At 47.5% G+C, this 140435-nt stretch overlaps 5 protein-coding genes and 2 long non-coding RNA genes across 15 annotated transcripts in view; 5 read left to right on the top strand and 2 right to left on the bottom strand.

Annotated features, from left to right (window-relative positions):
- Positions 1-2917: 2917 nt before the first annotated feature.
- On the top strand, positions 2918-13637 carry CNBP (CCHC-type zinc finger nucleic acid binding protein). Of its 4 annotated transcripts, none has more exons than XM_003982540.6 (5): positions 2918-3076; positions 10628-10744; positions 10864-10956; positions 11140-11338; positions 12640-13637. In XM_003982540.6, exons 2-5 carry the CDS (start codon positions 10642-10644, stop codon positions 12755-12757), a joined length of 513 nt encoding a protein of 170 aa, XP_003982589.1. In that variant the 5' UTR covers positions 2918-3076; positions 10628-10641; the 3' UTR covers positions 12758-13637. The 4 variants fall into 4 exon arrangements, with proteins under 4 accessions (XP_003982589.1, XP_011278540.1, XP_003982588.1 ...); XM_011280238.4 differs by having other exon boundaries at positions 11137-11338; XM_003982539.6 differs by having other exon boundaries at positions 10628-10765.
- A 7480-nt stretch (positions 13638-21117) lies between these two features.
- LOC109497339 lies at positions 21118-27317 on the top strand. Its single transcript, XR_002153455.2, has 2 exons — positions 21118-22620; positions 25837-27317. It is a non-coding gene; the product is annotated as an uncharacterized LOC109497339 (long non-coding RNA).
- A 3454-nt stretch (positions 27318-30771) lies between these two features.
- Positions 30772-55819, top strand: ISY1 (ISY1 splicing factor homolog). The gene is made up of 11 exons (XM_003982538.6): positions 30772-31031; positions 33099-33121; positions 33727-33778; positions 35247-35312; positions 36318-36360; positions 41009-41121; positions 46659-46776; positions 50375-50497; positions 51293-51414; positions 54658-54744; positions 55131-55819. The coding sequence occupies exons 1-11, from the start codon at positions 31029-31031 to the stop codon at positions 55236-55238; spliced, it is 858 nt and encodes a 285-aa protein (XP_003982587.1). The 5' UTR covers positions 30772-31028; the 3' UTR covers positions 55239-55819.
- A 5268-nt stretch (positions 55820-61087) lies between these two features.
- On the top strand, positions 61088-95064 carry RAB43 (RAB43, member RAS oncogene family). 2 transcript variants are annotated; one of them, XM_011280237.4, is made up of 3 exons: positions 61088-61433; positions 87002-87185; positions 91146-95064. In XM_011280237.4, exons 1-3 carry the CDS (start codon positions 61230-61232, stop codon positions 91394-91396), a joined length of 639 nt encoding a protein of 212 aa, XP_011278539.1. In that variant the 5' UTR covers positions 61088-61229; the 3' UTR covers positions 91397-95064. The 2 variants fall into 2 exon arrangements, with proteins under 2 accessions (XP_011278539.1, XP_044907953.1); XM_045052018.1 differs by lacking the exon at positions 61088-61433 and adding an exon at positions 85785-86099.
- Positions 95065-105601: 10537 nt separating this feature from the next.
- GP9 (glycoprotein IX platelet) lies at positions 105602-107328 on the bottom strand. 4 transcript variants are annotated; one of them, XM_019825143.3, is made up of 4 exons: positions 107193-107294; positions 106617-106779; positions 106326-106454; positions 105602-106218 (listed from the first exon to the last, which is right to left on the bottom strand). In XM_019825143.3, the coding sequence occupies exon 4, from the start codon at positions 106205-106207 to the stop codon at positions 105674-105676; it is 534 nt and encodes a 177-aa protein (XP_019680702.1). In that variant the 5' UTR covers positions 106208-106218; positions 106326-106454; positions 106617-106779; positions 107193-107294; the 3' UTR covers positions 105602-105673. The 4 variants fall into 4 exon arrangements, with proteins under 4 accessions (XP_019680702.1, XP_019680701.1, XP_044907952.1 ...); XM_019825142.3 differs by having other exon boundaries at positions 106617-106741; positions 107193-107263; XM_045052017.1 differs by lacking the exon at positions 106617-106779 and having other exon boundaries at positions 105602-106214; positions 107193-107328.
- Positions 107283-115751, top strand: LOC123383780. Of its 2 annotated transcripts, XR_006593988.1 has the most exons (3): positions 107283-107412; positions 112815-113599; positions 115490-115751. It is a non-coding gene; the product is annotated as an uncharacterized LOC123383780 (long non-coding RNA). The 2 variants fall into 2 exon arrangements; XR_006593987.1 differs by lacking the exon at positions 115490-115751 and having other exon boundaries at positions 112815-113979.
- Positions 115752-128726: 12975 nt separating this feature from the next.
- EFCC1 (EF-hand and coiled-coil domain containing 1) overlaps positions 128727-140435 on the bottom strand; it is a 41275-nt gene continuing 29566 nt past the window's right edge. Inside the window, exons 5-10 of the mRNA XM_045052600.1 lie at positions 138506-138663; positions 136609-136747; positions 135243-135408; positions 133307-133447; positions 131514-131583; positions 128727-130690 (exon numbers count right to left, since the gene is read on the bottom strand). Of these exons, the coding sequence (XP_044908535.1) occupies positions 130554-130690; positions 131514-131583; positions 133307-133447; positions 135243-135408; positions 136609-136747; positions 138506-138663 (811 nt within the window). The 3' untranslated portion in view covers positions 128727-130553. The remainder of the gene's footprint in view (positions 130691-131513; positions 131584-133306; positions 133448-135242; positions 135409-136608; positions 136748-138505; positions 138664-140435) is intronic.

Below are 140435 nucleotides of genomic sequence, written 5' to 3'. Positions count from 1 at the left end.
AAAGAGATTATAAACAATGACTGGTATATAATAAGCACTCAATAACAATAACAAAAATAATAGATAACACTTTAATAGTAATTATGCCAGGCCCTTTTAAAGAACTTTATATACACTATTACCTATTATTAGTATAACTGATTTCAATTTCAGGATTTAGCTTAATAAACTGTGTTTGCAGGAGCAGACAGGAGAGGTAAAAACGATATATGCTCTTTAACCTTAGTTGCATACTTTCCAGGTCAAGTCACAGAGACTATTTCCCTGCAGGCAGAGAAAACAAGACATTGAAGGTTTAGAACAATATATACGATATCCTCTCCATTTAACAGCAGAATTTAAGGCATGTACTATTGCAGTTGGGCATTTTAGCGGAAATTAAGAGTTGGCAGGTGCTGCTGCTCAACTCGTACTCATTTTAAGGAATCCTGAATCATGCTGAATCATAGCATTTTAGCTGGTCCTCCCTCAGGATACTTAATACTTTCTTATGGCTTTTTTCATCTTGCAAGATCTTCAAGGGCAAGGTTTGTCTGAACTAGTCACCTTTGTAACACATTGCTGAGCATAGTAGTGTTGGTAAGACTGACTACTGGAAGGGAGGAGGGAGAGAAAATACATTTCCAGGGGAAGTTAATGTAATAGGAGACTCTTTCTTCATATATGGTTGGCAGTTTATCTTCTGAGTGGGCTGCCTTTTTCCTTTCTTATTTTCAAACATCTCTAGTGAAATAGGTGTACCCAAGGGTAACCAGACAACACAAACTACTGTAGTTAAATTTCATCATAGACCTCTGGAGACAGAATGCCTCATGATCAGTCTGGCTTTGTTAATAATAATAGTCACTACAGAAAGCTGGATGTCGGGTGGAGAAGAGCCATTACCTGTTACTACTCCTAGAGCCTAGCAACAAAGACCATATTATGCTTCCATTCCTTCCACTTAAGTCTTTTGAAACCTACAGAAGATCATATGTTCACTATCTGTTTCACACCCACCCTCATTTTTCTTTTAACATTAGGAACATTCTGTCCCTGGGTCTATAATAAATGTCAAACATTTTATGTAGCATTGTGGTTGGGATGATAAACAAAAATCAAGTCAAAAATATGAATTTATGGTTACTATGACAATTTAACTAATCTTCCTGGCATGATGCGGATGCACCCAGGGTGGACTTCCTCCATATAGCCTCTTGCATTGTACTGACTCACTGCTGGGGCTTAGGAAATCACTACTTAAGTGTCTGCAATTACCACACTAGCACTTACCTCAAGATATTATAAAGATTAATCAGGGGAAATCTATAAAGCTGTGTTAAGCTTCTTGGTAATAAAACCACAGAAGCACAAAACACTGTTTTATTATGGTAACTGGTATTAAAACTCAATACAGAAACTGCTGGGCAATTCAATCTTATTGGAAATGGGACCATCTCCTACTGAATTTTGAAATATTTTTACTTTAATCGTCTTGGTTAAAAACAGCTTAAAAATCATTGGTCCTTGAGATAGTTCACTCACTCTTTGATAACTGCTACCCTTTATTGAGCACTATGTTGCGTACAATCTGCTATGCGCTACAATGATCGAGTCAGCACTAGTGATTTGAAACCAGGTTTAATGCCTGATTCTCAACACCTGTGCTCTTCACTGCTTTGCCTCCTCATAAACATGATTTCAGAAGCCATACAGCCTGGGGACCGGGAGGACTCAGTGAGATGAAACTAAGGGCAAAGAACAGTTCCAGTCTTTGTAGCTACCCACGTGTACCCACTAATGCTACACACAAGGACCATTCATCAGTTTTAATATCTCAATAGATCTGTACAGTTAATTTCAAAGAAGATGGTCATTAAAGGAAAGAAAATTTCTGGGCTATACCAGCCAACAACATGGGCTGCACACCAACCTTGAGAAGTATATTAAGCTCAGTAGGAGACTATAGTCGCTTCAGGGCTTTTAGAGCTCGAGAGGCTGGGGACGCTTGTTTTTTTCCTGTTTGTAACAGAAGCCCTTCCAAAATGGTACACAAAATTCTCTAACATTTTAGTTCATATTCAGCAATTTAAATTGTTTGCATCCTGGAAAAGTATCTGACTACATAGCCAATCTTTTTTTGGAGAAGATACCAAATCTCAACTGAAGGCCATTCCTGAACATGATAGCCCAGGCCAGATGGCTCTCCTGGCACTCCGTGTTACCCCTTAAGTCGCAGGGAATGTCACTCATCAGTGTGCTGAACAGTCACTAGGTGTGTTGTGAGGCAAAGAGGTCTCGGTGCCATCCCCTCGCCATCTTCACACCCTCACCAGGTACTTTTCTGGGAGAAAGGGATGTTTGGGGGTTGGTGGTGGCGGTAGACGTTAGAGGTGAACACAGCAAGGCGTTCCAGGCTCTGCCGAGGCTCACACAAAACCCAGAACAAACCTCAGGGCCCGTGACCTTCAGCCACAGAAACTTCCGTCACTTAGCAACCAGGGCTCTTCCCAAACTGAGACGTGTGTATTAGGAAATGGGTCCTGGCTCCCAAAGCCAGAACGATCCAAAGGCCTAGCGGCAGACGCTTTTTTCTGAGCCCCAAAAGGGACCGGAATTTTCCCCGACCCCACGTTAATCACAGCCATTTCAATCAGACCCGCCCTCTGGCATCCCTCGTCGCCGGCTGCCGCGAAAGATCACCAAGGCCGGGACGGGGTCGCGAGGGGCCTGGAATTTAGCGGGAAGAGCCCGAGAACGGTCGGGGGCCGAGGTTCCAGGCGGGAAAGGCCGCGCGCGGGGCACGGCGGGAAAGACCGCGGCGCGCCGAGGTAGAAGCCCGCCCCGCCCCGCGCCGCGCTCAAGCTGGGCGGCCCTCCTCTGGGCGACTCTGATTGGACCGCGGAGCTCCGCGCGCTGATTGGCCGCGTGGGCGAGGCGGAGGAGAGCCGTGCGCAGCGGCGTGTGTGGGGCCGTGTGCAGACCCGCGTGTGGCGCAGGCAAGGACCCTGAAAATAAACAGCCGCTACCTTGCGAGCCGACTTCTCCGGGCCTGCGTCCGAGTCTCCGCCGCTGCGGGCCAGCTCAGACGCCGAAGGTGAGGGCCTGGAGTGGGGCCTGGGCTTGGGGGAGCCACGGTGCGGGCCCTGGCCGAGGCGGACGGAGAGGGTAGGGAGCGGTGAGGCGGCGATGGCGGCCGCACTCTGGCCTGCTCTGCTGCTGCGTCAGGCGGGAAACTCGGCTGCCACCGCTGCTTCAGGTTCAGGTTTCCGGCCTGCCGCAGTCGGACGACCCTTCCGCCCTTCCTTGCGTCTTGGGAAGCCGGGCCGCTGCGCGTCGGGGCCTCTTCTGCGGCCAAGGCCGCACCCCAGGCCGCAGCCTTAAAGCAGAGGAGGCCCAGGCCCGTGCGCCCTTGGGACTGAGGCCCTGAGACTTGAAGGGTCGTGGAATGCGGGAAGGAGGGTCGATTTGGCGGGAACTTAGTGGAAGGTGGTTGTGGTGGGGAAAAGACCCTAGTGCAGATGGGGAGCGGGGGGGTTGGGTATTTATGCAGGCCATGTGCTGGGGTAGTGGGCCTGGCGGGCCATGTGCCAAGTGTTCTGATGGGCTTAGAAAAGGGTCATTGAAGACGCGCTTGCGGTTAGAGTGAGGGGATACCCTGCCAGAAGGTCTGAGAATGTTTGAAATTCTTACTCTCTATACTTGATAGCTTCCCGATCCTTGAATTTTTATCGTCGTTCAAAGGCTAAATTACTTGTCTTACATGGCAATTCGAAAAGAGGCAGCTAGGTTTCGCTTTCCATGAATCAACGAAACACACATCATTTCTTGGATTCATTAAACGAATATAATTTAATCTAAAAACGAGACGTGAAAGTTAATGAGCCAGCCCCCATCTAGATATTCCAAATGTGAAAACCTATTTTAGAACGACATAATTGCCCACATTTGGGTTTGGGTGTTGATTTTATTATGGGTAAGCATTATGCTTGTTGCCACATGTTAACCACATGGCCCCAGTCACAGGGCACTTCCAAAGGAAGTGACTGCATCTGGTATTGGGGAGCTTACTTAGAAAAAGAAAATATTGCTCAGTAGTCATTTGTGACTTGGGATAGTGTGTTTCAGTCATTCAGAAAGACAGAAAGTGTAAGAAGAATCTGGGTTGCTTTTTTCTTTTAAGGTAAACGGATTAATTTACAGCCTCCTCATACAAGTTTTTTTTAAAAAGGCTTTCCTTCTTTCCTGTCGTTTGACTCAGTTTTTGAGAGAAACATAACCAGTTAATTTCTGCATGGAAGAGTTACCTTAAGATAGCAACTTTGTTACTCTGTTGCTCGAGAGCTGTAAATTGCATGTAAGGTTTTGAGGGTTTTTAAAAGATGCAGGAGATGAAATTCCCACCTCTTAGGCTTTTTTTCCCCCTCTGCAAAGCAGTTATTTTCAAATACTTCCTTAAAAATTGCTCTGATCATGGCTTAATCACACCTGCAAATGCCACGTACTTAGGTGTACTCTGTTTAGGTTGTTGAGCCTGATTCTTGTCTACAAGGAGCTCTCTTGCACTGGAATATAAAAGGAATCATTTATTAGAGTCCCAAGGGCTGAATTAAGGACTTGAAAGTTTCTCCAAATTGCAACTCTTGGCAGTGGTGTTTTTTTTTTTTTTTAAAGCTATCCGTATGTTTGTGTACTTATCTGCATATGTCACATTAGAAAACTTGGATGAGTTTTAGCAACCCAAAGGTCCACATTTTCATGTTTGATAATGAGAGGTAATGATTTCAAACAAATGTGGAGTCTCTAAAATATTTTGAGCCAAATCAATGGAAGATCAAAGGGCATTTATTACACTAGCATTTGAACAACTGGAACAGGCAGAGTGATGTCTTCTTTACGGTATTATAAGTGGGTTTTGTGAATGGTTACATGTTTGGATTATTTTTACTGTTCTTTTTAAATCTAATAAAAATACCTGGTACCTACATCCTACATGGGAAGTTACCAAATTGGTGCTTAAAAGCAATGGAACCACAGTTTGACTAATTGGAACGATTGGTCTGTTGGCTAAGCACTTGACCACAAGAGAGATTTTGCCTTTTTTTTTTTTTTTTTTTTTTTTTTTGCAGGAGTGAGAGTTTTAAAAAATTGTTGGCTTCTTTCCTCTTCCTAGCCTCCTGACAGTAAGTGGAGAGCCAGAAGACTGATGCCAAGGCATCCTGGCCTGCTATGTGGAGAATGCTCTTTCCTTACTGTCTCACTTAATAGAACTCCTATTCTGGCAGTGTCAGATGCTGCTGCAGTAAGGGCATGCTATTGAGAATTCCAGTAAACTGTGCACCATTTTTATGTTGTAAAAAACTGCTGGAATAATAAAGTGAGAGCTTGTGGCAACCAAAATCCAAGTTGTAAGTAGAATCTATTAATCAGTAGTATGAGAATGTAATATAGTGATCACCTGGAGTGGCTCCATAATTACAAATGAGGGTATTAACTAGGGAAATCAGGTGGTCAGTCTTTGGATCTGTAGTGACACTTTTTAAGTTCTACAAAGAGGTTTGAGAAAATCTGTCTTGGCTTAAAATTCAGGAAAGCTGTGTGATGGTATGCTGTGAATAAATTTGTGTATGGTTGTGTATGGCTGTGTATTTTTAAAAAGCTATCAGTTCTAGTTTCAATTTATCTAAAGAGATAAGAATACAGAATACAAATACTTTTTGTATTAAAATTGACATGTTTTATGTGGTCTCAGTTCTTGAGCTTCCCTATCAGTAAAATGGGAACAAGAATGCATAACTTGCATAACTTGTAAGGATTGTAGATACTATGTTTATTAACCTTTGAGCCGCAGTAGATATCTAGCTATTAAAACCTCCAAACCCTTTGTGGGTAATCAGAGCAGAAACCAGGATGAGAACCCAGAATCACTCCCACTGTTGCACTCTGGTCTCCATTATTCTGGCCGGAATGCAGGTAACTATACACAATGTAACTTCCTTCCATTCTGAGTTTTTTATTTGTCTTAAAACAGCCTGAAATGTTGCAGTACCATGTTGGAACACTGAACCAGTTTATTAGAGTGTAGTGATGAATGAGTATATTCAGGGGGACAAAAGCTCCCCTATGGTCTGGATGCAGTTAGGGTTACATGGATGAGTCAGGGATAATCCTACACTTGAGGGAAATAACTAGAGATGCCGAAAATGTGAATATATACAGGTATATTAGGAAAGCCATATAAAACAGGATAGCCAGGTCCCCATCATACCTTGTCACCCCCCCCCCCTTAGCTATCACTACCTATTTTAAATGTATTTATAGAGACAGGGTCTTTTATTCATTGCAACTCACATTGTTAGTCTTGAATTGTGTATTAAGATTTAAGTCATTTACTGGCTTTGTTCTTATTATCAAAAATGTGGAACAATTACATTGATGAAGACAAGTTAGTATTACGGTGTTTTGGTACCAATTGTGAGATTTAAGCCTAGATGAGTGTAAAATAGACCTCTTAGTTACATATGGTCTTTCAGTGAATTTTCAGTCTTTTCAGGCGATATCTTGACTGCATTATCCCTCCTGCTGCCTGGCATGACCTGTGCTCCTACACATCTTTAAGTGTGGTTTGTGTCATGAAAATTAGATATACAAAAATTAAAGTGGAAACACAACATTTCTGTTGTTGGGAATGTGAAGTCATTTGGCATTCACCCATTTTTCTTCGCTCTTCTCCATTCCATTGAGGAAGTAGACTTTATGAGATGGAAAACTTCATTATAAGCACAGTTTGCCCTATGCTAAGTCTGCTCTGTAGGCATTGCACTGAGTTCTAATCCACCTGTAAGCAATCTAACTTAATTGGAGGAAGAGTGGAAAGGAAGGAATAACTATGTAAACAGAGGACTTAAACCCTTAAAAGTGTTTTAAAATTGAGCATCTGTTAAGCACAGGGCACCTGGTAACACTTCTCATCACTGATCAGTTTTCCCATCTTTTCCTAATACATCAAATTTCTGAGGTAACACAACAGGTGGTTAACTGGGTTAAGTTGTTAACCCAGGCTTACCTATGGTCCCCAAATCTTTTTACTATGTGAAGATAACATAGGTGTAGAGATACCTAGCAATGAGTTTTAGCAGCAAAAGGAGGAAAATACATGTGCTCTTTCTGCCTGGCAACAGTGAAAATAAGCATTTTGTCTTTTAAATTTGTAGATACGTTTTGTAGCATTCCATAAAATATTACTGAGGTCTAGTTGATTGAATTCTTGGAGTAATAGGATTTTGTTAGGTAATCTGAAATAAGCATTCTTGAATTTAGAGTTCATCCTTAATGAGTACATAATTTAAAAATACATTGTTACTCTAATGGTGCAATAATTCCCGTGATAGCAAGAATTTAGGTGTTTTATTGTTAGTACTTGGTTAGATTGGGTTGGGTCTGTACAAGAAACAGTTTGTTTCATTCAGCAAATGACTATTAGTTGCCCCCCCCCCCCCAGCTGTTCAAATACTGAATACAACTGCCACTAAAAGAATAATTATATGGGGTGTTGTGATGATTGAAAGGTGAAGTACTTGGTCTCTGCCCTCAAGGTAAGAGGCAATATGGTAGTATCATCAGACAGATCCTAACAAAGTACCCTGGGTTTAACTAGGAAGGAGAGTTCCAAGCTGGGAGATGTGGTCAGATTCTTTTATAAGAGTTGGCATTTGAGCTGGCCCTTGAAGGTTGGAAAAGGTTGTGACAGGTGGAGGGAGCGGAGGCAGAACAGTGCTGCAAAATTGCAGCCAAGAGCAGTCATAGGCTGTGAGAATCACAGAGCCATAATTTTCAATTTTCTTACCTTACTGGCACTCCTTTTCATAGGGAATAGCATACAATTCTCTAAAGAACTTTTAACTCAATACATTTGCATATAAGATGGATATTAGGATGGGGACCTGCTCCTAGGATAAGTGGCGGGTCTCTAAAATGTAGTGGGAGTGGGTTGGTTTAATGTTAATGAAGAGACAAATATATCACAGGGGACTTAGTGAAAATACAGAACAGCTAATTGACTGCAGTTGGCTTGGCTGAAGGGAGAAGAGGCAGATTGCACACACGGTACCTAAGCCCACTGAGAAGACCTTTAAAAAAGCCTGTGGCCTACTGATGATGGTCTTTGGGATATTAATGAAGTTAATGTTTCTTTTACCTTTTAAGATGTAGTATTAAGCCTTAATTTACTCCAGTGAACAAAATTATGTGAGACTGAAATTTGTTGATGGCAAAACAAATATTTAAAATTAGTTACATGTATAAAGTTGCATATCTGTTTTGTGGAATAGTTTAATTTCTGTCTAAATGAAGAAATACCTTTTTCCCTAAGTAATTTGTGGTTCATACAGCAATGATCACATTTTAACCAACTTTCAATTAGGAATTAGGGTAGGAGGAAGTAGAGCTTAGTGTTTAATCTTTTAATGTTACTTTAACTAATTGTCTTCTTTCCAGAAGTACTTTTCCTATCATTTCTTTTTCCTTTAGGATCTGGGTACCGTGAAAAGAGAGATAAGGCAAAACGGAGAAACAGTTCATGAAAAATCTATGTGTAAATTAAATCTTGAGTCGTTTTTTAAACTGATATTTCTATACCAAAAGTAAACCTGAAATTTTTTACCTGTTGACCTTATTCCACTGATAAACACATGATGATTCATTATAATGCATTTCCTTTGTACTTTATTATGAAATAAACAAGGCCCTTTTAAAGTAGCAGTCTGAAGGGGAGATTACCTGGAACGATCATTTTTTTTAAATTAGCATTGGAAATATATAGCATGTTGAATGTATAGGATTGTCATTTTCTGTAAAAACAGTCTTCTTTAAATATTAAATGATAACCTATTAAGGACTTTTCATATTGCCTAACTTACGTTGTAAAAGAACATGATCATTTCTGTGCAAAGAATTCATCGACAGCAGTAGTTAAATGTGCTCAAATTGGTCTGGCTGTAAACTGGAGAAGATCCAAAATGAAATGGGGATGGAGAGGAGGATGAGGTACCCTAAGCAGCTCTTTTCTGTGATCTTTTTATCTTATTTTGTTCTCTCTGGAAGCCAGGAGCTCACATAATATTGAAGGCTAATACCAGTATAAGAAAGCAAATGTAATCTCAGATTTTCCAGTGGCTGTTTTCTTCTGGCTAGAAATGCACATTATGCATCTGAAACCACTAATGCTTAAGTATCCCATGCAGCTCCGCACCTGCCCTTCCCTTTTTTGTTAATGTGTTCATATGGCAAGTGGCAAGAATTGATAGAAAGATCCCTTTTGAAAACTTATCCTGAATCTGATTGCAGAGACTTGGGATAAGTATTGAATTCTTTTGAATATTTGACAATGGAAACTTTTGAAACTGAACTTCAGCTTAATTTTTAGTTACTATCTCTATAACTTGTGATGAACCAGTTAAAAAATGGGTGGAGGCTTTACTGTTTTGCTGTCATTTGATATTCGGTGCTGTGGTTGGTTTGGGTAATTCCACTGTCCAGTCAGTCTTGTTCCCTTGAAGCAATATGTTTTGCTAGACCATGGTCCTTAACGGTTGGCTTTGAGAGGGTAGTTAAAAAAAACTTCTTATACCATGGCTTGACACTGGAAATAAGGGTAAAAATGTTCAGATGTGGAAATGTAAAGGTTATTACATTGTTTTGAGCTGGGTTTTTTTTAACCACTTTCTGAGGAGTTTGTCCTGAAACATTCCATTCTTTTCCATTCTATTCCAGGAATAGCCCTTGCTTATTTTTAGATTGTTACATAAGAAGTATAAAATCCATTTGCTTTAGTGGGAGTTTTTCCCTTTTTTGTAAAAAAGTAGTACCCAATAAAGGAATCTATTGTGAAATTCCAAGTAGTGTTGTTTTAAATGTAAAACTGGGAAAACTTGGAGAGAATAGAAAAGAGAAAAAAGTGGTCTCAGTGCTTTAGGTGCTATTAGCATTTTGGTGTGCCTTTTTGTTGTTTTTCTAATATTTTTAACATACTGTACCTTCTAGAGATAAAATTTATGTCCTGCGTTTCTTCTAACATACCTGCTCTAAAGAGTCAGCAGGCAAGTGTTGCAGCACAACTGGGTGTTAGATACTAGAGTTACAGAGAGAAATTGTTTTTCTTTACCCCTCACTTTCAATCCATACTACAGCTCCATTGGTTTGAGCTTTTCTGATTTTATGACTATTAAATAACTTCCAGTTGCCCAAAATAAAGTTTACTGGCTTGTAACCATGAAAATGTGTCCATTAAGTTGGACCTCGCATGAGGTAGGTGTTATTTCTAATAATGGATATTCATTGATATTAACTCTATAAATTCTATCACCCCCATCAATAACTGAATTAACATTTGTATTAATATATGCATAATCCTAATGGTTTTAAAGATCAAGAATTATATCAAAATATGTTTACATTTTTTTTTCACTTTTAATATATTTCATAATAGGTGTATAATGTCTAAGTGTATAGTTGTGTGGCTGTTTTTCCTAACCAATGTATATTCTGGCTTCTTCCCCCCCAGAATAATTATCCAAAAATACACTAAAAGGGCAATAAAAGTTAAAGTAATTCCAAGTGGTTTAACATTGTCATTTTTAATATTTTGAAGATCTAACTGCAGCCATGAGCAGCAATGAGTGTTTCAAGTGTGGACGATCTGGTCATTGGGCCCGGGAATGCCCTACTGGTGGAGGCCGTGGTCGTGGAATGAGAAGCCGTGGCAGAGGTGGTTTTACCTCGGATAGAGGTATTTTTGTCGAATAAAAAATTTTGAAGTACTTCAGTGTTTCTTAGTATCAAGACTGGTCTAATTAGTCAAATTCTTTTTGTTTCTGCCCAAAATAGGTTTCCAGTTTGTTTCCTCATCTCTTCCAGACATCTGTTATCGCTGTGGTGAGTCTGGTCATCTTGCCAAGGATTGTGATCTTCAAGAGGATGGTAAGTATTTAACACTTCCTTTTCATACCCTTCTAGAACTTGGAGCGGTGAGGATGTACTACTACTGCACGTAGCATTGGAAAGGACTTGCTACTTTTGAGATTTTGTATTGTATGGCTTAGAACAGCAACGTTATGTAAAGGTTTTATAGTCTTGGTCTGCTTCTTTTCCTTATTGTTGAAGCCTGCTATAACTGCGGTAGAGGTGGCCACATTGCCAAGGACTGCAAGGAGCCCAAGAGAGAGCGAGAGCAGTGCTGCTACAACTGTGGCAAACCAGGCCATCTGGCTCGTGACTGTGACCATGCTGATGAGCAGAAGTGCTATTCTTGTGGAGAATTTGGACACATTCAAAAAGACTGCACCAAAGTGAAGTGCTATAGGTAAGTTGTTAGGGTGTTACTGAAGGAAAGCTCATTGTAGAGATTATTTTAGAAGTGAGCTATAAATGGAAGGACCTTGTGGACCAGTACGTTCAGTGAAAGTTGGTTGTGACCAGATGATAATGGTTTTAAGCATATATAACCAGCAGCCTATCTGTACATTAGTCACTATTCTACCATGATAATTTGTGGCTTATGGCTGCTGGACAGCTTACACAACTTGGGAATTTTTAATGTAAAAATTAACGTTATGCTGTAATTTGGTGTTTTCAGAGACATTGGAGAAAACTAAATTTATAATTCGCATACACAGATCTGTTTTTGTTTTGTTTTCAATGTTTATTTTTGTGGGGGTGACGCAGAGAGAAGGGAGAGAGTAAATCCCAAGCAGGGTCCGCACTGTTCACACACAGCCCAATGGTGGACTTGAAATCCCAAACCTAGAGATCATGACCTAAGCCGAAGTTGGATGCTTAACTGACTGAGCCACTAAGGCACCTCCCCACCCCCATCCACAAATCTTTTGTCCTGCAACCAGAAATCTTTGTGGTTGTGACATATAATGTACGTATTTAAAGTGTAAAATTTGGTAAGTTTTGATACGTACATACCAGTGAGATCTTAGGGATTAATTTGTATAAAGGTTCAACATCTTGGGGCACCTGGATGGCTCAGTTAGTGGAGCATGCGATTCTTGATTTTGAGGTTGTGAGTTTGAGCCCCATGTTTGATGTAGAGATTATAAAAACTTTTTTAAAAAGGTAACAGCATTTTGCCCAGTGTTATTGTTGTGTTGGTTTTGATATTGGTGGATCTCTTACAGTGAAAATTTTTAATTTTTAAAAAAAAATTTTTTTCAACGTTTTTATTTATTTTTGGGACAGAGAGAGACAGAGCATGAACGGGGGAGGGGCAGAGAGAGAGGGAGACACAGAATCGGAAACAGGCTCCAGGCTCTGAGCCATCAGCCCAGAGCCCGGCGCGGGGCTCGAACTCATGGACCGCGAGATCGTGACCTGGCTGAAGTCGGACGCTTAACCGACTGCGCCACCCAGGCGCCCCTGAAAATTTTTAATTTTAATGTAATGGCTTAGGCTGCACGATTGAGTACTTTGTTATCTAATTCCTCCTTTCTGCTCTTAGTTTAGGGGTTAATGAGACTGTTTTGAGGGGAAAAAATATGTTCCTTCACTTGTTAACTGCTTTTTGTTCAGTTAATTATTGCTTCACTATGGTTTTGTATTTTCTGAACACATTGTGAAAATTATCTTAATTTCTTTCTCTTCTTATTTTTTTTGTAGGTGTGGTGAAACTGGTCATGTAGCCATCAATTGCAGCAAGACAAGTGAAGTCAACTGTTACCGCTGTGGCGAGTCAGGGCACCTTGCACGGGAATGCACGATTGAAGCCACAGCTTAATTATTTTCCTTTGTCGCCCCTCCTTTTTCTGATTGATGGTTGTATTATTTTCTCTGAATCCTCTTCACTGGCCAAAGGTTGGCAGATAGAGGCTACTCCCAGGCCAGTGAGCTTTACTTGCCGTGTAAAAGGAGGAAAGGGGTGGAAAAAAATCGACTTTCTGCATTTAACTACAAAAAAAAAGTTTATGTTTAGTTTGGTAGAGGTGTTATGTATAATGCTTTGTTAAAGAACCCCCTTTCCGCGCCACTGGTGAATAGGGATTGATGAATGGGAAGAGTTGAGTCAGACCAGTAAGCCCGTTCTGGGTTTCTTGGATATGTTCCCATGTAGGAGGTAAAAACAATTCTGGAAGTATCTATGAGCTTCCATAAATAACTTTAATTTTAGCATAATGATGGCCTTGGATTGTCTGACCTCAGTAGCTATTAAATAACATCAAGTAACATCTGTATCAGGCCCTACATAGAACATACAGTTGAGTGGGAGTAAACAAAATAAAAAGACAAACGTGTGTTAATGGCTGTGCAAGAAAGATCGGGATAAAGGCCTAAACAGGAACAACTTCATCACAGCGTTGATGCTGGATATACATAAGGTGATGACAAAGGTTTAGAACACATTTTTTTCAAAGACTAAATCTAAAACCCAGAGTAAACATCTAAGCTCAGAGTTAGCATAATTTGGAGTTATTCAGGAATTGCAGAGAAATGCATTTTCACAGAAATCAAGATGTTATTTTTGTATACTATATCACTTAGACAACTGTGTTTCATTTGCTGTAATCAGTTTTTAAAAGTCAGATGGAAAAAGCAACTGAAGTCCTAGAAAATAGAAATGTAATTTTAAACTATCCAATAAAGCTGGAGGAGGAAGGGGAGTTTGACTAAAGTTCTTTTTGTTTGTTTCAAATTTTCATTAATGTATATAGTGCAAAATGCCATATTAAAGAGGGGAATGTGGAGGACTAAAAGTTGACAGTTTGGACTTTTCTTTGTGTACTAAGTCACGTCTTAGTAATGAAAAATACCTGTTATAAGGAAGCATAGGCTTTAGCTATTTAGGTGTCTGTTTGCGAAGATGTAAAAGTTTTATTTCTCTTTGTAACCCATTATATTGCTGTCCTTGAGCTCTGGTGTTCACTCTCAATAGTTTTAATGCCATTGTTGTTATGTTTTTATTTTTTATTTATTTTTATTTTTGAGAGTGAGCAAGTGGGGGAGGGGCAGAGAGACACAGAATCTGAAGCAGGCTTCAGGCTCTGAGCTGTCAGCACAGAGCCCCACGTGGGGCTTGAATCCACAAACCGCGAGATCATGACCTGAGCCAAAGTCAGACGCTCAACCAATTGAACCACCCAGGTGCCCCCATTGTTCTGTTTTAGCATTTAATAGTTTTCCTGGGCTTCACAAGGATCTGAAATGTTAGATTGTTTTTTCTAGGATTTGATCTAGAGTTGAGGTGGACCTTAGAAATCATTTGGTTTAAGGAACTCACTTTGTACATGACTTACTGGAAACTTGGTTGAAAAATGTATGGCTATCTAGAGCCTAGAACCTAACTCCAGTATCCTTCCCACCTTGTGTCCTCTTCTTTTTTTGTTCCCCACTCCCCATAAGCTAACTATAGTTAGTGGCTTATGCCTTCCTGACTTAGTTTATTGTTTTTCCCTTCCATGTGATTCTTCGCATTGGATGTATTGTGAATTTTCATCCTCGTGTGATATATATCATTGCACGGTTAAGATGTTGGTGCCTCAGCCATGCTATGCTAATTCCTACTTTGTCAAATTAACAGTCAAAAGCAAGCAAAAAAGCGCGAAGTCCTGTCGTGTAGGTCCGTTCACTTACGAATACAAGCTTACAAGTTCCTTTTTCATTTGATATTTTTACTGAGCAAATGGTATATCTCAGATGTTAACTAAGCAGCATCTTGATAATTTTTCTTTCTACTGCAAATAAACAGTGTAAGGGAAGACCTGTTTTCAAGGGGATCACTGTTAAATGTAGTTAAGTTCAGGTTTGGGGGTGGTGCACACGGGGCTATTTTCCTGAGGTTTCTGGCCTCGAGTTAAAAAACCCAGCAAGTGAGATACTTAGAACTGCTTTGCTTTACACAACCGTTCTTTGTGTTGCATTTGTAGTACCTAGCAGCCTTTTGTTCCAAGCTCTTTGATAAACATAACTGAGGGCCTATTCACAGGCCACATAAGTGTTCTTTCATAAGATAGCATTTAGTTGCATTGACCTTGATGATTGAGCAAGTACAACATGAAAATTCTAGGAAATTCACTTAGCTATGCTGGAAGCCAATGAGCTGTTCCTGTAACAATTAATGGTTTGTTATAAGAGTGGGTTTTAAGCAACTTTTTTTAGGTGTATTTATTTTGAGAGAGCATGCACATGTGGGGGAGTGGGGAGAAGAGAGAGAATCCCAAGCAGGCTCCAGGCTGAAGCTCAGACCCTGATGCGGGACTTGATTTCCTGAACTTGGGAGGTCATGATCTGAGCCGAAATCAGGAGTCGATGCTTAAACTGACTGAGTCCCCCCCTGGTGCCCTGGTTTTAAGCAACTTTTTAAAAACTTCGGACCATAATTAACATTCCCTTGATTGGCGAATGGTTCTTTCAAAAGTGAGGTTTGCTTGGGGATTTAGCAGCTTTCACCTTTGGTTAAGAAAACTTGAATTCTTCCTCTGGGGGATCTGGACTAGGAAGAAACTAATCCTCCGTTTCTATAATACCGACTGAGATTCCTATCCTTGCAGGCTAGATAAAAAGGTCAAGGATTTCTCTTGTGACAAAGGGTTGAGGGGATGATGGAAAGATTAGTGAAGGTACTACAATGAGTTTTTCATTGTGTAACATAAAATTTCATCTTAGCATCCTCATGGAATTTTGCTACCTTTTTGCCTACTTCTGGAATGGCTGTTTCTCTTAAGCTTCTTGAAGCTGGTTCATCAGTGACTTAAGTGGATCAGATGGCAAGCTTTTGCCTACAAACCTATTTTGAAGAAGTTAAAAGAATAATCTGTACACTTAGGGGCGCCTGGCTGGCTCAGTCGGTAGAACCTGCAACTTTTGATCTTGAATTCAAGATCAACCCCCACAGTGGGCTTAGAGCTTACATTAAAAAAAAAAAAATACATTGAACACTTTCTACTCCCCACCTAGATTTAACAGCAAACATTTGCTGAGCCATTTGAAAATAAGTTGGTACACCTGACACTTACCTCTTATTGTGGCTTACATGTCCTAAGAACTAAGATGTTCTCTCTCAATCACAAGGATTGCAATCCATTATCATAGAAAATTTGACCTTATTTCTCTAGTACCATCTGATCCTTAATAAAATAATTCAAACAGTGCTGGTTGTACCAAAATCAACATCGCCAGGTTTTCCAAACTGGATCGAGTCAGGGTATGTAAGTTGTGTTTGGTTGATAAGTTTATTTAGACTCTCTTCATCTAACAGTTCCCTACATTTCCCCCTCATAACCATGGGTTTTTGGTTTGTTTTTGAAGAGACCAGAGCAGTTTTCTTGAATGTCCTGTATTTACTAATTATTTTTTCTTCCTGGTGTCACCTTATTTATGTCTTCTATTTTTCCTGCTGTAGGGTCCTGATTATTAGGTTCAGCTTGAACTTGTTTTGGCACGAATGTTTTAAAAGTATGTAATGTTGCATTTCATTAGTTTTACTTTTGATACAGACCTTTATCGATAATGTTTAAGACTACTATTTTTTCATTGCAGTGATACGTGTTTCTCTTGAGAATTTAGTAATCGGTCTCCATCCCCAGTATCTTTTCACGTAATGCTTTTAGCACGTATTATGCCTTGTTCAGATGTTGCTTTGAGTTCATAAATTTGTTGTGCAATTGCTAGGGATGTAGAATGTAATCTCACTAGCTCAGCAAAGCCAGGTTATACCCAGAATGATGCCGGGTACCCCAAACCATAGGTTCTTCATAAATGTTAAGTATCTCTAAAAAAGCCACAAAAGGAAAAGTTGGTTTTCTTGATATAAATTATAGTCCCGTTTCTGTTGAAGTTGTGGGAACAAAACTTCTAAAACAAGTGTGTGTGTGTGTATACACACACACACGTATAATATACGTGTGTGTGTGTGTATATATATAAATACGATTTTTCATGTTAAATGTTACATGAAACCTGTTTTTAATAGCGATTCTAGAGTCGGGGTCAGATGCTTGGGTTTTCTAATCATAGAGTATGAGACATTTTTTTCTGGGAAGTGTAGTGGTCCACCTAGCTTGAGGTAGAAAGCTTATTTAATAACCTTGAAGTTGAACATCCCATCTAACTTAGATATGCATAGCAAAGAAAACTACACTTTTAGGTACTATTTTAAAATGTTAATTTGACTGGTCTTTGCATTCTTGATGTGACACTTCATCTTATTTTTAAATTATTTAAAAAAAGTATTTTAGGGGTGGCTGGGTGGCCCTGTTGGTTAAGTGTCCCAACTTCAGCTCAGGCCATGATCTTACAGTTCGTGAGTTTGAGCCCCGTGTCAGGCTCTGTGCCAACAGCTCGGACCCTGGAGTCAGCTTTGGCTCTCTCTGCCCCTCCCCCATTCGTGCTCTGTCTCTCTGCTTCGAAAATAAAATTTCAAGAAAATTAAAAAAAAATTTTTTTAATGTTTATTTTTGAGACAATGCGAGAGACAGAGTGCAAGCAGCGGAGGGGCAGACAGGGAGACAGAATCTGAAGTGGGCTCCAGGCTCTGAGCTGTCAGCCGCAGAGCCCAATGGGGGGCTTGAACTCACAAACCGTGAGATCATGACCTGAGCTGAAGTCGGATGCTTAACCGACTGAGCCACTCAGGCACCCCCAAAACGTTTTTAATACAGAGTATGCACCTGTGAACGGGAGGTGGGGGAGGAGAGGAAGAGAGAATCTCAAGCAGGCTCCATGCTGAGTGTGGAGCTGAAGCAGGGCTTGATCCCATGACCCTAGAGATCATGACCTGAGCCAAAATCAATAATTGGATGCTCAACTGACTGACCCCCCCCCAAATTTCCCTTCTTTTTAAAGTTTTACTTGAGTAATCTCTACACCCAACATGGGGTCAAACCCACAACCCCAAGATCGAGTCATGTGCCCATCAGACTGAGCCAGCCAGGCACCCCTTGCTTTGATACTTCCTTCCTTTTCCTATTGTAGATAAGTCCAGAATTCTCTCTACACAACCGATATGCTGGATTGCAATGATGGAGGTGATTTTGTGATGCACTGGTTACATCTGAAGCACGTCTGCTTTTTTAGGAGTCTCGTGCAGCACTGTACTCCAATGTACAAAAACTTGCACGTACTGCTTTGATGAGTATCAAAGGGCATTGGGTAGTCGACTTCAGGAAACGTTTAGGTTCTGCTGTCTGGTACAGGTGCACTTGTAACCTTGTGCACTTAAAGTCCCCCAAGGTAAAACCTTGATATTTGGGGGGAGTTCAGTGTTTGGTGCATACTTTTACCATCTGTCTCTTTATTTTCTGTTTTGGATGTGTTTGCTTTAATATGCATTAGTATTTGTTGTGGCAGTCTAAGTTAATGACTTTTCAAAGTTCTCTAAAAGATTCGGAGCACGTGGTTTTCTTGTTGGATTCTGTTATGTCCTAGGAAGCATTAGACATCGTATTTCCTGTGTGTAACCTGAAGTGCTGGGGGTACTGTTGTGAGTCTGGTGTGCTTGCTGTGCGGAGCGAGCGACTGTGAAGCAGTGAAGCAGGAATCTTAACAGCCTCGTGGCTGGGTGCTGGTAACTGCTAGAATTAGGCTTGCAGGCATCTAAGTCTAATTTGGGTGGGTCCCTAAGCTATTGGTGTTTTATAAGCTTCTAGATGATTCTACGGTACCAGTGGGTTGAAAACCACTGGGGTACGTAACTGAGGTCATAGCCCCAGTGGTGCAGTTGGAATTTGAAAACTCAGTCCTGTGCTTATGCTCATGGTTACAGGGGTTTACACATAATTATCCTTTCTTGCTTGCTTTAGAACTGAAAGAACATTCATTAAACATACCTGCTTCACATCTATTCCATTTTCAACCCCACAACAAACCTTTTACAAGGAACATAGCTGCAATTCTGTTGAGTAGTGTGGATGCATTTTAGTCTTGATATTTCCTGATCTTTTTTCTCCCTACTATTGTGGTTCTTGGTTTTCAGCACTGCGTTTTTCTTGGTAGTTACTTTGCAGTGTGACCCACCAACCAAGGGCCTAGAACTGGACTACTCTTGTCTCCCCAGGGAACATTGTTAAGTGACCAAGCAGAGGCAAAAACAGAGTTAGTTAATTCAGTGACTTCTCAGTATGAATTTTTCCACTTCAATTGAGATGGACTTCTTTCCTAAGTGTGGCTACTTCATGGCTTTGTCTTCCCAGAGTAACCATCCTTTTCCCTTAGGTTCATTTCAGATATTCTTAGTTGCAGTTCGCTTGCCTTCTTGTGCCCCAAATGATAGTCATAGGAGCAACGGTATCACAATGGGACCTCCACTTAAAGTGGGTGCAAGTGGAATAGAACGAGGGACAGTTCCCTGGAAGGAGAATTGGGATCTCCAGTCATTCTGCCTGTATATTTATACTTGATGGATCAGGCCACCATGAGCAATGCAATAGGCAAATGTGCTTGTTGCTTAGCTGATGCACCTGCCATTTGTGAGGCAGCCTTATATGATCACTGGAGCTCTTAAGAGCCTTCTCATCAAGAATTGATTGCACCTGGTTGAATGGCTCAACGTCAGAAGATTTTTGGCTAATCTAGGTATAAGGCCACTTGGATGGGCATTCATTCAGTGCTTCCACGTGGTATTTTTAATTGGGAAGGGTCAAACTATATTTGTACACGTTACATGGTGTTAACAGGTGAGGTGACACTTCTCTCCAAGCTGTGGTCACTTGTCCACTAATATTTTTGGGCGATAGTTTCTACACAGTGAACCTGAACAGATGTGGCAGAGGTCAGAGCTTACAGACTTTTCTTTTTTCTAAATCGGACAAAAATTCAAGGGCAAGATTTTTGTTTTTTGAAATTTTATTTTATTTATTTATTTTTTTTTAATATGAAATTTATTGACAAATTGGTTTCCATACAACACCCAGTGCTCATCCCAAAAGGTGCCCTCCTCAATACCCATCACCCACCCTCTCCTCCCTCCCACCCCCCATCAACCCTCAGTTTGTTCTCAGTTTTTAAGAGTCTCTTATGCTTTGGCTCTCTCCCACTCTAACCTGTTTTTTTTTTTTCCTTCCCCTCCCCCATGGGTTCCTGTTAATTTCTCAGGGTCCACATAAGAGTGAAACCATATGGTATCTGTCTTTCTCTGTATGACTTATTTCACTTAGCATCACACTCTCCAGTTCCATCCACGTTGCTACAAAAGGCCATATTTCATTTTTTCTCATTGCCACGTAGTACTCCATTGTGTATATAAACCACAATTTCTTTATCCATTCATCAGTTGATGGACATTTAGGCTCTTTCCATAATTTGGCTATTGTTGAGAGTGCTGCTATGAACATTGGGGTACAAGTGGCCCTATGCATCAGTACTCCTGTATCCCTTGGATAAATTCCTAGCAGTGCTATTGCTGGGTCATAGGGTAGGTCTATTTTTAATTTTCTGAGGAACCTCCACACTGCTTTCCAGAGCGGCTGCACCAATTTGCATTCCCACCAACAGTGCAAGAGGGTTCCCGTTTCTCCACATCCTCTCCAGCATCTATAGTCTCCTGATTTGTTCATTTTGGCCACTCTGACTGGCGTGAGGTGATACCTGAGTGTGGTTTTGATTTGTATTTCCCTGATAAGGAGCGACGCTGAACATCTTTTCATGTGCCTGTTGGCCATCCGGATGTCTTCTTTAGAGAAGTGTCTATTCATGTTTTCTGCCCATTTCTTCACTGGGTTATTTGTTTTTCGGGTGTGGAGTTTGGTGAGCTCTTTATAGATTTTGGATACTAGCCCTTTGTCCGATATGTCATTTGCGAATATCTTTTCCCATTCCGTTGGTTGCCTTTTAGTTTTGTTGGTTGTTTCCTTTGCTGTGCAGAAGCTTTTTATCTTCATAAGGTCCCAGTAATTCACTTTTGCTTTTAATTCCCTTGCCTTTGGGGATGTGTCGAGTAAGAGATTGCTACGGCTGAGGTCAGAGAGGTCTTTTCCTGCTTTCTCCTCTAAGGTTTTGATGGTTTCCTGTCTCACATTTAGGTCCTTTATCCATTTGGAGTTTATTTTTGTGAATGGTGTGAGAAAGTGGTCTAGTTTCAACCTTCTGCATGTTGCTGTCCAGTTCTCCCAGCACCATTTGTTAAAGAGACTGTCTTTTTTCCATTGGATGTTCTTTCCTGCTTTGTCAAAGATGAGTTGGCCATACGTCTGTGGGTCTAGTTCTGGGGTTTCTATTCTATTCCATTGGTCTATGTGTCTGTTTTTGTGCCATGTTTTTTGAAATTTTAAACTACAGCTGAGAGCAGAAGCAAAAACTGGTCATTGGCCTAAAACCTTTGATGATTCTCTCTTGTGAATGGAAGAGAAAGTCTATTCACTCTAGTATTTTCATGCCAGTTTGTAGAATTAGCTCATAGTCATTCTAGCTGCCAAGTTAATATCAACTTCTTACAGTGTTTCATTAACTAGGTTTCTGAATCAGATCAACCAAAAAAATGCCTTGGAATTGGAATATTTGTAAAGTGGTAAGTGGTAATGTATGGAGGAAACGTGAATTTCCCACTTGATTTCATTTTAATTTTTTCTAGTTGGTTTGTTGGATCAGGATCCAAATGTTCTATATACATCGCATTTGGTAATGTCTTATATTTGTAATAGTTGCCTGTCCTTATTGGAAAAACAAATTGAGGAATTCCTAATGACTTGCATTTGGCTGATTGTATTCCTGTCGTATTGTTTCATACGGTTTTATCTCCCCGAGTTTAATAATAGATCTAGAAGCTTGATTATATTTTGATTATTTTTTTAGGCTAGATACATCATAGTGGGTGCTGCATACTTCCTTTTGCATCATATCAGGAGGTACGTAATGTCAGATTGCCTTACTTTTGATACTAAGCTTGGTTAGTAGATTCTAGTGATTTCAGTGTTTTCTATCCATTATAAAGTCTTCCATCAACGTTGCACCAAATAGTTTTAGCAGCCATGGATGATAAACATCTACACTGATACTTTAGTTATAAACAACAAATTAGTGAAAGGACCTTAAATTTCTTAAGGCAAGCCCAGAATAGAAGACCCCAAGAATTAATATATGTGACTTCTAAAAGCTGTGCAAGTTATCTGGGGTGACTGGGTGGCTCAGCCAGTTAAGCGGCTGACTTCAGCTCAGGTTACGATCTTGCTGTCCGGTCCGTGAGTTCAAGCCCTGCGTTGGGCTCTGTGCTGATAAGCGTGGAGCCTGGAGCCTGCTTTGGATTCTGTGTCTCCCTCTCTCTCCACCCCTCCCCACTTGTGCTGACTCGCTCTCTCCCCAAAATAAATAAACCTTAAAAAAATTTAAAAAAGCTGTGCAAATTATCTTGCACTTTTTCCCCCAAGGTCTGTTGGTACTGCAGTATCTATGCCTCCAAAAACCTGATTTTAGCTTCACGGCCTTGCTCATTTTTGAAACAGTGGCATCATGCAGCCAATATGGGCTGTGGTGTCAGACTTCACTGGAATCTCAGTTCTAAGTCTGTTGTTGGCTTACATTTGAAACAGCAAGATTTCTAAGCTCCACTTTCCTCATCTGTAAAGTGAGAAAACCTTGTATTTATTTTGCAGGATCACTATGATGGATTACATGAGACATTGGCAAAGGGCTTAGCACTTACTGGAATAATAAATGGTACATACTATTTTTATGCAAACTTCCTACAGTGCCACCAGATTGCCGCATGCCAACTGAGAGGAATACCTCTCAGGATGTTTGGCAGGTCTGAAAGAATACCTGGCTGAACCAGTTCAGGGACACCTTTAATGTATGCCACTAACTCCTGAGCCTTTGGAAGGCAGCAGATGGTGCTATGAATGAAGCAGGTCAGCTGGGAGATGGGGGAGGTGGTGCTGTAGAAAACTCTGGAGAAGAGCCCACGTCCCTCCAGGGACAACAGCTACTTGGCTCCTCCTGATTGAGAGATTCTCTAATGATTTGGTGCAAGGAGGAGCAGTCTACTATTTTATTACTTTTTTAGTAGTCTATTTTAAACTTTGATGCATACTCTGTTAAACCTGAGCAACATTTTGAAAATCAGTTTTTCTCGGGCATTGAGGCCTTGGTTCCAAATATATCCAAAATTTAAACTTTGAATAGAAATTTAATCTGTTTTTGGGATGCCTGGGTGGCTGTTTTTGGGATGCCTGGGTGGCTCAATCAGTTAAACGACTGACTTGATTTCGGCTCAGATCGTGATCCCAGTCATGGGATCGAGCCCCATGCACCGAGCGTGGAGCCTGCTTAAGATTCTCTCCCTCCTGCCTCTTTCCCCCTTGCGTGCTTGCTCGCTCACTCTCTCTCTCTCTCTCTCTCTCAAAATAAACTTAAAAAATTTTTTTAATCTGGTTTTGAAATTTTTAAGCAGAAACACTACAAATACCATGGTTTAAAGTTTTACTAAGAACTTTACGTTTTTTCTGCCTTTGTGATGTTCCAGTCATACACCTTCCTAAGGATCTTAATAATTCTACCATATTCCATTTTTTAAAAAAATGTTTATTTTGAGACAGGGAGAGAAAATTGCAAGCAGGCTCCATGCTATCAGCACAGCTGAGAGCACAGAGCCCAATGTGGGGCTGATCTCACTAACTGAGATTATGATTCGAGCCGAAATCAAGAGTTGGTGGCTTAACTGACTGAGCCACCCAGATGTCCCTACCATATTCCTTTTTTAATGCTTTTTCTTGAGTATAAACAATCAGATGAAAGAGAAAGTGGATGTCCTCTCATCTCAGGTTGTCAGTGGGAGTTTCTGGTATTTGGGGCTGGTTAGCCCTAGGTTAGGACAGAATTCCAAAGGTGATTAAAATCAGATTCTGGAAGTGAGGTTGAATCCTCTTTTTTTTTTTTTAATTTTTTTTTTTAACATTTATTTATTTTTGAGAGCTAGAGACAGAGCACAAGTGGGGGAGGGGCAGAGAGAGAGGGAGACACAGAATCTGAAGCAGGTTCCAGGCTCAGGGCTGCCTGCACAGAGCCTGATGCGGGGCTTGAACTCACGGACCATGAGATCATGACTTGGACCAAAGTCGGATGCTTAACCAACCGAGCCACCCAGGTGCCCCAAATCCTCTTTCATAACAGTTTTTCTTAATATGGTCGTACACAACAGGTCTCCTAGCCCCTATCTTTCAAGCACATTAAAACAATTTTTTTAATATTTATTTTTGAAAGAGAGCATGAGTTGGGGAGGGGCAGAGAGAGGGAGACACAGACTCTGAAGCAGGCTCCAGGCTCTGAGCTGTCAGCACAGAGCCCAATGTGGGGTTCAAACTGGGACCGCATGATGAGGACCTGAGCCGAAGTTGGACGCTTAACTCACAGCCACCCAGGCGCCCCCTTTCAAGCACATTTAAAGTGTTTGGACCTTTTTCTAGAAACAAAGTGGTCTTGCAATATTTAATATTAGACCACAGGTGTTGATCAGACCTTTTTGTTCTTTGTGTAGTTTATACATTTTCTGGATTGTTTAGCTGATTTGGGACATTTTGATTCAGTTCACGGGCGAAAAGTACACATGTATATAATTATAAGTTCCTTTAAAAGAACTTCATGTTCATATCTTTGTAACTAGTTTTCATACACTCTTTTTAAAAATTTTTTAAACATTTATTTATTTTTGAGAGACAGAGCACAAGCAGTGGGGGGAGGTGGGGGGGGGATGGGCAGAGAGAGGAGACAGAATCCGAAGCAGGCTCCATGCTCTGAGCGGTCAGCACAGAGCCCGACGCGGGCTTGAACTCACAAACCGCGAGATCGTGACCTGAGCCGAAGTTGGACACTCAACCGACTGAGCCACCCAGGCGCCCCTCATACGCTTTTTTTCTTAAGCTCACTTATTTTGAGAAAGAACGTGCAGGGGAGGGGGAGAGAGAGGACTGCAAGCTGGCTCTGCCTTGTCAGCACAGAGCCCAACATGGGACTCGAACTCCAGAAATGTGAAATCATGATGTGAGCTGAAATCAAGAGTCTGACGCTTAACCGACTGAGCCACCTAGGTGCCCCTGTATATTTTAACGTAGCAAAATTGTGAACCCATGGACTTTTACAAATTACTTTTTATTATTTTATGCTCATATTGTCACATCCTTATTTTCTGCTAAGGACAGCATTCTACAAGATCCATTCTGGGTTTTTTTTTTCTGCCCCAAGTGAAGGAATCAATCACTGTATTAGTAGGTTCCTGTTAATGATGTAACTTAATCACACCCCCAAAGTCCTTTGGCCATGTAAGGTAACTCCCAGGTTTTGGGGATTAGGACATGTACATCTCTGACAGGGCATTACTCTTCCTACCTCAGTCTGGCTTCTGGCCCCTAAAGATTCACAGTCATCTCACATGCAAAATGCATTCATTTCCTCCCAGCATCCCCAACGTGTCAACCCATTATACACCAAAGAAAAAACCTCCCAACTCTCAGCTCCAAAGTCCAAGTCTCATTGTCTAAATCAGGTCTAGGTAAGAGCTGAGCATGATCTATCGTGGGGCAAAATCCCTCTCCATCTGTGGTTTTATAACAGGTTTTTAAGTTATCTGCTCCCCAAATGTCAATGGTAAGATAGGTATTGGACCTCAGTAATAGACATGGTCCTTCGAAACGGGAAGAAATGAAAGGGAAAAAGGAGTCACTGGTCTCAACCAATTTAAAAATCTAGCTGGGCAAACAGTGTCCAGTTTAAGGCCTGAGGGTATTCTCCGGGCTCAAGCTACCTTCCTGAGTCCTCCCTTCTTTTTCATGAAAGGTAGCGCTTGTTCATAGCTGAGTAGTTTTGTCAGCTTGTTTCCTGCTTACAGAATTTCAGGAATTTAACAGACTTCTTTAATTTGATCCTTTCTCCATCCCTCAGAGTCCAGGCTGGCAGTGTTTCGGCTGGTATAAAAATTCTCAACCTTGATCTTCTGTGGATGTCACGGAAATTCACTTCATTGGACAAGAGGTGCCTCCACAGAACTTTCCTGGGTAATCCCATGTCTATTCCTGGGTTCTGCTGAGATGGTTGAGAGTATTCACGAGTCACACGTCTAATCTCCTAACCTATCTGTGTGGACAAATATGACCTTTTGGTCATTCTGAGGCACTAGAAAAAGGGGGCTCAACCACACCTTGGCTTTTTCTCCAGAGCACACTTCCCTGTGAGTCTCCTAATTTTAGCATCTTTTGCAGTGTGGATAGGCTGAGATTTCTGCATTAAGTTCAGGTTCTGTTTTAACCGTTCTTCCCTAGATTCATCTCTTTGCTCTTGCATTTTACTATAAGCATCAAAAAGAAATGAAAAAAATCCCTTCAGCTAAACATCCAAGTTTGTTATGTGCAAGTTCTGCCTTCCACATAACTGTTGGGTACAACTCAGCTATGTTTCTACCATATAAGGATTCCCCTTTCTTCCAGTTTCCGATAACATTACCCAATTCCTTCTGAGCCCTCACCAGCCGTGCTTTTAGTGTCTGTATTTCTATTCACAGTCTGTTTATGTATTCTCTAAGACTACAGATTTTCTACTAGGCTCTTCACTTCCTTCTGAGTCCTCACTGACAGAATTGTTAACATTCATGTTTGTAGTAACAATCAGTGGAAAGCATTCTATCATACCCATAATTCTTCCAGCCTGTGTCCATTTTTCAGTTCCAAAACCACTTCTACATCTTAAGGTATTTGTTACAGTAGCACTCCACTTCCAGGTACCAAAATCTGTTTTAGTTTCTATATTGCTGTTGTAACAAATTACCACAAACTTAGTGACTTCAAACACTTTGAATTATTACACTTCTGGAAGGCAAAAGTTGGAAATGGGTTTTCCAGGACTAAACGGAAAAAACAGGGCTGCTTTCCTTCTGGAAGCTCTAAGGGAAAATCCTTCCTTGCCTTTTCAAGCTTCTAGAGGATGTCTGCATTCCTTGACTAGTGGCCACTCACTCCAACCTCTGCTTCTGTAGTCATGCTTTCTTGGACTCTGATCCTTGGTCTCCTTATAAAGATCCTTGTGGATGACACTGGGGCCATCGAGTAATCCAGGATAACCTTCCCCTATCCCAAGATCCTTAATTTAGTTACAGCTACAAAGTCCCATTTGCCATGTAAGGTGATATGTTCACAAGTTTTGGGGATTGGAATGTGGGCATCTTTGGCCAGGGGTGGGGGAGGGGGTGCTTGCCTGCCACACCTGCTCTCCAATGCAGTATTGAGGTCCTTAAATGGGTGCTAGGGGACACATGAATGAGTGTTGCTTGTTGGGTCAGACAGAACTGGAAAATGTCTTTTTAACGTAAAGAGGGTTTTTTTCCCCTACCCAATTAAATGTATTGCATTAAATGTATTACATGCTCACAACATGGACTGATTTAATATTAAGGTTTTTCACTTGTATTGACAATTACTGTGCAGGCATGTGGGTTCAGTGTTGCCTCATATCAGGATTTCTATGTGAGATTTTCTAGTTCTTATAACATGATACAGGGCAAAGCAACACTGTAGGCCAAATTCAGCCTGCTGGCCAGTTTATAGCTGTGGTCTTATGGATTAGTGATGTGATCTAATGATAGATCGTTGATTGTGGATGCATAGGTAGATAAGATATATATGACTGATACTGGGATAGGAGTACAGAAAGTCTTAGCACTACAAATATGCTGTTCAAATTTACAGGGTGGCTAAGAAACACAGCATTAAGTTGAGGCTGTTGGCACAAAAATAAGGCACTTTAGTGTCACTGTCTTTGCTCCTTTATTCGTTTAGCCATGATATCTCACAAGCCAGACCTATAGGGTGGAGATAAAAAAAACAAGATAGGATTCCAGTAGGGCAAGACCTGTAAATCTTAAGTCTGGTGATTTAAAGACTAACAAAGCTAGGGGCGCCCAGCTGGTTCAGTCAGAAGAGCGTACGACTCTTGATCTCAGGGTTGTATATTTATATAAGTAAGTAAGTAAGTAAATAAATAAATATATGTATATATAAGTAAATAAAAGGCTAACAGAGCTCTTACAAAGCCCCTGAGCCTCCCAGCTGTACATGGAGTTGGGTAAGGCCACGTAATAGATTTGACTGCCGATCATGGGGTTTTGAGTTTTGAAATAGTTACTGAGAAGTTTACATAGATCTGTTCTGAGCACCTTATATGCTGTTCCCTCTTTTTAATAACAGGTCTGTAAGGCAAGTGTCCCAATTTCATGAGTGATGAAAAATGAGAACAGAAGGGTAAATACTGCTATGCCAATTTCACAATAGAAATGAAACAGGTTGTGTAAGTCACCTAAGGCCACAGAACTACTAAGTGGTGGAACTATGATAAATCCAGGATGTCTAAATTGTCTCAGATGATAAGTAGGCATAAACAGGGAATATTTGCAGAGTGGAGGCAGGGTGCTGCAGGCAAAAGGAACACTATGGGCAAAGACAGAATCATTGTGCACGCAGCAAGGACATTAGCAGACTGCGGCAAGATAAATGGTATCATCAGGATGCTCTTAGTTTTAAGTACTGGTAGGTCTGACTTTTACTTGTTTCAACACTAAAGAGAGTTTATTGGTCTATATAACTGAAGACTGAGCGGTGGGTGTGAGTGGCTGACAGCAGCTTCTGGTATTACATTTGCTCTGCGTCTAGCAGGATGTATTCTACCCAGCATTGCAAGCCAAGTCCTGAGACTCAACTTTGGGTCAGCTTGGGTTTGTTTTGTTTTGTTTATTTGTTTTGATAGAGCATGGGAGGGGCAGAGAGGGAGGGAGAGAGAATCCCAAGCAGGCTTCACCCTGTCAGTGCACAGCCTGATGCGGGCTCGATCTCACAGTTGGTGAGACCTAAGCTGAAATCAAGAGTCAGATGCTTAACCAACTGCTTGGGTTTTCAGTCCACCAATCAATATTCATAGGGAGATAGTGTGGATTGTTTAGCTTAACCTAGCTCTTTCATTCTGCTCTTAAAGCTGGGCATGCAGTTCCCTTCCCCTGAACCGTAAGATCCCCAAATGTAATTCAGGTAAGTGGGTAGGGAGAATGGATGCTGGAAGGACAATCAATACAGGTAATGCCTCTTGAATCCTGTTATATATGATCTCTGTATCCTAGAGTCAGGGATTTAATGGACAAAGATACAGAAATGTGAGAAACTTCTGTCTCACAAATACTCAACTTGAGTGAGAAATGACCTTGCTTGTTTGGGAACAGGTGTTATTTATGGTAAAGGTTAACAAAGGTAATAAAAGACTCCCAAATGCAGCAGCTTACACAAGACTAGGTTTCTTTCTTGGGGCACCTGGGTGGCACATTCGGTTGACTGTCTGACTCTTGATTTCAGCTCAGGTCATGATCTCATTTCAGCACAGGGCTCTGTGCTGACAGCGCGGAGCCTGCTTGGGATTCTCCCTCTCTCTCACTCTCAATCAACATAAACATTAAAAAAAATAAAGTTTGAGAAGCAAAACTATTCCTCTCAACGCTTATATTAAAAAAAAAAAAAAAAAAAAAGACCATGTTTATCTCTCTCATTTCACAGGGCTAGATGTTCCAGAGCTGGGAGTGTAGCATCCTCACAATTCAGTTCTTCCATTTCTGAACTTGAGGTGGCTGTTGGCCATAGTCACCTCTCAGCCGTGAAGGGAAAAGGGCAAGGGAAAGGCGTGTCCATACTTTTCATGGCATTGCCTATGTGGCATTTATTCCCTCCATTCAATTCCCGTTGGCGGTTATATAATCACAAACCCACAATTAGCTGTCAGAAGTGGGAAGATGGGAATCTAGTTGGGTGGCCATATGCCCAGCTGAAATTTTAAGAACTTGTCCTTATCACCGCTCAGGCATGAGATCCTGGTGTCTATTCTGAGTACATGTCTGTCCTGTCTGATCCTGAACCACATGTCAGCTGCTTTCCCCAGATGGCTTGTGCCTCCTGGGTGAAGCTGAAGTGCCCATCATTGGTTACGTCCTCTGGTAGAGAAGACACCATGGCCGAAGCTGTAACTGGCTTAATTTGCTACTGTCCTTTACCTGAATTCCACACAGCTCTGGACACCATATGGGGATAGCCACCAGAACCGTACGTATCAAGTGGCCTCTCCCGTGTCCCTGGGTCCTTGTCTGACGATCTCCTGACCCCAGCAACGTGCCCATCACACACTGATTGACCGCATCTGTCTGGGTAATGACCCAAACCACCTCTCAAACCAACCTCCTCCTCCAAGTAAGTAGGCTTTTCTTCCCTGGGCCTTAAATTTCTTATCTTAAAAGAGGGTGACTTAAAACACTGGTCCAGCTCTGATTGAGCCTGGCGATTCCAGAAGAGCTCAGAAAAAGTTAAGTCCCCACGTAAATGACAGGGAAACGCGGAGGAATTTACGAAGCCCCGCCAGCTCGAACTCCTGGAGAACACTCGCTCCGACCTGACCAAAAGAGCGTTTCAGCGCCTACTACCTGGGGCCTGCGGCTTCCACTTTTTGAGCTGCCTAACCTCTTAGGAAGGCTGGGTTCAGCGAGCCCAGTCCGCTGTGAGGACTCAGTTCGTTCAGAGGCATGAGGACGAGCGACTTCCGAAAGGGCATGTTTGCTCTCACCAAAAGAAATAAAAAGGGGGCCGGTGGGATGCGATCCAGAACGGCAACCATAACCCCAAGCAGCTTACAGTCAACCGCACCCGGTGTCCTCCGCTTCCGCAGTAGCAATAGTTAACGCAAGAAAATTTGCACTTGTTATCGCGAGAGCGAAACCAGCCGTCGGGAGCGGAGTCTAAGACACGTCAGTCTCACTACGCAGGCGCAATTTGCCAACGCCCCCAGTCTTCGTACGCGCGTGTCAGCGCGACGCCCGAACGCCTAGGGAAGGCAGTCCTACAAGAACGCTTTTGCGTTTCCTCTTCCTCTTCTAGTCGAGTCCCATTTTCGCTTCCGGCCCCCAACTTCCGGTCCATCCCGTTTGTCCTTCCGACAGAAAAATCGGTGGTGCGGTCAGCTAGAGTGTTTCAGTTCCCGCCGGGGTCGGCCTCGCCCGAGTCAGTGAAGCTCCCGGGGCTGGGGCCGCGCGGCCCGAGGGCGGCGCCCTCACTGCCACCATGGTGAGTTGGGTGGGTGCGTGGTGGAGGGGGCGAGCGGGCGCGCAGTGAGGTCTCCCAGCCCCATCGGTCGCTCGTGGTGGAAGGGTGCAGCCGGGCATCACTGCAGGCTTCAGGCTCCTTGTCTACCTGTAACTTGGGTTCTCTTCCTCCTCTCTTCAGCTGTCAGAATTTGGGGTGGGAAATGGGAACCTCGGAGAGCGGAGTTACAGTCTCCAGCACTGTTGTAATCTCGATGAAGCGCCTTATCTTATCGCCCCGGAAAACTAAGAGAGGCGCAAGGACCGGCAGCTAGTCACGGTGCCTGGCGTGGGCCCACTTGTTTGTCCCCAGGTCCCATACGGGGGATGAACAGCGGGGGTGACAGTATGTTTCTGGGTTATTTGATTTCTGTCTCTTCTCTTCTCCATCTCCCCCGCAAGATGTAAACTTCACGGGGATTGGTCTTTTCAACATGGCTTTCTTAGTGTCTAATAGTGGCTTTCTTAGGGGTGTGACACGTTGTAGGTGTTCAGTAACGATTGAATGGATGGCGTAGTGTTACTGCCTGAGGGTATGATTTCTGTGGTCTGGAGTGGTTTGTTGGCTTCTCCATTGGTTCAGGAAGCACTCCCGACATGTCAGTGTGAGAATGCACCTAGCGCTGGTACAAAGAAGATGCTCATACATGTTAGTTACCATAATATTTTCATTAAGCGAAGCCCGCATAAGAAGCACAAGACGCAGTAATGAGGTTATAGAAGATGTATTGCAAGCTCTTGTAGATTAATGAGCCCAAGATCCCAAGAAGGGAAGAAACCTTCTTGGGCTGGAATCAGACCTTTCTGTGGGAGACTGTATCCCAAATTACTGCTTCATACTGCTCTGCTCAGCCTTGAGGCTCTTCATTTCTGAACTCTAACAAACATAGGGAATCCTTCTGCCTATTCCCTAGCAGGGGAGAAGAATCCCTGGGCCTGGATATTTTTGGGTACAGGAGTTGTTGGGTATTTTATATCCGTGTCAACCATCGCACATTCATATATGAGTGGGCTTACGTTACCCTGGGTACGTGCCCGTATCACATTGATTCATTGTTTGGTGGGGAAGTTCCAATGAGCACCTACCGCGGTGTTTTAAGCATGCAGTAAACATTGAGAAACACTAAATTAAATATCTAGAATCTCTAGGATTTAGTAAAATAGGTAGGACACTGCCTCAGCCTTCAAGATGATGGCTTCCCCTGGGAGAGCTGCTTTGTTTTATCACGTATCCGCCAAGCTTTTGCCAAGTTTGTTGCTGTGTCCATTGTAGCGGAAGGCCAGGAAGGAGACTTACGTTGAACTTAACTTTTGCTGAGGCTCTAGAAGCTGCATACCTGATGTTTTTATGTGTTTATCTCTTAAGTCTTCATGACATCTCTAGGAGATAAGAGGTATGATCCCTGTTGTAAAGACGGGGAACCTGAGAGACTACTTCTCCGGGATGGTGAGTGGAAGAGTTGAGAGTAAAGTTCAAGTCCCTGACTTAGCGAGTACTCTTTCTACTTAAACTACAACCCAGAAAACATGTTCTGTGCTTGACAGTGTTTCAGGGACAGTGGACTTGACACTTGTGTGACAGTAGTTACATAAAACTCCTTTTGGAAAAGCCAGTCTTTTCTTCCTCAAGTTCTGCTGGCTGGAAACAGACAGTTGGGATGCTGAGTGGAAAGGATCATGGTAGTTACAAACCCACACAAAAGGTAGCAGCCCAGTTGGGAAGAAGGGGCCACAGACGAACTTTCTGGGATGGCGATGACACAGGTGATACATTTTGAAGGATGGATAAGAGTTAGTCAGATCCAAAGGGTGGGGAGGGACAGTGGAGGAGTGAAGATTTTAGGTGGAGGGAGCAGCGTGGGTAAAGTCACAGGATTTGGATGTCTTTTGATTTTTTTTTTTTCTTTTGGTTTTCTTTTCGTTCTTTTTTTTCTTTTGGGATGCTAGTTCAAACATTATGCTTGTGACCTTTTGATACTTTTCTCTAAAAGTAGGTGAAAAACGGGTATTTTAAACATGGGCATTTTTCTCCCCTTCTGTCTCCTTTTAGGCCCGAAATGCAGAAAAGGCCATGTAAGTATCAATTCAGTTTTGTCTGTAAATTTTAAGGGACTTAATTATCACCATGGAGCTCTTTTTGTGTTTGGTTCTTTTCGTATTTTTCTTTCTCTACGTGTGTTAAAATAGTATGCCCATGTTCGATGTTTGTTTTCCCTACTAGTGTTTTCTGACAACTCCCCAGAACTTATACTGGATAAACATTAGTTTAGTTGGGGATGGTACAGGGGCTATGAGAGTGACAGCTAGGCACCCCATGATGCTAGTCTTTTAGCATCCGGATGTGTTGCTCACCAAGTGGTCTGATCAGGAGAGTTTCCCACGGTCTTTACACACAGTGTAAGTAAAATAGATATTTGGGTGTTCAGGAACACCCATGGCTTTTTAAGTTCCACTGTCGGGACACGGAAACCCATAACTTCTCTTTGGTGTCTTAATCTCTTGTGCATGCTCATGTATGCTCTCTTTTTATGAAGAATAATTATTATAATCTATTTATGAGTAATATTCATGAATGGCTGATGTTAAATACGGTCATGAGCAGATCTATGTCATCTAGGAACTTGAGTGATAAGAAGTCTGTGAGCGGTATCTAATGGATTCTTCTCTCTTTCTGATAGGACGGCCTTAGCAAGATTTCGCCAAGCTCAACTGGAAGAGGGAAAAGTGAAGGTTGGTATAAATCTTCATGAATTGTAAATCGTTAAGAATAAATGTGGTAAAACTCTCTCCTGAGCAGACGAGACTTCCAATTTCTTGTCTATAGCCGCTGGCACTCTTAGGAGTCTATACATTTGAATTCTAGGTGTCTCTCTCTGTAGCTGGGGCAGTGTGATTGATGATCTAGCTGCTTCCATTTCCTCTGTATTATGATAATTGGCTTTCCATATTATCCCAGCTCTAATAGTGAATAATAGAAAACGGAATGTACTATGGAGAGGAGCTCTAAGCTGATACCAGTAAAATGATCTCAACTCATGGAGACTCAACCAGGTCAGGGATAATAGGCAGCATTCTTTCAATATTTTTGTTTTATTTTATAGAAATTAAACACACAGGGACGCCTGGATGGCTCAGTCGGTTAAGTGTCCGACTTCAGCTCAGGTCATGATCTCACAGTCTGTGAGTTTGAGCCCCGCGTCGGGCTCTGCACTGACCGCTCGGAGCCTGGAGCCTGCTTCTGATTCTGTGTCTCCCCCTCTCTCTGCCCCTCCCCCACTCACGCTCTGTCTCTCTCCCTCTCTCAAAAATACATAAACGTTAAAAAAGATTAAAAAAAAAAAGAAATTAAACACACATGCTCACACACACACATGCATGTATACACATACACGTTTATGTATGTTCTGAATATTGTAGATATTTCTTTTTTTTTTAAGTTTCTTTATTTTGGGAGAGAGAGAGAGAGAGCAAGTAGGGGAGGGACAGAGCAGAGAGAGAAAGAGAGAGAGAGAGAGAGAGAGAGAGAGAGAGAGAGAGAGAATCCCAAGCAGCCTCTACACCATTAGTGCAGAGCCTGATAGAGGGCTCGAAATCATGAACTGTGAGATCATGACCTTAGCTGAACTGACTGAACCACCCAGGTGTCCGATAGACATTATTTCTTAAGATAATATGAATATTCCATGAAGTGAATATAACCTAGCTTACTTAGTCATCTCTCTATTATTGAACGTTTAAGTTGTTTCCAGTGGTTCACTGTACCAGATACAGTGCAATGTATGTATGTTTTTGCATGTATAGTTGTTTCCTTTTTTAAAAAAAGTTATTTATTTATTTTGAGAGAGGGACAGTGCATGTGCAAGTGGGGCAGGGGGAGAGGGAGACTCCCAAGCAGGCTCCACCCTCTTAGCACAGGGCCCATTGCAGGGCTCCGTCCCTTGAACCGTGAGATCATGACCTGACCTGAAATCAAGAGTCAGATGCTCAATTGACTGAGCCACCCGGGCACCCCTCATATAGTTGTTTCCAAGTGGAGACCGTAGTGTGAGATATAAGGCTTGATGGAGATTATTTGGAACTGAAACTTCAAATGTGTTTAGACCACTAGACATTTAGTCTTCAGGGCTGAATCAGTTGTGAATGCTGCACAGAGCTTGTAACTAGTACAGTGGCAACATGTGTATTTTCTTCTTCATAGGAAAGAAGACCCTTCCTTGCCTCAGAATGTACTGAGCTGCCCAAAGCTGAGAAGTGGAGACGACAAGTATGTTCTGGGTGAATCTGGTCTTAGTAGAAGTAACAAGTCTCTGATTGTTTCTTTTTTTTATTGAAGTACAGTTGACACAGAGTGTTACATTAGTTTCAGGTATACAACATGGTGATCCCACAAGTGTAGCTACTATCTGTTACCAGAAATGCTATTATAATACCATTGACTATATTTCCTATGCTGAACTCCACTGCACCCCCCCCCCCCCCGCCACCCGTGACTTATCAATCCATAACTGGAAGCCCGTATCTCCCACTCCCCTTCACCCATTATTATGCCCATCCCCCACCTCCTTCCCCTTTGGCAGTCATCAGTTTCTTCTCTGTCTTTCTGGGTCTGTTTCTGCTTTTTTGTTTGTTAATTGATTTGATTTGCTTTTTAGAGTCCACATGTAAGTGAAATCTGTCTGGCTCATTTCACTTAGCATAATACCCTCTAGGTCCATCCATGTTGTTGAAAATGGCAAGATCTCATTCTTTTTTATGGCTGAGTAGTGTTCCGTTGTATATGTATAACACATCTTTCTTATCCATTCAACTGTCCAAGGACACTTGGGTTGCTTACATATATTGGGTATTGTAAATAATAATGCAGTTAACATGTATCTTTCAAATTAGTGTTTTCATTTTCTTTGGGTAAATACCCAGGAGTGGAATTATTGGATCATATAGTATTTCTATTTTTCATTTTTTTTGGAACCTCCATGTTTTCCATGGTGGCTGTACCAATTTACATTCCTACCTACACTGCACAAGGGTTCTCTTTTTTCTACATTCTCACCAACACTTATTTCTTGTCTTTTTAATTCTAGCCATTCTGACAGGTGTAAGGTGATACCTCATTGTGGTTTTGATTTGTATTCTGATTGTTTCTTATTCTCTCAGTAATTCTTTACCAGAATTCTAAGTATTTTTAATTACTAATCTTGAATTATATGTTTTCTGTGCTTTCAGACATAATCTAAAGTCATGAGAATATTACCTTTTCTTTTTTTCACAGATCATTGGAGAGATCTCTAAAAAAGTGGCTCAAATTCAGAATGGTAAGCTAATTTGTCTTTTACAGTGTTTTTTTTGTTTTTTTTTTTTTTAAGTTTAACTTATTTTGAGAGAGAGTGCATGCATGCACGAGAGGGGTAGGGGCAGAGAGAGAGGGAGAGAGAGAATCCCAAGCAGGCTCCATGCTGACAGCATGGAGCTCGACCCCACAGAACCATGAGATCATGACCTGGGCCAAAGCCAAGAGTTGGACACTCAACCACGTGAGCCACCCAGGTACCCCTGCAGTGTTGATTCTCAAATCCACCATTAGACTCAGGGATTTCAACACTTCTCTTTCAATAATCAGTAGAACAAGTAGATAGAAGATCATTAAGGACATAGAAGAACTGAATAATAGTATGAGTCAATTTGACACTTCTAGAACATTCCACCTAACAAAAAAAACATTTTTTAAAAGTTTTATTATTTTTTATTTTATTTTATTTTTTTGAGAGAGAGAGAGAGCCATATGGGAGGAGCAGAGAGAGAGGGAGAGAGAATCCCAAGCAGGCTCCGCACTATCAGTCTGGAGACCAAAGCGGGGCTCAAACTTACCAACGGTGAGATCGTGGCCTGAGCTGAAATCAAGAGTTGGACGCTTAACCGACTAAGCCACCCAGGCATCCCAGAATGTTTTCTTTTTTTAAGAGCATCTAGAATATTCACGAAAATAGAACATGTTCTGGGTTATAAAACAAATGTTAGCAAATTTAAAATAATTGAAATCTTACAAAGTATGTTCTCTGATTATAACAGAATTAATGTAGAAATCCGTAACAGAAAGATACCTAGAAAATTCCTAAATATTTGGAAATTAAGCAGCATGTATCTAAGCAACCCATGTGTCTAAGAGCAAACTGCAAGGATATTCGAAAATATTTTGAAGTAAATGAAAATGAAAACATAATGTCAGAATTTAAGGGACAAAAATAATTTTGGGGGGGATGTTCTTTTTTTGTATTAATTGTCTCAAATCAATGATCTAAACTTCTACGCTAAGAAACTAGAAAAGAAGAGTAAACCAAACCCTAAGTAAGCAGAAGGAAGAAAATAATAAAGGTAAGTGCAGATATCGATGAAACTGAAAATCAAAGATGAAGAGAGAAAAGAAGTCAAAAGCTGGTTCTTTTTTTTTTTTTTAAGCCTCACCAAGGCTTTACTCTTTTATTTTTTATTAAAAAAATTTTTTTAATGTTTATTTATTCTTAAGAGAGAGAGAGCACGTGAGCAGGGGAGGTACAGAGAGAGAGGGAGACACAGAATCCGAAGCAGGCTCCAGGCTCTGAGCCGTTAGCACAGAGCCAGTGTGGGGCTCGAACTCACTAACTGTGAGATCATGACCTAAGCTAGAGTCGTTAAACCCAACGCCCCTAAAACCTGGTTCTTTAAAAATATCAGTAAGTGATGCCTGGGTGACTCAGTCAGTTAAGTGTCTGATTCTTGGTTTTGGCTCAGGTCATGAGGTCACAGTTCATGAATTTGAGCCCCACATTGAACTATCAGTGCAGCAGAGCCTGCTTGGGACTCTCTCTCTCTGTCTCTGTCTCTGTCTCTCTCTGTCCCACCCCTCCCCTGCTCACTCTTTCTGTCTCTCAAAATAAACTTCAAAAAAAAAAAAAGAAAATTAAATAAATAAAAAGGTCAATAAAATTAATAGACTTCTAGTCAGACTGACCAAGAAAAAAAGAAGATACAAATTAGGAACATCTAGGGGTGTCTGGTTTGCTCAGTCAGTAGAGCACATGACTCTTGAGCTCAGGGTCATGAGTTCGAGCCCCATGTTGGGTATAGAGATTACATAAATAAACAAGCCAACAAACAAGCAAACTTAAAAAAATTACAAGCACGGGGAATGACACTGGGAATATTACTACAGACTCTCCAGACATTAGAAGGTTAATAAGGGAATGTTACAGACAATGTTATGCCTGTAATTCATCAACTCAGATGAAACCGACCAGTCCTTGAAAGACAGAAACTTAAAGAGAATTAGTTCTTACCCAGGGGCAGTTTTGCCCCGCCCAGGGGCCATTTGTCAGTATCTGGAGAAACTTTGATTTTTATAACTTGGGGTGCTACTGGCATCTAGTGGTTAAAGCCAGGGAAGCCACTAAGCATCTTACAGTGTATCCTACAAAGAATTATTTGACTCAAAATGTCAGTAGTGCCACTGTTTACAAACATTGTTCAAGATGAAATTGAAACCTGAGCATTCCTATGTCTATTAAAGAAATCAAGAATTTTTTTTTTAAAGTAAACTCCATGCCCAGCATGGGGCTCAAACCCATGACCCCAAGATCAAGAGTTGCATGCTCTACTGACCGAGGCAGTCAGATGCCCCTGTATCTGTTAAAGAAATTGAATTCATAGTTAAAGCCTTCCAGCAAAGAAAACTCCAGACCCAGATGGCTTCACAGGTAAGTTCTACCTAACATTTAAGGAAGAAAAAATACCAATTCAACACAGTTTCTTCCAGAAAATTGAAGGGGAAGGAACACTTCCTCCTTCATTTTAGAAGTTTGACTATTAGCATTACCATGATACTAAATCAGAAAAAGACATTACATGAATAGAAAAAAATTTCCAACTAATATTCCTCATGAGTGTAGAAATTTTCAATAGAATATTAGCAAACCAAATCCAGTAATTTATAAAAAGGATAACACATCACAACCAAGTGGGATTTATCCTTGGTGTACATGTCTGATTCAGTATTCAGAAATGAATATAATTCACTGTATCATCATTCTTTTTTATTTTTATTTTTTTAATATTTGTTTATTTATGTATTTATTTATTTATTTATTTTGTTTGTTTATTTTTGAGACAGAGAGAGACAGAGCATGAACGGGGGAGGGTCAGAGAGAGGGAGACATAGAATCTGAAACAGGCTCCAGGCTCTGAGCTGTCAGCACAGTGCCGACGCGGGGCTTGAATTCACGGACCGCGAGATCATGACCTGAGCTGAAGTCGGCCGCTTAACCGACTGAGCCACCCAGGCGCCCCCCACTGTATCATCATTCTAAAGTAGAGAAGCCTCTCTAGATGATCTTTAGTAGAGATCATCTCAGTAGATAACGGAAAAAATTTTTGGCAAAATTTAACATCCACTCATGGTAAAAACTCTCTGTTAACTGGGAATAAGAGGGAATTTTTTTCACCCAGATAAAACACTTCTCCCAAAAAACCTATATCCAGCATCGTACTTAATGGCAAAAGGTTGAATGCTTTCCTCCTAAGAGCAAGGACGAGGCAGAAATTCTTACCGCTTGTATTCAAGGTCGTACTGGAATTCCTAGTCTGTGCAGTAAAGCAAGGAAAGGAAATAAAAGGCACACAGATTGGAAAGGAAGAAATACAATTGTCTTCTCAAACTATGTCATTTTCCGTGTAGAAGATCCCAAGAAATCTTATGGGAAGCTTTCTAAAGTGAGTAAGTGAGGTTAGCAAGGTTACAGAGTAGAAAGAAGGACAATACACAAAAATAAATTTTATTGTTATAAACCAGCACTGAAAAATTGGTAATAGAACATTTGCAAAAAGGGCTATTTACAAAAGCACCAAAACAGAAGAGATACTTAGGCATACATCTAACAAAATGTATGTGTGGTCTGTTTGCTTAAAACTAAAACATCGATGAAGGAAATCAGAGAAGACCCAAGTAAGTGGAGAGGTACACGGCATTCGTGGATGGCAAGACCCAAGCCTAGTAATGATGTCAGTTCTTGGTCTTTTCAAATACTACCACAATCAAAATCCCAATGGGATTTTTTTTTTTTTAAATAGGTTGCCAGATTTTTTCTACATTTTAAATGGAAAATCAAAGGAACTAGGATAGCCAAAATAATTTTGAAAAAGAACAAGATTGTAGCATTCATACCACCTAACTTTAAGATTTTATATAAAGCTACTGTATTCCAGATAATGGGGTGGGTAGTGGTGAAAGATAGACCAATGGAAGAGAGTAAGAAATAGAGCCACACATGTGGTCAGTTGACTTTTGACAGTGGTAGAAAACCATTCAGTGGAGAAGGGGGAGGGAGGTTACTCCCTTGCAACAGCCACGTGATACTTTGTTTCAACATATCAAGGTTCATTAGCCATTTCCCTTCCTTTGTGGTGGGATGCCCCAGCTGCTCTTGGCGTGGGAGACAACACCTCTGCAAACTCTCTTGTGCATATTCCTTTAAATGAGTCCCTTAGGCTTCATTCTCAGAGTATAGTCTTTGCCAAAAGATGTTCCCATATAACAAAACATTGCTTTCCTGAAAGGGTGAAACCAACACAGAATTCTCCCAGTCCCGGTGCTTATGTCAGCCTCGCTGCATATTTGCTGGCGTTGGATGCCAGGTGCCCCCACCACCAAAGTATTTTAATAGTTGTATAAATGGAACAGTAGGATTGCTTCAGTTTATATTTCTTCAGTTGCTAATGATGATGAAGGTTTTCCTCAAGAATTTTTTTCCCCTGTGCTGGTGGGGACTCGGTTCATAATCCTTGCCATTTCCTTTATTTGGGTGTGATGGTTTTTCTTATAAATTTAAATGAGTGTTTTTGTCCCGCATACCTTCCTAGGTATTGACATTTATTTTTAGGGTATAACATTGAGTGCTATTTTGAAGAAACAATGTTAATGTTTTTGTTTTCCAGCTGGTTTAGGTGAATTCCGAATTCGGGACCTGAATGATGAAATTAACAAACTGCTAAGAGAGAAAGGACACTGGGAAGTCCGGATAAAGGAGCTGGGTGGTCCTGACTATGGAGTAAGTAAGCCACTGTGCCAGTGGGTCTTGGGGGTAAGCGTTTTGGCAGGCTGGGTAACTTTGCATCCGCTGCAGCTCCCAGCCCATGCTGGCCACGGAGTAGGTACTTGAGGAATGAAAGAAGCTTTGAAGAATGCCTGTTAAATGTGGACAGGAAACATGGGAAAGGTAGGGAGGATAATTCTTTTTTTTTTTTTTTTTACCTTTTTAATGTTTATTTTTTTTTAATTTTTTTATTTTTATTAAAAAAATTTTTTTTTAATGTTTATTTTTGAGGCAGAGAGAGACACAGCATGAGCAGGGAAGGGGCAGAGAGAGAGGGAGACACAGAATGTGAAGCAGGCTCCAGGCTCTGAGCTGTCAGCACAGAGTCCGACGCGGGGCTTGAACTCACGAACTGTGAGATCATGACCTGAGCCGAAGTTGGATGCTTAACCGACTGAGCCACCCAGGTGCCCCTTAATGTTTATTTTTGAGAGAGAGAGACAGAGAGCGAGCAGGGGAGGGGCAGAGAGAGAGGGAGACACAGAATCTGAAGCAGGCTCCAGGCTCCACACAGCCAGCACAGAGCCTGACGTGGGGCTTGAACTCACAAACTGTGAGATCATGACCTGGGCCGAAGTCGGACGCTTAACTGACTGAGCCACCCAGGCGCCCCATGGTAGGATAATTCTTAAACACCCCATAGCACAGCCATCAGAGCAGATAGGGCCACTCAGTTTACTGTCCAGATGTTCTTGAGTAAGCCACTTAATCTCTCTGGGCCTCTTGTTTGTTCGTTTATTTATTGATTTTTAAATGTTTATTAATTTTTGAGAGAGAGTGCGAGTAGGGGAGGGGCAGAGAGAAAGGGAGACAGAGTTTCTGAAGCAGGCTCTGCTCTGACAGCAGAGAGCACAATGTGGGACTCAAACTCACAAACCGTGAGATTGTGACCTGAGCCGAAGTCTTAGGCTCAACCAATGGAGCCAGCCAGGTGCCCCTGGCCTCTTGTTTAAAATGCCCATGGTCCTGGAGCACCTGGCTGGCTCAGTCAGAGGAACATGCCGCTCTTGATCTTGGGGTTGTGAGTTTGAGCCCCACGTTGGGTGTAGAGATTATTTAAAAGAATAAAAATATTTAAAAAATGTATATTATTTATTTTGAGAGAGAGAGAGTGGGGGAGGGGCAGAGAGAGAAGGATGGAGAGAATCCTAAGCAGGCTCTGCGCTGTCAGTGCAGAGCCTGACATGGGGCTTGATCTCACATACTGTGAGATCATGACCTGAGCTGAAATCAAGAGTCAGATGATTAACCAACTGAGCCACCCACGTTCCCCAATCTCACTCTTTTTATGGCTGAGTGTTCCATTATACACACACACACACACACACACACACACACCCCACATCTTTTTTTTTTTTTTTAATTTTTCTTACTAACATTATTTTTTGAGAGTCAGAGAGAGAGCACAAGCAGGGGAGGTGCAGAGAGAGGGAGAATTGGAAGCAGGCTCCAGAATTGGAAGCAGGCTCCAGGCTCTGAGCTGTCAGCACAGAGCCTGACATGGGGCTCAGACCCACGAACTGTGAGATCATGACCCCAGCTGAGGTTGGTCGCTTAACCGACTGAGCCACCCAGGTGCCCCACACACTACATCTTCTTTATCCATTCATCAATCCATAAACAGGTGAGTTGCTTCCATATCTTGGTTATTGTGAATAATGCTACAGTATTAGGAGTGCATTTTATCTTTTAGAATCAGTGTTTTTCATTTTTCTTTAGGCAAATACCCAGTAGTGGAATTATTGGATCATGTGGTAGTTATGTTTTTAATTTTGAGGAACCTTCATACTGTTTTCCACAGTGGCTGTACCAGTTTGCATTCCCACCAACAGTGCGTGAGGTTCCTTTTATTCCACCTCCTTGCCATACCAACACTTGTTGTTTCTTGTGTTTTTGATACTAAGCCATTCTGACAGGATATCTTGTAGTTTTGATTTGCATTTTCCTAATGATGAGTGATGTAGAGCATCTTTTCAATGTGTCTGTTGGCCATCTTTGCCTTTGGAAAAATGTTCATGTCATCTGCCCATTTTTTAATTGGATTATTTCTTGGTATTGAGTTGTAGACGTTCTTTGATATTTTGGATATTAATCTCTTATTGGATATATCCTTTGCAAATATATTCTCCTAATTAATAGGTTGTCTTTTTGTTGTATTGATTATTTCCTTTGTTCTGTAGAAGCTATTTATTTTGATGTAGTCACAATAGTTTATTTTTGCTTTTGTTTCCCTTGCCTTAGGAGACATATCTAGAAAAGTGTTGGTATGGCCGATGTCAGAGAATTTAGGGCCTGTGCTCTCTTCTAGTATATTTATGGTTTCAAGTGTCACATTTAGGTCTTTAATCCATTTGGAGTTTCTTTTTGGGTATGGTTTTTAGAAAGTAGTCCAGTTTCATTCTTCTGCATGTAGCTCTCCAGTTTTCCCAGCACTGTTTTCGAGGAGACTGTCTTCCCATTGCATATTCTTGCTTGCTTTGTCGTGCATTAATTGGCCATATAATCCTAGGTTTATTTCTGGGCTCTGTGTTGTGTTCCGTTGACCTGTGTGTCTGTGTTTGTGTCACTGCCATACTATTTGGATTATTACAGTTTTGTAGTATATCTTGAAATCTGGAATTCAGCTTTGTTTTTCTTTCTCAAGATTGCTTTGGCTGTTTGGGGTCTTTGTTGTTCTATACAAGTTTTAGCATTATGTGTTCTAGTTTTTTGGAAAGTGCTGCTGGTATTTTGATAGGGATTGCATTAAATCTGCAGATTGCATTAGGTAATATGGACATCTTAACAATATTAAGTCTCCCAGTACATGAGCATGGAAGAGCTTTCCATTTCATTTCATCTTCAATTTTTTTCGTCAGTGTTTTACAGTTTTCAGAGTACAGGTCTTTCACCTTCTTGGTCAAGTTTATTTTATAAATTTTTGGTGCAATTCACATTAATCTTTCAATAGTTTTCTTTCTTGAATTTTTTTTTTTAATGCTTAACAGTTTTATTTCCATTTTCTAATACATTTAAAATTTTAGTTTCACAAGATGAGACGAGTTCTGCAGATGAATGGTGGTGAGGGTTATATAATATTATGAATGTATTTAGTATCACTGAACTGTCCACCAAAAATGGTTAAGATGGGTGGTGCCTGGGTGGCTCAGTTGGTTGAGTACCTGACTCTGGATTTTGGCTCGGGTCATGATCTCATGGTTTGTGGGTTCGAGCCCTGAGTCGGGCTCTTTGCTGGTACTGCAGAACTGCTTCGAATTCTGTCTCCCTCTCTCTGCTCCTCCCCCACTTGTGCATGCACGCTGCACACTCTCTCTCTCTCCCTCTCTCAAAATAAGCAAATAAACTTTTAAAAAAAGGTTAAGATGCTGGGGCGCCTGGGTGGCTCAGTCAGTTAAGCAAGCATCCGACTTAGGCTCAGATCATGATCTCGCAGTTTGTGAGTTCAAGCCCTGCGTCGGGCTCTGTGCTGACAGCTCAGAGCCTGGAGCCTGCTTTAGATTCTGTGTCTCCCTCTCTCTCTGCCCCACCCCCCACTCATGCTGTCTGTCTCTCTCTCTCTGTCTCATAAATAAATAAACTTAAAAAAAAAGGTTAAGATGGTAAATTTTGTTATGTGTATTTTGCCACGTTAAAAAAGAAAAGTAGTACATTTATCAAGTTCAGAAAAGTATTAAGAAGCAGGATAGCATTCAGTCAGGATGGCATTACCTGGATGAAACTACTTGAATAGTTCCTTCTGTTGTTTTTCTGTGAGTGCCACGATTGAGATCACACTCACTGTATATACAACTTTGGTTGTAGGATTTGTTTCTTTCCAAAATAGTAACATTGTCTGTGTAGATACTACAGAGTTTTATGCAAAAAAAAAAAAAAAAAGAAAAGAAAAAAAAAAGGAAGAAAATATAAAATAAAAAATCATAAAAATTGTAAAATATTAAAAAATTTGTTATATTCTGTGAATGATACAGAATGTTATATAGTTTTCTACTACACAGAAATAACTACTACTGACATTTTCTATTTAACCTTTCTAGCATTTTTTTCTATGTATGTATATGTTTATTATGGAAATTGTTTCTTATTGTAACTATATGCTTTGTTCACTTAACAGTGTTTCAGGAGCATACTTTCATTTCAATAGTCATTTATATCATCATTTTATTTTTATTTTTATTTCTTTATTTTTAAGTAGGCTCTATGCCCAATGTGGAGTTTGAACTCATGACCCTGAGATGAAGACCACATGCTCTGTTGACTGAACCAGCCAGATGCCCCTCATCATTTTAAAAAGCATTTTTGAGGGGTGCCTGGGTGGCTCATTCGGTTTAGTGTCCAACTCCTGTACTTGGCTCAGGTCATGATCTCGCGATTTGTGTTTCAAGCCCCGCGTTGGGATTCTCTGTCTTACCTTCTCTGCCCCTTTCCCACTCGCTCTCTCTCTCTCTCTCTCTCTCTCTCAAAAACAAATAAACATTTAAAAAAAAGCAAATTTTTGAGAAAGTTGCAAAATTAGTACAGAGAATTCTTATATACCCTTCATACACATTTACCAGATTTTGGCTTTTTTCCTGTGTTTACTTTGTCATTTTCTGTGTGTACCTTAACACATTATGCTTCTTTTTCCCTTAATACTTAGTATCTCTTGTGTATATTTTCTCTCTTTCTTATTTTTGTTATTTTCTTATTAGAGAGAGAGAATGCGAACGGGGGAGAGGGGCAGAGGGTGAGAGAGAGACAAAGAGAGAGAGAGAGAGAGAGAGAGAGAGAGAGAGAGAGAGAGAGAGAATCTCAAGCAGGATCCATGCTCCATGCAGAGCCCATCATGGGGCTTTATCCCATGACCCTGCAATCATGACTTGAGCTGAAATCAAGAGTTGAGCGCTCAACTGACTGAGCCACTGAGGCACCCCTGTGTGTATTTTCCAAGAGGAAGAATGTTCTCTTACGTAACCGTGGTAGAGTTATCAAGTGTAAGACACTTTGGTACAGTCATTTTATGTAAAGTACTTGACTGTTTCATAGATTTTCCCAACAATATCCTTTTATAGTCCTGTAGACCTGGCTCAGGGTCACCATACTACATGTAGTTGTTGACATCATCATTTTTAATGGGTAGAATTCCATCTTCAGCATGTATTTCATCTGTCTTCTACTGCTCATCATTTAGGTTGTTTGCAATTGTGTTTTGAGCTTTTGTCACTTACCTCATGTTATAAGTGTTTTCCCAAGGCAGTATAGGAGTTTCATAAGAATCATTATCTTTAAGTTATAGAGTATATTCCATCCATGGCAATGCTATAATTTACATAAATCATCCTCTTACTGTTAGGTATTTAGGTTGATTTTAAATTACAAAAAAAAGTGCCCAAATGTTTTTCCGTGTACGTCAGTATTTTCCCACAATTATTGTTATTATCTTAAAATATATTTGCAAATATGGAAATAGTGGGTTAAAGGATCAGATTCATTTTCTCTTTTTCCTTCCCAATAAGAAAGTTGGACCTAAAATGCTGGATCATGAAGGGAAAGAAGTCCCCGGAAATCGAGGTTACAAGTACTTTGGAGCAGCCAAAGATTTGCCTGGTGTTAGAGAGCTATTTGAAAAAGAACGTAAGTGACTGCTAATGTTTGTGAAGGTCTTAGCCTCTAATTGTTGGTAGTCATCCTAACAGATCTGTATGCTAGGTGCTCCTCCTGCATTGTTTCAGGAGTCAGTAATTCAGTGTCAGAATTACCATTTTAAATGAGAAACTTTAAATACCAGGAGTTGAAGTCACAGGCCCAAGGCACGCAGTCGGGGTTGGGAGGCGAATCCAGAATTGACTGGCGCCAAATTCTCACATGCCAGTCTCTCAGTCTGAATGACATGTTTCCGGTTTGAAGTTTCCTCGAACTATCAGGGCAGGCTCTGATGTTCATTGAAATGGTCTCATGTTTCAGTTACTTGTTAGCTGAAAAAACCCTAGCCGAAGAACAAGTAAAAGCTTGGACTGAACCCCGTAGGTATAAATGGAGTAATAGGGAACTGCTCTGTGCGAATTCAGGGCTGGTCCCCTCACCTGTCCTGCCTTTTACCTCCGTGGCCATGGGGAGCTTCAGCCAAACCTTGGCCTTCCAAAATGCAATTGGAAACCACTAGCCTGGAGTGTTTGTGGATTTTAATTTTGCCTTTTAAGAAAGTAGTCTAAATATTATAGAAAAAAATGTGACTAGCAGAGAAGAATGACAGCAATATTCTCACCACTGTTGGTGTTCTTCTCTATTTCCTTCCAGTCAGTTTTTCTTTTAAAAATATAATTCTAGGGGCGCCTGGTGGCCCAGTCGGTTTGAACGTCCGACTTCGGCTCAGGTCATGATCTCACGGTTAGTGGGTTAGAGCCCTGTGTCAGGCTCTGTGCTGACAGCCTAGAACCAGCCTCAGATTCTGTCTCTCCCTCTCGCTCTGCTCCTCCCCCAACTCATGCTCTGTTTCTCTCTGTCTCAAAAATAAATAAACAAAAAAAAAAGATTTAGAAAAAAATATATATAACTCTAGGGGCGCCTGGGTGGCTCAGTCGGTTAAGCATCCGACTTCTGCTCAGGTCATGATCTCATGGTTTGTGAGTTCGAGCCCCACGTTGGGCTCTATGCTGACAGCTCAGAGCCTGGAGCCTGCTTCAGATTCTGTGTCTCCCTAATCTCTCTGCCCCTCCCCCACTTGTGCTCTGTCTCTTTCTCTCAAAAATAAGTAAATGTTAAAAATATATTTATAATTCTATCTGTATTCAGCCCTGCTTTTTTTTTTTTTTTTTAAGTTTATTTATTTTGAGAGACAGAGAACCAGCAGGGGAAGGGCAGAGAGAGGAGGGTGCAGAGGTTCCAAAGCAGGCTCTGCGCTAACAGTAGAGAGCCCAATGCGGGGCTCGAACCCACAGACCGTGAGATTATGACTTGAGCCGAAATCAGACACTTAACCGACTGAGCCACCCAAGTGCCCCAAGCCCTGCTTAATTTTAAATTAATTATGCCCAAACTGGTTTTGCATGCGTTAGTAACACCACTTAAAATTAATTCAAGGGGTACCTGGCTGGCTCAGTTGGTGGAGCATGTAACTCTTGATCTTGAGGTTGTGAGTTCGAACTCCATATTGGGTGTAGAGATTACTTAAATATAAAATTGTAAAAAAAAAAAAAAAAAAAAATCTTAAAAAATTTTTAAAAAATAATTCAAAGTGTAAGTATCATGCTGTTCATTGTGAAAATAATATAGTTTTACTACAGAGAAGTGGTAAAATACAGAAAATCAGAAAAACAACTGCCCATATTTTCCCATCTGTAGATGACAATTGTTGACCTATTGGGACATATTTCCATCTAGTTTTTAAAGGGAAATGACAACCCAACAGATTGGTCAAAGAATCAAAGCTGATAATTTAAGAAGAAAAAATTCATATGTTGGGGGGGGCACCTATATCGAGGTCAATATTTTTAGAAAAATAATTTTTCTAAATTTATTATTTATTCCAGTTGTAGATTATTTTTTTTAAATGAGAATGTGTATACGTCAGTCTTCATGAGTATATTCAAAAGCACTCTCCCCTAGGTTCCCCCCCCCCCCCCCCCCCACCATGCCCCTGGATAACTGGTAATCATTATTATCTGTTTGTTACGTTCCCTTCCAGGACTTTTTTAATGCACTTACGTGCTTATTTCATAAGCTGAATTTCATCAGTGTGAGTGACACCTGGCTTAACCCCAATTCAGTTTAGGCAGGAGAGTGAATTTATTGGCTCACATAACTGAGAAGTCCACGGTGGTTTGCTTTCAGGAATGGCTGATTCCAGGCCACATTTCCTCCGTGTTGCAGTTTTGACTTCCACTGCGTGAACTTTTTCTCTGTTTAGTTCTCTGCTTGTGGCAGCGAGTGGTTTATCACCAACTTACATTTTGTCCTCTTCAGCAAGAGATTTTTTTTTCTCCCAAGCAGTTTAAGCAAAACCCCCAGAATTGAATCTGGTTGGCTTTGACCAGACCATAGTTCTACCCTTAAACCACTCCCTTTGACTGGGAGGAACGCAGCATTCTGAGCCCGAGGGGTTTTAGCCCTGAACCCGGTCCTGGGTGCAGCCAGCATGGTCACGGGTCAGGGACCAAGAGTAGTGGAGCAGTGAATAGTGAGATCGTGACCTGAGCCAAAATCAGAGGTCAGGACTGAACCACCCAGGCATCATGCTAAATGAAATTTTTATACATGTGAGCTTTTTCTGCTGAAATGATCAGCTTTTACTCTTTCACCTATCTGTTGGGTTGCCATTTCCCTTTTGATTTTTTTTTTAAGATTTTTTATTTTTAAGTAATCTCTACACCTAGTATGGGGTTCAAACTCACGACCCTGAGATCAAGAGTTGCATACTTTACTGACTGAGCCAGCCAGATGCCCTCCTTTTGATTTTTAAGAATTACTTAGGTATCCTGAATAGTAACCCTTAGTCTGAAAAAAAAATTTTTTTTTAATTTTTTTTTAATGTTTGTTTATTTCTGAGACAGAGAGAGACAGAGCATGAACAGGGGAGGGGCAGAGAGAGGGAGACACAGAATCCGAAACAGGCTCCAGGCACTGAGCTGTCAGCACAGAGCCTGACGCAGGGCTCGAACTCACAAACCATGAGATCATGACCTGAGCTGAAGTCGGTCGCTCAACCAACTGAGCCACCCAGGTGCCCTTGAAAATATTTTCTTGAGGGCTTTCTCATTTATCTTTTTTGTTTTTTTTATAGTTTCTTTTGTCTTATCTATATACTTACATTTTCCTATCCTGTTTTTTTCATTTAACATGACATTTCCTATATTATCAAAGCATCTTGTACAAGAGCAGTACAGGGGCCATCAGATACCCCATTTTACACACATCCTACAGCTTACATAGAGCCTTAGGTTATTCCAGGCTTTCACGACCCTGTGAATAATGTATATCTCTGTCCATTAGGCTTTGCCAGCTTTTGTTTTTGTGTTTTTAGTTAGTATAATTTTTTTCTAAATAGACTAATTGGGTTAAAGTTTTAAAAAGGGTTGTACCACTTAATGTAAATCTCTGGCTAGTACAGAGAGGTGCCTACATCTTGGTATTTTCTTGAGCACGCACACTCCATGGCCACATAACATTGTCCAGGATGAAGGCTTGGGTGTGACTGTGGTGGGTTATTTAGCTGAGCTGGTGCTGTTTCTTTCAGCTCTTCCCCCTCCAAGAAAGACACGCGCTGAGCTCATGAAAGCAATCGATTTTGAATACTACGGTTACCTTGATGAAGATGATGGTGTCATCGTGCCTTTGGAACAGGAATATGAAAAGAAATGTAGGTCTCCGAGCATTTTGTTTCGTTATAGATGGCATCTGGTTTCTGTTCTGTCCTTTGAAAATGTCCTTTACACCAGAAGTGGGTTGGTTTTATTGCTGATGGTCTTCTGAGGAAATGGTCTGCTCGGTATCTATGATGCAGTCAGGGCTGTGTTGGGCCAGAAGCAGCAGGTTGGGGAAGCCCAAGAGTGACATCTGACCTGCCCCCTATCCACCCAGAATGCATCATCTAGATTCCTTCCCACATTGGTTTTCTTGAAATCGGGAAGTGGTGTCCATTTAAGTAGCTTTCAGATATGCTTTAAGCACAGCTAATAGGTTATCAGTATAGAGCAAGGTGGGTGTCTCTTTCTGAGTGCTTCTTCCATGCCAAGCCTTGTGCTAAGCATTTTATGGACATTGTCCTGAAGCCTCATGACAGCCCTATGAGGAAGAAGTTAGTGCTGAGACCCCTGGTGTGTCAGCTAGGGCTTTGGGTGCAGGTGGTCAGGAGTCTGAGCCCTTTTCCGGCATGCTGTACCACTGTGTCTCCTCTTTCATGTAGGCATGTCAGGAAGTCACTTAGGTCGTTGAACTGGGGATGATCTGGGGTTGTCCCCTGCCAGGCTGCCTTGTTGTGACTGGGAGCTAGAGCTGTGGTGTGACCAGACTACCTCTCACACTCCACTCCTGCCTGCCAGGGCAGAATGGAGGGTTCCCCTCTTCCGAGGGGACATGTGGGCCTCACCCTGCATTGCACACAAAGCTGATTTCGAGGCCTGACTAAGCAGCACCTGCTCTCCTGTTTCTCCAGTCAGGGCCGGATTGGTGGAAAAGTGGAAAGCTGAGAGAGAGGCCCGGCTGGCAAGAGGAGAAAAGGAGGAGGAGGAGGAAGAGGAGGAAGAGATCAACATCTATGCTGTCACCGAGGAAGAGGTACTGTGGGCAGTGGGGGGCCCCGGTGCTCACTGCCTCTGCTCTGAGCCACGAAGGCTGGGCCTTGGGAGAATGGGTGGGATGGTAGGAAGCCTCGGCCCATTGGCGAGGGGTTGGGCCAAAGCCCAGCCCTGAGAATTCAGCTTCCTCAGCTGGAAGATGGATGTGAGGATCACCACTCAGCATCCCAGGGAGGGTTCTAGAAGGGAATGGCTGTTAGAGCACTTGGTAAACTGTACTTTATACCCAGCATTACTTACCTGCTTTGTAGAGATAGGCCCTTCCGAATACACTGCTGTCGGACTTATAAACACATTTGATGCCATGAGTTCTAGCCCGTGTCCCCATCGTTTCTTTTTATTTATTTATTCACTTCTTTATTATTACCACGTTTTCAGGTTTAATTATGTATCTATTGTATTAGTTGCTTATACATTACAAGGTACCACAGATTGGGCGGCTTAAACACCAGAAATGGATGTTTCTAGCCTCAGAGTTCTAGAGGCTAGAAGTCTAATATCAAGGTGTCAGCAGGGTAGGCCTCATCATTTATTTTTATTTTTTTATGTTTTTATTAAAAGTTTTTTTTGAAATGTTTGTTTATTTTTGAGAGAGAGCACGCGGGCCGGGGAGGGGCAGAGAGAGAGAGGGACAAAGGATCTGAAGCAGGCTCTTTGCTGACAGCAGAGAACCCGATGCAGGGTCGAACTCATGAACCATGAAATCACGACCTGAGCTGAAGTTGGACACTGACTGAGCCACCCAGGGGCCCCTCATCATTTCCTTTTAAGTGGCAGTGCCAAAAGGTCTTGTTTAGTCTTAACAACCCCATTTTAGAGATAGAAACCAGCCCAGAGCAGAGAGGGCCTTATTCAGAGGGTGGTGGTTGAGGGTGGAGCTATGATCCTGCCTCTCAGGCAGAGCCTGCTAGCTCTGGACTCTTCTGAAGAGCCTGCCATGCAGCCCTTGCTCCCTGGACACATCGAGAAGGGATGAAATGGATTTGCTGGACTGAGAAGGGGAGGGGAATTACCCGTGTGTGGGAGATAGGTCAGGTCCCGGGTGAGGAACTTGCCGCGACATTGGTGGCAAGGAAGCAGGCTCGGAGAAGTTTAGTGACTTGGTCATTATCACACAGGGTACGGCGGACCTGAGGTTAGGTTCATATGCAGGTCTGGCTGCTCAGCAGTGGGGACAGTGAAACATTTGAAGCCCTAGGAAGGTCTTCTTCAGCTGCAAATAATTCATTTGCTCTTTCAGCGGGTGTTTGTTTAATTAGTGGCTACTGTGAACCAGGCCTGTGCCAAGGGCACAGCAGGAGACAAGCTCTGCTTGTAGCTTAGAGTCAGTGGGGAGACAGTCCGGTGAGTAGAGACAGTGGGAACCAGTGGCTGTGACAGCGGTCTTCGATAGTGATGTGGTGCGGGGAGAGCCCATGAAGGCTCTTCCTGGGAGCTGACCCTTCAGCCGAGGTCTGGAAGATCAGGACAAGTTAATAACCAAGGGAGAGGCAGTGAGGGAAGAGTGTTCCAGCAGCGGGGGAAACACATGTACTGAAAGACACCATGGGAGTGTGAGGGACAGAGGACAGGCCGGTGTGGCTGGAGCACAGTAAGGGGCTGCTGGGGTGGGGGCAAGGCAGAACAGGCCGGTGCCCCTGCTCCACGGTGAGGAGGGTTTGCCTTCATCTGAAGAGCAATGGAGAGCCACCAAAGGTGGGTTTTTTTCCTTGTAGTTTTGAAATAATTTACAGGAAGTTGTAAAGGTAGTACAGAAGGTCCTGTGTATCCTTCACCCAGTTTGCCCCAACGGTTACATCTTCCAGAGTTACAGGACGGTGTCAACAATAGGAAACAGAGATGGCGTAATGAATGTATAGCGTTGTGTGTCTTTTATCACACGTGTGGATTTGTACAACCACCATTTCGGTCAAGATACAGAGCCCTTCCCTTCACGTGTTGCACCCTGACAGTCAGGCCTCCTTCCTTCCCCCATCCCGTGGCCAACTCCAGTCGGTTCCCTGTCTCTATAATTCTGTCCTCTTGAGGATGTTTCACAAGTGGAATCGTACCGTATGCCACCTTTGAGGATGGTCTTTATACTCAACACAGTGCCCTTGAGCTCCATCCGAGGTGTTGAATCCAAGAGTTCATTCCTCTGTATTGCTAGGTAGTAGTCAGCGGGTGTGGCCAGAGGCTGGTGCAGGGCGTCTGGCACCGACACTGGCAAACAGCGGACCCCACCACCTCACAGGAGCCCTCTCTCCTCAGATTTCCAAGGCCACATTATTTCCTGAAGTTATTGGCAATCTCTTTTGACTCGTGGGCAGACCCTGAATTGATCTTTTTTCTATATTTGGTACATTTCCCATATTGGGTACATTTGGTAATTAAATTTTTTAAATTTTAATTAAAGAAATAGATAACATTCACAAGGTTCAAAAACCAAAGAATGTGTAAAGACCAACAAACATTCCCTAGTTCTCTGGGTGCAAAGATGCACCCGGTTCTCACGGCTGTCACTAGATTCTCTTCTAATTCTCTTTCCTCATTCAAAAGGTAGCATCATTTGCACAGTGTTTTGTGGCTTTTTTAAATAGTTAGTGGGTGTCTCCATGTCTTTCTGTGTGAGCACTGAACTTCCCCATTCCTTTTGTTTTTTTCCTTTTATTTTTTACTTTTTTATTTTTATTTGTTTATTTTAATGTTTTGTGTATTTTTGAGACAGAGAGAGACAGAGCATGAGCAGGGGAGGGGCAGAGAGAGAGCGAGACACAGACTCCGAAGCAGGCTCCAGGCTCTGAGCTGTCAGCACAGAGCCCGACACGGGGCTCAAACTCACAAGCTGAGATCATGACCTGAGCCGAAGTCGGACGCTTCACTAACAGAGCCACCCAGGCACACCTGGCATTTATTTTTTAAGTTTATTTTGTGAGTGAGATTTTATTTATTTATTTAGTTAGTTAGTTATTTTCTCGCATACACAAGAGAGACCAGGGGAGGAGCAGAGAGAGAGAATCCCGAGCAGGTTCCATTGCTGTCAGCAAGGAGCTCGAGTGAGGCTGGATCCTACAAACAGGTCATTACCTGAGCCAAAATCAGGTTGGATGCTTAACTGACCAAGCCACCCAGGCACCCTATTTTTTCCTCTTAAATAGCTGCCGAATTGTGTGTTTTGTAGCAGTTCCAACATGTGTGTAACGGGCTCCGGCTCACTGCCTTTTGGTTGTTCTCTGTTTTGTAGTCTGACGAGGAAGGCAGCCAGGAGAAAGGAGGTGAAGACGGGCAGCAGAAGTTCATCGCCCATGTCCCAGTGCCGTCACAGCAAGAGGTAGGACAGAGGCTGAGAGCTGCTCCCCTTGCAGGTGGGGCTTCCCCAGTGCCAGGGGACTCGGGGAAAAGGAGCCTGCACAGAGTGTGTTCGTGGGTTTTCTTCGCCCTTCCTATCCGTTAGGGCAGCTCTGACTCCGACCACTTGGCACTGGTCGCTATGCTTCCGGTAGGTAAGGTGCAGCATGCAGCGGGGGGCTGGGTCCCGTCCGCTTTAGGGGATACTGACAAACAGGGTTGTTCCTCCGCTTCCAGTGGGAGCTGGCTCTGGGGTTTGGCTCCTCGATGGCCTCTGTCTGGGGATCTCCCTCCTGGCTGAGCTCCAGCAGGGCACGGAGGGCCTTGTGGAGGAGTCCAGCATGAGCCCTTCACTCTCGCTGTCCACAGATCGAGGAGGCCCTTGTGCGAAGGAAGAAGATGGAACTCCTCCAGAAGTACGCCAGTGAGACCCTGCAGGCCCAGAGTGAAGAGGCCAAAAGACTTCTGGGGTATTAGGTCTGAGCCGGGACCTGTGCAGGGTCTGGAAATCTGTCAGGGGACCATCATCCCCTGCTGGCCCTTGCCACAGGGCTCTGCTGTCCTGGGACTGCAGACGGGCAGGCTGGCGCTGTGAGTCCTGGGGCTCCTTCTCCCACCTTCTCTTACCCTGGCCCCTGTCCCTCCCTGGCAGGCTGTGGGCTTCAGCTGTCACTTTTGTACACATGTTTTGCTATTGTAGGAACCCACTTATTTTTATCTTGAGTGTGTAAAACAGGCTGCTAGCTGGGTGCTTGCGTTTTATTTAGCTTTCTCCTGTCACTCGCGGTGGGGAGGTCAATTTATGACTACCGTTAAAAAGATATACTGCTACCTCCTCTTGAAAAATGAGACTGTCAACTCGGCCCACAGTCCCATGTGTCAGCCACCAGCTAGAGCTGTTCCTTTTGGGTCGGCTACTGCTTGCGGTTCTCTGTGGCCTGCCCAGCCTGCCTCATTCCCTCCTGCCCAGGTGGCAGGACTTTCAGTTTGGTACTTCCGTTTTATGACAGGTTCTGAAGAGAGCTATTTTTATTAAAGATTTTTATATGGAAGGGCAACCCCCACGTCTGCGGCTGGCTCCCTGGGAACCGTACTGAGGCGATGGCTGCAGCAGGACGCGAGGCTCAGAATCGCTGCAGGGGACAGAGTCCCGAAGCACACAGCCCACGTCGGGGAGGGCTGGGACGGTCTGGGCTCCGTCCAGGGCCGAGGTGGGCGGGCAGAGCCGTCCTCGCCACATCCCCGGCCTGGCCCGCGTGAAGGCACACCACGGATGTCCAGGAGGCGCCAGTGGGAGCCCAGCCTGCCATCCGGGCTGGATCTTTTCTTTCCGGGGCGGGGAACCGACGGCAGCAACGGGGGACAGCCGTCTCTGAGACTGTGTGTGTGGGAGGGGGTTCCCCACGCTCCGGAGGGCTCCTAGGAGTAGCTGGGAGTGAGTGTCAGGACCAAGCAAGGGGGCGACCCGGTCGGTCAGTGCGTGGCCTGCTTTAGGAAGGTGTGTGGAGCTGGGTGTGGAAACGGGAGGCAGGAGCCAGGCCAGGCAGAGGCTGGGCAGAGACTGGCTGGGGTGGGGAGGGGCTGTGTGGGGAAAGGGACAGAGGACGAGGAGAGGGGATGTGACTCGGGTGAGGGCACCCTGCGTTCTGGCTTCCCCAAAGGAAAGGTGGCGCGGTCCCTCCTCAGCTGAGCCCCTGGCTGAATGTGTGGTCGGGGTTGGGGTTTTGGGGCCCCCCCGGGGGGGGGGCAGCCGGGACCAGACTCCGCTCTGGGACCTAGGACCCAGCCCCAGTCTGGTCCGGGACAGGGGCTCAAGAGCCAACTTACTGGGGACTTTGAGTGAGTCCCTCTAGGCCCCTGGCCTCACTCTCCGTTTCCAAGCCCAGGACGTTGTCCCAGGGTCTGGCAGTCCCATGGTGCGGGCAGAGTCAAGAGAGGGCCCTCAGCACAGCCTCTGGGGGCCACGTGGTGGCCCGGCTCAGACCACCCAGTTAGGGGTTTTTCTTCCAAGGGCCACATGCAGGCTTGGGGCCGCCCTGCATTCAAGGACACCAGGAAATTCAAACAACAGGTATCTCTCCCTGGAAAAGGTCACAGAAGAGACTGCGGTGTGGCCCCTCTGGAACGCCCAGGGCTCCAGGCCCACCTCTGTCATTCAGTCCGTGGAATTCACAGGTTTCGAACCTCTGGGACAGAGTCAGAAACAGGCGTCGCTGCTCCTGTCCTTCAGTTTCCAAAATCCCTCCCAGCTGGGATGTCCTGGTGGCTTCCCAGGATGCAGGCAGGACAGGAATTCATGTCCCACGTCTGAGGAAACTGAGGCTGGGTAGAGAAGCACGTAGCACAGGTGTTACTGGCTGAGACAGACCCAACCCCAGATTTCTTCTATCCTGAAGGCCCTGGCTACTTGTCTGCCAGGGGGCCCAAGGGGGAAGATCTGTGCATGTCTCCCACTCTAGGCCTGTAACAGCAGAGGAACTGGCTTGGCATGTGTGACCATTGGTGGGGATGTGATTCCCTTGGCCCAGTTCATTGCTCAGAGGCAAAGGAACCAGTCTCAGGAACCTTGATTTTGTTGACAAAATCTGTTTCATGGTTTGGCTTTGGCTCTGCCCAACATTTCCAGAGAGGCGATTTTGCATGGGTATATTTCCATAGACCTCCTTCCCCTTTGCTTATTCCTGGTTTTCCTGAGCAAAATGTCAATATTCCTCTTGTTTTGCTTTAAGATTCGACACACCAGCCCCACCCAGGCCTCAGACCGCCCTCCTTTTCCTGCATCACCCCCCCACCTCCCTGCACTCTGCCCCCTGACCCTTGTGTTCCTGCTCTTGAGCAATTTATAAACAAGGAGGAGATTAAAATCTTTCTCCTCTGGCCCTGGATACCTTGGGCTGCTATGAGAGGGCCAGGCCTGTCACAGGGAAGCAAAGGTGCTGGTTTTGATGCTGCACAGACTGCCCCATTCCCACCCCCACCCCATCTTCTACTACTGTCCTCCTCCCAAAGCCCCAAGAGAGGATGGAGTAGGGGTGTGTCATCCTCTGCTCACAGGAACTGCGAAGTGGTGACAGCAGGAACCCATCTGGGTACATCAGACCTTCCCTCACTTCCCTCACTGGGCAGGCACCACTTAACTAATGAGCAGAGACAGGCCCCCTGGGAGATTTGTGGCAGCAGCCTGCCCCTTCAGCCATTTTCACATCACGTCTGTCTCCTTCATTTCTCCCCACCTCCCCCTGAGAATAAAAATGTGGCGGGAAGGTCTCCTGCAGGACTGAGCAGGGCAGAGTTCCTGCACAGGGTATTTTTTGCAAGCTTCAGAGCCTGGGTTTCCGCCTAAGCATGGTGAGGAATGGTGAGCTCAAGGCTGATCCCACCAGTCCTTCCGGCAGGACCCTGGAGGATTCTGTGAAAACTGGAAGGTTGGAGGGTCTGGGAAACAGGGGAGGGGCTTCCTGGCAGGGGAACAGATGATTATGGAGGGGTGGACCTTGAAGGTGTGGGTGTTCCAGAGGGTCTGGGCTCATCACTGACGTTTGAGCAGGGGGAGTGACCTCATAAGAGCCCTTCCAGCAAGCCCATTTGGTGGTGGGGGACTGTGGGGACTAGAAGCTGGCAGGGGAGAAAGCCAGGGCAGTGCTGGGTGGGGCACTGAGCCGGGTGTGGGGGTAGCAGAGGGGGTGGGAGGGCAGTATGGAGTTGGTAGAGGTTGGCATAGGGGTGCTGAGAGCCAATTGCTCCCTTATTTCTAGGCAAAGCCTCAAGCGTGAAATGGGTACCATCAATGGAAGCAAGGGAGGCCTGGGGGTCATTTGACCAGTGTTTATAACATTTTGGGGTTTGGGGAGGGGGGGAAAGAGTGGGATGGCTGCCATTTTTTTGGCCACCAGGTGGGTTGAGGGCTGCCCCTGCGAGGGAGCCTTCCCAGTCCTCAGCCAGCACCAGCCCAGTCCTTGCTGCTCCGTTATATTCTAATGTGCACCAAGCACTCTTTACTAATGCAGGGTATCACGGTTGGTGTGTGGTCTTCTTTGTGGTGTTTTCTCGCCTTCGTGTATGTTGGGGACACATTTTTAGTACTAGCCTGGGCACTGACAAGTAAAACTCAAGATGGTATTGTTAGAGGCTGTATATTTTACCAAAGGTGACAGTGGAAAGAAAGATAAAGATGAAAAAGGAACGGAGGGAGGAACTAAGGAAGAGGGAAGATGGCATTTGTCTCTCTAACCACTGGGAGGAGTTCTAATCCACGCTGTGTGGGGGTTACAGTGCATGCTTCAGCATGTCAGCTAGGCTGGTGCCCCCCATGTGGCAACGGCATAGTTAAAACTCAGCATTCCCCCTGCCCCCCCACCCCAGCTGTAAGAATGTTAAATTCTTGACCTATTTTTTAAAATTTGGGATGTGCATCATTTCACATTTGGGACATTAAGTGAGACATCATAAAACATTTCTAAATTTGAATTGCTCTGTTTCAAATGTGCATAATTCAACTTCAGATAAAATGGCACCGGGCTACTCAGAAACTTCCCACCAAAAAAGAGGAAATGCGGATATTTTTTAAACAGTTTTATTGAGGTGTAACTTAACACACCATCTTCCCCACCCATGGTAAGTGTAGTTTAAGGACTTTAATACATTTCCTGAGTCATGCAGCCCTCATCGCAACAGTCTAGTTTTAGAACCTTTCCATCACCCCACCAAAGCAAGTGGTGGCTGGGCCTTCTGGCAAAATCCATAGCAAGACCAACATGCCCCCACCCTACCCCAAACCAATTCCAGGCAAGGCAAATGAAAAGGCCAGTTCAGTTCATCGGCCACTCGTCCACCCCACCCTGCAACTGTTGACATTCTTCCTTCCTCTCCCGGCGCTTCCAGCAGCTAAGCCTTGGCTCAATCCAGCTCCTGGGCTCACCTTTCCCTTCCCTGTCTCCACCAGTGGCTGTGAGTAGCCACTCTGGGCTGGAGCAGATGTTATTTTCTAGAGTTCTAAGCTTTGACATGCCCCAGTTTCCCAGAGCCAACCCCAGCATGTGGAAGCCCTCCATCCCATATCCTTCTGTCTCCTTCCACCTCAGGATGGAGGCTATTTCCTGCCACTCCAGTCTGATGTAATAAAGCTGGGCTCCCAGAATTGCTTTTCCATGGCATTTTGGGGGTTCCTGTCTGGCACTGTTGGGTATTTACCATGGGAGTAGAGTTCATACTGTTCCAGAACAAATTGCTCCTCCACCATCTCCATGGGTTTGCCTTTGCCTCCTCATCCGGTCTCTTCCCCACTTGGCCAGTAAAGCTGGTCAGGGATCCTCAAGGTACTGGCCCTGGTGGACTTGCCCTCTGTGGTCTCCTTAAGCCATGGAAAAGCCCTCTTTCCTTTTCTACTGGGGAGGGTATGGATTTTTGTCTGCTTTGTGCACTGATAGGAACAAAGGCCCTAGAACAGTACCTGAACCATGGGTAGGCATTAACCAAATTTATTGAACTAAGTAGAATTGGAGGGCAAGAGTGTTCTCAGTTCCCTCCCATCTTGGTGGTCGGGAAGCCCTTTGGGGGGATAGGTCCCATTTGATCTATTTTAAGCTTCTTATAGACATTTGGGTTCCATTTCTCCAAGGACCCCTGGTTTATGGACCATCTTGACAGGAGCTGATCTGCCCTTCCATAGAGCTCCCCACAAACCTCCCATGTTCCTCTGCTCAGGCCAAGTGTTTGGTTCTTTTTGGCTGGGTCAGGCCCAAAGATCCTACCGTTGCCTGGAGCCTGTTCCTGACTGCTTCTGCGAGCGGGCTGACCAGCCGGACGGCGGGGGGCGTGACGAGTGCTGGGGGCGGTGCTGCGGGCGGAGTTAGGTTGTGGGAAGGCTTAGGGGCGGTGCTGAGGGGGTTCGTCCACCCGCCTAGGGCCGCGGCGAGCGCGCAGTCGGGTTGGGGGCGGGGCCGACAGCGATGCTGGGGACGGAGTCTGGCTGGGGGCGCGGCCAAGAACGGCGCTGCGGGCGGAGTCTGGCCGGGGCGGGGCTGAGAGTGGAGTCTAATCGGGGGTGTGGCTGAGGGCGGAGTCTGTCCTGCAAAGTGCTGAGGTTGGAGTGGGGAGGGGGGACCCGATGTGCTGAGGCTAGAGTCGGGCCGGGGCCGTGCGGTGGGCGGAGCCTGGCCGCGGCAGGGCTGAGGCTGGACCTGAGGGCCGGACTGGCAGGGAGCTAGCAGAGGGCCGGCCGCGAGCTTTGCGGAGGAGGGACCGGGCGAGTCCCGGGCGGAGCCTAGGCCGGTGGGCTCCGGCCCGGCCGGGGGCGGGGCGGAAGGGCGGAGGGGCGGGGCCGGGGCGGGCCCGGGTTGGGGCCGGCAGTCGGCGGCGCCCCTTCTTCAGGTGTTGCGGTGGTTCCACGTCGCCTGGCGGTCCGTAGCTTCCGTGAGCCCGGGCTGCCCCCAGCGTCCGGAGCGCCGGCCCTTCGGCTCCCGCGCGGCCATGGCGGGGCCGGGCCCAGGCCAGGGGGACCCGGACGAGCAGTACGATTTCCTGTTCAAGCTGGTGCTGGTGGGCGACGCGAGCGTGGGCAAGACGTGCGTGGTACAGCGCTTCAAGACGGGCGCCTTCTCCGAGCGTCAGGGCAGCACCATCGGCGTCGACTTCACCATGAAGACGCTGGAGGTCCAGGGCAAGCGGGTCAAGGTGGGAGGCCCGGCCTGGGGTCGCCGCGCGGGGGGTGGTTTGGCCTTCTCTGACTGCGGCGCGGCCGGGGCAACGACGGGCACTGGGGGTCGACCAGGGACCCCGGAAGGCGCGCTCCCCCAGCGGGGGCAGGGGCTGGTTCAATCCCAGACCGCAGCGAGCGCCCCGGATTGTTCTGAGGTTCTGACAAACCCCTTTCATTTCCCCTTACCCTTCCTCCTGTAGTAGCAGGCCTGGGCCTTAGGGTCTAGGTCAGGTTCAGTCCTCAGAGCGCCGGCCTTGGGGTGTGTGTGTGCGGGTGTGGGTGTGTGTTTGGGGATAGTGTGGGGGAGGAGTCCCTGCCCTCCCGAGCTCACACCCTGGGGGCACTTTGCTCCAAAATAACTTCGCCGGTGGAAGGCAGCAGAGCGCCTCGGAGTGCGGGGTATAGAAGGGCCCATGGTTGGCCTGACCCTTCCCCACCGCGATCGAAGGCCCTAGCTCGGCCCCGGGCTGGGAGAACCCGGCCAGAAAACTACCCCTTCCCCCCTCCCTCCACGACTAGAAAGGATCAGGAAGTAGTTGCTTCTAGGACCGGAGGGCCAAAACTTTTTGTCAGAATTTCCGGCCTGGCCACGCCTCCCTGCAGTCTCTTTGTGGACCTGGTGGTGGAACTTTACTCGACTAGGGCCAGCACTGGGTCCCCTCCCCCATCTGGAGTTTGATAGAAACTGAAAAGTTCACAGATACCGGAAGGTGGGGGAGAGGACCAAACTTTGGCAATGGCTCTGAATAGAAACAGCAGGATGTAGTTGCCACAATGTCCTGGCGGTGGTTTGATAAATAATATTTGTGATTAATGAATCAGAGTTTTCTTAACCTGGGTGCCAGCTCTCCCTAATAGAGTTAGGAGATCGTGGCCAGGACAGAGCATTGTTTTTGCCCAGTAACTTTACTTAACTGAGCTGTGCAGAAATCTTTTCCATTCTTTCATGGTTTTGAATTCACATGATCTCCAGGACGGCTCTTAAGAGCACCGGGCAGGGGCGGCACAGGGCAAGTGTTTTCTCCTGTTATCTCTGTGTTTTCTAGACGATGAGCCAGAGTACTGAAGTCCCTTGAGGCCTGATGCTCTGGTGCTTTGCGTCCCTGGGCCGCTGGAGTCCTGCTCCTGTTTGCCTTTTGCCAGGGTACTTCGCTCTTTGTTTCTGCAGAATTGGGATAATTTGTGGGTGTTGCCTACCTCCTGTCTCTCCGTGGAGAAAAAGTAAGCCAACAAACTTTACATGACCGCAGTGCCCCTAGAATGGATGTGCCAGAGGAAGCAGAAACTCCCTACCTGAAGCGTTTGTTGTTTGTTTGTGTGTGGTGGTTGTTTTTCAACAGTCTTTTCGGTTTCTGTGTGTTTTGGTTTCTTTCGGAGAGCAGAAAAAAGGAGCAGCGTGTGGCAGGCAGCTTTGAGTCATTATTTGGGACCACCCCTTTGGAGCAGATGGTGAGGGAAAGGGCTGTAGGATGGGTGGGGTGTGTCTCTGGATGAGTCTGTGCCCTGTGATGATGCCAGCAGCCACAGGGAAAGCGGAGTGCCTAAAATATAGGCATAAATAGCCGTGGTGTTCCTGTGAGCTGTCGGCCTTCTCCTGCACCCAAGTGTTTGTGGTGACTGGGTGCTGACGGTGGTCAAGGAGGGGGCAGGGTGTTCCTGTTTACCTGGTGTGATAACAGCCTGTGCCCCGGTGGAGCCCAGGGTGTACTGTGTACCCGGGCACAGGTTATGCAATGCAGCGCAGGCAGTTTGTGATTTCTTTTCCTTATGGTCACCTCCGCATTCAGAACAGTATGGGGATGGTAAAACCCCTCAGTAGTTACGACGGCTGCCCTTCTTGAGAGTCTGTTGTGTGCCAGCTGTTTTACAGCTGTGTGTGTGTGTTTAATGTTTATTTATTTTGAGAGGGGGAGGGGGCAGCGAGAGAGGGAGAGAGAATCTCAAGCAGGCTTTGCGCTGTTAATGCAGAGCCTGACGTGGGGTTCCATCTCACGACTGTGAGATCCTGACCTGAGCCAAAATCAAGAGTCAGATGCTTGACTGCCTGAGCCACCCAGGCACCCCTACAGATGTGTCCTTATTAACCCTGTCTGGCATAGGACAGGCTTGCCCCAGGGCACACAGCAGGTAATGGTAGCAGTGGGAATTTTCTTCCACTGTTTTGGTCTCCACAGCACTGAGGTCTTTCCCCTTACACCAGACTGCTTCTTAGAATCTGATTGTTGGGAGTGGGAAAGTCTTTGGCAATTATTTCTCTCTTCATTTTGTAGTCAGAGAAACCTGAGGCCCAGGATGCTAAAGAGGCTTTGAATTAAAACCGAGCAAAAAAAACACAAAAAACACAAAAAACTGTGAGCAGCAGTGGGTGGGGGACTTTTGGGCTTCCACTGACTCGGAAGGAGCAAGTCACTTTTGCTTTCTGAGTCTGTTTCCTCATCCATAAAACACCTCAGAGGTGTCTTTTTTTTACCCCCCCCCCCCTCAAAAAACCCACCAGGTTTATTAAAGTTTAATTTATGCTCCTTAAACATTTCCTATTTTAGGTGTGCTGTTCTGTGAATTTTGACAAACGTATACAGTCCCATAATCACCCCCACAATCACAATATAGAATACTTCCAGCGACCCAGAAAGTTCCCTTGTGTCCCTTTGTGTCAGTGTCCTCCCTTCACCCCAGCCCCTGGCAATCACCGATCTGTTTTCTGTCCCTATAGTTTCAGCAATGTGATTTTAACTGGAACCTTTGGTGAGCCAGATTTTATTGTTATTGTTCCTGCAGAAAGTGTGTCCGTATCAGGGATTTAGTTTAAAACCTTTCCAGGGGCTGTTGGGGTTCCAACAAGCATCCAACATGATCTCCCAAACCTCCTCTCCATGTGCCACAGGCTTTTGTTAGAGCTCCAACAACCCAGAGATAGATCACCGGTGTTTTTCCAGCCCCTCTGAACGCCAGTGCTAGGCAGGGCGGGTGGGGTGGGGTACTGCTGCAGGGGTGAAGGGGGAAGGCCGAGGGGCTACAGGTTCTGGCTTCTCACCCAGCCAGAGTAATACTCCTTTTATCCACTTCTGTATTGAGGGTCCACTTGTTTCTATTTGACTGAAAAGTTCTGCTAAAAACTGTTTGAAATGTCACAGATCTAATCAAACTTCCTTATTTCTATAGTCACTTCCTGTTGCAACCACAATAACATCCAGACTCCTTACCTGAGGAGTGGGCCCCCGTCTACCTGGGCTGATTTCATGTCCCTCCCTCTGTCCCTCACTTGCTGCTGTCTAGCCTTGCTAGCCCTTTCTGCCTTGGGGTCTTTGTATCTGTCCCCCTGCCTATCATACCGTGTTCCTACATCCCCCTGCTGCTTCATTATTTGGCTCCCACTGCAAATGCCTTCTCTTCAGAGAGAGGCCTTCCCTGACCTTCTAGACCCTCTCTCCCATTACAGTATAAGTTCATAACACTTATTAGGACTTGAAATTACCTCGTTTGTTGGTCCCCTCCTGTACGATGTGTATCAGCTCCTTGAAAGCGCAGGGATCTAGTCTGCCCTATGGGCCTATGAGTCCCTAGCACATTGTTAAGACACATGATGTGCAGTACATGTTTGTGCATTGATTTTTATTAATAGAGGGGAAGCTGAGGCCAAAATAAATGAAGTGACCAGCATGTCCAAGGCTACACACAAGTCGGTGGCAAAACCAGGACTTGAGCCCAGGGTCTGCCTGGGTCCCAAGCCTAGTGCTTGTTTTCATACTCAACACCTCCCTGCCTCCCCCGCCCGCCCCCCATCTGAGTCCCTCTGAGTTCATAATAATGACCCTCAGAGTCTGCAAGTTAATGAATCTAGTAAAAATGCAGTTGCAGCCACCGCACTTTGAGACAAGAATGTGGACTTGGGCATTTCATAGATTTTTCAGGAATAAGGGTTGAAGCCTCAGTGAGTTCCAGCATGTTTGTCCACTAACAGAACATCCAGCCAGCCTTGAACAGCCCACATAGCCTGCTGTGCTGGTTAGGAAGGCACCTTATGGGGTGACAGGTTCCTGTGCCCAACCTCATGGGGATTCCTCTGGCTATGCAGGTTGAACTTCAAGAGTGAACCTGGGGGGCGCCATCTTGCACACCGTGCAGTCTCTGAAAGAGAGCACTGGCTTAGGAGTCTGAAGGTCTGAATCTTCCATCCAGCTCTGGCACAACCGTGGCGAATTCCTTTTCCCTTCTTGGAGCCCATGGCTTGCTTCCTCATTTTTGAGTTGGGACTAATGATCTTTGCCTGCTTCTTAGGGCTGTTGGAAAACTATGGATGTACTTAAAATAGTGTAAAAATTCCCCTTACATATTTTTGAATGGATGATCCATCCACGTGGTCAAGAATTTCAAAATTTCAAAGACATAAAAGGGCATACAGTTTAAAAAAAAAAAATCTCCCTTTGACCCCCAACTCCGCGGTGCCCTCTAAGAAGAGACAACCAGTGTTACTCATTTCTGGTCTATCCTGAAAGTGGTGTTGCGGATAAAATCAAGGAATTGCAAATATGAGGACTTACATTATTATTGCTGTTGTTACCATTTTTCCTCCTCAGAGCAGACAGGTGATTTCTTAACTCGCCCCTCCTCCACCCCTCACTCCCCGCCCCGCCCACCTCACTGTCCCCCAGGAAATCTCAGCCGGTTCTAAATCCTTAAAACATTCTGACCGCTCCTCTACTCTCTCTTATCTGGGACAATACAAAGGCCTGTTATGTAAACTCGTTCTGCAGATCGCTGGGGACACAGGCCTCAAGTCCACACACAGAGGTTAGCCTTGTCGAATTGTACCCCCTTTATTCAGCTCTCTGTCGGGTTCACTCTCCCCTTGTTGGGGAGGTTGCCAGATCTCTCCTTCACAGAGGTAAAGTTTATGCCCTTGGGCCTGGGCCTCCAGATTTCAGGACCTTGGGCCTTGGCTCTCAAGCTTCCCCGGGCCCTACAAGTAATCTTTGTTTTTGTAGCCTGGCACTTTCAAAAGAGGGGGCAGGGGCAGGGAAATAGGCATCGCCTTCTTTTAAAGTTTGCATCCTCGGTCCTTCCAATCGGGATTTTGCGGTTCGGATCAGGTGCTTTTCCTACTTGGATCATATTGGTTGGACTTTTTCAGTTTTGATCAGAAATAGCAAAAGGACTGTTAGATAAGAAAGAAGTACTGGGTCGTGCTGGTTGTCCGAGGAAATCTGTTCTTGATGCCAATGACAGCTATCCCTGTTGCAAAATAAACCTTGCCTCCTGAGGTTTCTGACCCTCCTGAGGCAGCACGTGTAGCGGAAAGACCGTGGGACGAGCTCCAGGAGCAGACCCACGCTGCTCCTTAAGATTTACCACCTTAAAATCTTGGCTTTGCCACGTAGCCCTTTAGGCGTGTGATGTCACCTCCTCTTACCGGCTTCACCCTCAAACCCTGCAAACCCCTTCGCTTTAGGGACCTGGCCCATTGCAGATCATCAGTAAATGGGTGCTGACGTTGGTATGGAAATCACCTGGGAGAGAGAGAGAGAGAGAGAGAGAGAGAGCAAGTGATGTGGCGAGTCAGGAAGCTTGGGTGCGCAGCGGACCTTACGCAAGTCATTTCACTGATCTGTTACCCTGTCAGTGAATGCAGGAAGGATCCCTGTCTTACCTACCCATATGGGGTTTCCCCGTGGCCACCCTGTGAGAGAGACCCTCATCTTACAGAGCAGGACATGGAGGCCTGCGGGTGACAGATCTGAACAGAACTGAGCCTTCTGGCTCCCGGTGCTTCTGCTCACTGTTGGCCATGCCCTCCCCCGCCCCCTGCCCGGTAGTACCCGCACCAACACCACACACACGCAGAAAGGTTGGGGAGGAATGAGTTCAATATCTGGGCTGTCATATATCACTTGCATTTCACACTCTTTGTGTGTTTTGATTAGCAGTACCGAAGCAGCATCCTGATGCCAGGTGCTTGTTACACAAATCCGTGTTAATTCAGATGAATTGGGTGAAGTGGTGCATTTGGCTGGTACGAACAAAAGAAAAAGCCCATCTTCTAGAATGGCTTACAGAATGCTGTCCTGTTGAACACATAGGGACAGAACCCAAGCAAGGACTGTTAGAGGATCCCTCCAGCCCGCTGGGAGGGATTAGTAAGTGAAGACCATTTCTCATTAGCAGCTCCTGTATATACACCACGACACACATGGACTTCTCTGATCTGACTTGCTCTACTGTGCCTCGTAAGCCTCTGTTTCCCAGATTGGAAAGAGGCGAATTTAACCCGAGATGAGGTGTGTGAGCATCGGCGGTTCTTAGAGGTTTTCTCACCTATTCGTCAACGTTTGAGGTGACACCATCCCAAATTTGGAGCGTGACTAAGGAGCGATGTGCCTGATTTGTAAAAAATAGCAACCCCAGAACCTGATGTGTCCACGGGTGCTGCGCCTTTCAAAAGAGTCTCCTTGAAAAATTGTACACGTATTTCCCAGATGTTTAACCAGCTGCGATGATCCTTATTCAAATTCTTCAGAATGTACAGATCTTTTTTTTTTAAGTTTATTTATTTATTTTGAGAGAGAGAGAGAGAGAGAGAGAACAAGTGAGAGAGGGAGAGAGAGAGAATCCCAGTCTCCTCACGGCCAGCACAGAGCCTGATGTGGGGCTCAAAGTCATGAACCATGAGATCATGGCCTGAGCCGAAATCAAAGAGTGGGACGCTTAACCGACTGAGCCACCCAGGCACCCTGCAGCTCTTACTTTTGGCAGGACTTTCAGGGATGTATTTGAACACCTGCCATAGTGTTAAGCAGTTCTTCGGTCCAAAACGAGGTCTGACTATAAGATCGCAAATCTGGTGTACGGCAGGCCAGGGGGCTTGCCCAAGTGCCCTGATGGCATCTGCAGTGTGTGTTGGGCAGTGACAGGTCATTGGAGTGTGTCCCGTCTTGAGGCAACTGCTTTTTAAAGGGATGCCATTCATCCTTTTTTTTTTTTTTTTAAAGTTTATTTATTTTGAGAGAGAGCACGTGCACATGAGCGGGGGAGAGGCAGAGAGAGAGAATCCCGAGCCTGATGCAGGGCTCTATCCCACAAATTGTGGGATCTTGAGCGGAGTCGAAATCAAGAATCAGACGCTTAGCCAACTGAACCACCCAGGTGCCTCGGGGATGCTGTGCATCTTGATGTGAGAGGCACACAGCTGATGGTTAGTGGGTTACGGTAGCTGATGGTGAGGATGTTGGACCATTTCACTGAAAAAAATTTTTCTTATAATTTCAAGCCAGGTAATCCCCACTCCTGCCATTTTCATGTCTGAGAAGGGTAAAAATCCAATAGTTTTTAAAATTAAAAATATTCCGTTTACATTTTCTAATGAAAAACTTTGATTTTTTTAAATTTATTTAACTTGTTTTTTATTCTTGGGTTTTAACTCTCTAATGGATACACAAACAGTAGGTGATTTCGTGATGAAAAAGTGGATCAAAGCCGTCAGAATAAACTTCAGTTCGCTAGCTCTGAATTGTGCATATCTGCTATGTTTACGTGATAGATGAATTACATAGAAAAAGATCAATTTTATAAAATACATGAACATTCTTTGAAATACATAGAAAAGAGTCTATTTTATTATTGAAACCACAAGGTAAATTAAATACCTCTGTGTGCACTCTGACTCTAGGGTTTTCTTTGGGTTATTTTCCCCAGAATAAGCCCTTGATACGTGCTGACTGAATGAACGAGCAAGTAGTGAGAGGGAGGGAAGGGTAGAGAAGGAGGGAGAAGGGAGAGCCTTCTAAGCGGGAAAGGGTGACGGTGGGGCTCTGCTTGAAGAGTGGGGTTCACACATCAGCTGAAGGGCTCCTGGCCAGGGAGGCGAGTTAAATGGCTGATGAGAGCAAGAGACCTTACGGGGAACTCCATGTTTTGTTTTGTTTGATTTTATGACTTTTGAGAAATAGTACCACCACAGCACAAGTTGATGGGGAAAGTTTTATAGACTAGTTTGTTAAAAGGCCTGATCTCTTGGGACACCTTGGTGGCTCAGTCGGTTAAGTGTCCGACTTCGGCTCAGGTCATGATCTCGCGGTTCGTGAGTTCGAGTCCTGCGTCGGGCTCTGTGCTGACAGTACAGAGCCTGGAGCCTGCTTCAGATTCTGTGTCTCCCTCCCTCCCTCCTTCTCTCTCTCTCTCTCTCTCTCTCCCCACCCCCCACTTGTACTCTGTCTCTCTCTCAAAAATAAACACTAAAAAAAGTTAAAAAAAAAAAACAAAAAACAAAGCCTGATCTCTTAAAATTTAATTGGCAAAGTTGGGCTAATTTGATGCAAAATGGTCACACAGTTGGTACTTTCAAGCCTAACATGAAAAACTCATTAAGTATTAAAAGGACTCCAAGCTATAGAATTCCCACTAGATTCTTCTTTTTACCAGTCAGGGTTTCCCCTGCCTCTGAGCAGGAGTGTGGTAATGGATGGAAGGCCGTGGCTATTAAGATGCTTTGGGACAGTTTGCGTGTGTGCACATGTGTGTAAACACCAACAGATTGTTATTTTGCTTTACATGAGTTGGCCTTACTGGACTAGCGTGTCTAAAGTAGCGTTCTACCAAGTTCCTTTAAAACAAAAATCTTTATTGGGGTGCCTGGGTGGCTCTGTCAGTTCAGCCTCTGACTCTTGATTTCAGCTCAGGTCTTGATCTCAGGGTCGTGAGTTCAAGCCCTGCGTTGGCCTCCACCCTGGGTGTGGAGTCTACTTAAAAAAAAAAAAAAAATTCTTGGGGGGAACCTGGGTGGCTCAGTCGGTTAAGCGTCTGACTTCGGCTCAGGTCATGATCTCACGGTTCCTGAGTTTGAGCCCTACAGCTGTGCTGACAGCTCGGAGCCTGGAGCCTGATTCTGTGTCTACTTCTCTCTCCACCCCTCCCCTGCTTACACTCTGTCTCTCTTTCTCTCAAAAATAAACATTAAAAAAAAAATCTTGGGGTGCCTGGGTGGCTCAGTTGGTTAAGCGTCTGACTCTCTGGTTCAGCTCAGGTCACAATCTCACGGTTTCATGAGTTCGAGCCCTGCATCGGGCTCTTTGCTGACAGTGCAGAGCCTGCTTGAGATTCTCTTTCTCCCTTTCTCTCTCTGCCCCTCCTCTGCTCACATTGTCTCTGTCTCTCTCAAAATAAATAAATAAACTTAAAAAAAAATTGAAAAAAGTCTTTACTGAGATACAATCCATATCCTGTAGAACTCCCGCATTGAAAGTGTTCAGTTCAGGGTGGTGATGGCGTGTACTCACAGAGTTGTATAACTGTCAGCACACTTAATTGCCAGGTATTTTCATCGCCCCAAGAGACACCTTCTACCTGTTAGCAGTCGCTCTTGTTGCTGCCTCCCCATGCCCCTGGCAACCACCTGTCTACTTTCTGCCTCTATAGATTGCCTGTTCTGGACATTCTGTGTAAGTGGAACCCACAATGTGGCGGGTATTCCCGCATCTAGCTTCTTTCGCTGAGCATAACGTTTTCGCGGTCTGTGTTCCTTTATATCCTTTACTTGCCTTCCTTTTTTTTTTTTCCTACCACTTACCACCACCCCACATCGCACACTTTCTTGTTCGTTCCCAGGCCCGGGAGGGAATGTGAGCTCTGCTGTGTCTCTATTCCACTGCCCCCTCTCTGTTGTTGAACGAACTGGATGAAGCCTTCTGCCCTCACTGTTCAGTGACTGCCTTTTTCCACGTCACGAAGTACGTCTTTGCCTTTGGTGGATCCAATATTTGTCTGTCTCCCATGCTACCCTCTAGTAATTGGGAAATCCATATACCCTATTTCTACTTATCTTGTTAAATGTTAAATGTGTATTCAAACTTATATTTTTCTACCTGCGGTCTAGAATCAGCATTTATTTCTTTGACCCTAAGAGTACAAGAACCTGGCACGTTCTCCCTGTGTGTTTATTGCCTCCTCATCCCCAATTTCCACGTTGAAATCATCTAAAACTTGCGTGTCAGATCATTGTTGATTTTTTTTGGGGGGGGGGCATTATGCATTAGATAGAAACAGTATGAAAATACCTATACTTCTGAAGGCCTAAGGAATTTTTTAAAATGTCTCTCATAAGCTCCTTCTTGTCATTTTCCCTGTTCTGTCCTCCAGAGCTTGCATGGGACAGGAGCTGGAACTTAAGGTCTCTTCTCCACATCGCTTGCCTTCTCCTCCACCTTAACTGCGTTGTGTTCTGTTGTGCTGTATTCTGGACAAAACCTGGGCTCCACCTTCTGGCACAACGATTTCCTTTTGAGCTGTATCTGTTCTGATCATTCATCTCTCGGTTTCTTTATTTTGACAAATAACGATTTTGGTTCCCAAGATCTCTAGCTGGTTTTTTTCATATCCGTAATACCTTCATTCTGAGGTTGTTATTAATACTCTCATTTTCCCTGACTTTTTACTGTGACAACTTTCAAGCATAACAGAAAGGGTGAAAGAACACAGTAAACCGCGAAACTGTCCTCCGCCTGGATTCAGCCACTGTTCGTATTTTGCTGTGTGCCTTATCTTTCTGTATATGTAATATAATTTTTTTTTTAGTTTATTTATCTATTTGGAGAGAGGGCGAGCGCACCAGCAGGGGGAGGGGCAGAGACAAAGAGAGGGAGAGAGAATCCCAAGCAGGCTCCACCCTGTCACCACAGAGCCCAGTGTGAGGCTTGAACTCACGAACTGTGAGATCATGACCTGAGTCGAAATCGAGAGTTGGGTGCTTAACCTACTGAGCCACCCAGGCATCCCTCTTCCTAATGACTTTCTTTTTATTTATTTATTTATTTATTTATGTTTGTTTGTTTGTTTGTTTAAATTTACATCCAAATTAGTTAGCATTTAGTGCAACAATGATTTCAGGAATAGATTCCTTAGTGCCCCTTACCCTCTTAGCCCATCCCCCCACCCCCTCCCACAGCCCCTCCAGTAACCCTCAGTTTGTTCTCCATATTCATGAGTCTCTTCTGTTTTGTCCCCCTCCCTGGTTTTATATTATTTTTGTTTCCCTTCCCTTATGTTGATCTGTTTTGTCTCTAAAGTCCTCATAGGAGTGAAGTCATAGGATATTTCTCTTTCTCTGACTGACTAATTTCACTTAGCATAATACCGTCTAGTTCCATCCACGTAGTTGCAAATGGCAAGATTTCATTCTTTTTGATTGCCGAGTGATACTCCATTGTAGATATATACCACATCTTCTTTATCCATTCATCCGTCAATGGACATTTGGGCTCTTTCCATACTTTGGCTATTGTTGATCGTGCTGCTATAAACATGGGGGTGCATGTGTCCCTTCGAAACAGCACACCTGTATCCCTTGGATAAATACCTAGTAGTGCAATCGTAGGGATTATGGCTTTCTTAATAACATTGCTTTCTCTAGCTTATTTTATTGTAAGAATATAGTATATAGTACATATAACATATAAAACACATGCTAATTGACTGTTTATGTTATCTACAAGTCTTCCAGTCAACAGTTAAGCTATTAGTAGATACGTTTTTGAGAGTCCAAAGTTACCCCCAGATTTTCAACTGCCCAGGGGGTTGGCGCATCTAACCCCCACATTGTTCAAGGGTCAATTGTATTTCTATAATAGCTTCTACTGTCTAGCCGATTTTTAAGCTTTTCCAACTTTTCTCCCAAATGTCTTTTATAGTGTGTTTCCTCTTTGAACCAAGTCTAGTACAGGCTTGGTCCAGAACAACACCTTGCTACCTTTTTTTTTTTTAATGACTTTTTTTTTTTTCAATGATACTGATTTTTTTTTTTTTCTTTTTTAAGATTTGCTCCCTGGATTTGTCTTGTGGTTTCCTTGGGGTTTGGACTTGTCCCTTTGTCTCCTGTATTTCCTGTAAACTGGAGATTGGGTTAGAGGCTCACTTTGGCGGGATGGTTTGGGCAAGAATGAATCATAGGTAATGTTGTGTGCTGCCCATTTGCACCACGGCAGGCAGTACCGGGTGCCAGGTTACGCCCTGGTACTGATGCCTTCTTTGATCACTTGGTGAGGGGAGCGTCTGCCAGATTTCTCTGTTCACGTTTATTGTTAAAAGATTCCTTTTTGCTCTTAGCTTGTTTCTTGGGGGATCACTTCAGAGCCATGGCCTTGACCTGGCCTTTTCTGCCTGGAGCAGCAGACAGGATGAAATGGGATTGAAAGGGAAAAATGCCTAACCTTTAGAAGGTACTCTGCCCGGCTTAATTACAGTTGTTGGTAGAATTTACCGTCTGACACCCTGAGACACCAACTGCATATCGGGGAGATCATTAAATGGAGACTCATTCATGGGTTATCCATCCATTCTGTAACTACCTCCTCTTTCCCCAGGCACCGTTCTAAGCTCTGAAGAGAAAAAAAGGGAATAAGAGACAGTTCCTGTTCTTTAGGAGCTCACATCTGGTTGGGGCAACAGATATGTAAACATAGCTAGCGTGCAGTGCTGTGAATGTTGCTGCCCAGTTTCTGGACCCAGAATTGGAGCATGTGGCCTGACAAGTAAGTATGTGTGTATTTATTGTGGCCACAAGATCGAATATGGAAAATTAGGACTGGGACGCCTGGGTGGCCCAGTCGGTTGAGCCTCTGACTTCAGCTCAGGTCATGGTCCCCCGATTCGTGAGTTCGAGCCCCACATTGGGCTCGCTGCTGTCAGCGCAGAGCCCTCTTCAGATCCTCTGTCCCCCTCTCTCTGACCCTCCCCTGCTAGCGCTCCCCCCAAAATAAATACATATTTAAAAAAAGAAGAAGAAAAGCAAATTAGGACTGTTCCCACAAAGCAGGGCCCTGTGGTTGCCATGGCTGTCCTAGGGGTGTTGGCTGAGTGCCATAGGGCCACAGAGGAGGCAGCAGTCCGCTCTCCCCAGGGTTGCAGAGGCAGGGAGTTTCGAGCTTAGGTAGGCCCTGGAAGATAAGTCAGTGTCCCATTGAGGAAAGAGAGAAGGGGCTTTGCTACCAGAGCCACATATGGACAAAGCCATGGAGGTGTGGGAGAGGAAGTGTGGGTGTTCGTCTAAGTCCAAAGTGGCTGGAGTGTGTTGGGGTGGAGGCAGGGATGAGTGTAAGGAGGGGGCTCAAGACCAGACTTCTGAACATAGAAGGCGTGTCAACGGTGTCCTGAGGGCCGTGGGAAGCGTTCTCTGGAAGACCCACTGTTTGTCCCTCAGGGTTGATGCGGGTGGGAGGCACGATCAGCTGTGGCTGAGTGGAGGGGCGCCCAAGGGGTCAAGGCCGAGCAGGTATCCCTGCTTGGTGCACTCTCCATTAACCCTAGTGGCAGGGCACTGGAGGGACACCTTGAGGGAAGGCAGAGCTCAGTTTGGGACGTATGGCATACAACCCTTCTGTGGGTTGGGTCCTTGCTGCTGAGGAAGTTTGGAAAAAGAGAAGCCGGTGGGCTTAAGGGAATTACTGTTGAGGCAGTGAGGGTTTACCAGACCGTTTACCCAGAGAGTCTGAGCTTGTGGCCGTGGCTTTAGGAATGCCGCCGTTGCTTGTTCTCGGCCTTTCCTGGGAGGCATGGGTTGTTGCCACAAGGAGCCAGCAGCCCACCCTGTTTGTTATGGGCTCTTCCTGGCCTAGCGGGGGACTGCCTGGTCACTGAATCAGGTGGGGGGGCCTCCTGGCGCCCTGCTTGGGTCAGGTCCCTCTCTGTTTCCCCGCAGCACCTCAAAGGGCCTGTGAGTGCAGTTTGGTGGCAGCAGGGAAGGGGGACGGGTGGGGGAAGGGCTTGGGTTGTGCTGGATGGTCTCCGCTTCCCTGTGAGAAGGAGGAGGGGCGTCCGTGGGGAGCCAGTGTCCCTTTTCTAGCGACCGAGGCAGGACTCATTGGTCAGAGGCTCTGGTCTTTTTCCCATGTCGTGCCTTTTCCCCATGCAGACTGTTCAGGAAGGGGTTTGACTGATTCCTGCAGGAGGTATGAATCATCAGTGAGGTTTCTTGGAAAAAAGAAAACAAAACAAAACCAAACAAAGCATTTAAGGTTTGTGGAGGAGCCATGCACAGTAAAGGTCATGGGGTTTTAGAATCAGACCAGGCTCTTCTGCCAATGGCTTCCCTGTGACCCTTCAACCCCTGGTGTAGAAAGTCATAAACCTTCTAGAGCTGTCGTGAGGATGAGATGGACTGGCAGATGTGAGCAGTAACACTGGTGGTGCCTGATGTTCTCGAAGCACGTTAGAACCCCTCCTGTGCCCCGTGCCCCCCGCAGCCCTGCAGAGCGGGGCTGGTCGCTGCTCCTCCCAAGATCCTGGTGAGGAAATACTGACTCCAGGAAGCTCCTGAACCATCTTTGGCCCCTCGGCGGATGGAGAACGGGAACCCGAGAGTCCTGATGGCTCTTTGACCTCAGACTGTGGGTAACCTGCCGAGGAGGGCTGCGTTGTAACCGGGGACGAGAAATCTGTGATGCTGGGACCTGGAGCAGCTGTGTTTAGGGGGCAGGAGGAATCTGGACTGAGGAGTCCGTCCCCAGCGCTCACTGCCCGCCACAGAGGAGCCGTCTGTGTTCAGGGCCACGTTGCTTGCCCTTCCCTGTCTCGCCCTTGTCTCCCTCACTCGGTGTCTGCCCTCCTGCTGCCTGTCTTCAGCTAGCATACTGGATGTTTGGCAGCAAGTCACTGTCGCTCCTGACGGCACACCCGTGTCTCGATCGTGGCTGGTTGGCAAGCCCCAGGCCACCCTCTTCCTTGGAGGACTGGGGCAGAAGTGACAGCTGCTGGCTGGAGGAGTGGCCTGCAGACTCCACCTCCTGGTTCGACTCCCCACATCCCAAGACATGATGAAAAATAACTCAGGAGCTCGTATTTGGGTCAGTCTGACCAGTTTTCAGAGTTTTGTCCTGAGAACTCATTTTCCCAGGGTCCTTTTCTACTATGAAGTAGCAAGGAACTTTCGTTGTCTGTTCCGTCATGCAGGAGAAAGACTGTTCAAATAAAATCTTCTCTTTCCACTGGAGGAGACAGTGCTAGACATAGGTTTTGGGAACTCAACCACTGGCAGTGCTTTTAACCTAATGAGCAGAACTGATCTTCCACTGGGGCACATGTGAACTCACTCCTTGGGGACAGCCGGCACAGATCCCTGGAAAGCAGCTTTAGCCCCACTGGGCCTGTTGTCCCCCTCTTGTCCCCTCTCACTGGCCCAACTACCAGGACTTGTCTTCAGAAAGCTTCCTTTATTGTTGAGTACCTGGGTCTGTGCCAGGTTGCTGGTAACACAAAGAATAGATGGGGTCTCTCCCCTCAAGAGCCCATTCTTTTTTTTTTTTTCTAAGTTTATTTATTTTGAGAGAGCACGAGCGAGCAGGGGAGGGGCAGAGAGAGAGAGAGAGAGAGAAAGAAAGAAAGAAAGAAAGAAAGAAAGAAAGAAAGAAAGAAAGAAAGAAAAGAAAGAAAGAATCTCAGGTAGGCCCTGAACTTTCAGCATGGAGCCCAATGCAGGGCTTGAACCCACAACCCATTGAGATCATGACCTGAGCTGAAATCAAGAGTTGGACACTGAAATGACTAAGCCACCTACGCTCCCCTAGAACCTATTCTTTTTTTTTTTTTTTTTTAATTTTTTTTTTCAACGTTTATTTTATTTTTGGGACAGAGAGAGACAGAGCATGAACGGGCGAGGGCCAGAGAGAGAGGGAGACACAGAATCGGAAACAGGCTCCAGGCTCTGAGCCATCAGCCCAGAGCCCGACGCGGGGCTCGAACTCATGGACCACGAGATGGTGACCTGGCTGAAGTCGGACGCTCAACCGACTGCGCCACCCAGGCACCCCTCCTAGAACCTATTCTTGATGGCAACAGACAGACTTACAAACCTAGAGCCCCAGACAGACAGCCCTAGGCCAGTTCCCACTAAGAAACCTGTTTTTTTGTGTGTGTGTGCCTACAGAATGGTCATTTGTTAGGTTTTTTTTTTTTTTTTTGGATTTGCTTTAGGCAGGATTTCCTTTTCTGTTGTCTTGCTACTTTTTTTTTTTTTTTTTAGTTCTTTATTTTGAGAGACGGAGATGGTGAATGGTGGAGGCATAGAGAGAGAGGGAGACAGAGGATCCCAAGCAGGCTCTGCGCGGTGAGCGCGGAGCCCAACACAGGGCTCCACCTCTTGAAACCCTGAGATCATGACCTGAGCCGAAACCAAGAGTCAGACGCTTCACTGACTGACTCACCCAGGCGCCTCAGTCTTGCTGCATTTTATGTTCCTTGCCTGGCCCCCAGGGCACCTTCGTTTGGGACATTTGAATGAAATGTTGAACACAGTCTGCCGTGGGTGCTGTTACAGAAGCAAGAACCAGGATGCTAGGGAGCCAGGAAGGAAAGAAGAATGAATTCCCCTCTGGGCTGGGGCCTAGGCCTGTGTGTCAGGGAGAGCTCTGCTAATCAGATGACTTCTGATCTGGGGTCTTGAAGGTTAGGTAGGAGTTCACCAAAAGGTCAAGATGAATGCCATCTATCCTAGAAAAGGAAGATAAAGGTGTCGTCCCTAGTGACTCAGAGGGACACTGTAAGCTAGGACTCATTACACCTGGAGCTTAGGAGAGAAAATAAGCGTCATCCCTCATCCTGAGACTGCTTCCCCCCACTGAGGCCGTGATCAGTGTGCCCGAGCCCTCCTGTCACCAGGGTGGAAGAAGGACCTGATGAAACCCAGGACTCTTGCAGCCTTGGAATCCCTACCCCTTGTCCATTTGAAACTTACCTGACTGACCCCTGCTGAGTGGGAGTAGGGGCAGCCTCCCTCTTCTGAATGTACATGCTCTGGGAGCCCTTCTCCATCCTAACTGGGCCGCCCTCCTGCCCTCTGTGCCTAGCAGATGCTTCTGAATGTCACTCCAGATGTCAGCAGCCCCGAAAGTTTCCCCTGAAGTTGAATGTAAGATGTGGAGGCCTGGCTGGGGAAGGTAGGAGAGGCTGGCAGTGTGCCAGGTGGGAGGTGGGAGAGTGAGGGAGGGCAGGCTGAGACCTAACCCACAGGACAAAGTCCCTATCTGTCAAGTGAGCGTGCGTGCAGAGGACTTCCGGTGAGTGGGGTAGTAGTTTCAACTTGGCAGATGTTCTCTTGGCTTCAGGCTGATTATGGACTTGGGGTAGGATTCCAAGCTAACTCCATGGTTAGCTTTCCTAAGCCAGGCCCTGGAGCCCAATCTGCTAGATGGAGACCTGGCAGGGCAGGGTGACAAGGCTTTAAGGGCAGACAGGGTGCTCATCTGCCCAGCATGTATTAATCGAGGACCTTCTTCATGCCAGAAGGCTCAGCCGGTTAAGAGTCTGACTCTTGGTTTCGGGTCAGGACATGATCTCACAGTTCATGAGTTTGAGCCTTGCGTTGAGCTCTGCACTGACAGCTTGGGATTCTTTCTTTCTCTCTCTCTCTCTCTCTCTCTCTCTCTCTCTCTCTGCCCCTCTCCTGGCTTTCTCTCTCTCCTTTTCAAAATAAATAAACTTAAAAATAGATAAAAAGATCTGCAGAGGAATAGTAAATTGGGGTGAGGGGACAGGATGGACTGCTCTTTTTTTTTTTTAATTTTTTTTTTTTCAACGTTTATTTATTTTTGGGACAGAGAGAGACAGAGCATGAACGGGGGAAGGGCAGAGAGAGAGGGAGACACAGAATCGGAAACAGGCTCCGGGCTCTGAGCCATCAGCCCAGAGCCCGACGCGGGGCTCGAACTCACGGACCGTGAGATCATGACCTGGCTGAAGTCGGACGCTTAACCAACTGCGCCACCCAGGCGCCCCAAGGGACTGCTCTTTTAAGAAAGGGTGGTTGTGAAAGAGCTGTGAGTGGAGTTGATACTTTAAAGCAGGCTAGAAATGAAGGGTGGTGCCAATCGTGCACCAGTCTGGGAGAAGAACACTTCAGGAAGGGGAACATCAAGGGCCAGGGGTTTGGTATAGAGACCTCGGAGTGCTCAGGGATCAGCCAGGAGCAAATACGGCCCCAAGGGAAGTTCTGTGGAGGCGAGTAAGGTCCATGCTGCAGGACCTTTAGGCCTTTCCGGGGAGGAGAACGGAGGAGCGACGAGATTCTTAATACTGTTTTAGTGGCTCCACGTTGGCTGTGGGGTAGAGAATGGACCGCAGTGCAGGAGGAAGCCTGGGGAGGGTTTGAGGCCATCCGCAGTGGCCCCGTGTAAGGCTTGGTGACAACAGGTGTGGAGGGCACGGAGCAACGAAGGACTCTGTGTCCATGACTCCTGCTCACCCAGGCCCCTGCTGAGGGTGGAGAGCAAGGAGGTAAGCGGACAGACAGCCAGACAGACAGACTGGCGTGGGCCCAGCACGATGCTCACATGCCTCAGTCAATCACGGGGCTGTCAGAGCCTGCCTTTCTGCTCTGTGCCTTGGGCTGGTAGTCTCTGCCTGCAGGCTCTGTTGGGGACCCGGTGAGGTGGCCTGCACGCCTGCCCCAGGACCCCACAGCATCCATGCAATGGATTCTGCTGTCACTTCTGAGAAGTAGAGCCTGCATCATCCTCTCCGAGGGAAGGTTCAGGATGGTGCTGGCGTGCTTGCCTGCCTCGTCACCTTCCTGTCTCTTGAGGAGCTGAGGTGGCTAATCACGCTCATTAAACTTTTCACCCAGACCCCCTCGGGGCGCTGCCTAATGGCAAACCTGGGGCTCTGGCCGAGTAGCTTCACTTGGCTGCTGGGAAAGCAGGGCCTCCCCTGGTTTGGCTTCTCGCACCTCTTCTGGAACACAGAGGGCATTTGGGCCTAGAGATTGAGCCTCCTCAACTAAAACCTCCTCTGCGATCCCACGGCAGGACCGCGCCGCGCTCAGCAGCCCAGATGTACTTCACAGACATCAGTCAAGAGTGCTTCTCGTCTTAGCCTGGGCTCCCTCTGGAAAACGGCCTGAGACAAGGGCTTGCTCGCAGCTCGTTTGTTTTGGGAACTGGAGAGGGGGAAACAGAGGAGGAAGGACATGTTACAAGGCCGCATCCTCAAGTTGGTCGCTGCCATGGGCAGATAGGGCTTGATCTGGCCGGACATCCCTTGCTCCCCATTGGCCAAGGGTTGATCCATAGGGTTGGTGAGGCCTTCTCACATGTGTGTCACGAAGGCCTGAAGGCTTGGTGGTTTGTGCAGCACCGCCCCACCCCCGCCCCTGGATAGAATCGGAGAGACTCCCAGGTGGGATGGAAGAGATGTCTAATGTATATTTCCCTGCTGCAGACCATCTCCAGTGGCTTCCCATCACGATAAAAATAAAACCTGCACTTGACGTTGGCCCGTAAGATCCCACACATTCTGGCTTCTGTCTGCCTCTGACCGCGTCTCCTTCCATGTCCCTTTTCACTGCCGTCTGGCCACACTGCCCTTTCTGTATCTCCCAACACGGAGAGCTTTGTCCTTCTGGACACTGTTGCGCTGTTCCCTCTGCCCGAACACTGTCCCCATGATTGGCTTCTCATCATCAGGCCTCAGTTCGAGTGCCCCCTTCTGTGACCACGCGAGGAGGTCCCTGTCCCAGGGAGTCTCTCCTATTACCTGTATCCTCTTCAGAGTGCTCGTTACCCTTCTCTGCAAGGATCCTGTGTGCATTACTGTCTCTCCTTTTGCTGCGATGTGAACCCTGTGTTTGTTTTGTTCCCTGCAGTGTCTCCAGTTCCTAAAGCAAGGGCTGGCACACGGCAGAAACTCAGCACACGTTAGATGAACAAGTGGTTGGCCCATGCCCACAGCCCAGTAGGTTTTCCTTTGGGCATTTCATGTATCCTACCTTTTGCATTAAATCTCCTTTGTGTATATTAAAAACACTAGCCAAAAATTGTAAATAGCTATGCAAATGTTGTTAAGTGGCTGCATTTATCCAGCACCTTCTCTGTGTTAGGCATTGTGCACACTGAATCTGTCATGTGGTCCTTACTGGACCTTTTTTTTTTCTTTTTTCTTTCTTTTTTTTTTTTTTTTTTTTGGAACAGATGAGAAACTGAATTCAGTTGTAGCCCAGAGATAACCGTGCTGGAAAGTGACGGAGTCGGGTCGGTCGGACCCCAAGAGCGCTGACACTGCTCTTTTCCTTCCCTTCCTCTAATGTGGGAGAGGATGAGAATATTGCCAGTCATGGGAAGGACCTACTTTCCAGAAATACCTCCTCCATTGCCACCCAAATTTCACCAATTGGTTGACCCAGATACCTTGACCTGTAGCTATTTTGTTGGTTTTTAATTTAGTTTTTATTTTTATCAGAGTTGTACTTGTGTATGGTTGAAAGAGTCATCTGGTTCAACAAGGCGCGGTACAAAAAGGTCTCCTGATACGGCCACCCGCAGCCTCTGGGGGTAACCCCTTCGAGCTCTTTTCAGTTGATGGGGTTTTTCTATTTATTTTGCTTACATTGCTTCCTGCCTCCGCCTCCCCCAGTTACACACGTAGTCTGTTGACTTCTGACTTCAGAAGGTGAGAGTTAACTAACTCTCAGTGCCTCCCCAGCCCCCATCACACACGTACACACTCCGCATCCTTCCAGTAGAGTGGTGTGGCGATATTGATTAGATCAGCAGTATGTTCCTTTCAGCACTGTTCTCAGAACGTATTCTGAATTTGTTCCTTTCTCCCCACCTTCGCTGTGGTAACCATAGGGTGCCCACCACCCTGGTCCAACCGCTGTCTTTTACTTGGATGATGGCCCTTGCCTCCTAACTGGTCTCCCCATTTCTGTCCTGGATCTCTTTTGATCTCTTCTCCGGGCGGCAGTCAGAGCGATCCTGTTAGAAAGTAAATCTGATTGGCTCTAAACTCCCACGGCTTCCCACCTTCACTCAGAGTGAAGGCCAAAAGTTCTTGCTGTGGTCTGGAAGCCACTGTGTGATCTGGTCCCCCCTCCCCGCCCCGGTCATCCCTGACTACTCTCTCCCTTTGTATTCTGTGCCAAACACACCCATCGTCTTGCTTGCTTTGTCTCTGCTTCAGGGCCTTTGCACTTGTTCTCTCTCCCCGAAGTACTTCTCTCCCATACATCTGCACTGGTAGCTAACTTTCCCCAGATCTTTACCAACAAAGAGGTCTTGTGTGGTTGTCCTGTCTAAATCTCCATTCCTCGCCTTGCCTCATAATTTCTTTCCCTGCTCATCTTTTCCCATCTGATCACTAGCTACCATACTCACTATTTTTATTATTTACTTTATAATGGATAGTATTTATATTATAGATATTTATGTATAAATAAATATATTTTATAATAATTATAAACCCTTATTACTTGTGATCTTACTTAGCATTTGTCTCCTGCACCAAACTGTAAGCTTGAGGACAGCAAATCGCATCTGTTTGGTTGGCCCCGGTATCTCTAGTATTTTCTTGTTGAAATGGTTGAAGGGGGACGCCTGGGTGGCTCAGTCGGTTGAGCGTCTGACTTCAGCTCAGGTCATGATCTCACGGTTTGTGAGTTCGAGCTCCGTGTCAGGCTCTGGGCCAACAGCTTGGAGCCTGGAGCCTGCTTCAAGTTCTGTGTCTCCCCCCTCTCTCTGCCCCTCCCTGCTCCTGCTCACACTCTGCTTTCTGTCTCTCTCAAAAATAAGTAAACATTAAAAAAAAATTTTTTTTAAAGAAATTGTGGAAGGAATTGTTCAACTAAGGGTGATGATTATATTACTAAGAGTTGTTCACTGATCTTTCGTTGGCCACGTCCCACCAGTTCTTCCTGGAAGCACTATCATCTTGGTTTTGCTTACGTGTCTGTGTTTTTACCATTAATTCATCTCTGCAAGTAGGGGAGATCCTAACTGGGATAGCTGTCCTCCCCATCTGTCCAACATACCGTAAACCCCGCCTCTCAGTATATGACCTTCCCTCAGTTCTGTCTTCTTGAAGAAATCTCTCTCAGAGCTTTCTTGATTTCTATTTTAGGTTTTTGTTTGTTTGTTTGTTTTTGTGGTGAGAGTACTACTCTATAAGAATTCCATTTTTGAAATCTCCTGAGACTTACTTGAGGCCCAGTGTATGTATATGGTTTATCTTGGTGAATATGCTGGGTCCACTTGAAAAAAAAAGGGGCAGTTCTGCCGTGTTGGGTGTGGTGTTCTGGAAATACCAATTTGATCAATAGTGTGGTTTAGATGTTCTTTACCCAACACTGATTTTTTTTTCTTTTCTCTGTTTATTCTATCAATTCCTGAGAGAGAGGTATTAAATCTCCAACGATAGTTGTGGATTTGTTTCTCCCTTTAGTTTTATCAGTTTTAACTTCATGGGATTTAAAACTCTGTAATTAGGTAGATACATATGTAGTATCATTATTTTGAGAGGGGGTTGGGGAGTAAGTCTGAGTGGGAGAGGCACAGAGAGGTGGGGGGAGAGAGAATCCCAAGCAGGCTTTACACTCTGTGCGGAGCCCAACATGGGGCTCGATCCCACATTGTGAGATCATGACCTGAGCCGATACCAAGAGATGCTTAACTGATTGAGCCACCCAGGTGCCCCAAAGTGTCTCTTTATCTCTTGCAATTCTTGGTCTGGAAGCCTTTGATATTACTGTAACTGTCATTCATATACTTTCTTACCCTCACTTCTTATATGTATTTTATTATATGTTTCGTTTTTTTATAGGCTACCTATTTGTGTCTTTATATTTAAGGTGCCTCTCGTTGGGCTCTATGCTGACAGCACAGAGCCTGCTTGGGATTCTCTCTTTCCCTCTCTCTCTGCCCCTCCCCTGCTTGCATACCTCCCTCTCTCTCTCAAAATAAATTAAAAAAAAAAAATTGTTTTTTTTTAAATACCAGGTTATTTCCTCTACTGACTTGCTGTTTCTCTTACTAGTTGATATAGGGCCAATGATAAGTTAGGGCGTCCTTAACTTATAAAGTCTCTGTACAGTTTTGTATCACTTCATATGTTACAACTGGCACTGAACCCTTCTCATTTTTCACTTCACATCTGACACCGCCCAAGTGTAGTCACCTTACAACAGGATGATTTCATGTATCTGCTTTCTTTTTTTGGGTCTATTATTGTCCTACTTTTTTATTTCTTACACATTAGAAATCCCACTTTCAGTCCTTATTTATCGTTTTCTGGCCAGTTGTCTTATAAGGAAATTACAAGAAACAATAATTTTTTTACTGTTTATTTTTGAGAGAGACAGAGATAGAGCGTGAACAGGGAGGGGCAGAGAGAGAGGGAGACGCAGAATCCGAGGCAGGCTCCAGGCTCCGAGCCATCAGCACAGAGCCTGACGTGGGGCTTGAACCCGTGAACCATGAGATCATGACCTGAGCTGAAGTCAGACGCTTAACGGACTAAGCCACCCTGGCGCCCCTAGGCATTTTTCATTGGATATCTAATGCCATATGGATTTTTATGAAACTTTAACCTTAATACCTGTTTTCTTTTCTTTTTTTTTTTCTTTCTGGAAGCTTTTAGCACTTTCCCCTACCCCATTGTGGAATTGGGGGGGTCTGTTTTCTTCCATTGTGTGTTGTGTTCAGTGGGCCCTTTGAACTCTCAGAGGGAGTTTTCTTGAAGTCTTTCTTTGATTTCCTCCCCTTGGTTTTACTGTTCTTTTTCTTTTTTTTTTCAGTCTTTTTTTTTTTTTTTTTTTTTTTTTTTAATTTTTAACGTTTATTTTTGAGAGACTGAGCATGAGCAGGGGAGGAGCAGAGAGAGAAGGAGACACAGAATCCGAAGCAGGCTCCAGGCTCTGAGGGCTTAGCACAGAGCCCGACACGGGGCTCAAACTCACAAACCATGAGATCATGACCTGAGCCAAAGTCCAATGCTCAACGGACTGAGCCACCAGGCGCCCCACTGTTCTTTTCCTTCTGAAATGCTTACTATCCCGATATTAGACCTCTTGGGCTGGCTCTACAGTTTTTGCCTCTTACTCTTCTTATTTCTTCTTATTTCTTTGTATTTCTTTATTTTGGAGGGATTTCTTCAACTTTATCTTCCAGTCCTTAGGTTGTATTTTTCACTGATATATTTTTAATAGTCAAAAGCTCTTTTTTTTCCCTGAATACTCCCACAACTTAAAAAAAAATAGTATTCTGTTATTGTTTTGTGGATCTTTTCCTATCTCTGAAAATACCGATGTTTGTTTTTGATAAACAAAAATTTGCTTCTGCCTAGCTTTTGTTTCGTCCAGGTCACTTTTTTTTTCTGTGTTTGTCCTTTGTCTTTTGTGTCATGCGCTCTCTCTGGGGTATGGGGATGAGTTTCTTGGTCAACTGGATTCCAGATTTGTGTATTGCCAGACTTCATGCCTTTCGCTTCGCCCCCCCCTCCCCCCCCATCATGCGTAAGCAAGCAGATACTTGATTTCCTTGGAACCTTTCATAGTTGAGTAAATAGGAGGTCTTGGGATAGGAGGGTCTCATTTGGCATGTTGTGGCTGAGTTTGTTAACTCTTGAACTTCTCTCTGTGGGGCCGAGGGAAGAGGTGCTCACCTCCATGGTACCAGGGCCTGAAGCCCTGCCCTCAGGAACAGTCTGAGGCCTCTGGGGTTTTTCCCTATCCCGGATGGACTAGGGGGCCTCCCAATACCTTGAGAACTAGATAAAGAGGCCCCCAGAATGCTTGTGCCAGCAAAGGAAAATGGATGGACCCAGAGCTTGGTGGAGACCCAAGGCTTGTGTTCATCTTCAGAGAGCCCCAAGAACCTGTGATCTGTGGAGCAGAGAAGGCAAGTCTTGAGCCCCCAAGAGCCCTGCCATCTGCCTCCTCAGATGCCTGCCTGCAGTCCATCTCTCCCAGTTGTAGAGCTGGTGACCTCCACCCAGAGTGCGCAGCCTCCCAGCCCCGGCACAGTGAAGGTCCAAGGTCTACCCCGGGTTCAGGCCCTCCCCCTGCCCTATCTGGGAATGCCAGACTATTGCTTCTCCAGAAACTAGGGAAGCTCCCGCTACACAGGCACCTCTCGTCCATGGCCAGGGTGCAGGAAGGCTTGGCAGTGGGCACTGATGGGTGTTAGTTAAGTGAAAACATGGGCAAGGAAAGACCCCAAGTTCCTTGCCTTTGGCCAAGCTGGGCCAGCAGGTGATAAAGGCCCCGCCAGAGGACTCCATCCACTGCTTCCCCCAGGCCGTCACTGCCACCAGGCATCACCGAGGCAGAAGTAGAGAACCCTAATGCTGGAGGAGCTTTCCACGTGGCTGGGTGTAGTAGTGTGTTTACGGGCCCAGAGAGGGGAAGGCACAGGACATGCACACACAGCCAGCATCATAGCATACCAGAACCAGCTCGCTGGACCGTGAGCTGCTGGAGCTCTTCTGGTTCAGTGTCCCAACAGCAGAGAGCGCAGCCTTAGGGGAGCCCTGGGCACTCTAGAGAGCAGAGATGAGGGCTCCCCACCTTCCTTTGCATCCTCCTGCCCCCCTCAAAGCTGGGCCACTGAGTTGTCTTGTAAGGGATCAGGGGTCTTCTCTGTCCACCTTCTAGCCCCTCTTGCATGATTCCCGCCAAGGCATGGGCTGGTGGTCTGCCCAGTGTAACCAGCGCTTTGGGCATGGGTCTGTGGGATTGCCCTCCCTATCCCCCGTGCTTGGCCACACCACCAGGTTCACGGGAGGCCCCCTATTTCTTTAGCTGCAGATCTGGGACACAGCTGGCCAGGAGCGATTCCGCACCATCACCCAGAGCTATTACCGCAGTGCCAACGGGGCCATCCTGGCTTACGACATCACCAAGAGGAGCACCTTTCTGTCTGTGCCTCACTGGATCGAGGACGTGAGGAAGTACGCGGGCTCCAACATTGTGCAGCTGCTGATCGGTGAGCTGAGGGGAACAGGGCCAGGGCCAGTAGGGTTTCTCGGGGCCACGGTTCTGTCTCTCCGTCTTAGTGTCTTTCTCCTTTAAAAAAAATTGTTTTTAATGTTTATTTTTGAGAGAGAGAGAAACAGAGCACGAACGGAGGAGGGGCAGAAAGAGAGGGAGACACAGAATCCAAAGCAGGCTCCAGGCTCCAAGCTGTCAGCACAGAGCCCGACACGGGGCTCGAACCCACGGACTGTGAGATCATGACCTGAGCTGAAGTTGGACGCTTAACCGACTGAGCCACCCAGGGACCCCTCATCTTTCTCCTTTTTATTTATTTATTTATTTTTCAACGTTTATTTATTTTTGGGACAGAGAGAGACAGAGCATGAACGGGGGAGGGGCAGAGAGAGAGGGAGACACAGAATCGGAAACAGGCTCCAGGCTCTGAGCCATCAGCCCAGAGCCTGATGCGGGGCTCGAACTCAAGGACCGCGAGATCATGACCTGGCTGAAGTCGGACGCTTAACCGACTGCGCCACCCAGGCGCCCCTCTTTCTCCTTTTTAAACAAAGGGCAGGTGGAGCGTAGAGAGAGGCTGAGCTTGAACGGTGATCTTGCAAATTCTGATCTTGCCAATCACTTACAAAGTCATATTCAAAACTGGAATTGGAGGGAGGGAGAAAGGAGCGAACATTTGCTTTTTACTTCCCGCATATCCCCACCATGGTCAGCCCTGGTTAAACCTTCACGTGTGTCTCTGGATTCAGTTCCCATAACCTTGGCTACTGGCTCCTCCTGGTTTGGCAGGGCTAGAGCCGAAGCTCAGAAAAGTGGAGTAACTTGTCCCAGTTCGCGCACCCTGTGAGCCTATAAATCCGAAACTGGGGTCCTGCTGGTGGTGCCTTGGTGACATGCTGTCCCCCCACACCGCAGAGCAGCGCTTCTCAAACCTTTGCGCTCCGAAGGTTTGTTAAAGCACAGATGCCAGGCGTCGTGTCTGACTCAGGAGGGCTGGGTGGGGCCCATGAATGTGCATTTCTCACAAGTTCCCAGGTGACGCAGGTGACGTCCATGTTGGCGGCCCAGAGACCCCACACTGAGAACCACTGTTGCAGAGAGAGGCTCTTACTTGCATTTTCCCTTTTCCTCCTACATAAACTCCCCAGACCTGGGCTCAAGCGCTTTGGACCATTTCTGTGGTCCCCCGGGTCCTCATTCCAAGAGTCAGGCAGATTCTTCTTCCTTTTTTTTCTTTTTTTTTTTTTTTGAGAGAGAGAGAGAGAGAGTGAGAGTGAGAGAGCACACGCACATGCACACAACTGGGGAGGGGCAGAGGGAGAGAGAGAAAATTTTTTTAAGTTTATCTACTTATTTATTTAGAGAGAATCTTAAATTTTATTTTGAGAGAGAGAGAGAGCACACCTGCACGCACAAGTGGAGGAGGGGCAGAGAGAAAGGGAGAGAGTGAGAATTGCCAGCAGGCTCCGCACTGTCAGCAAAGAGCCCGATGCGGGGTTTGAACCCACAAACCATGAGATCGTGACCTGAGCCGAAGTCAAGAGCTGGACGCTTAACCGACTGAGCCACCCAGGCGCCCCAATTTTGTTCTCGTTTTTTAGAGGCAGATTCTTCTAAGATGAGATTGTACAGATGGGGCTGCACATAGCTCCACCTGGGGAAAGGGCGGTGCTTGGTTCCCTGTCTGGCCTCGGATATGGGAGCGCTCAGTGGAGCTGGGCTCCCCCGCCAGGAATGGGGTTCTCCTTACCCGGCCTGACACTTCCCTTTTATCCAGAACATTCAAAATAAAACATTCTGGGGCTCCTGGGGGGCTCAGTCGGTTAAGCATCCAACTTTGGCTCAGGTCATGATCTCACAGTTCGAGGGTTCAAGCCCCACCTAGGGCTCTGTGCTGATGGCTCAGAGCCTGGAGCCTGCTTGGGAGTCTGTGTCTCCTTCTCTCTCTGCCCTTCCCCCACTCACATTCTGTGTCTTTGTCTCTCCAAAATGAATAATCGTTAAAAAAAATAAAAAATAAAACATTCTATCATAGAGCATTTTATACAAGTATAAAAATAGAATAGTGCACTGAACCCCACATACCCAGTACCCAGCTTCAGCAATGAGCCATTCACGGCCAGTTTCCTCTCTACCCTCATCCCTTCCCCTCCCTTGTCTTACTTTGGAACAAATCCCAACACCAAACTATTTCATTTATCAATATTCCAGCATAAATCTATAAAAGGTACAAACACTTTAATAAAAAGTACATAACAATACCATTTTCACATCCACAAAATATTGATACTTTCTTTTAAAAAAAATTTTTTTTTCAACGTTTATTTATTTTTGGGACAGAGAGAGACAGAGCATGAACGGGGGAGGGGCAGAGAGAGAGGGAGACACAGAATCGGAAACAGGCTCCAGGCTCTGAGCCATCAGCCCAGAGCCTGACGCGGGGCTCGAACTCACGGACCGCGAGATCGTGACCTGGCTAAAGTCGGACGCTTAACCGACTGCGCCACCCAGGCGCCCCGATATTTTCTTCTTCTTATTATTATTATTTAGTTTATTTATTTTTTGAGAGAGAGAGCAGGGGAGGGGCAGAGAGAGAGAGGGAGAGAGAGAGAAGCCCAAAAAGGCTTTGCACTGTCAGCCCAGAGCCCAATGCAGGATTCGAACTCACGAACCACAAGATCATGACCTGAGCCAAAATCAAGAATCAGATGCTTAATCGACTGAGCCACCTAGGCACCCCCCCCATATTGATATTTTCTTAATATAATCAAATAGCTGATGAGTGCTCAGATTTATAATTGCTAATAAATATCACATGTACTTGTTTTTCTTCTTTTTGTTGAAATCAGGATGCAGACGAGTTCCACACATTGAAATTAGTTGCTGTAGCATTTAAGGTTACCGAAGACAGTCTTGATTTTTATAGGTGGTTATCTATTTTTTTAATGTTTATTCATTTTTGAGAGACAGAGCATGAGTGGGGGAGGAGCAGAGAGAGGGGGAGACACAGAACCCGAAGCAGGCCCTGGACACTGAGCTGTCAGCACAGAGCCCGACGCGGGGCTCAAACCCATGGACTGTGAGATCATGACCTGAGCCGAAGTCGGACGCTCAACCGACTGAGCCACCCAGGGGCCCCGCGGTTATCTTTTTTTTGTGTTCTCCCTATAACCACATTACAAAAGTCAACCGCTTAGAGACTTAAAAAAAAATTCTTCTAGAAATTGGGTCAAGGAGCAGTTGACCAGATTATTTAGAACATAATGACACAGCTGACACCTTGTAGGAGCAACCAGAGGTGCACTCTCAGGTCAGGCGGTAGGCTGTGCTCTTACTATCAGCAAAGCAAAATAATCAAAGTCCCCGTCTTCCAGGCAATGAAAGAATTCCAGATGAGAACAGGAGAGCCTAAATAATAAGCATAACGAAATTGTAGCCAAGGAAACAATTGGCAGTGCGAGACTTCCTTGTTGGCGTCCCCTCGTAGGGAGCGTCTGCCAAGTGCCCGTTGCTTTCAGGTTCACTGTATCATCTGATCCCTCCTGTGCTGAAGTTGGCATCACAGATGGGGAAACCGAGACCCAGGGATGAAGTGACTTCCCCAAGGGTCACGCAGCAGGCGAAAGGGAGCTGAAGTTTCCTGCAGCTCTAAGGTTCTTTTCACCAAAGTTGAGTGCTCCGATGTGTCAGGAAGAAGCCATAAAAGACACCAGCCTCTGGCAAAGATAAAAAAGAGAAACAAAAGGAGGGACTAAGGCTGGACTAAGAGCCTTAAAATAAAAGAAGGTCTTTTTTCTTCCCCCAAAAAGATGGAGGGCCACACCAGAAGGTATTCGTTGGTGGCTGGCCGAGCGCGGTGGGCGGCTTGACATGTCTCAGCTTGGCCCCGCCGGGTGGGACAGGGCGGGCTGGCACCCGTGGGCCTCACCAAGCTGCACCTGGCCTTTCCCTACAGGGAACAAGTCGGACCTCGGCGAGCTCCGGGAGGTCCCGCTGGCCGAGGCACAGAGCCTGGCAGAGCACTATGACATCCTGTGTGCCATCGAGACGTCGGCCAAGGACTCGAGCAACGTGGAGGAGGCCTTCGTGAGGGTGGCCACGGAGCTGGTCATGCGGCACGGCGGCCCTCTGCTCAGTGAGAAGGGCACCGACCACATCCAGCTGGATAGCAAGGACGTCGGAGAGAGCTGGGGCTGCGGCTGCTGACCGGGGTGCAGGGCAGGCAGGCAGGGGCCTCCCCACCTCCTCTCTCTGGCCTGCCGGGCCCACCCCTCCAGAGCTGGCCCTCCACGGTGCCAGCGATCCTAGAGCAGCTGGATAAAGCCCTGGAATTCTCCATTCCGTGGCCCGGGTGCTTGATGGGAAAGCTACCCTCGATGAAGGAAGCAGCGGGGTACCTTCTGAGGGAGACCTGTTGGCCTGTGGGGCGCGGGGCCCCACCTGCCAGCCAGTGGCCGTCCCCTCTGTGTTCTTCACAGTCCAGGACTGGCCCAGGCCTGCCTGTGTGGATCCCAGCAGGAGAGGGGCCGGGATGTGCCTCCCTTGCTGCACGTGTACTGGGTCTGACCATTTCACACCTTGAGTCTTGCTGCAGCTGAGGCGGCAGGGGTGTGGCTGGTGCCTTGGGTTCTTTCAGGTCACTCCAGGGCCTCTGTACCGAGTGAGAGCAACCCGCCCAGCAGACTCGGTTCCTGAGCACAGCCCCAGGGAAGCCCCAGCTCCTTCCAGGCCGGGAACTTCCTTCCTTTCTTCACTGCCAGCTCGAAGCTCACAGACAGCTTGGGGCTTGGCCTGCTGCCTTAGCAAGACCTCTCAAGTTTTCTGGTTTTCCGTGTAGCTTCTTGTTTTCGTCGGCACAAGTATGGGGTCATGGCCCACAGCCCAGCAGGGACCGTCTGCTGGCCTGGGGCCCAAAGTGTGGCCACTCAGGTTGCAAAACCAGCTGATTCCTTCAGCACCGACTCTCAGAACTTGGGGGTTGGGGGAATGAGGTGGGAATGTGGACACTTAAGGGAAAAGTAAACGCTTGCATCCCTGAGGCTTCGGTCTGAGAGGGACCCTCAGGGCACTTAGTCTTAGCTGTGCAGAAGCCCTTCCTGCCACGTTCGCTTCCAGTCTAGCTTCTGGTTTCTCAAACCAAAAAGGCAATGCCCCGGCAGTCCTGGGTCCCGCTCTTTTATCCTGGGCCTTACCAGCCTCAACGTGTGCAGGGTGCTGAGGTTAGAAGGTGGGTGGGGGCTGGGATCACTGGGGCTGCACTCTGCGGGTAGCTCAGAGGGTCACAGGGATTGAGCTGGGGGAGGCGGGTGATCTCCCCGTACCACCTGGACCCCCCATGTCAGCCCAGTCTAGCCCCTTAGGCCCCCTCAGTGGAGGGCCCTGGGAAATAAACTGCTGTCAGAGCCGTGGGCAAGGTCACATCGTGGAGGTGCAGCCCAGAGCCTTGCGGGGCCCAGGCGGTGCTCCAGCCGACTTCCCTTGCCTTCCACTTCCTGCACTTTGGTCTGCACCGTCCCACCCCTTCTCGTAGGCAGGCCTGACCGCAGAGTGAGAAGCCAGACCCACGGCATTCTGTGGGCTTGGGCATGGAAGGCTTCCCTGGCTGAGACCGAGACCAGCAGGGCTGATGACTCCGTTTCAGGCAGGCATGTCTGAGCCCGGTTCTGGAAGGGAAGGATGTTGGCCTGGTTGGGCCAAGAGCTGCTGAGCAGGGTCCTGTGCTGCGGGCAGCCGGCCCACTGGTGGCCGTGGTGGGGTGGGAGCTGGGAGCAAGAAGGCCACTTGGCTTCCTTCCTCAGTGGCCTTGTCAGTGAGATGGGGGGAGCGGGGCCTGGGGCCCAGCTCCTGGCAGGGAGAGCTGGGGTCTGCCAGGCCCCTCCATTGCAGTGCCTGGGCTCTTCCTCCAAAGTAGAAAGTGCCTGTCACTGAGACACATTCAGACCATGGCCTCTAAGGGCTGATCTTGGGGCAGAGCTAAGCCATCTACCAGGGCCCAAGCTGGAAGAGCGCGATCTCATGAAGCCTGACCTTCCAGAGGCCTGCTGCTTTGGGGGGCGGTGGCGGGAACGCGGGGGATCTTGGAGCACGGGTCTGGGCCTGCACCCCCATCGTTGACTTGCAGCCACAGTTCCAGCTGAGCATAGGTGCGGGCCCCTGCCGTTGTTACCTGCTGCCCCTCCTCTGCCTCAGGGCTGGGATGGCTTTGGCGAGGTGGGGAGACCTTTCATTTCCTCTCCATGAGCCATCTCCCTCCTCCTCCAGACCCCTGGGATGGAGACCTGAAACTTTGCAATGGCCTGGCTGAGAGGGGGCAGGGAGCAGCTGGCCCAGCCTGGACCAGGGAGGTTTCCTCACTGGCAGCCTCTTGGCTCACCCAGCAACACCCCCCCAGCACGATTCTCTTCTCCCTTCAGAGTCCCAAGGTGTCTGAAACGTGGGCCGATTGGTCTCTGGCCATCCCTCTTCAGGCACCACAGCCAATAGGGTCTAGCCGGGACCCTCCCTCTCCCCTCCCCACCACAGTGCTGGGATCCCACCTCCATACTTCCCCCCCCACCCCCACCCCGGCCCCTGCTCTGGATGGGCCCCAGGATCCCCTGGACATCTCATGGACCTCTTTGGCCCCTGGGCCTCTAGCCTGTGCAGCCCAAGCTGCCCTCGTGCTGCAGTCAGAGTGGCATTTGTAGAAGGTCACAACTGATGCTGCTGCCCCCTCCCCATTCCAGGGTGCCTGGGGCCCTTGGGATATGGCCCATACTCAATCTAGGTGTCCAAGGCCTCCACAGCTGTGCCCTGGCTTCTCCCAGCACCTTGTCCCCCAGGAGCACCCTTTATGCAGGCCGCGCCCTTCCTGCCCTCCCCCACCCCCACTTACCCAGCCTTTTTATCCGTGTCATTCAGAGTCCCACAAATGACCCAGCTGGACACCTCTGAGCACCGGCCCCACCCCAAGCTAGTCCTTTGCCCATAGTACCCTCTGGCGAGATTGAGTTCCTTCTCCCCCTCTTCCTGGGCAGAAGCCATTTCCTGCAGCCTCGAACAGAGACCATTTCCGGGTTTCAGTCACAGGCACGAATGCTAGTGCTCAGGGCCCCACGCTGGTGGGCTGCCTGTAGTGAGGCATCAGGCGGGAGCCTCACTACCTCCTGGGCCTCAGTCTTCTGTCACGTGGGGACCCGGATTTGGGTAAGAGAAAACGGGGAAGTTGTGTGAGACAGAACACAACCCACCTTTGTTTCCTCCTGCAACAGCCCAGGCCTTCTGGGGCTGAAGGGAAACAGCTTTATCTCTCCCTCTGTTTATAAATTACCCAGTAGCAGGAGCCGGTGAGGTCAGAGGCCAGGGTTTAGGAGAGGAGGCAGGGATCAGAGGGCCAGGAAGTGTTCTGGCCCGCTACCAGGTCCCCGGGGACAGGGCGGTCTGTGGCCTGGGTGGGGCTAATGGGACGTGGGCTGAAGAAGGAGAAGGCTGGTGTTTTCTATTCCCGGGAGGAGGAGCGGGGCCGCCCAGAGGGTCCCTGTCCTTCCAGAAAAGGGCTTTAAGGACACAGACCCCGGCAGGCAGCCATGGAGCTAGAGGAAGCTCCTAATTCATATTGAATTCAGTTACTCTTCCCCAGGAGGGCTGCCACGGGTGGGGGCCTCAAGGACCTTCTGAGCCCTGCTGGACTGGACTGTTGGGCTGCAGGGAGGGCCTCAGCATTGCAATAAGGCAATGCCATTTTGCATTTGGGAATTTTTCATGTTACCTATTTATGATACATAAATCTTTATAGCAAATCTATTTTTTAAAACATGGGAAAGTTGCCTTTATGGAAACTTAGCAGAGCCAGAGTCTACACATTCCTAAACCATTAAACATTTCTGCAAAGAGTCCATGGCGCCCAAGACTGCTTCTCTCACCTTTGAGCCCAGAGCTGGCCCAGGTGGCCACATCTCTACAGATGGTCCCACCTGCCCAGCTGGTTTCCCCGACTAGTCTCCAGGCCCAGAGTGGACGGTGGGTCTGCACTTCTCACCGCCCATCTGTTGCCCGGAGCCCTGTTAAGACTTCTCTGCCCCAGGCCAATGTGGGATCCTTTGGCAGAGGAGCAGTCAGTGTCCAAGGGGCAGGAAAGAGCTTGGGTTGGGTCCTCACTCGGCCCGGGAGACCATGGGCAAGTCACTGAAGGACTTCAGCTGGATTTGAGTTGCGGGGCGGGGGGGGGGGGGGGGGCAGGTTGAGGAGTACGGTTGGGCGATGCCCGGGGAAACCAGGCCTCTCCCACACCTACAACCCTGTGGGGGAGGTGTTACCATCCCCGTGCTTTGCAGATAAGCCAGTGGACTCAGTGGTTGGGAGTGTCTTGCCCGAGCCTTGCAGCCGTAACAAGTTAGACCTTGTATTCCAAGTCAGGAGAGGCCCTACAAGGGCCAGGACTGGTCTTGCTCACTGCTACTATGTTCCCAGGGCAGAGAATGGTTCTGGGCGCATAGTAGGTGCTCAGAAAACTGCCGAGTGCCTGAATGGGGCCCCTGCCACCAGGAACCATAGCCCACTGAGACCATCTGGGATCTGTCCCCGGTCATTCTCAGAAGGGGGCCTATGCTGACACAGGGGCCAGATGACGATAGCGTGACTGTGCACGGTGGCCAGGTAGTAACTGTACCCGGTCTGGCAACCCGGCTCTGAGACACCCTGACAACATGGGGGTCAGACCAACCTCCATTCCAATCCCAGGTCTGCTATGACTAGTGTGACCTTAGGCAAGTCATTTCTCCACGCAGCCTCAGCTTTCTCAGACGTGGGACATGAATTCCTGTCCTGCCTGCATCCTGGGAAGCCACCAGGACATCCCAGCTGGGAGGGACTTTGGAAACTGAAGGACAGGAACAGCGACACCTGTTTCTGACTCTGTCCCAGAGGTTCGAAACCTGTGAATTCCACGGACTGAATGACGGAGGCGGGCCTGGAGCCCTGGGCGTTCCAGAGGGGCCACACCGCAGTCTCTTCTGTGACCTTTTCCAGGGAGAGATACCTGTTGTTTGAATTTCCTGGTGTCCTTGAATGCAGGGCGGCCCCAAGCCTGCATGTGGCCCTTGGAAGAAAAACCCCTAACTGGGTGGTCTGAGCCGGGCCACCACGTGGCCCCCAGAGGCTGTGCTGAGGGCCCTCTCTTCCCTCTGCCCGCACCATGGGACTGCCAGACCCTGGGACAACATCCTGGGCTTGGAAACGGAGAGTGAGGCCAGGGGCCTAGAGGGACTCACTCAAAGTCCCCAGTAAGTTGGCTCCTGAGCCCCTGTCCCAGACCAGGCTGGGGCTGGGTCCTAGGTCCCAGAGCAGAGTCTGGTCCCGGCCGCCCCCCGCCCCGGGGGCCCCCAAAGCCCCAACCCCGACCACACATTCAGCCAGGGGCTCAGCTGAGGAGGGACCGCGCCACCCTTCCTTTGGGGAAGCCAGGACGCAGGGTGCCCTCACCCAAGTCACATCCCCTCTCCTTGTCCTCTGTCCCTTTCCCCACACAGCCTCTCCCCACCCCAGCCAGTCTCTGCCCAGCCTCTGCCTGGCCTGGCTCCTGCCTCCCGTCTCCACACCCCGCTCCACACACCTTCCTAAATCAGGCCACGCACTGACTGACCGGGTCGCCCCCTTGCTTGGTCCTGACACTCACTCCCAGCTACTCCTAGGAGCCCTCCGGAGCGTGGGGAACCCCCTCCCACACACACAGCCTCAGAGACGGCTGTCCCCCGTCGCTGCCGTCGGTTCCCCTCCCCGAGAAAGAAAAGACCCAGCCCGGATGGCAGGCTGGGCTCCCACTCCAGCCTCCTGGACATCCGTGGTGTGCCTTCACGTGGGCCAGCCCGGGGGTGTGGTGAGGACGGCTCTGCCCGCCCACCTCGGCCCTGGACGGAGCCCGGACCGTCCCAGCCCTCCCCGACGTGGGCTGTGTGCTTCGGGACTCTGTCCCCTGCAGCGATTCTGAGCCTCGCATCCTGCTGCAGCCATCGCCTCAGTACGGTTCCCGGGGAGCCAGCCGCAGACGTGGGGGTTGCCGGTTCAAAGCTGCTTCCTCACCAGCACAGTGATGACGGTGTCCACCAGGGAGCTAGAGGCCCCGTGTGCAGGGTTGAGGGGACATCAGGAGGTGCAGACCCGGCGAAGGAGGCCAGGAGACAGAAAGGGTGGTCAGGGGGCTGGTGAGTTAGCTCCCGGCCAACATGCTCCAACCTTCTGCCCAACGAGTGGTCCACGGGCCGCCAGCCCGGCGTCATCTGGGAGCCGGTTAGAAACATGGGATCTCAGCGTCCACAGCAGAGCTCCTGAGTCAGAACCTAGATTGCAGTAAGTTCCCCAAGGGATCTGCATGCAAGTTACAGTTTGAGGAACACTGGTCTGCACAGCCTGCCCACCCCACTCATGTGGCCCCTGGGCAGGTCTTCGTGCCTCAGAAGTTTTTAGTTTCTTCCTAAAAAAGAAGAGCCGAAGCTTCTTGCCCATTTACCCCTGAAGAGTGTTTTCCGTCCTCTGCACGGAGGCAAAGGACATCAGAGGCAAAGGGCTGGTGGCAGGCTCTGATTCTGATGGCCAGATCACCTAACACCCGACACTCTTCCATCATACTCCAACCCCCTCTGGCAACATTTGAGCTCGTGCCTGATGTGGGTTCTGGGTCTTGTGACCCCTTTAAGCTGTAGACCTTCCAGTCGGAAAACACACGGATTCACAAGAGAATTCACATAGAATTTGAGGCCTTGCCTCAAATGCACATCCAGTGAACAGCAGAGATGAGATGTGAGGCCTGGATGGGGTGCCTTGACCCCCCTGAAATCCTGGGGGGACCCCTTGGGTTTCGTCGGGTGGGACTGTGGCTGCAGTGACAGTGCCGTGTACTCAGGTTTAGATTCAACGAAAGGGACTCAATTCTAAGTGGACAGGTCTGAAAAGGACGGAAAAGTTACAGGGATCTATCTCAAGGAACACATCTTTTTCTTTTTTAAGTTTACTTATTTATTTTGAGAGCGAGAGAGAGTTTGTGCGCATGTAAGCAGGGGAGGGGCAGAGAGAGAGAATCCCAAGAAGGCTCCGTGCTGTCGGCACAGAACCCAATGTGGGGCTCGATCTCATGAACCATGAGATCATGACCTGAGCCAAAATCAAGAGTCAGATGCTTAACTGAGCCACCTGGGCGCCCCTCAAGGAATGATTCTTAAAAACAATAAAACCTCTACGCACAGGAATATCCATGATAGCCTTATTCCCATACGAGGGGGATCCAGGAGGTAGCCATCCCTCGCTGCAGAGTATTTTAGACAGTATGTTGGAACGCTGGAAATGTAGGACCATCTCTCAGTGAAGGGCTGGGGAGCTTGAGTCTTCCTTCTGCCTTTCTACACTCTCCAGTCTTACATAATCAATATGTACTATCTTTGTAATAGAAAAGCATAATATATATACTTCAGAAGAGTCAGGAAAACGATGTAACGTTAAAAAATATGATGCAATAGTCAGCAAACGATTCAGAGTACCCAAGTAAAGAAGTGTTCCGACTGATGTAAACAAGAAAGTCTGGACATGAAAATGTTAACATCGATTGTGTTAAAATAGAGCTATGAAGAACTTCCTCCTTCTTTTCTTTCTTTTATAAATCTTTAAAAATGGAACTATCTAGAGGCGCCTGGGTGGCGCAGTCGGTTAAGCGTCCGACTTCAGCCAGGTCACGATCTCGAGGTCCGTGAGTTTGAGCCCCGCGTCAGGCTCTGGGCTGATGGCTCGGAGCCTGGAGCCTGTTTCCGATTCTGTGTCTCCCTCTCTCTCTGCCCCTCCCCCGTTCATGCTCTGTTCTCTCTGTCCCAAAAATAAATAAAAAAACGTTGAAAAAAAATTAAAAAAAAATGGAACTATCTTTTATATATATATATATATATATATACATATATATATATATAAAATCTATTTTATATGTATCCTATTGATACATATTACATAAGTGTGTGTAACTATATACCTATATCTAGCTATAGACACAGGTACATACGGGTACATGCTCATATGGGAAATAAGTAATAAATCTGATGAGAGGGGTGCCTGGGTGGCTCAGTCGGTTGAGCGTCCGACTTCAGCTCAGGTCATGATCTCCGGGTTCGTGGGTTTGAGCCCCACGTCAGGCTCTGTGCTGACAGCTCAGAGCCTGGAGCCTGCTTTGGATTCTGTGTCTCCCTCTCTCTCTGCCCCTCCCCTGCTCACACTCCATCTCTCTTTCTCCCTCTCAAAAGTAAAGAAACATTAAATTTTTTTTTAAATTCTTTTGTTTCATTTCTGAATAAGAGTCACATCACAATTGCAACAGGGGAGCATGGAGCCTCCTGGGGGTTCAGTGGGGCGACGCCACGGCCCCTCCTCGGTGGTCCCAGTGCAGGCCATGGGGGGAGCCTCCTGTCACCTGCTGAGGCAGTGGCGACTCCTCTGTCCACTGTCCATCTTACAGAAGCTTGTGGGCATCACTTTCCTACTGTTGTCTCCTCTATTAACCCATCCTTGGAAACTTACCCCTTTTTTTTTTACATTTTTTTTTCAATATATGAAATTTATTGTCAAATTGGTTTCCATACAACACCCAGTGCTCATCCCAAACGGTGCCCTCCTCAATACCCATCACCCACCCACCCCTCCCTCCCACTCCCCATCAACCCTCAATTTGTTCTCAGTTTTTAAGAGTCTCTTATGCTTTGGCTCTCTCCCACTCTAACCTCTTTTTTTTTTTCCTTCCCCTCCCCCATGGGTTTATGTTAAGTTTCTCAGGATCCACATTAGAGTGAAACCATATGGTATCTGTCTTTCTCTGTATGGCTTATTTCACTTAGCATCACACTCTCCAGTTCCATCCACGTTGCTACAAAGGGCCATATTTCATTCTTTCTCCTTGCCACGTAGTACTCCATTGTGTATATAAACCACAATTTCTTTATCCATTCATCAGTTGATGGGCATTTAGGCTCTTTCCATAATTTGGCTGTTGTTGAGAGTGCTGCTATAAACATTGGGGTACAAGTGCCCCTATGCATCAATACTCCTGTATCCCTTGAACTTACCCTTTTTTTTACAATCATCTAGTAACTTCCGTGGGGCTTGAGGCAGGGAGAGCTGTCTGTCCCATGTGGTCAGCGTGCTCAGCGTAAGCAGTCTGGGGAAAGTTCTGTCCGCCTCACCCACGCCCCTCCAAGCTGCCGCTCTGGCTTTGTCTGACTTTCTGCTTAAACCTCTCACGAGGATTGATAAGGAGGTTCCGGTGACGCCTGTCTCATCCCTTATTTGTCAAGTTCTATAGCAAAAATTTTGATTGGGATGACATTGAATTTAGAGACTAATCTGGGAGGACTGAGTGTTGTGGTTCTTGAACGGGTACCTCTTTCCATTTCCAGACCATGTGTCCTCAGAGACAGTTCGCTGTACTTGTTTTGTGTTTAATTTTTTAAAATGTTTATTTACTTTTTGAGAGAGAGAGAGAGAGACAGAGTGTGAGCAGGGGAGGGCCAGAGAGGGAGGGAGACGCAGCATGTGAAGCAGGCTCCAGGCCCTGAGCCGTCAGCGCAGAGCCAGACGTGGGGCTCGAACGCACAGCTGTGAGATCATGACCTGAGCCGAAGACAGCTGCTTAACTGACTGAGCCACCCGGGCGCCCCAGTACTTGTTTTTTTTTTTTTTTAAACCAAATTTTAATACCCCACCAAAACTCTAGACCTGTGTTTCACAAATGGGCTTTTGGAAGAGTCTTGAAGCCTGTCAGTAGCCCACAAAAGGCAGGGATGGGGAAGGAGGGAAGGACGCCAGTTAGGCCCCCGTCCAACCAGATGGAGACACTTTATTTCATAGACCAGGTACTGCCTAGGGGTTCGTTGGTAGAAAGGTCTTACTGCTAAAAGGTTTGAAAACCATCACTCTAGACTTCTTTTTAAAAAAAATTTTTTTTAATGTTTTTATTTATTTTTGAGACAGAGAGAGACAGAGCATGAGCAGGGAAGGGGCAGAGAGAGAGGGAGACACAGAATCTGAAGCAGGCTCCAGGCTCTGAGCTGTCAACACAGAGCCTGATGCGGGGCTCGAACTCACGGACCGCGAGATCATGACCTGAGCCGAAGTCGTCTGCTCAACCGTCTGAGCCACCCAGGCGCCCCTCTAGACTTCTTTTAAAAAGTTGTGATAGCACATGCATAGCATAAAATTTACCATCTTAAGCTTTTTTAAGTGTCTAGTTCCGGAGTGTTAAGTATATTCATGTGGGTGTGCGACCATTGCCACCATCCACCTCCGGAGCTTCTTTGTCTCAGTTCTTGCAAAACAAAACTCTACATGCCTTCAACAGCTCCCCAAACTCCCCACCCCTGAGTCTCCACTGTCGACTTTTTAAAGGCTTCAGTTACAGAATACAATTATCCGTGTTTGTTGAAAGATACTGCATAAATATACAAAGACTTTCTGTATGGTAATTCAAACTTTCTGAACTCAGAGGAAGGAACAGTCATTCAACTTGCGATGCAGGTGTGCGGAGTTCTTTTAGACTCTGAAATGTCAAATGCATGTATTCATGCTTTTGTTTTCACTAACAAGTCAGCACCCTGAAGCATCAGATAAAGAACCCAGCAGGTTGGATGAACCTCAGAGCCCGACCTCTCTTTTCATGATATCGTTGTAAACCTCATATTTGTTTTCTACTTAATAGGGGTACACAGATCTAAAAGAAAGGAATAGGACTAAATCTATGTCCCTCTAACAGTCTGAACACAAACAGGACAGGATCAATAGGGCTGATCTGGGGCTCCATCTGGCTCCTTCTGTATTGTTGCCCTGACAACCCCGAGGTTTTTTTGTTTTGTTTTGTGTGTGTGTGTGTGTGTGTGTGTGTGTGTGTGTGTGTGTGTGTTTATTAAGAAAGTAATATAGTTTTGGGGCACCTGGGTGGCTCAGTTGGTTAAGCGTCTGACTTCAGCTCAGGTCATGATCTCACAGTTCGTGGGTTCAAGCCGCGTGTTGGGCTCTGTGTTGACAGCTCAGAGCCTGGAACCTGCTTTGGATTCTGTGTCTCCCCCTGTCTCCTCCTCCTCCCCTGCTCACACTCTGTCTCTCTCTCTCAAAAATAAATAAACACACACACGAAAAAAGAAAGAAAATATTACAGTTTTGCTTTCCTCTCTGAATTTAACCCACTTGGTTAGAGATCTATCTACAGAAACAAAACTTTCCCAAGATTTTAAGACATACTGCCTGTAGTGATTTAAAATGAGGATTCTGGCCCCAGAGCCATTTAGAAAGCTGACATTCAGAGGCCAGGGGTGTCTGTCAAGTCAGATGCTGTTCTTAGAAGATTCCTCAGGCCCCGGACTCAGCTTCCCCCTTTGGAGCGGAGCCCGGGAAGAGCAGAGCCTTTGCCTTCTACCTTCTCTCTGCCATCTCAGCTATACGCACAGGGGCTGGCTCAGGCCGCTTTCAAGAAATGGAGTGCATCCTTTGCCTGACAAGGAATTCACTCTCATCAGGTTTGATGTGTCAACCCCAGGGGCTGGAGATGGTGATGGTGAGGGTCCTGGCTGGGCCATGGAGTCTTAGGAGACTCTGTGCACACATGCACTTACAGGAGGTGTGGTTAAGTGTGTATCCAAAACACATGAGATGGGCACTGTGTTAGGGGCTGGGTCTGGCTGTGGCTCAGGGCCAAGACTCGGCGTGTGCCCCCGAGACTGCCCAGGCTTCACAGATTCCCTCTCTACAGTGTGCCTGCCTTCTGATCAAGTGCCATTACCTTTGCGTAGACCGGGTGGGGCCGGCAGTGGGCAGATGCCCGCCTGCTGCTGCGGTTGGGCACACAGAGGGAGCAGTTCCAGGCCTCCCTTGTGGTTAGGGCGGGGCCGGTGGCTGGTTCCAGACAACAGCTGCTTGCAAAGGCCCTCCCTACCACTTCCAGGCCCGGCCACGAACATCCACGCTTTCCTCTTTGGTCTCTCCGCTCACCCACTGGCCAGAGGATTGCAGAGGACCAGCAGAGGGCTCTGAGCAGGCCCTAGAAGCCGGGCGAAGCAGGAGCCTGGAGCGGGGGCAGAAGGCAGAGGTGGCAAGGGGGTCAGCAGCTGGTGAAAGTCACCTTAGCAAATTCTCCACGTGCCGCTTGATTTTGAAAACGCTCATGAGGGAGATGGTCATGAGGATGACGTCAGGGTGACCATGATGGGGCCAAAGTCCCTGGTTGTTTGGTGCTAGAGGTGACAGAAGCAGTAGGGGGCTGGCGGGGCAGGGGGTGGGCGGTGTCGCCTGATGTCTGTGACTGTGGCCTACCCGTAGGGGACAGTGGTGGCCGGCGGATGGTCGGCCGTGGTGATGGGATCTGTGGATGCTGGGTTGGTGGCTGTGGAGTGGGTGGGGACTATGCACGTGGCGCTGTGGTGGCCACCTTGCTGGCCTGGGACAAAGACCATGGGGACAACGGAGGTGGCCAATTGAGTTTCCCAGCGCACCTGTTTCCCTGGGGATTCTCGTGTGAATCCGCCATCCACCTCGGGAGATCCCTGCCCTCCCCACCTCCCGCGGGGACGTCACCCTCTGCATTGACGATGCTGTGCCGTCTGGGCTCCTGGCAGGGTCTCATGGGACCAGCTGCTTGGCCAGTAGGATCAAGGCTTATGATCACTACTGTGCCAGAGCCGTGGCTGCATGTGTGGGCCTCAGGAAGGGGCAGTAGCAGGATTTAGGGGCACCCTACATGGGGGAGCCTGGGGTTGCTGAAGGGCCTTAGTTTGAGGAAGCTGTCAAGGGGGCACTTTTCAGGTACGAAAGGGGACCTGTCTGAGATCACGCCTGTGAAGAGTGTCGTGGGCCCTGGGGCTGTGTCCTCCATCCGGTGTGGGGGAGCAGTGCCTTCCTCACAGGGCATACAAGAAGGCCCCATGGCGGGTGGTTCACGGAGGGCTGCACACCTAATAAGTGCCCTGTGGGGAGATGCCAGCTTTTCCTGCTCCCCAAGGCTGCCCCGTTCCAGCTGATCCCGACTGTACAATTCACAGACTCAGCCTACGGACTCCATCCAGTCAATCAATGTATTTTATGTGTCCTGTTGATGTATACGTATTTTTTACCGGATTTACTTGCCAACACTGGGGTTGGGATTTCACATACAGATGTACATTTCCGATCTCTCCGGACGAATGGGAAGACAGGGTTCACATCTGCACAGGGCAGCACAGATGGAACACAGGCTGTCGGATTTGCCACAGTCTCCACCTCTCCCTATAGCTCACCCCCACCCCCGAGTTCAGGCCTCCTGCTCCAGCCTCAGCTCTGTGGCTCAGTGCCCTCCCATGGTGCTCTGTGCCTACCTGACCTTCCTTATGGTACCCTCTGAGCCCCAGGCCCACCACATGTAGGATCTCCTCGAGGGAAGGACCTTGGGGTGATTATATTTGGATTCAGATTGGCCATAACAGACCTGGAAACACTCTCATACAGTGGAGAAATGTTTTATTAGTTTAACTGCTGGCACCAGAATCCTCTGAGGGAGAGAAGAGTCTTGTTTGAAGAATTTGGTGACCATTGCTTGGGGTACAAGTGGGACTCCAGAGTTTGAGGTGTTTGATGTCGGCACCTGGAGCTGTTTCCATGAGAAAGGGAAGAATTTCTTTTGTTTCTTTTTAAAAAATGTCTTAGATATTTATTTATATTGGGGGGGGGGGAGGGGCAGAGAGAGGGAGACACAGAATCCGAAGCAGGCTCCAGGCTCCGTGCTGTCAGCACAGAGCCTGACGTGGGGCTCGAACTCACAAGCCGTGAGGTCATGACCTGAGCCAGAGTTGGGCGCTGAGCCGACTGAGCCACCCAGGAGCCCCACTTTTGTTTCTGAAGAAAGAGGATAGAGAGAGGAGGAAAGGAGAGAAGCCCTGCAGGAGAAGACGAGAAAGGATGGGGCTGGAAAAGCAGGTGTCTTCGTGGCCAGGACACAAAAGGCTGTTTTGTAAACGGTGGTGTGCCTTTCAAGGTATGTCTGTCACAGAGATGGAAACTCCTCCCACCTGCCCGGGGTCTTCTGTGCCTCCCGCTTGCTCACTGCTGTGTCATGAGAGCCAGCTTTCTGCAGAATTTGGACGGGAGCCACGTGTTGATGTGAAATTCGCCTGGGCCCTCCAGAGTGTTCCATGTGGGCGCTGGGACAGAGGAGGGCGTGCGGACCGGAGTCCTGGGACCTGTCAGGCACCGAAGAAGGGCTCGGGATGTCCACAGATGGTGGAATTGGGGGTGGCTGGCGTGGGGAAGGCGGAACAGCCCATTTTACTAGGAACCTGGGGGACAGAGAAGCCCCAGTTGATATCAGGTTATAACAAAACGGACCCAGGTTTCCAGGAGGAGCCAGACTTGGGTACCGAGAGGAAACACAATTTTTCTGAGCTTGGATACAATGGTTGAGCAGTTTATTTTGGGTTACTGGGGGCTCAGGCTGGGGGGAGTGACCCTGGGGGCCTGGGCTCAGTCCAGGGTCTCTGTGGCGGTGCACAGCAGGCCAGCCAGGAGAGCCAGGCCCAGCGTGGCCACGACCACCAGCGCCACGTCCCACCAGAAGCCCGGGTAGGCCCAGGATGCCTGCAGGTGCCAGCCGCAGCTGCCCAGCTCATAGCCCGTGAGCTGGCCCAAGGGGTGGGCCGTGGCGAGCTTGGGGCTAGCGCAGCGGACGTGCAGCAGGGCCTCGGGCGTGCGGTCCTCCAGCCAGAGACGCAGGTAGGTGAGACTGCAGTCGCAGTGCCAGGGGTTCTGCGTCACGTCGAGGACCTGTAGCTGGGGCAGGTGGTCGAAGGCACCCGGAGGCACGGAGCTAAGGCTGTTATTGGCCAGCAGGAGGTGGCGGGTCTGGGTGGGCAGGGTGGGCAGGGCCGTGAGCCCCCGCCCCCTGCAGTCCACCGACAGCCCCATGGTTTCCAGGGCCTGGCAGGTGCACTCCGCCGGGCAGTCCTTGGTGGCCTCTGCGGCAGCCCAGAGCAGCAACAGGGCCCCCCAGGCAGGCATTGGCAGGCTGGCTGTGGGGAGAGTGGCCGTGAGGTGAGGGAGGGTGAGGGAGGGCCCGGCAGCCTCCACCCCATGCCAAGGGCTAGGGGGATCGAACCTGAGACAAGGGACCACTCACCTCCGTTCTCAGGCCTCCACTTTCTCCTGTGTTGAAATGGGGTGGTGAAGACAGAAGCAAGTGTAATGAGTCCCACCCAGGCCTCGCTGAGCTTCACTGGACACTCAGAAGGCAGGATGGTGAGCGTGGCTGTGATGGGGGACGGGAGGGAGGGTAAGAAGGCTCTTGGGAAGGGACCTCCTGGCTCCTAACAGCGACCCCAGCCCCAGTTCATGGGTGAGGGGCGCTGATGCCTGCTACATGATTCCCAGTTCCGACCCCTGGCCCCCAGGCTCCTCCCAGCCCCCCTACCTCTAAGCCTGGGGTCGGGCAGCCAGTGTGGATTTCACAGACCACACCTCCTCCCAACTATGCCAAACAGCTCGCCCCGAGGCCGAGTGAACTCTTAGGTGAAAGCCAATGCCGAAAACTGGATGCTGAGGCGCAGACAGGGAAGGAGAACAGAAGAGGTTCCCTGTGGGAAACCATGCATCCAGGCTAATGCTCAGAGTTGGGGAAACTGAGGCCCAGGGACGGAGCGTGACTTGTGCAGGGTCACCCAGCAGTCTGTGTCAGAGAACAGACTCAAACTCAGGCCTCACGAGCTCCAGGTGACTTCCCTATGAGCGTTTCCCCTTCCTAAGACAGGCCCTTCCCACCAGGGCCTGGCCCGCGCAGGCTTCCTGTGAATTTGGGTTGAATAAACCAAGGAGCCCGTGTCTCAGAGCGAGTGCCCCCCGCCCAGCCCCATCTGGAGCGGAGAGCTGAAGGTGGGACACAGGCAGGCCTTGGTGGCTGGCCTCCCCTGCCAGGCCCTGTCCCATTGTCCCACCTGGGAGCGGGGGTGTGTGTGGGAGGGGGCGATGGGTAATAAGGAAGGCCACTTACTTGTGAGGCCTGCAGTCGGCACCCTCTTCTGTGGCTTGAACTGTCCTGGTGGAGGCTGAGTTGGCAGCTGGATGTGAGGCAGCAGATGGTGGGCGCTGCTTGAGTGGGAGGAAGGAAGTGATGAAAATAGCCTGGCTTATCCCCCGAATGCAGCCGCCGGGGGGCCCTATCTGCGGGGGCAGCGGGCACTCAGGGATCCAGCGGGCTCGGGCCCAGAACGGTAAGTCGACCCCAGTTTACGGAAGGGGGTCCCGCAAGGTACGCTATGTGCCACCAGCGCCTCACTGGGCCTCAGTTCAGGGTCTGTGGGAGGACCAAGGAGGCCCCTCCCCAGGTCCCCGGCAGTGGGGAAGGTTTCCAGGAGGAAGAGGCCTTGGAGCTGAGCGACTTTGCTGGCTGTTCCTCCAAATCTCAGATTTCCTCATCTATAAAATGCGAGCGATGATGTCTGTCCTGCTTGTATACACGGGGTGTGGGCTGGGCAGCTCCCATGGGCTGAGAACCCCACAGGGGGAGAACGACGTGGGTTTTCATTTTCTTCGGTTCTTCGGAATAGGTCAGGGAGAAAGTCGCTTTTTGGTTCCCCTGTGTCTTTAGCGCCTTCTAACGCTTTGCTGAACCCTGTTTTTCACAGGACACTGCAGTCTGGGGCTCAGTTTCCATCAAACACTGGTCTCTAGCTGGAGACCATTTTTAATTTGCATTATATTTAGACCGTGCCTCAGTCTGACTTCCGCTCAGGCCATGATCTCACTGTTCATGAGTTCGAGGCCCGCGTCGGGCTCTGTGCTGACAGCTCAGATCCTGGAGCCTGCTTCGGATTCTGTGTTTCCCTCTCTTTCTGCCCTCCCCCATTCACGCTCCATCTCTCTCTCTCTCTCTCTCTCTCTCAAAAATAAATAAACATTAAAAAAAAAAAAACAACATTAAACACCCCGTTTACACACTACCCTAGACCCACAGGAACATTCCTGTGTTCACACAGAATGTGGGTGTTTTATTTTTTTAGCATCTGGCAACTCCCAGCCCGCTTCGAGGCATGGCGTTGCTCCCATTCTTGTGTGTGTCTGTCATCTGCCTTTTCCTCAACTGCACAGGGGTCCCTGAGGGCGGGAACCGTCTCCACGGTCCAGTGACAGTGCCCAGGTCAGTGCCTGCAGGTTGCGGGTCCTCACTTAGTTTGTGCCGGGTGATTGAGGGAGGGAGCCAGTGCTTTGACTCTGACCGATCCCATCCGCAGGGGGGACCCTGGTCCTCTTCTAACCTGACCCCTCATTGTGTGGATGCCGGATGCTGGCAGGCAGCTCAGAGGGGAGCCCTGGCTCACCGAGAGCCTCACCTGTCACCGTGGCCCCGGGCTTCTGAGCAGACTTCTGGTCCTAGGACACCTGGGATTGGGTTTGTTTGTGTTTTTAAATACCCAAAGCAGTGCTGTTAATGGTAGCAAACAGCCGGAAGCAAAAGGGATAAGTACTGGTGCATTCACATCCCGGGATATGATACTGACATTACATTAAGTGACATAAAACTGCATGAATTGTGTTGAAGGAATTTCCATTGTATTGAGTGTAAAGTAATACCTCATTTCGGTAAAACAAACTGCGACAAACTATCCAAACTATCCTTGCCCAGGGCGGGGCAGGGGATGGGGAGAGGGGGGCTTGAGAATGGGGGCCTTCTTGTTTAGTTTACTTATTTATTTTTATATTTGTTGTTTTTTAAGGTTTATTTATTTTGAGAGAGAAAGCGGGCATGTGAGGGGGGAGGGGCAGAGAGAGAGGAGGAGAGAGAGAATCTCAAGCAGGTTCCGCGAGGTCAGCGAAGAGCCCCACTCAGGGCTCGATCCCATGAACAGTGAGATCACGACCTGAGCCAAAATCAACTGTCGGGCGCTCAACGGACTGAACCACCCAGATGCCCCAAGGCCTTCTTATTTCTTATCACGCACCTCCCAAAGGGCCAGCCTCCCCAACCTTCTGATGCCTGGCCCAGAGCAGGGTGGGAAAGGTGTCATTCGGGCCCTTGGAGTCATGCTTGCTGTGGAGATTGCTTGTTCCAGGTGGGGTCCCCTGGCAGGTACTTGGTGAACATTCTCAGTAGAGTCTGGACCGCAGACGGGAACCTTGGCCTCCATGGACCCTCCCTTGGAGGTCCACTTGTGAATGCCTGGCCTTGTCCCATCTCTGTCTGCCTGCATGAGTTTACAGCAGTTAGGGAAGGAGTCCTGGTGAGTGGGGGTCCCACAGCCCCCAGGCTGTGTTCCCTGACCTGACCTGACCTAGTTGGGCCCACGCTCTTTCTTCCTCTTAGCCCTCTGAGATCGCCTTCTTATTTTTAGCATGTACAACTAAAAAAAACAAAAAAGGGGACAAATGAGAACTCATTTTTGTTGTGGAAAAATTGAGCGTTCAGATGAGCAGGAAAGAGACAATAAAATGTTCTCTCAATTCTAATACCAAGCAGGCTTGCCTTTTAGTTTTTCCCTGTGTGTATTTTTTTTCTTACCCAAATCAGGTCACTTGGGGCCCACGCTCTTCTGGAACCTTCTCTTCCCACCTGTGAAACACCCACATATGTCACCAGCATTCACCATGACTCCATTGTATGGATGTGGCACCTTTTATTTAAGGACTCTTTGGGCATAAGGAACATGCCTTGCTCTCCTTATCTCGGTCAGACAGGCCTTTGTGGGGGCTGAGGGTGGGAGGGGGGACAGCTCTTGGGGCTTCCTGAGGTGGGGAGACTCCTCCTTCCAGGCTGACCCAAGTTGGCTGGCCTGGTTTATTACACCATTTTCCCTGTGGGGAAACTGAGGCATTCTCCATTCCTGCCCCTTCAGGCTCCTTACCAGGTCACCCCCCACTCTCTATATGTGGAGGCCTCTTCTGTCTGGCCCCTTCCTTCTTCTCAATTCCTATACATGCTTATGACCTCTTATATTCTGGAAAGATCTTGTGCATGTGTGTATGTGTGTGTGCATGTTTTGAACACCACAGCATGCTCCCTGCCCATTCCCCTCATCCCCTTGGGATGACGACTATCCCAGATACAGTCGCTACGTCGAACAGGCACCAAGTCCTACCTCAGTCCTGTGTGTTCTCTCTTAGCTTGCAGTCCAGCTGCACTGCTTGCCTACCCATCTCCAATGCCAGCCCAGACCTGGGTATCCTGTAACTCCTGGACAAACCCTCTGAGTGTCCTACAGGGTGATCACACCCACCATGGCCTAAACCTGGTCGTTTTTCCCCAACGCCAGCCCCTCTCAGTGTTCGCCACCTTAGGGAGGGCCAGCTTCGTCCACCCCGCCACCCAACCAGAAACCTGGGATACCATTAAGGATGTCCTCTCTTCCCCACTCTCATATCCCATTGGCCTCCAAGCTGGCCAAATGCCTCCCACATATCTGTAGACTTCGTCCCCTTTTGGGTGGCTCTCTGCTCACTCTACGTCCCCCTCCTCTGGCCTTGCTTTCCACCTCTCTCAAGGAACCCTCACCACTCCCCTTTCTCCTCTCACATCCTTCTCCACTTCTAGAATGGAAACCCAGCTCTTCCCTAGAACCCTGTCTTCTTGCTCCTTCTTGATGCTTGTTGTCTACCAGGCCACCTGCTCCTGCCAGCAGCTCCCCATCCCGGTCACTCCTCTTCTGGGTGACCCCTACTTTGGGTACTTGGCTTCCTGTCCACCATGAATACTGCCCTCCCTCTCTGTAATTCTAGCATCCACGTGGATGACCCTTGGTCCCCCTGGCCTCACAGTCCGTTGGCCTCTCCCTGCACTGTACTCCTGCCCTCTGCCCCACCCCAGCCACTCAACCTCACAATCCTACCCCAGACTGGCCATCACCAGCAACCCCTCCTCCTCCAACCCTTGATTCAAGTGCCCCACCCCTTGACTACACCTCTCCATTCCAGCACAAATTTTTGAGCATACCTGCTCTGGTCCTTCTCTGACCTCATCAAGATCTCCAGGCCAGTGGCCTTATCATGGGTCCTTTTATACTCTCTCTCAATGTCATGGCCTCACAGGCTGACTCCGGGATGACCACTGTCCTTCAGTGTCTACTCTTCCTTTCTCTCACACAAATAGAATTTTAGCTGGACATGTGGCCGTCAAGTTAAAGACTATATTTCCCAGCCTCCGTTGCCTTTCAGTGTAGTCATGTGACCAAGTGTAGGCCAATGGGGAAAAAGGAAGAAGTGATTAGTTCTGCTTCCCACTGGCTGCAGAGGGCAGGGAAAGCCATCTTGGTCCATGAGGAATAGCTCTCATGGGCTACGATAGCAGAGCAAAAAGAAGGAGCCCGGGTTCTTGATGGTTCTGGAACTGCCATCAGGCTCAGGCACGTGACTCAGCAGCCTATGTGCCTCTGAGGGCAAACCCCGCCAGTCTGCCCGTAGGTGTGCCCTCACACATTCTGCCATGCCACCTGCTACAGTGCAAGGAGGCCCTGCGGTTCTGGGGCACCTGGGTGGCCCAGTTGGTGAAGCATCTGACTTTAGCTCAGTCCATATTGGGCTTTCTGCTGTCAGCACAGAGCCCACTTCGGATCCTCTGTCTCCCTCTCTCTCTGCCCCTCCCTGCTCGCTCTCGCTCTCTCAAAAAGAAAAAAAAAAAAAAAAAAAGAAGGTCCTGCTGTTATAAGGCTGGGTGGGCAGAATTCCTAGGAATGCCTCCCTAACTCCAAGATCCCACACCCGAATCCCCAGAATTGGTGAATCTGATGAGACATCACTGTCATGGTGGTGCTGTGTTTTATGGTACAGTTGACCATACAAAGGGAGGCGTTCCAGGAGGGCGTGATCCACACATGTGGGCTCTTAAATGCGGGAACTTTCTGTGGCTGCCGGCAGAGGAGGAAGTGAGAGAGATGTGGCAGAAAGGGAAGCTGGAGAGATCCGGAGTGTAAGAATGGAATCGCTCTAGAAATGTCAAGGTGAATAGAAATTAAGGTGGACACACTAATTCTTCAGGAAGGGGGACTTGAAACTGAACAAATGTTTCACTTCCTCACTTTTTTTTTTTTTTGAGAGAGTGTGTGCACAAGTGGGGGAGGGGCAGAAGTGGGGGGAGAAAAAGAGACAGAGAGAGAGAGAGAGAGAGAGAGAGAGAGAGTGAGAGAAAGAATCCCAAGCAGTCTCCATGCTCAGCGTGGAGCTGGATGCAGGGCTCAATCTCACGACTGTGAGATCAGGACCTGAGCCTAAATCAAGAGTTGGACGCTTAACCTACTGAGCCACCCAGGTGCCCCCTTCTTCCTCATTCTTGAGGCCTCCCCCCTCCCCTTCACTTGTTTTTCTGTAGAATCCTTTGTTCTGGAACTTGGTATCGATACTTAATAATGAGGCTTGGATGGCCCGTGCCAGTGCCAGTTATAAGACCATCTCGAAGACATGACACACGTGACTGAAGTGTACCAGATTCTTATCAAAACTGCCCAGATCCTGTATTTCCCTATAAAACCCCTTAGCCTTTTACCCTGGGCAGGTCTAAAGCATTAGAAGGAATTTGAAGGCATTCAAATTTTGAAGGCATTAAGCCTGCTGCAGCCTCCTTTTGCCTGGCAAACTAATACAATTGTTCCTCTTTATCCCCAAACTCTGTCCTCCTGTTATATTTCAGCTCCAGAGCACAGAGGTTGGTTTTTGACCATGAGGACTTGATGTGAGACTTCCGATTTGAAGACAAAGCAAGAGCTGAATGTTGCCAATGGTGGGAATGAGCCAGCAAGTGGATTCTAACCCAGAGCATCTGGGAAGGGACACAGGCAGCCCTGCCCACACTTGATTTCAGCCTTGTGAGACCTTAAGCACAGAACCAAGAGCCACACTGGGCCCACACCTCTGCCCCTTGAAAAATGTGAGATAAGAAACGAGTGTTGCTGTAAGCCTTACTACAAGTCTGTAGTAATTTCTCACAGCAGCAAGAGAAAACCAACGCCAAGGGCAGGCTCCGCTCAGGTGCTCTGCATTCTATCCCCTTTGGGAAAAGTCATGAAAGGAAATCTTGTTCAGAATGGAGCGGGGAGGCCGGCAGGGGGAGCGCTCACGCCCTACCACCCATGGTCAATTATAGACCCAATAGGAAGAGAGGGACCTGGCACTGGAATGCTACTTTACTATCTAGCAGGTGGAAGGAAGGTTTCTTTTGCCCCGCCTTCGCAACAGCCCAGCCAATGAGAGGCTGTCGCAACTCAGCCAATGAGAAGTCACTACACTTTGAGCTCCTAGTTTACGCCAATGGGCTTTTTGTTTAATTAAGACAGCCCCTCCCAGCTCCTCCTTTCCTCTATAAAAGAGCCTTCTCTTTTATGCTGCGGATTTGCCTATGGTTTTGCAGCAGTTTCTTTGTCTCCAGTTGCAATTCTCTGCTGTTCCCGAATAAGCCCATTTTTTTTCGCTGGCAAGGTAACTGATAGTTTTATTTTTAAGGTCATCATCTTTCACCTTCTCAAGCACATTGCTCCCACAGCTAGCCACTCTCCCGCATCATCAAATTTATCCTCTACAGTACCATTCCCATTAGATTGCAAATGGTCTATAATATCGTCCTTTTATAAAACCCTCCCTAATGCCACACTTTAATCCAGTCTCCTCCATTTCTCCTGCCTCTCTCCATCAGGAAATTCCTCCAAAGATTTGGTTTCACCTGCTATCCAACCCATCAATAATTCCTCTTGTCTCAGCCCCCAAATATACAGAATTTACCCACTGGACTGCCACTGCCCTGGTCTGCTGTAAACTTTCTCAGCTTCCTATTGCAACTAGAATAAACTCCATTTTCCGTGTTTTATGAGGTCCTTTGTGGCTTGACCCCCACCCAGTTCTTGACCTTTGCTCCCTAATCTAAGCCACGCTGACCTTTTTTTCTGTTCCTCAAACACTCCAGTATCTTCCTGCCTCAGGGCCTTTGCACTCCCAGATCTCTCTGCTTGGAGCACCCTTCCCCCAGACCCTGCCATGGCTTCCTCCTGACCGTCATTCATGTCTCAATTGAAGTGACCTCCTTCTCAAAGGCCCTCCCCCCACCCGCTAAGGCAGCTCTCCATTATTCTGCCCCATAGTATTCCATTCAGTTCCATTAGAGTGGTGGGGTCCAGAGCTGATGGCCAAGAAAGAATTCTTGAGACATCTTTGGTGCAAAAAGGGGGTTTATTAAAGCACCGGGACAGTGCCCGTGGGCAGAAAGAGCTGCCCTGGGGTTGTGATGAGTGACTGGTCATATACTATGGAGTTGGCGGAGGTCAAGTCAAAAGGGAGGCCTCCAGGAGGACTTTCACATGCTAAAGAGGACTCAGAAGATGCCAGGGGCCTTGCTATTGTCAAGCTAAGGGTGTTTTCCCTCTAGTAAGGCATTAACATGAAGACAGAAGGGAGTTCCTGGAGAAATGTTCTACTCTGTATTTGCCTCAAGTATTTGTCAATGAGCTGCAGGTTACAAGGAAATTTAATTTTACCTGCCTTTTCCTTCTTGTCTTTGTTTCCCACATCACTACGGTGGGGAGGGTGATGTTGGGGTTCCAGGAAACTGAGTCTCTAGGTTTCTGGAGATCCGGCTATTGATAAGATGGCCTTTTTCTTGTAATTAACTAAGATTTGTTAACTCAAGTCCTGTAGGACTGTGCTATCGGTTAACCATTTGTTTTCTTTCCTTTCCTTTGTTCTGGGGCAGCCAGGAGTGCCTGGGGAATGTCACACACATCCCACCTGGGGCGGGGGTGGGGGGGCGGTGCTTAAAGGGTGTCAGCTTGCCTTATGCTTCTTCATCAATAGCACTTGATGGGACCTAAGATTATCTTATTTTATTTTTTATTTTTTTAATGTTTATTTTTGAGAGAGAGAGCATGCACGAGCAGGGGAGGGCCAGAGGGAGAGGGAGACAGAGGATCTGAGGCAAGCTCTGTGCCGACAGCATAGAAGCCCAATGCAGGGCTTGAACTCATGAACCTTGAGATCATGACCTGAGCCGAAGTTGGAGGCTCAACTGACTGAGCCATGTAGGTGCCCCTTCTATGTACATTTTTGTGCATTTCTTAAATGTCTGTGCCCCTGACGTTGAACTTCAGGAGGACAGGGACTCTGTTAACTACTGTTTATAACCACACCTATGTCTGGCATATAGTATGTGTCTAATACATATTTATCAGTTTTGCTGACAAGCTCTCCTCCGGTGCTGGCTAGTCCATATCTCTCCAGGACTTTTGTCTCCTGGATGCCAGTCTCTGCCTCTGACTACAGAGGTTTGATCTTGACACTCAGCTGCTCAACATCTTTTCATGGCTCCTTGGTTATCTTCAGGATGAAGTCTAACTCCTCCACAGAGTTCTCCTCGGCCATCCACTCCAGGCTCCCCTGTCATCTCTTCCTGACCAGAAGCCTCAGGGTAGGTCATCTCTGATGCTACTCCCCACCCACATGTTGGTTTCCCTCTCTGTGCCTCTCTCTTTCTGGAGTCTGCTCCCCTCCCCAGCTGGCTTTCCTGTCACACTCCTCCCTTTAAGATTCGCCTAGGATTAGGGGTGCCTGGGTGGCTCAGTCGTTAAGCACCTGACTTTGGCTCAGGTCACAATCTCATGGATCGTGGGTTCGAACCCTGCGTCAGGCTCTGTGCTGACAGCTCAGAGCCTGGAGCCTACTTCAGATTCTGTGTCTCCCCCCTCTCTCCCCCTCCCCTGCTCACGCTCTGTGTCTGTCTCTCAATAATAAATAAATGTAAAAAATATATACATATATTCACCTAGGACGTGACCTCTTTCCAGAAGTCCTCCCAGACCTGCTTCCCCAGCTGAGTTAGTGGCCCTGCTGTTTGCCTGTCTGTCTGCCCATAAGCCCAGCTCCTTGGGGACTACAGGCACCCACAGAGGTATAATGGATGAGCTTCACAGAGTGAGGAATGACTCAAAGCTGTTTGAATTTCTCAGGTGATCTCAGCAGATACACATGCCTTTGACGTACGTACTGAGACACAGGAGGGACAGTCACTCCTCTCCCATCCCCTGACCCAAAGGTGATGTCGGAGCATAAGGCAAGCTGAGGTCAAAGCCCAAGCTAGCAAGCCCCTCCCCCCAACCCCAGGTGGGACATGTGTGACATTCCTCAGTCACTCCTGGCTGCCCTAAAGCTAAAGCAGAGGGGAAAACAAATGGTGAACTGATAGAGATCACAGTCATGAGCTTCCATCGGTTTCCAAATATCTTAGTAAATTACAAGAAAAAAGGCAATCTTATCAATAGCCTGATCTCCAGAAACCTATGACCCAGTTTCCTGGAGCCCACCCTCACCCTCCCCTCCATAGTGATGTGGGGAAAAGAAGGAAATGGCAGGTAAAATTAAATTTCCTTATAACCTGCCTAGGCAGAGTAGCACTTTCTCCAGGAACTCCCTACTGTTGTAATGTTAATGCCTTACTAGAGGGAAAACACCCTTAGCTTGACAATAGCAACGCCTCAGGTATCTTAGGAATAGTCTAGTCTTTAGCATATGAAAGCCCTTTTGGAAACCACCCGTTTGGCTTTACCTCCCCCAACTCCCCAGTATATCATCAGTCACTCTTCACAGCCCTGGTGCAGCTCTTTCTGCCCACGGGTCCTGTCCCGAGCTTTAATACACTCACCTTTTTGCACCAAAGATGTCTCAAGAATTCTTTCTTGGCCATCAGCTCCAGACCCCACCACCACTCCAAAACCGCAGAGAGCCTTGGTCTCTTATTGTATAAGGGAAGCTGCTTAGAAACCCTTTATTTGAGGGCCCCAGGATCCTTCACTATCCTCCTGAAATAATTTTTTCTTCTCATGGGAAGCAGAGGAGAATAAGACGTGATTACTGTTACCTAGCATTTCATTTTTTTTTTTTAAATTTTTTTTTCAACGTTTATTTATTTTTGGGACAGAGAGAGACAGAGCATGAACGGGGGAGGGGCAGAGAGAGAGGGAGACACAGAATCGGAAACAGGCTCCAGGCTCTGAGCCATCAGCCCAGAGCCCGACGCGGGGCTCAAACTCACAGACCGCGAGATCGTGACCTGGCTGAAGTCGGACGCTTAACCGACTGCGCCACCCAGGCGCCCCTAGCATTTCATTTTTAATTGTGGGTTTTTTTAAAAAAACTTTATTTACTTTGAGAGAGAGAGAGAGAGTGAGCTGGGAGGGGCAGAGAGAGAGAGAGAGGGAGAGAGAGAATCCTAACCAGGCTCCACACTGCCAACGCGGAGCCCCAGGTGGGGCTTGAACTCACAAACCGTGAGATCATGACCTTGATAAGGGAGCGCAAGGCAAACAGGGCAATGCACAGCTAGCACGCCCCAGGTGGGATGTGTGTGACATTCCCCAGGTTCTCCTGGGAAAGGAAAGGAAACAAATGGTTAACCGATAGAGATCACAGTCCTTCAGGACACCGGTTCTCAATCAGTTTACAAATCTTAGTTAATTGCAAGAAAAAGGCCATCTTATCAATAGCTGGATCTCCAGAAACCTAGAGACTCAGTTTCCTGGAACCCCAACATCACCCTCCCCGCCGTAGTGATGTGGGAAACAAAGAAGGAAAAGGCAGGTAAAATTAAATTTCCTTGTAACCTGCAGCTCATTGACAAATACTTGAGGCAAATACAGAGTAGAACATTTCTCCAGGAACTCCCTTCTGTCTTCATGTTAATGCCTTACTAGAGGGAAAACACCCTTAGCTTGACAATAGCAAGGCCCCTGGCATCTTCTGAGTGCTCTTTAGCATGTGAAAGTCCTCCTGGAGGCCTCCCTTTTGACTTGACCTCCTCCAACTCCATAGTAAATGACCAGTCACTCATCACAACCCCAGGGCAGCTCTTTCTGCCCACGGGCACTGTTCCGGTGCTTTAATAAACCCCCCTTTTTGCACCAACGGTGTCTCAAGAATTCTTTCTTGGCCATCAGCTCTGGACCCCACCACTCCGAAACCCCAACAACCTGAACGGAAATCTAGAGTCAGACGCTTAACTGACTGAACCACCCAGGTGCCCCACTACTCCTTAGCATTTTTAGCCGGTGTGCAACCAGGCAGTGAAAGGATCACCCTTGCCCCAGCTGCTGGGGCCCCTTTGACCAGAAAATCTGCTGGTTGGTTCTTTGCGGATACACATCTCTGTCAATAAAGCTGTTTGGGACCAGGCTATAGAGCAGCGTGCGTGGCTCCAAACCCACCTGTTGCTAACTTTCCTAGCTCCGTGATCTGGGGCAACAGTCTCAGCTTCTCCCTGCCTCAGTTTCTTCATCTGTCAAATGGAGGAATAAAAGAAGCTGCCTCTCTGGGGACCCATGAGGGCCGCGTGAGTCAGACACTTGAAGCGCGTTGCTTGGAGCCTGGTACAGTCCGAGCTGGGCCAGCCAGCCACAGGCAAGGCACTGTCTGCTATCAGGGCATAAAAGGTGGGCCTGACACCGTTTGATCTGTCTGTGGTGTCAGAGGATTCTTGTCTCTTTGGTTGTGATGTGGTTTTGAGTGGGGGTGGGGGTCCGGAGCTGACGGCTGAGAAAGAGTTCTTGAGGCGTCTTTGGTGCAAAAAGGTGATTTTATTAAAAGCATGGGGACAGGACCCGTGGGCACAACTGGGGTTGTGTTGGGTGACTGATTATATACCTTCAGGTTGGGAGGGGGTTAGAGATAGTGTAAATCTCTAAGGAATTTGGAAGCAAGGTTTCCAGGACCTTGGGGGCTAGCTTCTGTTAGGAAAAGTCATTTATTACTATTCAGTAAAACCTCAGTCATGAGACCTTCAGATGTGTATCAGGGGGCCATTAAACTTGGAGTATGATTGCCAACATATATTTTGGCGGGGGAGTGGGTGGTAATAGATAAAAGACGTTTCCAAAGGAATTTTTACATGTTAAAGTAGACTTATAGGATCCTGGAGGGTTGGGCCAAGATTGCCTTTTGCCTTGAGCAAAGTGTCATCATCTGGCAGCTGAGCTCCTAGAGGAAGGTCCCTCTGCCTGTCTCAAGGACTTGTCAGTGGGGTGTAAATTGTAAGAAAATTTAATTTTTCATTTGTCTTTGCGTCCCACATCAGTTGTGTGAAAGGATCAGACAGTCTAGCTTGGCACCCCTGAGCACTGGGGCTTTGCCCCTTGCTTGTCTCCTCAGGCTCGGCAAACGCATCTGGTCAGAAGCTACAAGTCGTGTATTTTCTGTGAACTTCCTGTTACATTACCCTCTCGGTTCGGCAGGCGGGACTGCTTTCTCAATTAAATTAGAGCACAACAACTTTTCGTCCTAAAGCCATTTGCATAAGTTTAAAAAGGGGGCTGATTCTAAGAAAACTATCGAGTTGGTAATAGCACAAGTAGTGCAAAGATACGGCAAATATCTAAGGAGGGGCATCCGAATGCGTTCAATCCCAGACTCCCAGACCTCATGCTTAAGGCGATTTTGAACCCTCTGTTCGTTCCTCTATTCAGTGAGTGCGCTCGCCACCTAGTGGCAAGAGTGTGAAATTACAGGATGCTTGGAGAAATTGGACCAATTTTAGGTCGACACAATTGTCACCAGAAGCTGAGAAAATGTGTTAGTTAGAAATTCCCAGTAAAACGTTACCCCCCAGAAAAACATTTTTAACTAGTTGCAGGCCATTTGAACAATCCCAAAGAATTCTCTCTAGAAAAAAGGCAAGAGAAGAGTGATAGATGTGGAGGCTATTCACAAATACTCAATTCTCTTCTTCTCCCGGAAACACGGTAGGATTACTAGCCCACTCCCCACCTCCTCCTTGCTTTTCGCCCTACCCAGCGCCAGCTTCAGGACATGTATCCAGTGTAGTTGCAAGGGCTCCCCACTCAGAAAGGCCCTACGATTGGGGTTTAATGCTCTGTGGCTTCTGTCTTGAAATTCATAATTGTCTTAACTTTGAATTTGTTTTGTAAGCGAAGTCTAACAGGACAATGGTGCAGGCACCGGGGACTTGGAGCCTGGCTAACACATACTGTTGCATCCACACGACTCCTGAAACAGAAGGCTGTGGGCACCAGTGACAGTCACAACCAAGTTTATTGCAATGAGAGGCAAGGCAAACCGATCGATCGGGACCGACACTCTTGACCCGAGTGCGGTCTCGAACAGCCGGGGTACAGAGTTTTTATGGCCGACCACATCGTCTTATTACCTGGGAACAGAACAAAGGAATAGTTCCCGGATGGGCGTGGAAACAGTTCAGACGTGCCCTTGCCCCAATTGAATCAAACACTAATCCGGTTGATTTTCCTTAAACTTTTGTTCCCTTGATGGACAGGATAAGGCTGTTATCTCTTAACCTACAGTGTTAAAACAAAGCTGTTATTTCTTAAGGCTACAGGTTAGCCCTATGCTACAATTTAACCCTGTCACCTCCCTGATTCTTGGTTGCCTACTTCCTCCCGTGCCGCACTGGTCCCCTGGACTCCCATGCTGCCCTCCTGCCAGGGTGTATTATGTTAGTCAGCCGGCTCTGTGCCGGGGGGGGGGGGGGGGGGGGGGGACCCTTGTCCTCCTCCCAACGTGCTAGTGATTATTGTCAGGCCTCCAATGGTTACTAATATACTAATATACCTAACCACCCACCACAGACACATCCAAATTATCCTATGTTCTGTTTAAAAATTTGTTTTAATTTTTAATTTTTAAAAATCTTTATTTATTTTGAAGGAGCTAGAGAGCACATAAGCAGGGGAGGGACAGAGAGAGAGAGAGAGAGAGGGGGAGAGAGAGAATCCCAGGCTCCCCAAGCCTTTTTTTTTTTTTAAATTAGGAAATGTATCTGTTATCTCCAGCTGCATAACAAATCGTCCCCCATACTGGCAGCTGGTAGCAATACCATGTGTTTGTTTATGATCTCGCCATTTCGTGGCTTGAGAGCTTGGGAGTGGCTTGGATATTCCGTTTGGAATCTCAGCCAGGGCTACATTCTCTGGAAGACTTGATTAGGGCTGGAGGATTGCTTCTTGAGTGTGAGCCATGGCTGTTGGTCTGAGATCTCGGTTCCTCGCAGGCTACTGACAGGAGACCCAGATCCCGGTCACACGGCCTCTTTCATGGGGTTCTTGGGTGCCCTCATGACACAGGGAGCAAGGAGGGAGCACAGGGCCTCTCATGACCACGTAGGAGAAGTCACGCCACCCATTCTGCCACACTGGCTTTGTTAAGACTGAGTTGCTGGGGCGCCTGGGTGGCTCAGTCGCTGAAGCATCAGACTCTTGGTTTTCGGCTCAGGTCATGATCTCACGGTTCGTGGGATCGAGCCCCGCACTGGGCTCTGCACTGCCAGCGTGGAGCCTGCTTGGGATTGTCTCTCTTCCTCTCTTTCTCTGCCCCTCGCGCCTGTGCGTGTGCTCTCCTTCTCTGTCTCAAAATAAATAAACATTAAAAAAAGAAGACTGCATTGCTAAGTCTAGCTCATGCTCACGGGGAAGGGAGTTCGGCCTTACAGGTTGACGGAAGAGTATCGAAGACTGTGGACACTTTAACACAGTTGTAAGGTTGCTCTCAAGGAAACGCTAAAGCTTTATTGAGAGGCATCTACCCAGGGATTAATTAGTTAATGGTAGCTCCCAGGAGGCTCAGCTGTCAGGAAACTTCTGGGTCAGAGTTGGGATTGATCCTCAGGCCCAAATATCAGGGGAGGCCCCTTTTCCAGTGAGGGCTTCTCAGGAGCTGAACACTTATTTTGCTTCTGACTGGAGGAAACCCCAAGTTTCCCGTGATGGCAGCTCCCTGGGCTCCACGATTTCTCCCCCGGGAGACATCACCCCGGCCTTCGGCTCAGCAAAGGTGTGCCCCATCTTTTGGTGAAATTGTGCCCTCTGACCTTCTTTTCTGTCAGCGACCTCAGGCTTCGGTGCTCGGTACAAGCCCTGCCTACTTATCACAGCAACAGGCTGGGGCCTGAATCCTGGCTCTGCTATTGAGCCGTGTGGTGGTGGACGAGGGCCGCCATTAGTCAGAGGTGGAGGTGAGAGGAAACCCTGCCCACCCCCACCCTGCCTGGCTTCTGTTGGTCCCTGACTTGGGCCTTTTTCCAGGGAAGTCCCTAAGTCCCTTGGTCTTCTCAGGATGTCACGCCTGGAGGCAGCATGGGGCTAGATTCCCTGGGCCAAGTTCCACGGGGCCGGGGGCAGCAGGCCGACCTTGACCCAGAACAGAGCATCAGGCAGATGCTTAGGTCACACCCATGTTCAGGGTCTTGAAGTTGAGGAGGTCCCAGGCTCTCCCCACTGGGCAAGAGGAAGGCCGCCCAGGGGCAAGTCAGCAATGCTGAGGGGCCAGGAAGCACTTGGCCCCGGGGCTGACTGCCAAGGTGGCCGAGAGACCTTCTGTACCCATTCTTCCTTTATTTCGTTAAAAACAATTTTTTTTTAACATTTATTTATTTTTGAGACAGAGAGAGAGCATTAACAGGGAGGGTCAGAGAAAGAGGGAGACACAGAATCTGAAACAGGCTCCAGGCTCTGAGCTGTCAGCCCAGAGCCTGACACGGGGCCCGAACCCACAGACCACGAGATCATGACCTGAGCCGAAGTCGGACGCTTAACCGACTGAGCCACCCAGGCGCCCCTCCTTTATTTAGTTTTAAGTGGACTTTATTTTTCTAGAGCAGTTTTAGGTTCACAGAAAAACTGGCCAGAAAGTATAGAGTTCCCCTATACTCCCCACCCCCCTGTCACATGCACAGCCTCCCCCACCACCTCCCCAAGTCCACGGCTTACATTAGGGTCCACTGTTGGGGTTGTTCGTTCTATGCGTTTTGACAGACATACCTGTTACCATGGGCTCATACAGAATAGTTTCTCTGCCCTGAACTACTCTGCACTCCACCCTGTCATCCCTCCCCGCTGCACCCCTGGCAACCGCCACTCTTTTTACCGTCTCCGAAGTTTTACCGTTTCCAGAACGACCTATAGTTGCACTTGGACAGTATATAGTCTTTTCAGACCAGCTTCTTTCACTTTGTAATATCCATTTAAGGTTCCTCCATGTCTTTCCATGGCTTGATAGCTCATTCCTTTCTAGTGCTGAATGATATCCCATTGTCTGGATGTGCCACAGTTTATGTATCCGATCCCCCCCTGAGGGACATCTCAACTGTTGCCAAGTTTTGGCACCTATGATTAAAGCTGCCATAAACATCCCTGTGTGAGTTTTTGTATGGATGTACATTTCAACTCTTTTGGGTAAATACCAAGGAGTGTGACCGCTGGATCGTATGGTGAGAACATATTAAATTTTTAAGAAAGTGCCACAGCGTCTTCCAAAGTGGCCGTAGCTCTTGTGTCATTCCCAACCAGCAGAGTGGCATCTCCGTCAGCAAGGAATGAGAATGCCTGTTTCTCCACATCCTCACCAGCATTTGGTGCTGTCAGTGTTTCTGATTTTGGCCATGCTGATAGGTGAGGAGTGGAATTCGTTGTTGTAATTTGCAATTCCCAGATGACACATGTTGTTGAACATCTTTCCATACGTGTATTTGCCTCCTCTGTATCTTCTTTGGGGAGTTGTCTATTCAAGGTCTTTGCTCATTAAAAAAATCAGGTGGTTAATTTTCTTATTATTGAGTTTTAAGAGTTCTTTTGTATATTTCAGATAATAATTTCATCTGATGTGTCTTGTGCGGGTATTTTCTCCCAGGCTGTGGCTTTTCTTCTCATTCTCTTGACAGTGTCTTTCTCAGATCGGGAGATTTTCATGTTAACAAATTCCAGAGTATCAGTGGTTTCTTGGATGGATCACACCTGTGGTATTATATTTAAAAAGCTCATAAGCATACTCAAGTTCGTCTATATTTTCTCCTGTTTTGCATTCTAGGAGTTTTTGTAGGTTTGCATTAAAAAAATTTTTTTTAATGTTTTTATTTATTTTTGAAGGAGAGAGAGACAGAGCATGAGTGAGGGAAGAGCAGAGAGAGAGGGAGACACAGAATTCGAAGCAGGTTCCAGGGTCTGAGCTGTCCACACAGAACCCGACACAGGGCTTGAACTCACGAGCTGTGGGATCATGACCTGAGCTGAGCTCGGACGCTTAACCGACTGAGCCACCCAGGTGCCCCTGTAGGTTTGCATTTTATATTTAGGTTTATGATTCACTTGAATTTTAATGAAGGGTGTAAGGTCTGTGTCTAAATTTTTTTTTTTTTTTGCATGTGGATGTCCACTTGTCCTAGCACCATTTATTGAAAAATCTATCTTTGTTCCACTGTACTGCTTCTGTTCCTTTCTCAGAGATCGGCTGACTATATTTGTGTGGGTCTATTCTGGGCTCTCCACTCTGTTCCAGTGATTTATTTGCCAGCACCATATGTCTTGATTACTGTAGCTTTATAGTAAGTCTTGAAGTTGGGTAGTGTCAGTCCTCCAACTTTGTCCTTGTCTTTAATATTGTGTTAGTTATTCTGGACCTTTTGCCTCCCCATATAAACTTTGGAATCGGTTTGTCAATATCCACAAAATATCTTGCTAGGATTTTGATTGGGGCTGCACTGAATGGAGAGATCAGTTGAGAAGAACTGATGTCTTGATACTTCTGAGCCTTCCTGTCTGTGAACGTGGAATATGCCTCCATTTGTTTAGTTCTTTCATTTCTTTTATTGGAGTTTTGTATTTTTCTTCATGTAGATCTTGCACATATCTTGCTCGGTTCATATCAAAGTATTTCATTTTAGGGGGTGCTAATGTAAGTGGTGTGGTGTTTTTATTTCAAGGTCTACTTGTTAATTGATGGTATATAGGAAAGCAAATGACTTTTGTATATTAACCTTGTATTTTGCAATCTCGCTATAATCACTTATTAGTTCCAATTTGTTGCTGTTGTTGATTCTTTAGGATTTCTACTTAGATGATCATGTCACCTGCACACAAAGAAAGTTGTATTTCTTCCTTTCCAATCTGTGTATCTTTTGGCTTAATCAGTTTGGGTTGCTAATAACAAACACCATGGACTGGGGGGCTTAAACGACAAACATTTCTCACAGTTCCGGAGGCTGGATTAGCGTGCCAGCATCATTGGATTCTTGGTGGGGGCCCTCTTCCTGGTTTATGAACGGTCACTTTCTTGTATCCTTGCATGGCAGAGACAGAGAGACAGAGGAAGCAAGCAGTCTCAGGTCTCTTCTTATAACGGCACTAATTATCATGACGGCTCCACTCTCATGACCTAATTACCTCCCAAAGGCCTCTGCTCCAAATACTATCCCACTGGGGATTAGGGTTTCAACATATGAACTTTGAGGAGATGCAAGTTTTCAGTCCATAGCACCTTTCATTTCCTTTTCTTGTCTTATTGCATTAGCTGGGACTTCCAATAAGATGTTGAAAAGGAATGGTGGGGGACATAAGGTGTTGAAAAGGAGAGGGGGACATCCTTGCCTTGTTGCTGGTCTTAGTTGGAAATTATCTAGTTTTTCTCTCATTAAGTATGATGCTGGCTGTAGGTTTTCTGTAGATGTTCTTTATCGAGTTGAGGAGGTTCCCTATGCCTAGTTTGCTGATGGGTTGGTGTTTTATTATGAATAAGTGTTGGATTTTGTCAAATGCTTTCTCTGCATTTATTAATATAATCATGAAATTTTTTTCTTCTTCAGCGTGTTGATGTGCTGATTACATTAGTTGATTTTTGAATGTTGAGCCAGCCTTGCATACATGGGATAAATCCCACTTGGTGATGGTGTATAATTCTTTTTGTACATTGTTGGATTTACTTTTTTGAGGACTTTTGCACCTGTGTTCATGATGTAGCTCTGTATTTTTCTCTTTTTTTTTTTAAATGTTTATTTTTGAGAGAGAGCATGAGTGGGGGAGGTGCAGAGAGAGAGGGAGAGACAGAGAATCCCAAGCAGCCTGTCAATGCAGAGCCTTGATGGGGCCTCAAACTGATGGGGCTCACGAACCATGAGATCATGACCTGAACCAAAATCAAGAGTTGGATGCTTAAGACTGAGCCACCCAGGCATCCTGTGTAGTTTTCTTTTCTTGTAATAGCTTTGTTTAATTTTGGTATTAGAGTAATTCTGGCCTCAGAATGAGTTAGGGAGTATTCCCTCTGCTTCTATCTTCTGGAAGAGATTGCAGAAAATTGGAAGAATTTCTTCCTTAAATGTTTCTTCCTTAAATTTACCGGTGAACCCATCTGGGGCCTGGTGCTTTCTGTTTGGGAAGGTTATTAATTATTAATTCAATCCCTTTATTTAATTTTTAAAAGATTTTAATTTTAGGTAATCTCTACATCCAATGTGGGGCTTGAACTTATAACCCCAAAATCAAGAGTCACATGCTCTACTGACTGAGCCAGTCAGGTGCCCCTGATTCAACCTTTTTAGTAGATACAGGCCTATTGAGATTTCTTGTTGTGTGAATGTTGGCCAATTGTGTCTTTCAAGGAATTGGGCCATTTCATCTAGGTAATCAGATTTGGGGACTTCAAGTTTTTCATAACATTGCTTTATTATCCTTTTAATGTTCGTGGGATCCATCGTGATACATCCTCATTCATGTCTGATATTAGCAATATGTGTCTTCTCCTATTTTTCTCAACTAGCCTGGCTAGAGGATTATTGAATCTATTCACCTTGTCAAAGAACCAGCTTTTGGTTTCATTGTTTTTCTTTATTGTTTTCTCATTTTCGATTTCATTGATTTCTGCTCTAATTTTTAAAATTATTTCTTCTGCTTATTTTGGACTTAATTTGCTCTTATTCTTCTAGTTTCCTAGATGGAAGCTTAGGTTTTTGATTTTACATCTTTTTCTTTTCCATTATATGCATCAATGCTATAAACTTCCCTGTAATCACTGCATCCCACAAATTTTGGTAGATTTTATTTCATTTTCATTTAGTTCAAAGCATTTTTAAGTCTCCTTGAGATTTGTTCTTTCACCTACATGTTATTTAGGAGTATGTTGTTTAATTTCTACATATTCAGAGATTTTCCACCTACTTTTGTTGATTGATTTCTAGTTTAATTCTATTTTGGTCTGAGAGCATACAGAACACATTGGAAATTGTGAGGGTGTGTTTTATGACCCAGAATATGGTATATCTTGGTGAATATTCCATGTGATCTTGAGAAAAATGTGCATTCTGTATTTTCTGGATGAAGTCCTCCATAGGTATCAATTAGATCCAGTTGGTTGATGGTGCTATTGAGTTCAACTGTGTCCTTACTGATTTTATACCTGCTGGATCTGCCCATTTCTGTTAAAGGGGAGTTGAAGTCTCCATATATAATAGTGGATCCATCCATTTCAACTTGTAGTTCTACTGGTTTTTGCCTTATATATTTTGACACTGTTGTTAGGTGCATATACATTAAGGATTGTTATGTCTTCTTGGAGAACTGACCCTTTATCATCATTATAAAAAGAGGCATTACATAATGCCTCAACATTTTTCCTTTTCTGAAGTCTGCTCTGTCTAAAATTAATATAGGCTCTGATAAAACCCCAATAAGTTAAGCTCTGGCAAAATAGTTTCTCTTAAGGGCCTTGTTAAGAAAAACAGAGTGTTCTGGCATATTTCAACATGGTTACTTTCCCTTCTACTGTGAGAAGCAGGTTTTTTTCCTCTCTGAGTTTCACTGTGAGGACCTGGTAGAGCTTCAGAAGGTAAAGCTCACCAAGGTGTGGGACTCCACCCCTTCCGTGACTGGGTCACCCTGGATTTTTAACTCTCATTCTTGTCCACACTGAGCCTCCACCAATTTGTCAATCACAGTTGAGCTTTTCCTATTCTGGTACCGGTTCCTGAGAAGGTGGCTTCTGCTTTGGCAAGTTGTGATTCTCTGCATTCGGCAGTCTGTCTCTCCAATTTGGGGGGCAGCCTTTGTCCTGTGACGTTCATGGATTTAAGAGGATTTGTTGAATTTCCAGCTTGTTCAGCTTTTTACTTGTTGTTAGGATGGGCTGATGACTCCCAAGCTCCTTACATGCTGGACTGGAAACTGGGCACATGGTTGCCCAGCCACAGACTACATCTCCCAGCTTCCCTTGCAGCTAGGCATGGCCAGTGAGGTGTAAGTAGAAACTTTGTGAGCCAGAGTGCCTTTCCTTCCCTTCCCCTCTCCTCCTTCCTATGGGTTGGAAGGCAGATACAATTCTGACGAATTGGCCTCCACCGTGCAAGGGAGGACATCACTCTACGGAATGGCAGAGCCACAAAGTGGAAGGGACCTGGGTCCGTGGGTGACCACATAGAGCAGAACTGCTCTGCCAACCAGGACCACGCACCTTTGGATTCTTACAGCAGGGAAGTAAAGTTCTATCCTCTTGGACCCAGAGTATTTTGGGGTCTCTTTATCGAGGCAATTTAGCCTGTACCCTAACTAATCCAGACCCCAAACCCTTAGCAAGACCAGAGTTTCCTAGCCAGAGACAGCTGGCTGTGGTAGAAAGTACATGAGATATGGGCCGAAAACAGGTCTGCTCCAGGCTTGGATGCTGATTTACCGGGTAGCTCACCCTCTCTGGGCACTTCTCCATCCTAATCCACCTCAACTTGCCTCCAATGAGCTGAGGGGCATACAAGTGTGGCGATGAACCACGGATGGCCGGGCAGTTGGTAAGAGCAGATTTTAATAAGGGACATCCCGAGGATGAAGCTTACTGTGACTGTAACCTATGAGAGCCCTCTGTGCCTCTGTCTGCAGATTTCAGGTGGCTAGACCTGGAGGCACTGTAGGAATGTGTCTTCCGGTGGCTCTTGGGTTTTAGTAACATAACGGTCAAGCTGACTTTTTTGAGGACAGCTTCCAGGTCTGTGAATCTTAACACACGTGTAGCGTCCTGTGCTTGCTGCCATGGTCAGGATACGGAACAGCTGGCCCTTCTCACTGGGCGGGGCACAGGTGAGGCTCACCTGGGTCATGCAGTCAGCAGCACAGCCGGGGGAGGCGGGCCTGGTGGGCTCAGGCTGAGCTGAGAGGAGCAAGTTGGGGGCAGCCCCCTCCTCAGGGCTCAGACCAGCCTCCTCAAGGCTCTTCCCTGCCCACTGGCCCCTGAAGAGTCCTAGGGGCCTTCTCAAAAAAGCCTGGCTCATCTGACAGGACCAGGGGTGAGGTGGCCCCCTGGAATGGCCACTGGCCTCGGTCTCTTTCCTTCCATTCCCAGAGGAACCATAGAGAAACTGGGTTGGGGCCTGTGTCACCCTGCTTAGGAGCCTGCAGTGGCTCTCTGATGCCTCTGGCCCCATCCAAGGTGCTGAGTGTCTGAGGTCAGGGAGGAAGTCGGTCATTGTCTGTCCCCAGTCCCTGCTGCCCTGCCCCGGAGTGTCTGCTGCTCCCAGGCTCCCCCTGGGTACCCCTTGGTCCTCCTTCTCCCATGATCCCCTTCTGTGTCCCTGTAGCTTTGGCCCCAAGCTGCTGGTGCCGCCTTCCTCCCACGGACCTGCAGCTGTCTCTTCTTCCCTCCTCTCCATCCATGCTCCATGGGGCAGCTCAGAATCCTCCAGTGGCTCCTGATCGCCTGTGGAAGCAAGTCCCGGATCCTCACCTGCTATTGGGTTCCCCACCCCCGACCTTGCCACTGTCCCCCCAGGCACCTGCCCTCACCCCTGCCATTCCCCTCTGTGGTGCATCTGCCCTCCTTGGCTCGGATGAACCCCTCTAGGCTGGACTGCTGAGTAACTATTTTACCTTGATTTAGCGCTGATTTCATGCATGTTGCGCTATTTGCCAACGTATCTTTCTCTCCTATGAGATGTTAAGGTAGGTGAGAACGGGCAGCTTGTCTTACTCTCTCCTGTGACCGCACGAAACCCAGTACCCACTGCATGCTTGTGAAAGAGGTGTTCCAGGTACTGTACTAAGGGGGGCCCTTTCTGGCCCCACACTTTGCTCTTGCTGTTTCCTCACATTAGCATTTAATGTCCTTCTCTCCCCTCTCTGTCCATCGAAATCCTGCCTCTCTTCTAGAGCTAGTTCAAGGGCAGCCTCTACCTGGAAGCCTGCAGTGATCACCCCCTCCTTATGTTTCCCCTGGAGGTTGGGCACAGTGTGCCTGCATCAGGCACATGGGTGACAGGAAGGGGGCAGTGCTGGAAGGGGAAAAACTCCAGGAGCCCAGGGAGGGGATTCTGGGCCGGGTTGTGCATGAATGTAGGCAACTCTGCACTGAGGGCAGGGGAAGCAGCAACAGGTATGGGCTGATCCAGCAGCCCCAGGGTTTGAACGTGAACTCTGGCAGCAGGAATGCAAGGGAATCCGTGAGGAAAGAAAGGAAAGGATGTCTGTCAGGCTCTATCGTGGGAGGCTCTGGGGTTAAGTCCAGTCTCACAAGGAGTCTGGGTCTCCAGGGTTCTGAAGATGTGATGCTGGTCAGGCTGACATGGAGGCTGGTCTGATGGAGGTTGGGCTGACCCAGGTGCCCACAGGTTGGGCCAGTGGCCTCAGCAGGAGATGAGGAGGGGGTTGGCGAGTGCAGGAGCCGTGGAGGCTGGCGCCGAGGGCTCTCTCCGCAAGAGCTCACAGCCAGCCAAAGCCGTGTGCAGGGCGTCCAGGATGGCCGAGGGTCCAGATCTCCCCTCTGGAAGGGAAGAGTAGACAGGGAGGGCACGTCAGTTTGCTCACCATGGCCCACAGAGCCACTTTTCTTTCTGGGGCCCTCTCCAGCCCTCTCTTGTCTCACTCCCACTGAGGACCCCAGAGAAGCCGGCTCCTAGCACATAATTTCTGACCTCCCTCTCAATTCCAGGGGCCATTCTGGGTGCTAGACATACCCAAGCCTTGCCCAGCAATGCCCTGTGAGGCTAGCGAGCAAAGGCTTATGACCAGTTGGTCATCCCATTAGCGTGTGAGGCCCTTTGAGGAGAGAGCTTGGCCTGGCTCGTCTTGATTTCACGAGACACAATCTGGCCCTGATGTAATCCTACTGCCCTGAACTTTATCTAAAAATGGCGACCATGTAGCTCAGTGCTTAAAGGAGAGACCTAAGGCTTTGGGTGCAGCTGGCACTTGGCCTCTCTGTGCTTCAGTCTCTCCATCTGTGGAATGGGCACAATAACAGAACCTTCTTCAGTGGGCTGCTGTCATGATGCAGGGGGTTAAAACCATGTGAGGTGCCTCTCCAGAGCCTGGCCCATAGTCAGCCTGCCGACTGAACTGAGAGCAGGGAACCCTGCCCAGTTCCCTTGGGGGTTTTGGCCCTGCTGGCTTATGCTGGGCTCTTCTCCCCAGGACTTCTGTTCCCCTGCTCTTGTCAAATAGCATTTTGAACTGTTCCTGACTGTGTACTTTCAGGGTGGTAATGACAGTGGAATTTTGCAGACAAGACACTCAGGACAGACAGTGCTGAGTCAGGCCACCGTCAGATGCTGTCCAGGCTCTGAAAGATAGGAGAGATCTCCTACCATGTGTGGGGTCCTTGCAAGCATCCAGCGTGTTCAGCAAAATCTTCCCCAGGGCTCTTTTCGATATGTTCTGAAAAAGAAATAGAGACAGGGCTGGACTGCACTGTGGCTGCTGTGTCCTCGTTCAGCGGGTCGGACTTGGTGGCCCCTACAGGCTTCTGTATGGCTCCCTAGGGCACAGAGAGTCACTACCCCCCTCCCTGCCTGGCCCCCTGGCCCTAGGCTGGCAACACTGCTTGCTGGGCTTCTCAGAGACTTTTGGTGGGTGGATCGAGTGGTATGCGGGACCCATTCCATCAAAGATCACATATTTGTGGATTACCACTCATGTGCCCAAGGAGAAGTAGGCACTTGGGAAAGACACATGAATAAGAGCATTTCTATGCATGGTCTCATGTAACCTTTGCAACAGCTTATATTATTAGGCTCCTTTTAATGGGTGATAAAAGCAGTGCTGAGAAAGAATGAGACATTCGGCCATAGCCACCCAGCAAGGAGGCAGAGAACCAGCATTTACCCATAGGCTGCACGGCCAGAAGTTGCCTGCTGGTGCTGGCTGCCCCTCAGCTCTTCTCCCAGGCTGTGCTAATCTGGCCTGGGCCTTGCTGGTTCTGTATCCTAGGCAGTCTGGTGCACAGGTAAGAGCCTGCTTAAAACTCAGGCAAGCCGGGTTCAGATCCCACTTTCACCTTACAGCGGCTGTAATCCTAAGTTAATTGTCTCTCAAGAAAAGAAATTTTAAATGTTTATTTTTGAGAGAGAGAGAGAGAGAACATGAGTTGGGGGAGAGGCAGAGAGAAGTGGGGACAGAGACTCCGAAGCAGGCTCTGTGCTGACAGCAGAGATCCTGATGCGGGGTTTGAACCCACAAACCATGAGATTGTGACCTGAGCCAAAGTTGGATGTTTAACTGATGGAGCCACCCAGGCACCCCTCAAAAAAAAATTTTTTTTAATAGTTTGCTGATGCTATTTAGGAACACGCTTGATGTCGGTACTCTGATATTTTATCATTCACCTTGCCAAGAAATTACAATATTTTGCTTATGGATTCTCTTGGGTATTTCTGTGTAGATGAATATGATATATAATTACTGATAGCTTAATGTCTTCTTGTCTAATCCTTACACCTTTTCTTTTTTTTTTTTCTTGTCTTATCCCATTGGCTAGAACATCTAGCTGGAATACAGACAGTGAGGACAGTCATGCTGGTCTTGATTCTGACTTTAGAAGGATTCCTTCTAACATTTCACCAATATCTGTGAGGTTTGTGAGACATAGTTGGCTGAGACTCCTTATCTGGTAAAGGAGGGTCCTTACTGTTCTTCTTTCTTTTTTTTTTAATGTTTATTTATTTTTGAAGAAGAGAGAGACAAAGTGTAAATGGGGAAGGGGCAGAAAGAGAAGAAGACACAGAATCTGAAGCAGGCTCCAGGCTCTGAGCTATCAGCACGAAGCCCGATGCGGGGCCCGAACCCACACACTGAAATCATGACCTGAGCCAAAGTCGGTTGCTTAACCAACTAAGCTACCCAGGCTCCCCTATGATTTTCCTTTCTTATATTCATCCTTCTGTGGTTTTGAAATCAAAGTTAGATTAGCTTTATAGAACAAATTAGAGAGCCTCCTCTTGTTTTTAATTACCTTCCCTGAGCCTCCTTTTCTGCATTGGAAAGTGGAGATAACACCTGCCTAATGTGAGGAAAGCTCGGAGCCAGGTGCCCGACATAGGCCGGTGCCCCCTCCTGAGAGCCCCTCTCGTTGCCCTGGGTGGGCCACCTCCTGTGAGCCTACCAGGTCCCGGAGCCTTTGCAGGAGCTGCACCACGTCTACCAGCTTCTCCTCCAGCAGGGACAGCCGCACCCTCTCTGTCTCCACCATCTGCAGCTCCAGCCTCAGCTGCTCATTCTCTTCCACCTTCCGCTGCAGCTCTGCCTGTGGGGACCAACGGGGACTCAGCGCCCACACTCACCGTGCTGTCTCCGGGCAGGACCCACAGCTTGCCTTGACCCTTTCTCAGAGGTCATCTGGCCCCCTCTGCCCACCTCCCCCCCCAGCCCAGAGAGGCTGCATGTCTGGCCTAAGGTCACACAGTGTGTTGGGTTAATGTAAGAATATGCATATTTTGGTTTCTATTGGAGAACTTCATTTTCCCTTCTCTATCCATATGCTTTCTTTTCATATATATATATATATTTTTTTAATTTAAATGAAAAAAAATTTTTTTTGGTTGCAAGCAACAGAAACTTTTCTGGCTAGCTTAAACAGAAAAAAAATTCGCTAGTGAGCTATGGGTCATTCCCAGAACAGACCGGTGGCTGGAGAAGCTCAGGGATGGGGCAGCAGTGGGGTCTGAGACAGTAGGACGGTCTCAGGCCTCTAGTCCAGGGGCCAGAGCTGAGAAGAACACTTTCCAGCAACTCTCCCATCTCTCTCAAGATGGAAGGCCTCAGGAGAGGGGCCTGATTGGGCCAGTGTGAGTCACTGGCCCACCCTTGGCCAGGGGAGCACTGAGACCGTGGGTATCCACTGGGATACCCACTAGGGGGCAGATGCCAGGCAGTCATAAAGTGTCACACGGCTATCTGCCTTCTAAAGCAGGGATGCCAGGAGTAAGGTGGTCCCTGTTCTTAGCGCTGATGGAGGGAAAGAGAAGCAGCCGAAGACGTGGTGCCCTTGGACACTCTGAGTCCTCTTTGGGCTTTGGGCAGGACAGAGAAGGCGTGGTGCCTATGCCTCCTGCAGATGGGCCTGGAAGGTGGGCTTGGGGACACAGCTCGTGTGCCTCAGTAACTCTCCTGATCCCCACTTCCTGGAAATTTACTTAGAAAAGGGGCGGTGGCTATGCCTTGTGGAACTGCATCAGAGCAACATCAAAGACAGCATGGGTTTAGAATTTCAGGTATATAAATATAAAACGATCTTCTATCAAAACGACAGTTTGCAAAAGCGTAATGTGCTGGGGCTTAATGAAATGGCGACTCTCAGTAGCACTCCACACTTGATTACTGTGGGATGGAGAAGTTGCTCGGAGTGGAGAGATGAGAAAAAATGCCAAGCGGTCTCATTGAAACGGAGACACCTCGCCATTGGCTGTTGGTGTATATCCCTCCCTTACCCTCCATAACTCTCCTGGGGGACAGTGTCCCTCCTCCCCCTCATCTGACTTTGATGGAGCTGCTAATCACTGAATCTTGCCCGGCTACCACAGGGACTGGCCCAGGGACACTCACATGACCGAGGCTGGGCCGGTTGGTGTTCCTCCCTGAGGTTTAGTATATTGGGCTCTTATCCCCCTGGGCTTTCTTAGGTGGGCCAGTGGGAGGCTGGAGCTGTCTCTGGTCCCTTTCCCCACCATACAGAGGAAGCCTTTCTGAAGGAGGGCGAAATGAGGCCAGCGCCAAGAGAAACACAGAGCAGATAGGTGGCAACAATCTGGTCTGAGTCGCTGGATCCAGCTGTTTCTGACGCTCATCTCCTCGGCTGTTCTTGCCAGCTCCATATTCTAATAAATACCTATTCTGCACGCAAGCTGTTCTGAGACGGTTCCTTTAACTTGCAACCAAAATATTCTTCGTTAAATCTACCACAAAGGAAGGCACATCTCTTTGAGTCTTGGTTTACCCATCTGTGAACAGGGCACAGGACTTGGCTGACATCCCTCAGGGTTCTTCCAGCTATGAGAGACTTTAGCATTGGTCCAGACCTCGACCTCTGGGGCTCAGCTGACCTCCTCCCCAGGTGTCCCCAGGGTCTTCTCACTGCAGCCCTGGGTCCCCAGCTGCTCCACCAGCACGGCGATGCGAGCCTCCAGCTCCCCCAGGGTACAGGCATGGTCAGCACTGCCAAAGTGGCCGAAGTAAGTCACGAGCTTCTTGGCTGTCTGTTCATCACACCTGCAGCAAAGGAGAGCACTAGCACTGTGGGGCTGCTTTCCAGAGTCCGCTCCAGCCTCCGAAAGTGGGTGTTGCCACCGAGTCTAAAAGCCAGGCCATGGCACCCCCTGCTCAGTACCCCTCCCATGGCTCCCCATCTGACTGAGAGGAAAAGCCAAAGGCCTCACCCAATGTGCCCCTCTGATCTCCCTGGCCTCCCTCTCATCCATCTTCACCCACTGTGCTCTAGCCACAGAAACCTCCTCACTGCCCCTCCAACATGCCTCAGGGCCTTTGCACTTCTTGCTGTTCCCTCTTCCTGGAATGCTCTTCCCTCATTTCCTTCAGGTCTTTGCTCCAATAGCACCTTCTTAGAGTGGCCTTCCTGGCATCTCCTCGCCCCTCCCTCTTCTGCTGCTTCACCTTATTTTCCTCCTACTTGTCACCACTCACTAGAATAGGGGCTCCAGGAGAGGAGGGCTGCTGTCTTGTTTATTGCCGTTCTCTCAGAGCCTCCAGATTTGTCTGGCACGAAGTAGGTGCTTAATAAATGCTTGTTGTTGCCTTAAGGGTCGGTGGTGACAATAGTCCTGGAAAGCTGACAGCACCATACAATATAATAATAAACACCAGCGCTGCCCCTTGGTGGCGTACCTACTGCGGTCAGGCACCTGTTAGGCATTTTATAGCCTTGACAACAAATCTTCACAAACCTCTTGCCTGCCTTAGAGACGAGGAAGCTGAGGCTCAGAGGAGTCAGGAGACTTGTCTGAGGTGCCCCAGACATCTGGGTCTTTCTCCCCTCTAGGGTGGTCGTGAGGATTACATAAGTTGGGGAGTCAGAAGGCCCCTGACCTGGGCCAGGCTGGAGGAGGGCACCGTAAATGCTGTTTCTCGCAGGAGCGACCGGGTAAGGAAAGGTCTGGTATGTCCTGGAATTACATGGAGCTGTGGGCATGTCCTGGGATAGCGGCCAGGGGACTGAGAAGACACCAACGGTCATTAAAGCCCCCCACAAAGTGTGCCTTTGCCAGTCCCCTCATTTCATCCCCGCACATGCCTGGGGTGGGGGGCGGGGCATCTGATCACTTCCCTCCTATGGACTAGGGGACAGAATCAGGCCTGTCAGCCTCCCAAGCTCAAGCTCTGTCACTGTGTGAAGGGGCTCTGGGCCTCTCGCGTCCCCCCCCCCCCCCCCGCCGCCCTCCGCGGCACACATACCCACTCCTGCAGCTGGAGAGGCGAGCCAGCAGCGTCTTGACCTTGGCCAGTGACCTCTGCTCTTCCTGCCACTTCTCGGCCTCCTCTTCTTCGTCGGAGGCGGCCTGGCCCTCCACTGAGCGGAACAGCTGCCCGTCCACTGCTGGAGAAACACGGGATGCGGGGACAAGGGACAGAGGGAGGGAACCAGGCAGCCCGCCCCAGGGGGAAGCCACCAAGGCTCCACCAGGAGCCGAGCCGGCCACCCAGAGCCCCTCCCTGACGTTCTACCAGGGACCCTGAGAGAGAGAAGCCCTTTTTTCTTCTCCGCTTTCTAAGATGACAAAACCAGCCGGGACCTGTCTGTGCCCTCAGAGATGCAATATTATTCCCATTTGAGGATATGGCCATCCCAGCCAGGAAAGCCGTGGGGCGGGGGCTGGGGCTCTGCTGGCACACACACCAGGTTGAACAGGTTTTCAGCTCGCAGGGGGCTGCATGCCTTTGACACTGGGTGGGGGGGGCGGGGGATGCAGAGGAAGAGCAGTCATACGCGTGACTCTGTGTGATCCCCAGCATGGCTGTGTCTGGTTGGTGTCCCCCAGTCTGGCTGTGCATCAGAAACCCCGGGGTTGGTTGTGGCCTCCTGGTGTCCTGTCACCCAGCATCAGGCTCTGTCTCCGGTGGGGGGGGAACAGCCCCCGAATATCTCTCCGGGGGAGCCCTCCCTTTCCTCCCCACTCCACCCCAGCCCCGGGGACACAGATGTCCAGCCTGGCCAGGCAGAGTGCAGACTAGATGGCCACGGGACTGGTTCAGCCAGGGCAGCGGACCCAGGGCGGGCCGAGGACAGTCAGGCCAAAATCTGATTCAAACTTCCAGGGAAGAGAAGGGCCTGCATTCCCCTGGCCTGGGAGTTGGAGGCTGTGGGTCTGGAGCTCCTGGGGGCTGTCTGGTCAGGAAGAGGGGAGCGCCTTCCGCACGATGGGTCCACGAAGGCAAGGCAGCAAGGGGTGCAGTTCTGCTGACATCTCGGCTGTGCCCAAAGCCTACCTGGACTTTTTAATTAATTCCCCGCACCGTACCTTCCGTCTAACTCGAGCCAGTTTGACAGTGACAATGGCCTGACCCTCGCAGACAGATAGTATCCTGAGCAGCAAAGCTGTGCATACCTTCCCCCCCGTAGAGGGAGAGGAGAATCAGAAGCAGCAGGTGGGCCTGGGCATCTGTGATCCGGGCCACCTGGCAGGTTTGGGAACCACTGATTCAGGTATCCTGACTCGGGACACCCGTCTCTCCAGCCTGACTGTCCCAGCTGGGTGGGCTCAGGGCCCTTCCGTTTAGTTTCAATAGAAACTGTCCTGGACCAGAGCGCCTGGGTGGCTCAATCGGTTGGGTGTCTGACTTGGGCTTAGGTCACGATCTCATGGTTCGTGAGTTCAAGCCCCGCGTCGGGCTCTGTGCTGACGGCCTGGAGCCTGCTTTGGATTCTGTGTCTCCCTCTCGCTCTGCCCCTCCCCCGCTCACGCTCTGTCTCTCTCTCTCTCTCTCAAAAACAAATAAATGTTAAAAAAGAAAAATAAGAAACTGTCCCGTACCAAACAGAACCAGGGTTGAGGTGACTGATCCATGACGTTTTGGTTGCGTGAATCGTGTTCCCAATATTGACGGTTTGTTTCTCGTCCTCGGGATTTCCTGGTGCTGTGTGTATGTGTGTTGTGTACGTGTGCATGTATATATGCGTGTGTGTGTGTGTGTGTGTGTGTGGTATCATTACGGTCACGGTCATTAACACGTCCTGGTGCCCGAGGCAGGGGCAGGCAAGGGGCTCTGAAGATGAACTGGAAAGATGGCACCCAGCGGCCCCTCCGCACCTGCCCATGGCTGAGCCCAGCGAGCACTGTGTGCAGGGACAAACCTTCGTCCAGGGGTCTGCTCCCGGAGCTGCTGTCTGACTGCCAGGCTCCCTCTGGAGAGGTGTCTGGGCTTCTGGTCCCACTTTCCTCAGGTTCACCACTCTTGGCTTCTGGCTCTGGGCTGCCTTGTGAGGAGATTGGGAGCTGCGTGCCCTCTGACCTGTGGGCAGGGGAGAAGACACAGGTGCTGAGAGGGAGGAGGGGGCTTGGCCAGCTTCCTGCTGGCAGTGTGGGATGTGGACCCACCCTCTGCCACTGCTTACTCTGCACAGGTGAGCTATGATGTGCCTGAAGAAGACCATGTGGTTGACCTTACTGGCTCTCTACCCAACAGCCAGGATGTTAGAGTCAGACTTCCATGACAGACACTCCCTGTCCCAGTGTCCCTTGCATCTAAGGCACAGGCTGCAATCTAATTTTAGCCAAGGAGGCTAAAGGAAAAATCTCCTGGGGAGCCTCTGGAATGGATTTTTATCCCTTAGTAAAAGTAAATCAGGAAAGAAAATGCCCTTCCTTCTTGCCTTTGGACTTTGTCGTGTGGATATGTTTGAAACACTGGCAGCCATCTTGTGACCATGAGGAAATGGCTGAGAGAATTATGGAGTAGTTGAACAAGAGCCCTGATATCTTTCAGCTGCTGAGAGTCCTGGACCTCCCACTGCGGGACTTCTTATTATGGGAGAGATTTTTTTAAAAGTCTTAATTGTTTCAGTTACTTTTAATTGGGCTTTGGAGAACCTACTTCACCCTCATCAATCAATGTTCTTGATATTCTAAGGTCCTCACTTGAATCTTCAGGGTCCGTGTCACTGCCCTTACAAAATCAAGGGAAAAAAAGAAAAACAAATCTATCCTAGCATGAAAATATTCACTAATGAACTGGCTGCTTATTAAACTAGCCCTTTCCTCCTCTTTCATTTTATACCCACATCTGTCTTTCATCTCTTCAGAATCTGTTGTTACTCAACCTCTCCCTGTCAGATGTAACAGCCCAATAGAAAAGAAAGGGCTGTGAAGTGAAATTTCACATCTTGGAAAAGAAGAGGCTGTGGGGGTGTCGTTGAAGGGGTACTGGGGAACCATGGGACTCACAGGCAAAGCCACTGATGGTGGGAATGTGGCAGAGTTGGGCCACTTTACAACCGAACAAGAGAAAAATCAACAGGATTAGGGAGGGCCAGGAGCACCAGAAGAGACTCGGGGGACTGGGAAAAGCCCTTAGAAAAACGATCAAAAGTCTCGAATACTTTTGCATAAGACACCCTCCTCATGACCCAGTTGCAACAACAAGAAAATGTGACGTTAAGGACGCCCCATTGTGTTTTCACACAGTTTTGTTGGGACAGTTATTCCAAAGGGAATATAATCAACCCGGAAACAGTCTACATCTAAGAATTAATACACTGTCCTACAGTCATGAAGATTGCTTTTAAAAAAGGAGTGAAAAGTGAAAAATAGAATTGCCGTGTGACCCGGCAGACCACTTCTGGGTGTGTACCCAAAAGATCTGAAAGCCGGGACTCAAGCAGATGTTGACACACCCTTGTCTACCGCAGCATGATTCAAAAGGTAGAAGTGACCCAAGTGTCCATTGATGGTTGAATGGATAAAGTGTGATCTATCCATACAATGCAATATTATCCAGCCTCCCAAAGGGAGGAAATACCGACGCGCTACAACACGGACGAGACTTGACATGGTGCTCAGCGAAAGAAGCCAGTCATCAGAGGACGAATGCTGTATGATCCCACTTCTGTGAGGTCCCTAGAGCGCTCAGATTCCTGGAGACAGAAAGTAGGAGGGTGGGTGCCGGGGGGCTGGGGGCCAGGAGAACCGGGAGTTAGTGTTTAATGGGGACAAAGTTACATTTTGGGAAGATGAGAGAGGTTCTGTGGATGGGTGGGGGGATGGTTGCACAACAGTGTGAATGCA

This window comes from Felis catus, chromosome A2 (assembly GCF_018350175.1).
Source record: "Felis catus isolate Fca126 chromosome A2, F.catus_Fca126_mat1.0, whole genome shotgun sequence".
NCBI lineage: Eukaryota > Metazoa > Chordata > Mammalia > Carnivora > Felidae > Felis > Felis catus.
This window is presented reverse-complemented; position numbering and strand designations above follow the sequence as displayed.

What these genes read in the sequence shown, in the direction of transcription:
- GP9 (XM_045052017.1), bottom strand. Translation starts at nt 106,207, where the DNA reads ATGCCTGCCTGGGGGGCCCTGTTGCTGCTCTGGGCTGCCGCAGAGGCC.
- ISY1 (XM_003982538.6), top strand. An exon ending in AGTGGCTCAAATTCAGAATG is followed by an intron (nt 36,361 to 41,008) that starts GTAAGCTAATTT and finishes TTTGTTTTCCAG; the next exon opens with CTGGTTTAGGTGAATTCCGA. An exon ending in TGGGTGGTCCTGACTATGGA is followed by an intron (nt 41,122 to 46,658) that starts GTAAGTAAGCCA and finishes CTTCCCAATAAG; the next exon opens with AAAGTTGGACCTAAAATGCT.
- CNBP (XM_019825145.3), top strand. Translation starts at nt 10,642, where the DNA reads ATGAGCAGCAATGAGTGTTTCAAGTGTGGACGATCTGGTCATTGGGCC. An exon ending in TTGTGATCTTCAAGAGGATG is followed by an intron (nt 10,957 to 11,136) that starts GTAAGTATTTAA and finishes TCCTTATTGTTG; the next exon opens with AAGCCTGCTATAACTGCGGT. An exon ending in ACCAAAGTGAAGTGCTATAG is followed by an intron (nt 11,339 to 12,639) that starts GTAAGTTGTTAG and finishes TTTTTTTTGTAG; the next exon opens with GTGTGGTGAAACTGGTCATG.
- RAB43 (XM_011280237.4), top strand. Translation starts at nt 61,230, where the DNA reads ATGGCGGGGCCGGGCCCAGGCCAGGGGGACCCGGACGAGCAGTACGAT. An exon ending in TCCAGGGCAAGCGGGTCAAG is followed by an intron (nt 61,434 to 87,001) that starts GTGGGAGGCCCG and finishes CTATTTCTTTAG; the next exon opens with CTGCAGATCTGGGACACAGC. An exon ending in CATTGTGCAGCTGCTGATCG is followed by an intron (nt 87,186 to 91,145) that starts GTGAGCTGAGGG and finishes CTTTCCCTACAG; the next exon opens with GGAACAAGTCGGACCTCGGC.